Source organism: Ambystoma mexicanum, chromosome 5p, assembly GCF_040938575.1.
Source record: "Ambystoma mexicanum isolate Mex_15411 chromosome 5p, UKY_AmexF1_1, whole genome shotgun sequence".
Classification (NCBI taxonomy): Eukaryota; Metazoa; Chordata; class Amphibia; order Caudata; family Ambystomatidae; genus Ambystoma; species Ambystoma mexicanum.
In genome coordinates, this window is record NC_090930.1 from 210,810,132 (window position 1) to 210,954,310 (window position 144,179).

Here is a 144,179-nt window from a genome sequence, read left to right on the forward strand (position 1 = left end):
CAAACCCCCCACCTCGTCTCTGGACCAGCCGACAGCCATGTGAACAGGAAGATGATGGACAACCAAGGGATTTTAACTTGTGAAATAAAAGATCATGGTTTATGGAGTCAAATGCTGATCGGAAATCAATAAATGCAAAGTATAAAGATTGTTTCCGACACGCATATTGTGACTTAAGCATATTAATGGTAATGATGTTAGGGAGAGTACCAAGGCCACTGACGAATCCTGATTGAAGAGGATCTCTCTTAAAGTAGTTTTTAGTCCAAGTTTTCAACTCTCTCAGAATTAGACGGCAAAAGATCTTCCCAGGCACATCAAGCAAGGAAATGGGCCTGTAGCTAGCCGGATTACCCCGATCACCCTTCGTATAGATAGGGATAACGATGGATTGTTTCCAAGACATCGGGATTTTCTGAGAAACATTAATGGTCTCAAATATAAGATATAATATATCTGCCCAGATGTCCGGGAATTGCTTCATTTGTGCATTCGACAAGCCATCCGGGCCAGGTGCTCTAGAGTGACTTGCTTGTTTGAGGAAATACAAAATGTCGTCTTTATCAAAAGATAAATGGAAAGGGGGCTAAAGCTCAGGCATAGATATACTTGGATGTACCGGGGGTGCAGCAAATAGTTTAGAATAGTAATGAACCCACATCTCTTCAGTCACATCATTAGTTTGGACAGCAACCTGATGACCTAACGTAACTTGATTGATGATGTTCCATGACTGAGCAGAGTTTTTAGATGCCAATAGTTTCAACATATTGCTTCCATCAGTTTGATATAGTTTGGCCTTCATGCCTCTTACACAATTCCTATATCTGGTTTTGATAAGGGTTAGGGCAGCTAATCGTGTATCTGCGGGGAGCTTGAGGGCTTCCCTCTTTTCAGCCCGGACCACGGATTTCCTAATTCTGATTTCATGGTCGAAGATGTGCAGATGCAGTGTTTGTTTTTGTTTCTGTATGATTGAGTCTGGTTGAAATAGCTGCATTAAGTCATGATACACTACATCTGAGGGATGGCTATGCACAGCTTTGCTCTTCAACTCAGCACCATAGCATGACCTAAAGGCTTCCAAAGATGACTCAGTCCACGTTAATCGATTTCTGGCTGAGTTTACCTTGCAGGATTCTATAAAATGAGAGGATTTCTCTTGTGCTGTGATAGAATTTAAGCAACAAATTGTGTGTAGCACATTGTGATTGCTCACTTCTGTGTCAATTATTTGAAATGATTTTACATTATTTAACATGTGTGCATTGACATAGATGAAGTCAATAATTCCCTGGCTACGAGCACGATGTCAAGTAGGTCTAGGTGGGCTATCCCGAGGGAATGCACCATTTAACATGAACAGGTTTCGGGATTCGACAAAGCTTGTCCACTTACCAAGACGATGTGTTTCAGATTTAGCTGGCAAAGGCTTGCAACTGAGTGTCAGTGAATGAACCACAGGGCGCTTAAGACACGCAGTCACAGGTTTTTGTTTGGATGGATTGGGCGGAGCGTTGGAGATTGGGTGGTTTACTCTACAAACTTTAGTTTGAGAAGAGGCAGAAGCCTTGAAAAACTTGGTCAAGGTAGATTGAATCAGTCTTTCCATGTCACTAGAGGTAACAAGATCAGAAGCGGGAACATTTGTCTTATTCTGAAATTGCGCCTGTGACACGGTATGTGCTAAGTCAATCTTGTCAGAAACTCGTGAACATGTTATTTGCGCTTTCTGTGCAACTGGAGCAGAAGGCTCATGCATATTAACCATTTCACACGGCGCAAAAGTCAAGTTCTTTAAAACAGATTTGGAGGACATGTACTGCTTGCCTTATTCCTTTGCGACGCTTTTCAGTGTTCGAGACTCCCATGGCCAAAGGAGATTTAAAACAAAAGCCATTGGATATTTGTCTTTTAAAAGTGTCTCGAGAAATGTCAGCAGCAGCACTTGACAGATCATTTAAAGGACTGTAGGCAATAACAGAGGCAGCTGAAGCTGGCAATATCTTTGCCTTCTTTGCCTGCGATTGATGAAGATATTTTTTTGCTATAGCTTTAGAAGCGATTGCAGTGGTTGTTACTGGAGTTGAAAGGTTTTTGACAAAGGATTTAGTTTGGGTTGCATGTTTGGCCACGGATTTGATGTTTTTAAATTTTTTTAGAATGGCACCCTTTTTAGACCCCGACTTCACTGCATCAAAAGGATTTGTATTTGCACAAAAAAGTGAGTAATTTGATTTTTTTTGCTGGTCATCTGATGCTTCATTTACAACATTCACCAGATCAATTATAGGATTTGGTATCCATGGAATGATCTGATAACGATGCACAGGAACATCAGATTGGAAAGAAGTCTGGGAGACTACTGCCCTTTTAATAATAGGTAAGGTAGTAGATTGACTCAGACTTTCAAGCTTATTGGAGATCGTAAGTTGCTCAGATAATAGCTGATTAAGCTGATTAGAATGGACATCAGCCTTGTTAGCTAAAACTTCAAACAGTTTGGCGAAAGCAAGAATAGCAGTGTTCATGGAAGTCAGAGCAATGCCAATATTTACACTTTGAGTTTCAACCAATCCGACATCAGAAGTACCGTTGTCGCCCATTTTTCGTGGTGTTGGAGCAATAAATGATAAATTGGCCACAGAGTTGGCAGTGCTAATGTTTGTGAATAAAATTGGAGACTTGGATAGATTTTCAGATATGGTGTGTGCTGAAAAACAAGAAGCATTTGTATCAAGATAAATTACAGCCATATCTCCAGTATTCGATATGGTGGACAATTTGGAACTAGAAATGTCATTTACGGACAAGGCAGAGCTGTTAGATACTTTGGCAGATGGCGCAACAGAACCAGTTAACACATTATTTAGCAAAATACTGTCTGTAAGAGACACATTTCCCTTTGCAAAAGTAACCGTGGGGACGGTCGAAGGCACGGACTTTGGTGTCTCACCGGTTATTCCATCATCCACTGCATTGAACCTGATAGATTGTCTGTGTGATAAGTCTTTTTTTGAAACAGCAGATGTTTTGTCGACACAGCCAGGTACTGCTGCTGGAGTGATTCCATTATTGAGAGCAAAAGAGTCCACCTGGCTTTCTTCACGACAAAAAGGACGAATGTCCATCCCTAACAGTAGTTCAGATTTACTTTTTGGTTTGGGTTTGATGATGTCCATGCGAGGGGTAGAGCTTAGTCGAGGTTTTTTAGTTAAGGAGGAAGGTGAGTTAGGAGGAAGGCTCGCACCATTTGTGCAATGCAAAGCGGTTACAGTGGGCATCCCCGATTTTAAAGAGGTAATGCCTCATTTCATAGTGAAATAGAGTCAATGAGCTCAGAAGCAAAACACCTATGCAGAGTATGGAATGAGAAATAATTTGGATAGTAAACCCACAGTCTAAGACCCTCACCACTCACCGCGACGAGCGCAGCGAAGCGGTACTTAACGGGGCTTCTCGGGTGCGCGCGCGCAGTATATATAGCCACTCCCAAAGCAGGAAGCCTGAATACAAACAAAAAAGATGTATCAGCATATATTTATGCAAATAGATGTTATCTATGACTTTCTTAGGCAAATCTTCACCTGCTGGTACTTGAAGTGTGGACAAAAATTCAATGGAAACGCTGAATCCACAGTAATGCAAAAGAAGCACAGGAACTCCAGAGTCACCCGCAGCAAAGCGGGACTTAACGGGGATTCTCGGGTGCTCTGCATTTTTATGGCTCGAGTTTGGCTGCTGTTATTTTGGACATTTTTGCAGCCTGCACTACTTCAGCCTAGGGACTACGCATATGTCAAACATCACAAAAATAAAAGCAGACAATTTTGAGATGTTTTGGTTAAATAGTGAATAGATAATTCCAGCCTCTCTGCACTGCATAGATAGTTCATATCCACACCTTCTTTCCAAAAGTCAATCACTGTTTCGTACTTGATTGACATATGGGATATTGCACCTGACCAGATTTTCAGCATGTGTTTCTATTCACCTGAGACATTTCGATGGCTACCATTAAAGGTAGAGATATCAGCTTTTGCTGGCTGGGCCTTGCCTCTACGTTTAGGTAGAGTTTCCTTATGTCAGCTAGGAGTTCCATTATTGAACACTGATGGTAGATCCCAATTCAGCTTCACAGTCTGTTCTGCACAGTTCCAAACCATTTCAGGATCTCTATAAACAGATCTAGTTGTCATAGACTAACACTCCTATGCAACGGTTCTCACTCCCAAAGATCCAACACTCAGGGACCAAAATATTACAGATTGAGAAAACCCAGTTTACTGAAAAAATTGTTTTATAAATACTCGAGACTACCTACTGATCACAAAGTCTTGGGATTTATGCTAATTATTGGACATTACCCACAGAGGTAGGGCAGTCTCCACAGAAATTGTAATGGCTCAGAGTCAATGTTAGATACATCCAGGGGTGTTGCTAGGTCTACAAATGTTTTGGGGCTATGCTAATGTCGGTACTGCCGTTACTCGGTTTTTTCAGGAACAGGACACATGCTTGCTGCACCCCGTTGATTCAAACAACGCCATGGAAATCGAAGGTAAGGCTCCATGCAGAGCCTCTCTTCCATTTCCATGGTGGCCCGGGATGTGGAGGCAGCGGCAGTGGTGGAATTCAACAACAGTGAGTCTTCATGCATTAATCCACCAAAAAACGGTTTCACTTTTAACATAATCAAAGAACTAGTTTACTTTATCTCATTTGCTACCAAATGATGGAAAAGAAATTAAAAACCTGCCTCTCCTTCCTCATCAGAGGTAGGCGGCCTAACAGGGTGTACCAGACATGCCTTCACCATATCAAACATGGGATCATGTAAACACTACTTTTTCATGGGCTCTTCGCGTTCAGCTGACTCAGGCATTGTTTGTGAGGCTGACCTCATGATTTTGTATATTGAGGCGTATAGGTCTTCCAGATTTCGTCCCCATTTTTCTCTCTTCACTGTTGCAGGCAAATGGTCAATATGGAGAACCAAGTTCTACCATTGCTTGAATGGTCAGAGTTCAGGTGAACCTTTCTTTCCAGTTCAGTCTTTCTTTGTTTTTCACTAGCTTCCTCTAAACAAATTATATTGAGTTGTCTCAATCAACTGAGACATTGCAGCTAGTTGCCTAAGGTAGCTAATATCGGAAGAAACCCTCCATTGATCCCTGCCGCAGGTCCGAAAGAGATTCTCCGGCAGAAGATTTCACATCAGGCTGATCAACTATCTGGAAAAATAATACTAAATACACAGAATTATTATCCCAAACTGGAACTGGACCATGGCCTTAGCCCAAGGCAATGCAGCCCCTGCTGAGTTTCCAAGACAAAATGTAACCTTATACTTTCCAGAAAAAAACAAAATGATGCAAATGAAAGGTATATTTGAACAAGCAAGCACAGAGAAATATACTGACACTTCTTGGTTTATCTGAGAACTTAAGAATAGGAAAGCTACTACTCAGAATATCCATCACAAATGTTGGACCTCCAAAGTTAAACCAGTTAAACCACAAACTATGGCCTACTGCTACTATAATTAGTTTATCATGCAGGCTGGAAACTGCTCGAATCAAATTGTGTTGAAGATTCACCCCATCAAAGGTCACTTAAATAGTACATGCCAGCCAATCATAGGTAGAGGAGCAGTGCGCAACTGCAGACATGCTAGGATAATGGCACCTGGAGACCTGGTTGCTTCAGTGCTACATCACCATCCTGAATTAGGGGCAAAGCATGGTAGTCATCTTGAAAGGTATAAGGTCATCTTTCTAACCACCAATGCTAATCTTGGGATTGGGCCATGTCTACTGCCTGCCACTAACCCACAGACTATTTCACCAGACGCTGACATCCCATCACTGGTTCCAACATACCCGGATGAACTGAGGGGAACTTTGAACCAGTCCAAGTTGCCCAAAGATTTGTAACTGATATTGATCCCCCAAAATGCCAAACGGGCATGGAATCAACAGACAACTCAATAGACTTGCCATTGAGGCATGTGAATTAGGTCACTAAATCATTGACATGTCAATTCCAAACTAGCCTTTGCTCCTCTGCGACCAGCAAGTGCATTGTCATGACAGATGCCCAGGATCTCAGGGTTTAGGCTTGCAATTCTTTACTTTAGACTAAAAAGGCATGACCAACAAAATGCAGCCTATCCTTCTTACAAAATCATACAGTAGGAAGAGCAGAAGACAGTGCTAAGGCCTCCTTAAATAGTCTGCTCATGTGCATGTCTTGTCTGAGGCATAGCAAACTCATTGGTCAACTTTGGACTCCCAAAGGATCAAAGATACAGTATAGCTCAAGATAAATCTGGCCTGGCCAAGTTATAGATTATGTACTCAACCTGGGATTGAGCGCAAAAATAATGTGGCATGGCCAAAAGGTAAATTGTACACAAGTGGCCCCTGGGTCCTGATGAAACTTAACATCATTCATGCTCATCATGGGAGCCTCAGTGAACACGAGGGAAGGTGGCTTCGACATACTTTGAATTCAAATGATCCTTTGTACGATTCAGGATCTCAGCAGTCAGGGTGAGATCCATAGTAGAAAGCTCCTGTAACTTATTTAGGCCTCAGGAAAACACACTTTGGCCTCTCAAGTGGTCAGCGTCAGGATGCACTGGCGGCACGGTCTCGATTTCTTCAAGGGTAAGAATAAGCGTAGGATCAGCTCTCCCTCGAGGGAAATGTCAAGCCCTTCCTCCCACTGGGCAGCTTTGGATCCACCATTCAATCACTGGTCCTATTCCACTGGGATGGGGCAATACGCTCCTTGAAAGCCTCTCATTCCTCCCTTGTGCCCCTGAGAATTGTCCTAGAGGCGGACGCACGCCTCATCAAGGGTCTACACAGATACGACCGCATCAGCCCGACTCTCATCAACCTTCAATGGCTCCCACTGCACGCACAAATCACCTTCAATTCTTGCTACATCATCTATTAGGCAGCCACCCTTAAGTCACCCAGCTAACTCGCCGAGAAACTCAACATCTCTAGCAGACAGCGCAACACCAGAAGCCAGGACACGTGCAGACTTGAAGTCCGCTGCTGCAAATAGGAAAGGACCAGAAAACAAGCCTTCTCTGCCCTTGCCCCAAGAATACAGAACCTCCTCCCCATCAGCATCCGACTCCCCCCCCCACTCCTACAATTCAGAAAAGAACTCAAGACCCATCTCTTCAAGGAATCTCTCTGCCTCAACACCTAGGCCATCATTTCGCCCCCTTCGCCCCACCGTAACTTGCAAGACACCGCCTGCCCCTCAACTCCCCGCCACCCGGTACAGCTCTACCCCTCCTCTGTACAACTCTGTATCCCATCCCCCACTGTATATCTGTTCTGTTGTTACCTCTGAAAAGCGCTGCATTATGCATCTGTACTGTTGTATAGCTCTGCAAAGTGCTCCATCGCTTCTCAAAGCCAGGTCCGCAATCAATAAATAGAATAATAATAAGGATCACAAAGAGAATCCAGCCAGAGTTTCAAACAACACAGAGTAAACTCAAACTGGAAAGAAGCCTGGCAGCAAAGGAGGGCAGATTTGTGTCGCATCTTTTGCCTCGGGCCAGCCAAATAAATAGTCCACCAGAGCCAAGTCAAAATCGATGGCATAGCAACTTCTTACTAAATTGACCCAGGAAAGTCTCCCCAAGCAACATACTATCTGCCATATCAAAATGTATTCCGAACTGCAGACATCTGTAAGTATATTACCATTCAACCTCTTTCTATTCCTATCGATATCTGCAAATCCTTCTGTAGGCTTAACGCATAAGGTCTTCGCGGCACCATGTGTGCCAATAAACTGTCTGTAATGTAATAACCAAAGATGCATGAGCTGTAATGACTAATATGTTTGTAGCAATCATTATGTGCCAACTACTGCTACCAATCCTGGACCCCCTGTAACTAAGTTCCTGCAAGTAACAGCGCCACAATGCCCCTGGGCTGTCTGCGCGCTATATAAATATACATACATAAATAAATACATTAATAAAATAAACGCTAACACAGGACCAAAGGCACAGACGTAAACTTCTACTGGCAGCAAGAATCCCTCAACGCCATATCCCCAGGTTGACAAAGGCGTGAATCCCACGAGGAACCAGTCCATTTTGAGGTCCCGCATTTATTTCCTTGAGTGCAAGCCAAACAACACTTTCTGAGCTTCAGATGCTCCGATATACAAGATGGGCCAGGCCAGGCTGCACAGCAGCTGCACTTGCAGCCTAGCTCCCCGGGTTGCATACAAGATCCCCTTTGTGAGTATGTCTATCTGCGTGCATTTCCTGCCGGTCACAGGATGCAGGGAGAAGTTTATACAACAACTAATATCCTCTAGAAATCATCCTCATAGTATCCACACAAATTCCACCGCTGCCACTGAATCAACATCATTAGCAACCATCGTCCCCTTTTATCTATCAGTATTTCCATTGTCCTTCAAGGGTGGCGGGCGATAAATTAATGTCTAGGGCTTTCGCTAATAACTTCATGAAATCAAATCATATCCATGTCTTGGAGCAGTGATCCGCTCTTCCTACTCACATAGTGTCACACTTTTCCACTTTCAATGTGGGCCACTTCTTTACAGAATGCAATTTCTTTCCATAGTAGAATCACAATTGGTCCATGAATGGATCTCCTTTTCATCTCGAATCAGGGGGGTCCTTTGACACATCACACCTGCACCCCATTAAAGTATTTCCCTTAACTGTCAGTCCTTTGTATCACATGTGGTTGGACGTTTTCTTTTCTTCCTCACTCTTCAAAGAAGCATTAAACATCTAAACCACTGAAGCAGGAAATGGGACCATGGCGTGCAACTCTAATGTCCTTCTTGCACCCACAGCCATTAAGGCACATTGTAAGAGCAATATATTCTGCCGGAGGTTTTTCGTCGACTTCAGTCACATCTACATTCATATTTCCAGACTCCCCCCCCCCCCACCCCAACCACCCGCCTGATGAAAATAAAGTTAGATCACTTAACTCCTACAGTGAATTCCTGGAAGAAACATAATTGCATCATGTAAATTGACTTAAGTGGATTACCAGTTTGTAAAATGGGTATGACTCAGATAAGGGCAATACCGCCCCGATTAGCCATGTCTAATAAAGCTTTTGCATGGCCATCAGAGAATATATTGGCTTGTGGAAAACCTAACTGACACAAGGTCTGAAGGCACAAAGAATGACCAGCTTCTAGGTAAACATGCACAGGTGATGGAGGGCGCCCTTGACTTTTCCTCTTCTCATTCAGTTCCGTGGGCGCTACGGCCTTGCGTGATAATATTGCCGCATACATTTTGAAGAGATACAAACTACTAAAATATGCTCGAAAGCAGAGGAAAAATTGCCCATAACAGCTCAAATATTGTCAGTAGATATAAGTTAACTGTACATCAACAAAAAACAATAGCACTACAGCAAGGTAATGTATTGGAAAATAATAAGAGAAACAGAAACAGAAAGCAGTGCAGTGAGTTTCCCCAACTCCTGCCACACTCCTGCCCTCAAGCAACCCTACTTCATTATTTAATACATTAAAAGTGAATGCCACCCGCGGTAAATCCTTCATTTTTGGAGGTAAAGTGGTGAAAAGACCTCCGCAAAGTGCTGGAGGTGTATCCTCTATTTTATCTCCATATTGGAATCTGTTGGTGCTGAAAACAGGTGGTAAAGTCTCAGTAAATCCGTTACTATCATTTAACCGCCACGTTTTACCACCCTACGATAATACTAATGAGGTTCTGTGTTTAAAAAGTTATTAGCAGAAAACCTGGTGAACCGGTTCTTTGCAAGATTGATATTCCCCAGAAACGAAATCTAAATTTAAAAACGAACCCGACCTACAGCCCATCGACTTGTAGTCCAGTCCCTGTTTCCATGCCCCTACAAACCAAACGCAGGCTTTGTTGGTGGCTCGAGAACCAACTTCACTGCTCAGACCACTCATATGATTGTAATCACATTAATGGGGTTGAACAGCTGACCTTTCTCTATGTAGCCACAGTTGCAGGTTTTACAGCAACAATCATAAGGGACTGTAGGGACTCCTCCTCGCGAGATCTCATGAGACTTGCAGCGGGAAGCGTGAGGAAAGCGCGACCTGCGCCAGAACACATGCCTTTTCAGCAGAGCATCATTCCATGCCTGAGGACAGTCTCCTGGGAGCTCCAGCTGGTGAGGGATATCAATACCCGTGGACTGAGGCTATGCCGTGAAGATAACTGTGTCTGCCAGAACAATAGAACTGTGAGTACTGGCACAATTTCCTGCTCAGGACTAAATACCCTTGTTACTCATTTTCCTTTGGTGTCTCAATAAACGCCTCACCAGTGTCCTGTGATCCTTCCAGGCCACCACAGGGACACTCTCTTCCAATCAGGATAAGACATATTAGTAGTTGAAAAGAGGGCATAAACCCATCACGCTGGCGAACGCTGGCTAGTCAGCAAAGCTGCTGCTGCGCATGTTTTTGAGGACACCATTACCCGAGGAACAAACGGTCAGCATAATTAAGCATATTACCACCAATGAAAAAAGAGACTGTTGAACGTGGCCGCGCATGTTTTGGATTTTAAATGCAGCTATATGCACATTTAATGAGCTCCACTGCCGCCACACGCCCCAAATTGCTTAAAATGGAGTCCCTGTTGGTTGTGCCAAGCAACTACAAGCTGTTTAGGAATCACGACCCCAAAAACATCCTCTTTCATTGTGCACGTTAAATCTTGTCTTTTTCGTGTCTGCGCAGGGCGCTGGGGACACCAATTGCGCGGTGTACAGAGCTACACAAAATACACGTCCCCAAATAAGTGAAAGTGTATCAATGAGATGCTGAGCCGTCTAATAGACACAACCAACTCGGATGCCTCTTTCACACTGGTGAGCCATTCATTACGTTTCGTATGACTTCAGAGCCAATAGGGATTTGCATTGTGCAGAAACATTAGCAATCAGCGCCTCGTTAGAAAATCATGGCTTCACTTGGTGCGAATGAAAAACGACCAATCGGGTTTTCCTCTGCGGTCAGTGGTGGCAATTGCTTTTGGACATGTTGTGGCCCATTTCCTTTCAAAAGCCTCGAGGCACTCCTAATGTAGCTGTCTTGTGTCAGAGCGCCCCTGTTCCACATTCCCCGCCATGGGAGTGCCTGACCTGTAGACAGTTCTTTGAGCAAGTCAATTGCTTGATTAAACCTCTGCCCTTTCTTCATTCTGGGGATTGGGTTCTTCTAATATAATGATAAGGAGTTGTTATTTATATAGAGCTTCGCCAATGCGCTGCATTTAGAACATTTACATACAATTATCCAACCAAATGTCGAACCTCGTGAGGATGAAACGATGAGTTAGCCATGCTGAAATTCGAATCTGCAACTTGCAGATCACACACAGATCACAGCTGCGAGAACTGAACCCTCTGAGCTACCTCTCACCAGCTTAAATGGTTCATGCGTGCTGGCAAGAGATCCAGCCACCGAACACTACATTCCCGGCTCCGACACACCTGGAATGTCGCAGAGACAGAAGAGGTCTCCAGCTCCCCACCTCTTCCATGGCTAATGCATTTCACAAGCAAATTGGTATAAACTGGATCGATGGCTCTCACTGGGCAATTTGATAGGCAAGCAGGCGCTGTGCTTTTACTGCCAAATCCAGTCTAGTGCAATCCATGGGGCTGACCTCCAGCGACATGGACTCTCATTGGGGTGATTACCGGTGCCTTTGCCAAGCTGAGAGGGTGAGCATATCACATGCCAGGCACTGGGCTACTGTCGCTGATAGGGGCATTGCCTGGTATCAGAGTCCTTCGCTGTCTGATAACCTATGCTACATCCACCGGGGCAACAATGCAGGCAGAGTGGTCATAGCCACCCAGCAGCTGGGGCGAACCATTTTTCTAGGTGTATGCCTCTATTGTATAACCCAGCCACACCCCATCAATCAAGGCATATGGTTTTTGCATACCTCATAGAGCATTAACCAAAGTGTACTCGTGTGGTATAGTCCACACCCCATTAACAAATGTATACCTTTATACCAAACCTACTGCCCCATTAACCAAGGTATACCTTTATTCCAAACCTACTGCCCCATTAACAAAGGTATACCTTTATTCCAAACCTACTGCCCCATTAACCAAGGTATACCTTTATTCAAAACCTACTGCCTCATTAACAAAGATATATCTTTATTTTAAACCTACTGCCCCATTAACCAAGGTATACCTTTATTCCAAACCTACTGCCCCATTAACCAAGGTATAACCTTATTCCAAACCTACTGCCTCATTAACAAAGGTATTCCTTTACTCCAAACCTACTGCCCCATTAACAAAGGTATACCTTTACTCCAAACCTACTGCCTCATTAACAAAGGTATACCTTTACTCCAAACCTACTGCCTCATTAACAAATGTACAACCTTATTCCAAACCTACTGTCACATTAACAAAGGTATACCTTTATTCCAAACATCCTGCCTCAATAACAAAGCTATACCCTTATTCCAAACCTACTGCCCCATTAACCAAGGTATAACCTTATTCCAAACCTACTGCCCCATTATCAAAGATATAACCTTATTCCAAACCTACTGCCCCATTAACCAAGGTATACCTTTATTCCAAAGCTACTGCCTCATTAACAAAGGTATACCTTTATTCCAAACTTACTGCCCCACCAACAAAGGTATACCCTTATTCCAAACCTACTGCCCCATTAACCAAGGTATACCTTTATTCCAACCCTACTGCCCCATTAACCAAGGTATACCTTTACTCCAAACCTACTGCCTCATTAACAAAGATATACCAAAGGTATACCTTTACTCCAAACCTACTGCCTCATTAACAAAGGTACACCTTTATTCCAAACCTACTGCCCCATTAATAAAGGTATACCTTTATTCCAAACCTACTGCCTCATTAACAAAGGTATACCCTTATTCCAAACCTACTGCCCCATTAATAAAGGTATACCTTTATTCCAAACCTACTGCCTCATTAACAAAGGTATACCCTTATTCCAAACCTACTGCCCCATTAATAAAGGTATACCTTTATTCCAAACCTACTGCCTCATTAACAAAGGTATACCCTTATTCCAAACCTACTGCCCCATTAACCAAGGTATACTTTTATTCCAACTCTACTGCCCCATTAACCATGGTATACCTTTACTCCAAACCTACTGCCTCATTAACAAAGGTATACCAAAGGTATACCCTTATTCCAAACCTACTGCCCCATTAACAAAGGTATACCTTTATTCCAAACCTACTGCCTCATTAACAAAGGTATACCCTTCTTCCAAACCTACTGCCCCATTAACAAAGGTATAACCTTATTCCAAACCTACTGCCCCATTAACCAAGGTATACCTTTATTCCAAACCTCCTGCCTCATTAACCAAGGTATACCTTTATTCCAAACCTACTGCCTCATTAACAAAGGTATACCTTTATTCCAAACCTACTGCCCCATTAACCAAGGTATACCTTTACTCCAAACCTACTGCCCCATTAACCATCCAAACCTACTGCCTCTTTAACCAAGGTATACCTTTACTCCAAACCTAGGGCCTCATTAACAAAGGTATACCTATATTCCAAACCTACTGGCTCATTAACAAAGATATACCAAAGGTATACCTTTATTCCAAACCTACTGTCTCATTAACAAAGGTACAACCTTATTCCAAACCTACTGCCCCATTAACCAAGCTATACTTTTATTCCAACCCTACTGCCCCATTAACCAAGGTATACCTTTACTCCAAACCTACTGCCTCATTAACAAAGGTATACCCTTATTCCAAACCTACTGCCCCATTAACCAAGCTATACTTTTATTCCAACCCTACTGCCCCATTAACCAAGGTATACCTTTACTCCAAACCTACTGCCCCATTAATAAAGGTATACCTTTATTCCAAACCTACTGTCTCATTAACAAAGGTACAACCTTATTCCAAACCTACTGCCCCATTAACAAAGGTATATATTTATTCCAAACCTACTGCCTCATTAACAAAGGTATACCCTTATTACAAACCTACTGCCCCATTAACCAAGGTATACCTTTATTCCAACCCTACCGCCTCATTAACAAAGATGTACCTTTATTCCAAACCTACTGCCTCATTAACAAAGGTATAACCTTATTCCAAACCTACTGCCCCATTATCAAAGGTATGACCTTATTCCAAACCTACTGCCCCATTAACCAAGGTATACCTTTATTCCAACCCTACCGCCTCATTAACAAAGATGTACCTTTATTCCAAACCTACTGCCTCATTAACAAATGTATACCCTTATTCCAAACCTACTGCCCCATTAACCAAGGTATACTTTTATTCCAACCCTACTGCCCCATTAACCAAGGTATAGCTTTAATCCAAACCTACTGCCCCATTAATAAAGGTATACCTTTATTTCAAACTTACTGCCTCATTAACAAAGGTATACCCTTATTCCAACCCTACTGCCCCATTAACCAAGGTATACCTTTATTTCAAACTTACTGCCCCATTAACCAAGGTATAACCTTATTCCAAACCTACTGCCTCATTAACAAAGGTATACCTTTATTCCAAACCTACTGCCTCATTAACAAAGGTATACCTTTATTCCAACCCTACTGCCCCATTAACCAAGGTATACCTTTATTCCAAACCTACTGCCCCATTAACCAAGGTATACCTTTATTCCAAACCTACTGCCCCATTAACCAAGGTATACCTTTATTCCAAACCTACTGCCCCATTAACCATCCAAACCTACTGCCTCATTAACCAAGGTATACCTTTACTCCAAACCTACGGCTCCATTAACCAAGGTATACCTTTACTCCAAACCTACTGCCTCATTAACAAAAGTATACCTTTATTCCAAACCTACTGGCTCATTAACAAAGGTACAACCTTATTCCAAACCTACTGTCTCATTAACAATGGTATACCTTTATTCCAAACCTCCTGCCTCATTAACAAAGGTATACCCTTATTCTAAACCTACTGCCCCATGAACCAAGGTATACCTTTATTCCAACCCTACTGCCTCATTAACAAAGGTATAACCTTCTTCCAAACCTACTGCCCCATTAACAAAGGTATAACCTTACTCCAAACCTACTGTCTCATTAACAAAGGTATACCTTTATTCCAGACCTACTGCCCCATTAACAAAGGGACAACCTTATTCCAAACCTACTGTCTCATTAACAAAGGTATACCTTTATTCCAAACCTACTGCCTCATTAACAAAGGTATACTCTTATTCCAAACCTACTGCCCCATTAACCAAGGTATACCTTTATTCCAACCCTACTGCCTCATTAACAAAGGTATACCCTTATTCCAAACCTACTGCCACATTAACCAAGGTATACCTTTACTCCAAACCTACTGCCCCATTAACCATTCAAACCTACTGCCTCATTAACCAAGGTATACCTTTACTCCAAACCTAGGGCCTCATTAACAAAGGTATACCTATATTCCAAACCTACTGGCTCATTAACAAATGTACAACCTTATTCCAAACCTACTGTCACATTAACAAAGGTGTACCTTTATTCCAAACATCCTGCCTCAATAACAAAGCTATACCCTTATTCTAAACCTACTGCCCCATTAACCAAGGTATACCTTTATTCCAACCCTACTGCCTCATTAACAAAGGTATACCTTTATTCCAAACCTACTGCCTCATTAACAAAGGTATAACCTTCTTCCAAACCTACTGCCCTATTAACAAAGGTATACCTTTATTCCAAACCTACTGCCTCATTAATAAAGGTATACCTTCATTCCAAACCTACTGCCCTATTAACCAGGGTATACCTTTATTCCAAACCTACTGTCTCATTAACAAAAGTATACCTTTATTCCAAACCTCCTGCCTCAATAACAAAGGTATACCCTTATTCTAAACCTACTGCCCCATTAACCAAGGTATACCTTTATTCTAACCCTACTGCCTCATTAACAAAGGTATACCTTTATTCCAAACCCACTGCCTCATTAACAAAGGTATAACCTTCTGCCAAACCTACTGCCCCATTAACAAAGGTATAACCTTATTCCAAACCTACGGCCTCATTAACAAAGGTATACCTTTATTCCAACCCTACTGCCTCATTAACAAAGGTATACCCTTATTCCAAACCTACTGCCTCATTAACCAAGTTTTCCCTTTGTTCCAAATCTACTGCCCCATTAACCATCCAAACCTACTGCCTCATTAACCAAGGTACAACCTTATTCCAAACCTACTGGCTCATTAACAAAGGTACAACCTTATTCCAAACCTACTGTCACATTAACAAAGGTATACCTTTATTCCAAACCTACTATCTCATTAACAAAAGTATACCTTTATTCCAAACCTCCTGCCTCAATAACAAAGGTATACGCTTATTCTAAACCTACTGCCCCATTAACCAAGGTATACCTTTATTCCAACCCTACTGCCTCATTAACAAAGGTATACCTTTATTCCAAACCCACTGCCTCATTAACAAAGGTATAACCTTCTTCCAAACCTACTGCCCCATTAACAGAGGTATGATCATATTCCAAACCTACTGCCTCATTAACAAAGGTATACCTTTAATTCAAATCTACTGCCCCATTAACCAATGTATACCTTTACTCCAAACCTACTGTCTCATTAACAAAGGTATACCTTTATTCCAAACTTACTAACCCATTAACCAAGGTATACCTTTATTCCAAACCTACTGCCCCATTAACCAAGGTATACCTTACTGCCCATTAACAAAGTTATACCTTTATTCCAAACCTATTGTCTCATTAACCAAGGTATGCCTTTACTCCAAACCCACTGCCCCATTAACCGTCCAAACCTACTGCCTCATTAACCAAGGTATACCTTTACTCCAAACCTACTGCCCCATTAACCAAGGTATACCTTTACTCCAAACCTACTGCCTCGTTAACAAAGATATACCTTTATTCCAAACCTACTGGCTCATTAACAAAGGTACAACCTTATTCCAAACCTAATGTCTCATTAACAAAGGTATACCTTTATTCCAAACCTACTGTCTCATTAACAAAGGTATACCTTTATTCCAACCCTTCTGCCTCATTAACAAAGGTATATCCTTATTCCAAACCTACTGCCACATTAACCAAGGTATACCTTTACTCCAAACCTACTGCCCCATTAACCATTCAAACCTACTGCCTCATTAACCAAGGTATACCTTTACTCCAAACCTAGGGCCCCATTAACCAAGGTATACCTTTACTCCAAACCTACTGCCTCATTAACAAAGGTATACCTTTATTCCAAACCTACTGGCTCATTAACAAAGGTACAACCTTATTCCAAACCTACTGTCACATTAACCAAGGTATACCTTTATTCCAACCCTACTGCCTCATTAATAAAGGTATACCTTCATTCCAAACCTACTGCCCTATTACCCAGGATATACCTTTATTCCAAACCTACTGTCTCATTAACAAAAGTATACCTTTATTCCAAACCTCCTGCCTCAATAACCAAGGTATACCTTTATTCCAACCCTACTGCCTCATTAACAAAGGTATACCTTTATTCCAAACCCACTGCCTCATTAACAAAGGTATACCCTTCTTCCAAACCTACTGCCCCATTAACAAAGGTATAACCTTATTCCAAACCTACGGCCTCATTAACAAAGGTATACCTTTATTCCAACCCTACTGCCTCATTAACAAAGGTATACCCTTATTCCAAACCTACTGCCTCATTAACCAAGTTTTCCATTTATTCCAAATCTACTGCCCCATTAAGCATCCAAACCTACTGCCTCATTAACCAAGGTATACCTTTACTCCAAACCTAGGGCCCCATTAAACAAGGTATACCTTTACTCAAAACCTACTGCCTCATTAACAAAGGTATACCTTTATTCCAAACCTACTGGCTCATTAACAAAGGTACAACCTTATTCCAAACCTACTGTCACATTAACAAAGGTATACCTTTATTCCAAACATCCTGCCTCAATAACAAAGCTATACCCTTATTCTAAACCTACTGCCCCATTAACCAAGGTATACCTTTATTCCAACCCTACTGCATCATTAACAAAGGTATACCTTTATTCCAAACCTACTGCCTCATTAACAAAGGTATAACCTTCTTCCAAACCTACTGCCCCATTAACAAAAGTATACCTTTATTCCAAACCTACTGCCTCATTAATAAAGGTATACCTTCATTCCAAACCTACTGCCCTATTAACCAGGGTATATCTTTATTCTAAAACCTACTGTCTCATTAACAAAAGTATACCTTTATTCCAAACCTCCTGCCTCAATAACAAAGGTATACCCTTATTCTAAACCTACTGCCCCATTAACCAAGGTATACCTTTATTCCAAACCTCCTGCCTCATTAACAAAGGTATACCCTTATTCCAAACCTACTTTCTCATTAACAAAGGTATACCTTTATTCCAAACCTCCTGCCTCATTAACAAAGGTATACCCTTATTCCAAACCTACTGCCCCATTAACCAAGGTATACCTTTATTCCAACCCTACTGTCTCATTAACAAAGGTATACCTTTATTCCAAACCTCCTGCCTCATTAACAAAGGTATACCCTTATTCCAAACCTACTGCCCCATTAACCAAGGTATACCTTCATTCCAACCCTACTGTCTCATTAACAAAGGTATACATTTATTCCAAACCCACTGCCTCATTAACAAAGGTATACCCTTATTCCAAACCTACTGCCCCATTAACCAAGGTATACCTTTATTCCAACCCTACTGTCTCATTAACAAAGGTATACATTTATTCCAAAGCCACTGCCTCATTAACAGAGGTATAACCTTATTCTAAACCTACTGCCCCATTAACCAAGGTATACCTTTATTCTAAACCTACTGCCTCAGTAACAAAGGTATACCTTTATTCCAAACCCACTGCCTCATTAACAAAGGTATAACCTTATTCTAAACCTACTGCCCCATTAACCAAGGTATACCTTTATTCCAAACCTCCTGCCTCATTAACAAAGGTATACCTTTATTCCAAACCCACTGCCTCATTAACAAAGCTATACCCTTATTCTAAACCTACTGCCCCATTAACCAAGGTATACCTTTATTCCAACCCTACTGCCACATTAACAAAGGTATACCTTTATTCCAAACATACTGCCTCATTAACAAAGGTATAACCTTCTTCCAAACCCACTTCCCCATTAACAAACGTATACCTTTATTCCAAACCTACTGCCTCATTAATAAAGGTATGCCTTAATTCCAAACCTACTGCCCTATTACCCAGGGTATACCTTTATTCCAAACCTACTGTCTCATTAACAAAAGTATACCTTTATTCCAAACCTCCTGCCTCAATAACAAAGGTATACCCTTATTCTAAACCTACTGCCCCATTAACCAAGGTATACCTTTATTCCAACCCTACTGCCTCATTAACAAAGGTATACCTTTATTCCAAACCCACTGCCTCATTAACAAAGGTATACCCTTCTTCCAAACCTACTGCCCCATTAACGAAGGTATAACCTTATTCCAAACCTACGGCCTCATTAACAAAGGTATACCTTTATTCCAACCCTACTGCCTCATTAACAAAGGTATACCTTCATTCCAAACCTACTGCCTCATTAACCAAGTTTTGCATTTATTCCAAATCTACTGCCCCATTAACCATCCAAACCTACTGCCTCATTAAAAAAGGTATAACCTTCTTCCAAACCTACTGCCCCATTAACAAAAGTATACCTTTATTCCAAACCTACTGCCTCATTAATAAAGGTATACCTTCATTCCAAACCTACTGCCCTATTAACCAGGGTATACCTTTATTCCAAGCCTACTGTCTCATTAACAAAAGTATACCTTTATTCCAAACCTCCTGCCTCAATAACAAAGGTATACCCTTATTCTAAACCTACTGCCCCATTAACCAAGGTATACCTTTATTCCAACCCTACTGCCCCATTAACCAAGGTATACCTTTATTCCAAACCTACTGCCTCATTAACAAAGGTATACCTTTATTCCAAACCCACTGCCTCATTAACAAAGGTATAACCTTATTCTAAACCTACTGCCCCATTAACCAAGGTATACCTTTATTCCAAACCTCCTGCCTCATTAACAAAGGTATACCCTTATTCCAAACCTACTGCCCCATTAACCAAGGTATACCTTTATTCCAACCCTACTGTCTCATTAACAAAGGTATACATGTATTCCAAACCCACTGCCTCATTAACAAAGGTATACCCTTATTCCAAACCTACTGTCTCATTAACAAAGGTATACCTTTATTACAAACCTCCTGCCTCATTGACAAAGGTATACCCTTATTCCAAACCTACTGCCCCATTAACCAAGGTATACCTTTATTCCAACCCTACTGTCTCATTAACAAAGGTATACCTTTATTCCAAACCTCCTGCCTCATTAACAAAGGTATACCCTTATTCCAAACCTACTGCCCCATTAACCAAGGTATACCTTTATTCCAACCCTACTGTCTCATTAACAAAGGTATACATTTATTCCAAACCCACTCCCTCATTAACAAAGGTATACCCTTATTCCAAACCTACTGCCCCATTAACCAAGGTATACCTTTATTCCAACCCTACTGTCTCATTAACAAAGGTATACATTTATTCCAAACCCACTGCCTCATTAACAAAGGTATAACCTTATTCTAAACCTACTGCCCCATTAACCAAGGTATACCTTTATTCTAAACCTACTGCCTCATTAACAAAGGTATACCTTTATTCCAAACCCACTGCCTCATTAACAAAGGTATAACCTTATTCTAAACCTACTGCCCCATTAAACAAGGTATACCTTTATTCCAAACCTCCTGCCTCATTAACAAAGGTATACCTTTATTCCAAACCCACTGCCTCATTAACAAAGCTATACCCTTATTCTAAACCTACTGCCCCATTAACCAAGATATACCTTTATTCCAACCCTACTGCCTCATTAACAAAGGTATAACCTTCTTCCAAACCTACTGCCCCATTAACAAAGGTATACCTTTATTCCAAACCTACTGCCTCATTAATAAAGGTATACCTTCATTCCAAACCTACTGCCCTATTACCCAGGGTATACCTTTATTCCAAACCTACTGTCTCATTAACAAAAGTATACCTTTATTCCAAACCTCCTGCCTCAATAACAAAGGTATACCCTTATTCTAAACCTACTGCCCCATTAACCAAGGTATACCTTTATTCCAACCCTACTGCCTCATTAACAAAGGTATATCTTTATTCCAAACCCACTGCCTCATTAACAAAGGTATACCCTTCTTCCAAACCTACTGCCCCATTAACAAAGGTATAACCTTATTCCAAACCTACGGCCTCATTAACAAAGGTATACCCTTATTCCAAACCTACTGCCTCATTAACCAAGTTTTCCATTTATTCCAAATCTACTGCCCCATTAATCATCCAAACCTACTGCCTCATTAACCAAGGTATACCTTTACTCCAAACCTAGGGCCCCATTAAACAAGGTATACCTTTACTCAAAACCTACTGCCTCATTAACAAAGGTATACCTTTATTCCAAACCTACTGGCTCATTAACAAAGGTACAACCTTATTCCAAACCTACTGTCACATTAACAAAGGTATACCTTTATTCCAAACATCCTGCCTCAATAACAAAGCTATACCCTTATTCTAAACCTACTGCCCCATTAACCAAGGTATACCTTTATTCCAACCCTACTGCATCATTAACAAAGGTATAACCTTCTTCCAAACCTACTGCCCCATTAACAAAAGTATACCTTTATTCCAAACCTACTGCCTCATTAATAAAGGTATACCTTCATTCCAAAACTACTGCCCTATTAACCAGGGTATACCTTTATTCCAAAACCTACTGTCTCATTAACAAAAGTATACCTTTATTCCAAACCTCCTGCCTCAATAACAAAGGTATACCCTTATTCTAAACCTACTGCCCCATTAACCAAGGTATACCTTTATTCCAAACCTCCTGCCTCATTAACAAAGGTATACCCTTATTCCAAACCTACTGCCCCATTAACCAAGGTATACCTTTATTCCAACCCTACTGTCTCATTAACAAAGGTATACATGTATTCCAAACCCACTGCCTCATTAACAAAGGTATACCTTTACTCCAAACGTAGGGCCCCATTAAACAAGGTATACCTTTACTCAAAACCTACTGCCTCATTAACAAAGGTATACCTTTATTCCAAACCTACTGGCTCATTAACAAAGGTACAACCTTATTCCAAACCTACTGTCACATTAACAAAGGTATACCTTTATTCCAAACATCCTGCCTCAATAACAAAGCTATACCCTTATTCTAAACCTACTGCCCCATTAACCAAGGTATACCTTTATTCCAACCCTACTGCCCCATTAACCAAGGTATACCTTTATTCCAAACCTACTGTCTCATTAACAAAAGTATACCTTTATTCCAAACCTCCTGTCTCAATAACAAAGGTATACCCTTATTCTAAACCTACTGCCCCATTAACCAAGGTATACCTTTATTCCAACCCTACTGCCCCATTAACCAAGGTATACCTTTATTCCAAACCTACTGCCTCATTAACAAAGGTATACCTTTATTCCAAACCCACTGCCTCATTAACAAAGGTATAACCTTATTCTAAACCTACTGCCCCATTAACCAAGGTATACCTTTATTCCAAACCTCCTGCCTCAATAACAAAGGTATACCCTTATTCCAAACCTACTGTCTCATTAACAAAGGTATACCTTTATTCTAAACCTCCTGCCTCATTTACAAAGGTATACCTTTATTCCAAACCCACTGCCTCATTAACAAAGGTATAACCTTATTCTAAACCTACTGCCCCATTAACCAAGGTATACCTTTATTCCAAACCTCCTGCCTCAATAACAAAGGTATACCCTTATTCCAAACCTACTGTCTCATTAACAAAGGTATACCTTTATTCTAAACCTCCTGCCTCATTTACAAAGGTATACCCTTATTCCAAACCTACTGCCCCATTAACCAAGGTATACCTTTATTCCAACCCTACTGTCTCATTAACAAAGGTATACCTTTATTCCAAACCTCCTGCCTCATTAACAAAGGTATACCCTTATTCCAAACCCACTGCCTCATTAACAAAGGTATACCCTTATTCCAAACCTACTGCCCCATTATCAAAGATATTATATAGAGCATGTAGGATAATTAGATGTTCGAGGTTATTTAGGGTGTCGCATGGCAGTTCTATGAATAAGAATTAAAAACATGTCTACACTTATACCAATTTGACCCGATTGGGGTGGCCATCCTACATGACTTTAAATTATTATTTGGGTGATTGCCTGATTGCAAATAAGGGTGCCATATTTTCCCTTCCAAACATCAGGATGTAGTACATAAATAATTACAATTTCCTTGGGTAATAAACAATAGATATGTTCACAGTGGTTAGAAGTCGGATGAATCGGTCATGAAGAACTATATTAAATGATATATTATTATTTTTGTTGTTCGGTTCTAGGAACGAGCTGGAGTGTCCAGAAGTAAAAATGATATAGAGGTGAAGACAGAGGTACATCAAACCAGCAGAAACTGGCTCAGGCCACACTGTAGGGAAGCAGAGGTGCAACGCTGTGCTGCTGGCAGGTGCAACGCCGCACCTCGTGAAATTCCGCCTCATTCAAATTCTCACCGAGAGAGTGTCCTGTGTTCGGAGTCAGTGTTAGGGAAAGAGGGGAATGCGTATAACAATTGTCCCATTAGCAAAATATCCCAAAATAACTCCCCGGAGACGCCAATCCTGGGGCTTAAGTTGCTTTGGAATTAGCTAGTATTTTGATCACACTTTCCGTTTTATCAATGTTTGCTGTCTCAGCAATTATCGCAAAAAGACAAACAATGTGTGTCTCAATTGAGGCAGCACGTGCACGCGTCCCAAAGTACAGGAGATAACCGAGTATCCCTAGGAAGGGTGGAATCACGAGCGTTTCCTGGTGCCGGACTTCCTGTGAGTGTTGTCTCGCCAATGTTTAGTAATCCACTTTCTGCTAATTATTAACTTGCACTTTGAATGACACAAACAACATGCTGTCTCTCAACCAGGAGCACCTTAGGTGTTGTTAAGGCCCGTGGGACAGACATATGTGCCCCACCACATTAATCTATAAAACCAATGGCTCGCTCCCCTACTCATACCTAACAGCAAGTCCTCCAAGCTCCAGGCAGAGCACTTAGACTTGAGTGAGTGGGAGGCTGTCTCCTGTGAGCTGAAGTCTGTGCAACACCTGAGCTTCCGTCCCAGTGATAGACAGGTGAGGCTCTGCTCCTGCAGCCTGTGCCTCGGAACAGTATGGACACATCAAGGACTAAAGGGAGCACCAGTAAGATAGCTCAGCGGGTTGAGCGCTCACTGCTGTGATCTGTGTATGTGATCTGAAAGTCATAGGTTCGAATGCTGGCAAGGCCAACTGAGTCTTTCATCCTTTTGATGTTGATAAATGAGTACCAACTTCCGTGGGGTGATATTGCATGTAAATTTGTTCTATGTAAGGAGCTTAGACGTAAGTGTTGCATACATAATGAAACACGCGTCGGCTGACTTCTCGCAATAAATATAGCACTAACAAGTCAGATTGAATCCAATTATTTCAGCAATAGCCACAAATTGAATAATTCAGTAGCCCAGCGCTCAGGTGAACAGGGCTCAAACTCTCTTTTTCTCACAATCAAGTTTTTCCCAAGATCACACATCGGAACAGCGTTGACTCCCTACATCTCCCATTGCTTACTATTTTACTTCCCATGATTGGAGCACAAGGGACTACATGAATATAGTTTGTGCACCAGCGCAGTTCCACTGTCAAGAAGTCCTCCAGGCTTCCATACCGACTGCTGTGCGGATTTCCTCCCTCCCCATTTTCAAGGCATAACAAATCACACTGTTCTCTTTCCCCACGATTACATTGGATCTCCCCATCTCACGCTGTGGATTGTTTCCTCGCCCTCCCCAGAGAGAGCACAAGGGCTCAGAATGACCTACCTGCCCGGGATCACATAAGGATTGCCTTTCTTTCTTCGTGTACTAGTTTCCAAAGACTACAGGGTGCTAATTGCTGCAGTTAAGAATAACTCGCTCTCCGACGCATCATGCTGCACACCATGTTACTGTAACAGCTGTCAAGCTGTACTTTACATTAAACACCAGATGACACGTTTTGGTAGTAAAAAGTTGTGAGCTCTGAGAAATTCAACTGCCCTATGTATAATTATCTAGGGAGGTCTGTGCATCTAAACTTCTGGGTAGTGAATCGAGGCATTATCTCCAGGCGACCCCCATTGAGTCGCATCTTCTTCTTCTTCTTCTTAATTATCGGAGACGTGGGCGGACCCACGCAGGCGCTTCCCCAAAGCCTTGTACAGAGGGTTGTGTTGCAGACATTTTAACGTTAGGGTGAGAGTTGTGAAAAATGAAGCAACCACACATCCCAGTGAGCATCATCTGCTTAGTGATTCGTGCATGCAGCAATTTTATTAAAGACATATATTATTCAAACAGAAAGATTTGTGGGGATTCTTATGTTCCCACAATGCACTTGGATTTTTATGAAAAGCAGGCGGGAACCCTCGCTGCTGTTATTTGCACCCTTCGCCTTTCTCAATGGGGTATTTTCAATGGGTACAATAGGAGTGTACCACACTGTCCATTTTGATAACCTTCTATCATAAAATAATGTATATGGTTATTATAGGGTTTGATAATGTGCTTTGCTCAGTAAGGAAGTATATACTGGAAGGGATACTTAGAAGCGAACACTTTTCAATTGAAAAAAGTGACTGCTTGTACAATGTTAGTGCACATACATAACATAATTGACTTTTTTGTTTTTTAATAGCTGTTTTTGCAGAGAAAATCCAGTCCTCTTCAAGATCCCCGCAGCCCCCCCACCCCCAACAATCTCACCCCTCACCCCCACACAACCGCCACCTTCGGGGTGGCATTAGCTCGACAATGCAGCACTCACCCACATAGAAACAGGCAGAGACAGAGCATGCGCAGAGCGAGTACAGACAGTGAGATAATGACCGAGAGAAAGAGTCAGTGTGAGAGGGGGAGAGAGGAGAGGGTGGGAAAAAGGGAGAGAGGGAACGAGGGAGAGAGCGATAGAAGGAGGGAGAGGGGGATAGAGGGAGGGAGAGAGACATAGAAAGAGATAGGGAACGAGGGAGCGAGGGGGAGAGGGATAGAGGGAGAGAGTAGAGATATATAGAGGGGGAGTGTGGGAGAGTGGGCTAGAGGGAGGGAGAGAGATGGCGAGGGATAGAGGGAGAGAGGGCTAGAGGGAGGGAGAGAGAAAACGAGGGAGGGGGAGAGGGATAGAGGGGGAGAGAGCGATATAGAGAGATGTGAGAGTGAAGGAGAGAGGAAGAGAGAGAGAGGGCACGAGGGAAAGAGGGATAGAGGGAGTTGGGATGAGAGGGAACGAGGAAGAATGGGGTAGATGGAGGGTGATAAAGAGAGGGATCGAGGGAATGAGGAAGAGGGGGATAAAGGGAGGCAGAGAGAGAGGGGGAGTGAGGGATCGAGGAAGATAGGGATAGAGGGAGGGAGAGAGATAGGGAGGGGGGAGAGATAGAGGGAGGGAGAGAGAGATAGAGGGAGAGGGGAGAGCTAGGGAGAGAGGGAACGAGGGAGAGAGAGAGAGAGAGAGAGAGAAAGAGAGAGAGGGGGCGCGAGGCATCGCGGGAACGAGGAAGAGAGGGATGGAGCGAGGGAGAGAGGGATAGGGGGAAGGATAGAGATACAGAGGGAGAGAGGGAACGAGGAAGAGGGGGATAGAGGGACAGAGATAGAGAGGGCAGAAGAAAAATATATAGAGTGGGAGAGGGAACGAGGGAGAGAGGGCTAGAGGGGGAAAGACAGAGGGGGGCTAGGAGGAGGTAACGAGGGAGAGAGGAAATTAGGGGGAGAGAGAGAGAGAGAGAGACAGAGAGACAGAGAGAGAGCGATCCACAACGGTGCATAATACACCGGGTAAAGCTCTGTTATAAATTATTCATAATTTGAGATTTCCGAATTATTCAGACCTCATTACATCACAGTTCACCTTTATTAGTGCTATATTCCATGTCACCCTTATCTCATACGTTCTCATAATTACAACATCAAACATGAAAAGAGGGTGGGTGGTGCTGTTGCGCAGCAGTCCAAGATGGCCGCTGCCTGAGAGGCTCCAGTAATGGCTGAATGTAAAATCCTTCTACTATCCTGGCTTCTCCACCACTGAGCCCCCGACGGATGCTGGTGGGATTCGAACAATAGTAGACAGCCCCGGACGGTCCTGTGAGCTCAACTACTGTATTCTGAAGCGCAATAACTAGGAGGGCCTGGTGGCCGGATCGAGGAGAGTGGGGGAGGGGCGACTCCTGGTGCGGAGGGTGGCCGGCTAGCCAGAGCCTGTGGCGGCGGTCCTGCCTATCCAGCTGCAGAGACCCCAGTCGATCGAGGCAAAGCCGTCGGATCAAGCAGACTTGTGGCTGTGCATATCTGAGAGGCTCGGCTGCGGTTGCTGGTGAGGTGTACCGGCCTACGCGGCGCCGGTGAACTTGCTGTGAGTGAGGGCACAGAGCCTGGTGCCTCCCTGTGTTCAGCTGGGCTGCCTCCGCCACGGGGGGTGAGCGGTCCGCGACTGGCGGACCTTTGCGGCCGTATGTGCCGAGCTGGGACTGGGGCTGGTTTCCTCCATTCTGCTGCTCCGTGCCGGTCTTGGTGTGGTTGGCCCAAGCGCCGGGGTGGCACTTTTTTCTGGAGACTGTCTTGACGACTGCGGTCCCTGGGCCCCATAATGGTTGGTCTGCCTGGGGGCTGGTGACGGTGAGGCGAGACGAGCTCGACCTGCCTGGAGTGGAGCTGGTTCTAATGTTGGATGCCGCCTGCATAACATGCCTGTTTTTGTTTTTTTATTTTGCCCGTAATTCGAACTGCCCATAATTGCAATTTTGGGGCGCTGGGGTTGCACCTCTGGAAAGACGGGCTGCTGAGAACTGTGGTTGCACTGGTTCCCCTCCTCTAATATGTGTGAATTTTTAGTGGCACGTGTTGTGCGCCCCCCTTGCAGGCCTTTGGCATAATCTGCAGGGTGCGACTGTTGGAACTGTGGCTGCCCCTGTCCATCCAGGCTGGGTGCGACCTAGATTTTTGTCGGAGGCTGAGCCCTTGAGCAATTTTGGAGCTGACACCAGGGGATTGTGCACCGATCAATGTGCCATTCACTCCTTGCTGTGGAAATGAAGGGGAGGACCCAGTGCTGCACTGGCTATGCAAGCAGTGTGTAATAACTGCTGTAAGGCTGCAGTGGTGCTCTTGAATACGCACTTCAGTCCTCATAGACTTTCTTGTTGGCCTTGAGTGAGAGTGCTTCCTGTTAATCTGCTCGCCTGAAACCAGATCCACATTGACATTCAACTGCATCCCCTGCTGTTTATAACTAGTCTGAGGAAGTGAGCCCCTGCTGCCTATTTCATTAGACCACCAATTCTTCGGGGTAACTGGGGGGGGGCAGCCGGAGGTGAGGCTTGCCCTGTACTGATTTGGGGACTGCATCAGCTGGCATCCTTTGAGCTGGAGCACCCGGCTCGGCACCCCCTTGCCATGGCTCTATGGGAAGTCAGAAGAGGCAGGCAAGAATGGAACAGTTTGCCTGCTCGTAGCAGGGCCTGTCCCGGGCTGCGCCCTCGCAGGCACCGGTTCCAGAACAGGTGGACATTGCAGCTTTAAATCAGATGCTGCTAGCGCTGAAGAGAAGCACGGACACACTTGGGGTCAAAATAGATGCCCTCACTTATAAAGGTGATGTCTCGGCAGTGCAGACAGAAAAACTTTGTGGGCGCATGGAACAAGCGGAGCAGAGGATTGGAACTATATAGGACCATGTCACCTCATTGCAGCGCGAGGTATCAGCCCTTCAGCAGCTGGTCAAGAAAATAGCTGTGAAGAATGAGGATTTAGAGGGTCGCTCAAGGAGCAACAATGTATGGATCATGGGCGTGCCGGAGTCGACCAATATAGACAATATGGAAAAGTTTGTTGAGCAGCTGCTGGTGGATGTGCTGGATAGGCCGCCTCTCTCTAGCATGTACATGGTGGAGCGGGCGCACTGCTCATTGGCCCCTAGGCCATCACCTGGCGCCCCGGAACGCCCTGTCATTGCAAGGATTTTTTGTTATCGGGACAGAGACGCTATATTATGAGCGGCCAGGGAGAAGAAAGAGTTAAAAGGGGAGGACCACATTATAGGATTGTTTCCTGACTTTATCCCGGCCGTCCAGGACTAAAGGAAGACCTTCCAAACGGCTAAGAGCATCTTCCATAGTAACGGGGCGAAATACTCCATGATGTACCCGGCCATGCTCTGGGTGCAGTATAAAGGGGCAGCGGTCTTCTTTACGGCTCCAGATGCGGCAGAGCAATTTGCCAGGACTCTACCAGACGCTGGGGGTTCTCCCCGGCATCCTTCCAGAGCTGGCGCTGATATCCTTTTAGGAGGAGTGTTGGAATCTTGGGACAATGTTCCTACATTTTGATGCAAGGATTGTGGGGGAGGAGGGGGTGGGAGTAGTTTACTGAATCAGCCGTGGCCATTAGGACCGCTAGAGCTGCCCTCAGAAACCCCGGTTGCTGCAGGTTTGCAGAATTGTTTAATTGAGGTTAAAGATTTCCTACTATGGTTGGAATGGGGGTAGCGTTATTGGGGGAGAGTAAGGAGCCGGTAGGTTATGGTTGCTGGCGTGGGCAGGAGAGGGGGGTTAAGGGGGAGGAGGGGCAGGTGAGATGTTCACAGTTAATTGGGTATGATATTGATGGGATTCATGATTCATCCTGCACACGTCCTGGCACAAGTTCTAAATGTAGTGGGTCCTTGTCCCTTAACATCATGCATAATGTAGGCAGTGAGACGGTGGGTAGCTTAGAATTCTGTACTCTATGGCCACACTGGGGATGAGGGATAGACAGAGTGGGCAGCTTACAATAATGACGTGGAATGTGAGAGGATTCACAAACCAAAAGAAATCTCCCTCATAGCTAACTTCAGTAGGATGCACAAGGTCAACGTGCTATGTCTGCAAGAAACACACTTGGCTAATGACGCGCAACTTCCTAAGCTAGCGGGCTGGGGCATACACAGGTATTGTTGATCCTTTTCCTCACATGCTAGAGGGGTGGCGATATACATACATGGGTCCCTTCAGTTTCGATTACATGAACAAATTAAGGATGAAGAGGGCCGTTATATACTGCAGCATGTAGCGGGTTGGGGTTCTCCGAGCTCGGCTCAACCGCATGACATGGCGGTGAAAGCAGTTTCTTATCCGAACAACTTACTAGGAATGCTGTGGGGGAATAGAGACGTTGCACCAAGGGGATCGGTTCAGCCAGTAAACGTGACTTGTAAGGCCTGGGAGCGAGTGTGACGTCTGTTGGGTGCTACCAGCTTTCATCCAGAATGGTCAATTTATAAAGTTATAGGCAGACCACTTACGCACAGAAAAGTGTTTGAGGAGCACTTTCGCAAACTTGGGGTGTAAGCACTAGGACACATGGTACAAGACGGGCGGTTTATATAATTGGAGGAATTGCGGGATAGAGGTGAACACAATGCAGTGACCCTTTTCTTGTATTATAGACTGAGGGGCATTAAAAGCTAAGTGGCCCAAATTTCCGAGGGCCCCAGTTCCCAATCTGGTGCAACAACTTATTGTTAAACCCCTGACTTCCAGTAAATTAGTTTCCTCCATTTACAAGGGGATTCGGAGTGCAATGACTGCGGGGCACTCTGTCTATAGGAGTGCTTGGGCAGCCACCCTGGGATATGATTTGACCAATGCACAATGGAAGCACATATGTAGTCAGACTCGGATAATATCACTGAATGCCAGATTTAGACTGACCTACTTTAAATTTTTGCACCGGGTCTACTATTTTCCATTGAAGTTGAGTAGAATTTATATCGACAGTTCTCTGGGGTGTAGGAGATGCGGTGGGGAACCTGCTGATTTTTTTCATGTGGCTTGGAGCTGCCCGCACATTAGACTGTTCTAGAGTAAGATTGAAGAGGCAGTGAGTGCAATGCTACCTACACCGAGGGTATATATATGCCAGAGGTATGGCTGTTGGCCTTGATTGAGGGGGGGACCCGCATGGAACAGAAATTGCTAAGTATGGCATCAGGAGTGGCCAGACACCTGGTGGCCAGAAAATGGGGTAAGAGAAACCCCCCGACTTTCACTTCCTGACTACAGTATATGAAAATGTGTGAGCTGAGGGAAACCAGGTATGCTACAACCAGGCCGGCTACAAGCTGCCCAAACTTCAGGCATAATTTATGTTGGATAGAAAGCAACTTATATCTCGGGTTTTCACATCCTGGATTGTCCCCTCCCAGTGTGTACTTTAGGAGCAAATCTCTTTTTTCAGACCTTCAAACGTGGTGGGGTTTCCCTGACTCTCCATACCCTGTCAACGTGATGCACCAAAAGAAAACCATACAAAGCCTTAGTTCTGGGTTTTAGGGGGCCTCACACCCTCTTATTAACACCAACTAGGTCCAATCACGGCCTTTGAGTACTGTTGTGTGTACACGAGGAGGAGAAGTACAACCGAAATGTCTACAGCACTCTGGCGTCCAACTCTGCTATGGAATTGCAGGCTTGGTGATGAGCTGATCTACTGGCAGCTGGTCAAACTATCGGGAAAGGTCTCCTTTCCTATTAGAGCATGGGCTTAGATATTTCCTTACTCCCTTTCCATTCCCGTATTTCTGAGCTTGTTATCAGCTCCCTGACCACACTTGTTCCGCCTCGCACATCTTTCACCTGCATTGGAACAAAAACCTGCAAAATCGTCATGCTCTATCTAACTTACATCCTCCCTCCGATGTTACATCTCACTTGTAGAGGAGCAGCCTTTCTCTCTGTTGACAGACAGATACATATGGTATTTACGGCCTATTCCCTTCCCTCCTGTTCAACATTATAAAAATCAGGAGCATTGTCCATTGAGGCAGTTGGGATGCCCTTATAATAGGTAGGTACATTAGAAATAGGTGATACTGAACACACTTGCTTAGGGCAACATAAAATATAAAGGGATGCTTACATTGCTCTCAACATAATTAACACAGAATATAGATTTCTGATGTAGAATATAGGTCAACAAAAGAAAGCCATTATATTACAAATGGCTATAGGCCTCAAGACCCCATGAACATTTAAAAGTGTTGAGCAGACACAGAAATATAGTGATGTGTGCAAAAAGGGAGTGCATTGAGCCCCAACCAAGTATGACTGAGAACAGCTGAAGACAGCTGCAGATCAGTTGGCAACATTTAATCATTTAATAGCAGAATATGTGATTTTCAATGGTGTGACTCATAGAACGAAACTGGCATACAGTCTGAAAAGATAATATAGGGAAATTAGCCAATAGAATATCAGACAGTGTATTTATGTCTTGAACACAGTGTGCTAAAAAGTCTGAAGATGTGCATCATTCTAGAACTTGTTTTGTTCAGTTTTAAGGTTGCAACATGTTTCCGATGATTCAGAAAATGTAGAAAAAAGCAAGTAATGCTAATTAGCATGGGAAGTAATGTGTTTCAGGAAGTGTTTATGTCCAATGAAAATCAAGTGATGTTTGACCTTAAAGTAATATGGCCACTGAAAGCCTATTGAACAAAAAGGTTCATATTGCCATAAAATAATTGCATAATCGGTTGTCATGTATAAAACTGTGATGTATGCAGTACAAGTTGAGACATTTCCTTTTTCAGCTGTAAGAAGCAGTGATTAAATGAATTTTCTCCCAGCCAGCTGTTCAGATGTCTGTTCCTTGCACAAAAGTATATTTATTTGCAGAGAGGGCCGACTGCAGAGATTAATCTCTTTACACACCAATCTCATCTCTCTTTCCAGTACCTTTTCTTTGATACCTCTCACTGTCTGCTTTCTTTCTGCATCCAACCTCACTCAACTGCTTTCTCTCCTGGTGAAACTCCTCTCTCACACCACTTACCTCCCGACATTCCTTCCAATCTGGTAATCTCACCATTACAATCCACCTTCTGAACTTGATGTTCTTCACAGTCAACTCACTCTCTATGTCCAACTTCCCCCTTCTATTATTCTTCACTGCCACTCTCATTACTAATCCCGAGAAGCCATTGCTGTTAACCTCCCTAAATCTCTCCTGTATTCCCAACCTCATCCTCATCGCCATTATGTACTCCACAAACTATCGTTTCTCTATTCCAAACCATCTCTAGCTACTCTTCACTACCATCCACTTCCTTTTTCGGTCCAATATCTACGTTCTCCAGTCCCTCTGTCTTCTCCTCTTGACTTACACATTTATTTTCACCTTCCATCGCCCCCTCTGGTCTTACAAATTCTCCTGTGGCATTTGTCCTGTTCTTTGTTCTTCCTAAATCCACTTCTGTTTCCCCCTCTAGTCTCACCAACTGTTCCTTACACTTCTGGTTCACCCTCAGGTCTCACCGGCCTTCCTTTCACCTGTGTCTTCCCCTCTGGTCTCATCAACTCTCCTTACACCTCTGCCACACATTCTCTGGTTTCACAAACCTTGTTTCCACCGCTGTTTTAGCCTCTTGTCTTGACAACTTTCCTTCCACCTTCATCTCTTTCTCTGGTCTAACCAACCTCCCTTCCACCTATACCACCGCCCCTTGTCTCACCAACTTTCCTACCACCTTCATCTACCCCTCTGGTCTCACCAACTCTCCTTCAACCTCTGTCCACCCTCATTGACCGTGGGCCAGGGTGTGTACATATGATGTAAACCCCTCACTCTGGGTTGGACTTTGGGTGAGGGGTTTCACCTGTGCTCTTAGGCTAAGGATGCCCTCTGATTGGTTGAACCCCCTGGTGTCACATCGAATAGGAGGGGTCGGATTAAATCTATATAAAATCTTGAAATGTCTTGTATTTGTGTGGAGGACCATAGAAAGGTGTAGGTGTGAGTTGTGACCCTCTGTGTCATTGCTGGATGTAGGCGTTGAGGTTGGGATCCCTACTCTCCATTATGTTTCAATCTGTTTGGTGGATTTGCAGGTTAGTGGACATCGCAAGGAGGTCCATGGACCTACAGGGCAGGACCGCAGGTTCTGCAGGAGTTGGGTTTGCTGTCCTACTGTACCAAGGAGGCACACTAAAGACCTACGTAGTGGTCTTAAGGGCCCTGCAGTCGTTTCTTTGTTTTAGCACCAGACTGTGGAACTTCTATTGGAATGTGGTCTGATTAGAGAAAGCTGGTGCTCTCTCATTTGGGAGTTTGCCAGAGGTGCAGACAGAGTAGGGCTGAAGTGGGCAAGGCCCATCAAAAATCTGTAAACTCTGTGTGGGCATTTACAGGCATCACTTTGCAGGCTGAGCAGCAGGGGTCGTTTTCTGTCTCTCGTGCTCAGTGCATGTCAAGAACCAGGAAGCACTCCCTGCTTCCTAGTTCCTGTCTCCACGGAGCACTGGAGCAGTAGGCCTATAGAGTAGCTGAGCAGACTGTGTTGTGTCGAGTATATGTGTGTGTGTGTGTTTGTGTGTGTATCTATGTGTATGAGCGTATATTTGGGTGTATGTGTATGTGCATGTATATATATCTGTGTGTGTGTGTGCTGCCTGTGTGTATGTGTGTATGTGTATGTCTTGTCAAGGTTTATTAAACAACACACGCCAGCTAGGGAACTCCTTCCCCTACAATGGATGCGGAACACAATAAAACGCTTTTTATTTTTAATCTACTATAGATTCTTTTGAGTAGGCCTCCAACCCGTCTCGTACCCAACCTCCACAAACACCCTGTGTCACAATGGACTAGGAACCAGTTTGGTGTGTATCAAAAAGATATGCATTCAGTTATTATTTAAAAAGAATGAAAATCAAACAATTTCACAGCCACCAATGTTGGGGGAACACAAAATGCAATAATCTCTACAAAACACCCTGTTAGGATATACTATCACAGTTACTTCTTTTTTTTATGGCAGAACAGAAAAAGAATAATTTACTACAACGTGATAGCACCAACAGTTAAGCACTCTGCAACACTCACCCCCAAACATCAATTTGGACTTGATTCCTTTGAATGGAAGGCAGTGGCAAGGAGTAGGAAAATAGAGGGAAAATAGATTTTCGGGTAAAGCCCACCACCACAAGATGGGAAGCCAGCAAAGAAAGGGAAAAACCGTTTTTGGAGCAAAATGGAAGAATGGGATTTTGATTATTTCTCACAACTGCTATGGGACAGAATAGACAAAAATGTGTATTGCTTACACTTAGGAGATAGGCAAAGTTTTAGAGAATACTAATCAGAACACCAGGGCAAAATAGACATGAAGTAGGAAAATCGTTTTTTGGGAGAAAGCAAATACAAAGGGAAAATGCAGTGGCAAATGGAAATTCGTTTATACTGAGGTTTACAATGACAGGCAGCTCAGGAAAGGGTTTTAGTTTACAATAGGAAAACCGGTTTTCAGTGACAAGGTCAGAGGCTCATAAAAGCAAGACTTCTAGACAAAAGGGATTGCTCACAATGGGAACAACGGTTTGGGTTTAATAGGACAGATGCAAATAGGAATTTGTTTGCTAATGCACACAATACATGGAAAAATTCATTTTTTTAGTTACAAGGAGAATAATTCTTTGGAGGCAACACTTTAATGACTATAACAATTAAATAAAAACACCAGGAACAAGATGGTTGATTTCGAATTACAACAATCTTGAATTGTGAATTTTAATAGGGGGAATTCATTGATTTACTTAATAAAAATACTAACGATATTCACAGACAACTGAGAGGTTTTTCAAAGGAGATATGCTAACATACACAGGCAACACAAGATTTTTCTATGGGGAGATAACTTCATTACACTGGCAATTTGGAGTTTTCAATGGGGATATTGGGTGCACTGCTACAAAAATAATTGGCGTATGAAATTTAGGGCTGGGGTATTGCTACTTACACAGCAAGCCTTGGTTTTAGATTCAGGGAAAGCAGCTCCACCTCAGGACCCTCTGGAAAGAAAGGGCAAGGGTTTGGTCACTGCACTCTCAAAGATGGTAAGGTTCAGCAGCCTTCTCTCCGTCCTCCTTTTCTGTCTCTCCCGCGTTTGTGTGTTGAGTCCTAGTACAGTCCGCCTTATATAGCAGAAATGACATCACTAATTTTGCAATCTAGGGGGAGTACCCTGTAATTATCTCTGCCGCTCGATTGGACAGTCAGGATTGTTCAGGGGAGGAGAGCACCATCTGTCTGTTTGCATTCATTACCATCGTTTGTTCTCATTACAACATTTTGGCAAAAACTAGTTATGTATCATAACTTCATAATTATACTAGCTGCTACCATATGAAACATATATGCGGTTTTAGTTGATCATGGGGAATTAGATAAGCCGATCGCCAAATCGTATGATGTAGCATGGCCATGAGGCACATTTTTGTCATTTTCTTAAAACGTACAACAGTTATCAATATGTAAGTGATCAAGCCTGTTCCTAATTCCTAATTTCATTTTCCACCTTTTCACCAACTCTCACATTTGTAATATGTTCGGATCAGACAGAAAACTAGTCTAACTGGCCATTCCAGTCTCCAAAGTCTCAGGTAAATACATTTTATATCCCCGAAACTGCCTGGAAATTACATGAAAAATGGCATAAAAACTAAATTAATCCTCATTCTGATTGGTGCGCAAAATGCCCACAAATGAAATCAGTCTTTTAATATCAATTGGGAGTGTCTGATCAACATGTGGGAGGGCCGCTTTATCCCCCACAGCCATCTGTCTTCCTCTGGGCTGAGCCTGTGACCAGAGATTTGTATGAGTCCCTTTGAAATTAGTGTGGGCTCTTTGAAGTGGGTGCTACAATGACTCAAACCTTCTTGACATGCTTCAGCCACATTTTACCTTATTTGAACTCCCTGGGCTCCTGCCAGCCAGTCTGCAGAATAGGGAATTCTGACGCCTCCAGCAGCGTCACATTTTATTGCAGGGTGGTTATAAGACAGGTGTGATATCTAGCTGGAAGTGGAGCTTGTCATTGTGAAGTTCATGCCTCAGCCTGTCTCTTCAAAGGTGACTGGAGGATTGTGGGTGAAACACAATATACATTTGCTTTGGTCACCCCCCCACATCCGGTTCTGCTTCCCTGACATTTTCTGTGTGAGCAGTGATATCTTTTTCCATTGTGGCTTTTTAAAGCCATTTTTATTTGCAACTACACGTGCAGGATGTGTTTGCTTTTAATGTTTAAAAATCTTGTTTTGCAAGTCACAGGATGCTTGTATTCCTCCTTCTTGGGTGACTTTACATTGCTGCTTGTCCATTGATAATGATGGGTAGGCCTCTTTCTCCATGGTTCTTTAATTTTACATGAGTACAAAAGAAAAAGCCAGGCCGTTTTTGTTTCAGTGTGGAAATTCTTTCCACTCATGTGAAATAAAAGTAAAGCAAGGCCGTTTTTGGTTGCAGTATTGAAATTCTTGCCACTCATGTGAAATAAAAGTAAAGCAAGGCCATTTTTGGTTGCAGTATCGACATTCTTGCCACTCATGTGAAATAAAAGTAAAGCAAGGCCGTTTATGGTTGCAGTGTTGAAATTCTGCCATTCAGGTGAAAGGGACTTCTGTTTGGGGCCTTTAAATGCACCCCACAGTCTGTGTATGCTAGGCTGGGGCCCAGGGAGGGTCATTGGAGTATTCCAATGTTTAGATAGGGGCATGGGATGTTTTACTGGCCTTTTTGGGTAAAGCAATGCCACCTTGACATTATGTGAAGGAGGATTTGAGAGGGGGGTAGGTCAAATGAAACATAAGTATTCTTAGATGAGCGGATGTTTTTGCAGCATGCGAGGGGGGACTTTTGTAGCCAGGCAGGACATGTTTTCTTACTGTGGCATGGCTCTTTTACTGGCATTAAGGCAAAGCCCACAGGAGTATGGTTTTATGTGAGGAGACTGGCATATATTGGCAGAGTCAACATTGACATGTTTTGTTATCATATTATTCACTACTGGCCTTTTAGGCAAAGCAGGCATGGGTATTTTCTTATGTGGGAATACTGGCATATATACGTTCCAGAGAATGGGCATGTGTTTGCACAATCAGTACAGAAATTATTTTTTGTGCTTGCCGAGTACTGGCAAATAGTGGGCAAATGCATTTTGAAAAAGCATTGGAAAATGTTCCTGTGCATTGTTAGTGACTTGTCACCTAATGGTCCTTTAACATGTCTTACACTACAAAACCTACTGTAAACTCTGTGGCTTTTACCTAATTTAGCACAAAACGTATACTGTAAAATACACTGTTTTAACACATTATTTAAAAAATACTATTGAGGGAGAACCTCTGTGGGCTCCCAATAGGGTGGGCCCTACAATATTAGGTCGAGGCCCTAATTGTTACACAATCCTGGCTACACCTTTGGGTTTCGCAGGGGCATTTCGTGTGACGATCTCTTGCCCTGCCAAAGGGTCTCAAACAGGGGACTTTAGCACAATTCCTACATACTGATTGACAGACTGCAGGCTGCACAGAAAGTAGTATGCCTTCTGCTGTGTCTCAGGAATTGTGATTGTGTCCCACAGGCATGAGCACCTCTTCATTGGTTAAAGATGGATGGCCAGCCTTGGGTTTCAATGTGTATCCAATATAGTTCCCCTCTACTATTACCAAAAGCCTGCATAGTAACCTCTGGGCCGGAGAATTAATGCAAAACTCAGGGGTGGTGGAGCTACCTTAATGCAGCAGGGAAAGTACAGACATACCCTCCCTTCCAATGTTCCTAATTATATATTACTTGTGCCTATCACCAGGCCTTAAACACTGTATCTTTTATCTCTAAACGTTTGCAAGGGTAAACATTTACAAGCGTAAACATTTTGTTAGGAGCCTAGGGACCCTAGTGTCTTGGTAGGGAGCCTGTGGCTCTCCAGCTGTTTTGGCCTACAACTCCCATCAGCCCTGACAAGTATAGCCAAAGTTGAGGAACCTTGGGAGCCGTAGGCCTAAACATCAGGAGACGTGAAGGTAGTATGATCCCTTAACATTGACTATGCATGTTAGAGCAGATGGGAAATGTAGGCAAAAACATTTGCAGTGCCAGAGGTTCTGCTCCAGCGTGTAGTTCTGGAAGTGCATACTTCAATCATGCAATCAAAGTGAGGATTACTTTTAAAAAGACCAGTATCTCGGTCTTTTCCCCGCCGAGTGTCAGAACGTTGCATTTCATGTGAAATGGGGCCTCTTCTAGGCAGGAATTTGTAGTTTTATGGTGAGAAACATGCAGTACGTACTGAAATGCTCTTGGAATACCATGCACAAACACAGATACGCATTAACCATCAAACATCAAGCCGTAATGAGATATCTTTCAGTGGTTATTTTGATGCTGGCAATTTCCCCTTTGGTTCTGATTTATGAAACTCTAGGGTCTCATTCTGAAAAGGGTGGATTGATAATACTGGCAGTGGTGGAACATATACCCAGAGGCTGTGAGGAATGAGTACTGTGCTACACGAGTACATGCATAGTGGATAAAACTCACACTCAAACTCACACTACTAGTAAACCAGCAGTAATCCCAATCACAAAGGTGAATCAAGGGCAGACAGGCAGTCATACCTCTTTCCCCTCTTTAAGGAGGTGTGGGCCGATCTCAGGAACTGCGCTAGCACAGAATCAGTCCAAACAGCAATACTACTGTGACGCCAAATAAAACATTCCTAAATAAGGGTCTATACAAATAAGATACTTAAATTAGGCAAAGAAATGCAAACACACTAATCGAAAGCACTATAACCCGCCACTGTAAGAAAAGTCGCAGAGTATGCAGACTTGTCATTAAAGGTGGCACTCTTGATATGAAAAAAGGGATGCCCAGGTAATCATTTCAGAAGCAATGTTAAGTTCACTGAAGAGGTTGTTTAACAAGGTAGAGCGAGGGGTTTACTAGCCACTAGGGCACTATAAGGCAGGTCAGGAGGACATAATCACTTCAAATAACTTTGCTCTTGGAGCTTGGTGGCGTTGGGCTATGATTCTAGGTGCTTTAAGTGGGACGACTTCATCAAGAGGTTCCAAATCGGTTGTTCCCAACGGAACATGTACATAAAGAGAGTCCATTCGGCTCAAGATGGTCCAGCGATGGGGTGCATTCCTGTAGCAGGGATTGGCTCTAATGGGGTGAAGAACAGGTAGGCAATGGGCCGAGTTGGTGTCTCAAATTGGATGTGTCCGCTCCACGAGGTCCAATGATGAAATTGATTCTTCAGTAGCAGTCAGCTCAAACAAAAATGGCTGGAATGCAGGCAGGTGATGGTTCGAGTTCATGCCTCAACAGCAGATCAAAAGAAGTGTCTAAGGCAGCTATGGGTGGTTGCAGCTGCTCAAAAAGTGTCTTGAAATGGTCGTGCCAGCTGAAACACAGCTTGAATCTGACAAACAGGGTAAAGCGCTTTTCCTTAATTTCTGGCTGCTGAGGGACCCCATCCAGGATCTCCAGGGGCCAGACAAGTCCTTTATTCTGAGACTTTCAGCCAGGAAGAATTTAAGAGAACACTGCCACCTTCAGTGAGCGGGTTGCTGGGTACCAGTGAACTTAGTTTGCAGTAGGGTTTGTCCAGCAAGCAGGCCCCCACAATTGTTCCTCTGAGATGGTTTAGGGAAAAGGCTTGCCTTTTTCTTTGAAGCTTTAGGGCCTATTTCACAGAAGTGTTTTATAATGGCAAAACTCCATTGGACACCGCTCTGTGAATTAGGCCCTTAGTCTTCCCATCTATGGAAGAGGCCCATGGAGCAGACTGTGCCCCCAACTAAGTCCAGATGTAATTCATCTTATGCATTAGTCCAAAGACGATTGAACGGGAAGTGGTTTCGTCCCCTTAAACAGACAAGTTTCTATAGCTGATGGGGTGCCTTCTGGCCGCCTGTAATGGGCCGAATCCTGGATGCTGTTTAAAAGTCTTCTTGCCGGTGAAAGCATACCCTGAGTGCTTTTTCTGCAGGAAGCGGGGCAGGGCATAGGATGTTTGGGAACTCTAGGAAATCTCAAGATGTTGGAACCCCTCTCTAGCTGGAAAGTCATCTCCTGGCATACTCTGCTGCTCCTCCTGTCTGTCTACATAAGGAGTATCTGTTAATTACCACATTGCGTCTTTTCTTTTGGCTTGTCGGAGCCTGCCCTTTAAAGCAATGGCCCTCTCACTACCCGCTGGGAAAGTTCTTGTCTTCCCAGAAGGTGGCACACTTTTTCGAGGGAAGACCGAGACTATTGCTAGGCTTGAGCCCAAATAGTCTGTTTTGGGTGAAACTCGGTCCCAAACCTTGAATGCACAGGAGGGCCTGACAGGACGGGCACTAGGACCCACACTGACAATAAAATGACTCCAAAAGATTTTGGCCAGTATAAAGGAGGATACCCAGAGACTGCTATATCATAACCAGACATTACTTTTGTTGAGAGTTTCATCTGCCCCAGGTTCTGAGAGCACCCTATTATACGGTTTTGGATCAGGGCTACCAATGATTAAAGGCAGTCCCTGGCTTCTAGAGCTAATATGATTTTTATCACCTCTACCTGCCTTACAGAGCCTTCCCACCACCTCGAGGTGAGTGTCCAAGACCCCCCACAGCAGAGGCTATGGTAGGAGTAGTGGTAGGGAGAAGTATATACCTGTCACTGTGCATCGGTAAAGAGAGTAGGCAACACCCCCTGCAGTGGGCAGCTAATCCTTGTCGTCCACACAGGAGTGGTTTGCTAATGACTGATGTATTTCAGGGATGGGCCACTGCTCAAACCTTCCACTAACCCATTTGTATTAAAACATTCACTATAGATATCATATCAATATATAGTACTTGAAATAGATGCCCCACATATAATGCTCATGTTCAAATGCTTCTGACAAGATTCTCAGTAGTGAACACTGAATGAATGCTCTTACACTGTATAGTGTAAATCTTTTAATTTTGAGATTAAGTAATACACATTGCTACCATTAAAGTCACTACATATAACACACTTAATATTCAAACGGTTAGTAATGAATATGCAGCTATCATTGTCTTTGCCTCTATGTTTACTCAACACCAATCAAACATTTCAAAAGCATAAAAGCTATTTTTCTTTTTCTATTATTGTGTTTTGGTTACATACTGAACCTTTCACAGAAATGAAATGCAATACAATAGCACAGTATTAGAAAACCACATTAGATATTCCTTAATATCAATAAGTTCATTAAAATACCCCCAACAGCCAAGAACATAAACAGAGAAAAAGAAAGAAAAGTATGTAATAATCTAAAAGACATAAAACCATTCCGTTTTGAGCTTGTCTTCAAAGCTATATCATTTTCTGGTGATATGTCCCACAAAACCTAATTCCATGTCTCTTAAACATAGTTCTCATATGATTCAAATATTATTCGACAAATTACAGATATAAGTGAATGATTAAAATTTAAGCTGGTGACCCATCCTATTATGACCTATATAGCAATCAATTAAAATATATGTTAAAAGTTAGAATACAGACTATGTTCTTTATTTTTGTGCCAGACATTCTTCCTTACTTCCTCACTCACAGATTAAACTACTCATTAAGTTACATTCTTACTCACCTAAACTTAAAAGCTCTCATGTTAGAGATTAGACAATAGCTATTTCAATAGTAACTGCCTACCTCAATAGATCTTGCTAGGCAACCTCATAGAATGACCTGCCCCCTCAATAGCTCTCCTCTTTCCCAATATGATAGAAATTATGGGTAAAACAGGTTTTCATACACACTACTATCATTAGAAGGTAGGGAGGTGAGAGCATTAAGCTGGAAGCCAGTGGTCTGCACAATCCAAGAAAAAATCCAAAAATATCAAATCCAATTGGAAAGACCATAAAAACCACCTATCGGGATCACGTTGGTCCCATAGAGCAAAAATAGGAAAATGCATTAAGATGATTCAGTCTCAATTGGAAATACCATGGTGTTAGCAATAGTCAATTGTGAATAGGTGGTAAGCTACATGCATTTCCAGTAGTAGTTCTTCTCAAAAGCGAATAGCAAGACTCCCAAAAATCCAATTTAGTGGCTTCAAAAATCAGGCAAGGAAAAGGGAGGATTTTCCCCTCCTTTGCTATAGGAGAAAGTGGCGTTAGTGCTTCTTTATGGATGGTCCTCCCAGCTCCCATTTGCCTCCTGTCTCTTCCAGCTCTGTCAGAAGAGCTCCTCTAGCCCTTCCCAAACTCAGCCTTTTTATAGTATCGGAACGTCCTGCCATGCTATCAGCAAGAGCAAGTAAGTTTCTACTTAGGGCATACCTCATCATCAGCTTTTAGCAAGAACAAGTTGCTACTTAGGTCATACCTCACTATCAGAGTTTAGCAAGATGAAGTTGCCTGTTTATGACTAAAACAAGGTTGAAAGCAATGTGCCTAAACATTTCTTATTGCGCTACGGCAGGTTGCTAAATAACCTATAGCCTACATCACTGTTCTCTCCCATATCCGGCCTTGCCCAGAAACATTGTAGTTCCTCCAACAATTGTTATTATTAGCATTTAGTTTTATTTACTTTAACAAACCAGGAATATTGGAACACTTCCCAGACTGTTCGGAGTGCATCCCAGAAATATTGTTTACGCAATGTGCTTGCGTGTTCCATAACAAAGATAAGGTTGGTGCACAACCTAGACATCCAAACTAAACATAATTCTCTGTTCTTAATTGTGAATTCTGGTCATTGACCAAATATATACATGCCTGCTTGCTGACTATATGGCTTGAAATACCGCACATGGCTACTGCTCCACCCAAGCATTCAGGCTAAATTACATGACAGAGCTGTTGTCTCCATCAGTGTGTTGACAGGAATGCACATGTCACTTTGTACTGCCATATTGCCAAACATAAAGGCAGGGTCAGCAGAGCTACATCATTGCACTAGGCTTTTCAGCATCAAGTATTATGAAGGAGGAGTCTGATTAGCAGACCTCACTTTCAGAGACCGAGCTATGCACATCATTTTATTATTAAAAGAATCAGCTCAGACTACTATACCTTCGCAGATGGCATTCTATCAGAGTGGCAAAATATCCCCAATCGCAGAAGTGCAAAATACTGTCTGACTTTAAATGTGATCTATTTCCTGCTCTTTCTTAAAATATTGCGGATGGTAAATACATTGCCAGCTGTGTTAAATTCCTTGGCTTCTGCAGTTACTCTCACAGGAAAATATGATGTCTCAAACGGTGGTAATTGGCTCCAAAAAAGCATGCACACTAATAGGATTCTAAAAATTAAGATATATCTACACTGTTGCCTCAACTTAAAGTCTCGGTTATATGTTATGACATAAGAGTCAGGTCAACATGCAGAGATGTTTTCTTCTGCAAGGATCCTACCCAAGACATGTGCATGATAATCTTTTGAACTTGTTAGTGCCAGTAGAACTCCAAAATTCTAGAGAGAATTCTGAACAATGTATACGTGTGTTTTTAGTTTATCTCTGGTCAAAATTACTGCTGGTAGTATTTATCTTCAACAGTATCCCAATTCCACCAGCGGCAAAACAGAGTCCCCATGTCGAGACACCAGCGTTTCCACATCCCAAACCAATAATTTACAACTTGCTGGATTTCTTACAGAAAGAGACCCTATGCCTTTTTTATTAAAATAACGGTGCCTGGTTGTACACTGTCTTGTGTGTGTGTATGTATGTTTCTTATAAAGCGCAAGCCTAGCTGGCAAGCTGAATTGTGCTATAAATAGGGGACACACTCAGGGGTCCTTGCAAAGAAATACTTCTTTACTTGGCCATGTTCTACCTGTGCTGACAATATTTTCAGAGAAATGTGGGAAGTGCACTTTGGAACTTATGAGAGAGAAAGGGCTGCATAACATTTGCCAAAGAAGTGTGTGTGTGTGCTTCTGTCATCCACTCCACATTGTGTCAATGGCAACAGCGTACCCATGGGCAATTACATATGCACCTGTGCTATACACACCATATGTTGCTAAAACATGTGGCACTTTGTACTACAAACGCATAGTGTAGCTGGGTAGTGCATCAAATGTAATTTGACAGGATGCAGTCCTCATCTGCATGGCACATGATAACAGTGATTATGTGACATTGTTTTTTTCTTTACCAGGTCAGGCAGTGCTGAAAGCATGGCGTCGGTCATGCCACGATATATCCACGTGAAATTCATGCAATGTTGGATTCTGCTGCATATAAAATGGCATACATTTTCAGCAGCTTTGCCATGCCATTATGAACATTCAAAGATCTTCCACTCACAAGCAAGGTCAGGGCATGCTCCTGAGGTTGCATTACAGTACTATTCAGACCCCAGCCTCCCCTCTCAATTAGAATCCTGGAGCACATAGTATGGTATACAGTAACAATGTCCACAAACAAGCATTGGCAAAGCCAACGGTTTTGGGTTTATGTAGGCATGGGTTAGACATTTGCAAGGAAATGCCATAATGGTACCAGCCAGGTCAAAGGATCGCAATAGCTGGCATATTGCAATAGATATCTGTGCCTGACAAAAGCCTATATAATGCTATATACACACTAATACTGTTGGCTTTGCCAATGCGTGTTCTTAACAGGACATCACTGCAAGGAAAATATGTCAGGACACATGTATTGCTTATAAATCAAATGGATGAATGAACTCTTGGTTAATATGTTTTTATTGCACCAGGGCTTTCTTTAGAACTGCAATTAAGCCATTAACTCTCAGAAGACTTCTCAGAAATAGTGGCAGGCCCTGCACTGCACAAAGTTTGATGTTGCTGTGATATGATATGGCATTTATAACACGCCTATACACAAGTGTTTCAGACAAAGAGTTATGGGAGAGTTATGAGACAGAGAGAGCTCAAAGAGATTTAAGCAGGATGTATTTTGAGTGGGGAGTGGGTGGAAATGGCCATAGGAATTCCCACAGCCAAAGGGAATGGCATGTCCATGGTGATAAATGGGTGGGTAAAACGCCAAACAGCACCTGAGCATTGATAGCATATATGCATATAAAGATATAAAACCTACTTTGTTTTTTTGATGAGCAGTTGACCTCTAGAGCGAGGGCCCTGTTTAATATAGTTCTGCATAAGCCTTTTCCTATACGATGGTTAAGAGGGCATTCAAGTGAAACCCTATCACTCAACTACAATCAGACCTCTATATATTCTTGGGGAGCCTATGTCCATGGGCTTTCTCTGTAACAAAAATAGACTTTCCTAAGTCCGTAAGTACAGATTTGCTTGCCATTCTCAACTCAAATAAAAAATGTACCAGTTCCCCTCTAATTGTAGCTTCACCGAACTCCCAAAGAGTGTCCAATGTCACTTCACTTAGATCATTGTGTTGGAAGGAATCTTTTAGGGCATAAGCATTCTAGCTTGTAAAACAGGACACTTAAGCAAGGTGTATTTAGGCTTATTGAAATGGGCACTTTTGTAATTTTAACATGACCTGGGGCAGGTCTGAAAAGACATTTGGGATATTACTGCAGCATTTGTCCCTTCCAGTACACTCAGAGATATCATGAATCTACCTGGATAGTCCCAATAAGGCTTGTGGGATTTTAGTAAAAAATGGTAGAAAGAGGCAGTATTTCAAATGCGGGCCATTTTCACTGCCCGCCATTTTAAAGTCATGAGGTATTTATCTAATGTGGTATTCTGGGTAACTATTGCGTCCAGTAACTATTGTATGATAATGAGTGAAAATAACTCCAGAACATTCCTCCAATTATTACCTCCTCCCAAAAGATGGCAGCAAAAACTAGAAAAGCCTCCAGGCATTTTAAAAACGTGCTTATGTGAAGGTCTAGCACATCACTTAAGATATGAGAAACATTTAGAGGGGGCCACTTGTTGGCATGAGATGCCCTCTTTCTCACTCTCTTTCCCATGTAATACATACAAGGGTGAATAGTGGCCCTTCAGTGCATTACTGTACCCGATACAACAGCGGCATGATCTGCTACTCTACCTAACCCATTTCAATTCCGAGGATTGAAATTCATTTTTTAGAAGGCTACCAACAGTAACCTGGAGATTTTTCAAAATATTGTATTCAGTGTCTGTGAAAATCTGCATACATTTCAGCTGCTAGGGCGGTAAAGTTATTATACTGTGGTGACCAGGACATAACTGCATGCAGTAATGGTAATTATTGCTTACAGCAATCTAGGGTCAAAACCCACAAAGTTCATTATGAGTGCTAATATTGTCTTTTTTGGATTAATGAAAATGCGTTCACACATCAATGAGGTTAAGAGCCTGATCACGAGTTTGGGGGTTATTACACCCCGCCCATAGCCACTAATGACAATTTGTACCTGTTGTGGCAGACTGTCTAGTACCCACGTGGGAGTGGTTTGGGATAATGTGTTGCAAATTGTGCACTTTAAAGAATATTTGCTCAGTAACAATGATCAAAACCAGTAGTTGAATAGTGAAGAAACTCACCAAATTCGCCCACTGTGGTCCAAAAAACGGTTCCACTTTGACCCAAAAAAACAGTCCCACTTCGAGCATTGCATTACAGGCCCGGCTACGCCTGCTTCCGTCGCTGTGTGATGATGATGATGGTGGAGGTGGCCATGTGTGACCATGCGAGCTTCAAGGAAATAACAAGCCGTTAAAGTGCCTATACCTGCCACGGTCTTGTATTGTAGTCCTTCATATAGCGCTATTTTCCCATTTGTATGTCCTCTATGCGCTTTGTGGTTGGATCGCTCTTGGGGACCGAAGTCCGGGTATGGGAAAACATTCTAAGAGTAGACTTTAAGATGTGTGTGTGCATTTGGCCGAGATTAGAATTTAGGAAGGTTGGCAAGGCTCCAGTAAGCAACCTAAGTGATCAGGTATGAGGGCGGGTGCTGTGGGTGGTCATGACAGAGCACTAGTGCAGGAGACTCGATGTGTACCCAGCTAAACCGAATTAGTTGTAGGCTGTCGCTGTATGCTAATGGCAGAGGTGTTGAGGCAAGTCTGGGTTTTCAGTGCAAAAGGTTATGTGAGCAGCTAGAGCGAATTTGTCATAGCCGTAGGAGCAGCATTCTAGAGGGCGTGGATGGGGACCGTGCCTGCAGCAGATATCCAGAGACGTGAGCTTCCCACGGATAGTAGAGTTGTAGTAAGAGGAGTATAAGCATTTATTGAGCACAAAGAATTCACCAGCAAAAAAACAAACTTCTAGGTGCTCTAAAATTAACATTATACAAAACATAAAAGAAACACAAGATACATGGATTTGATCTTCTGCCAGCGTGTTTGCTTATGGCGAGTTCAAGGTGTGTCCGCTCTGTATTTCCATGATGAATTTGAAGTGCCCATTAACTTTTACTATGGTGCTGCCATGTGCTGATGATTTTGTCAGCAAGCACATGGCGATGAAGATGCTCTATTGTGTTGTCTGTGCAGTTGGGCATGTCTGGTGTTGCATGAAATTGTGTGAGTTCCCAAGACGGGGAACTCCCGTCCCCTGCACACTATCTTAGGCTGAACGCCATACAATTGTACATATGCAGACATCAATTATGGCTTGTTTTCAAAAACAATTATTATCATAAAGGAATGTTCAGGTAAGAATTAAATATACATTCATTCACAAAGGTTAACTTTTGTAAAGAAGATATTTTAATTTGAATTTGGAAAGGTAAAAAGGCCCCATGCGTTTCGAGAATTCCTCTCTTCATCAGGGGTAGTTTTCAATAAATGTGTCGAGAAATAATCCAGAAACAATAAAAAGTAGGTATCCAAATATTTTTTAGCAGATTATTAACACAGTTACACGATATATTCATTATATAATGTTCACATGTCTGTGACAAGTACCTCATAGTTTCCACAAACACCTCATAGTTTCCCGAATATTTCAAAGTGCAAAACAATGTTGACTTTCTAGTCACCCGATAGGACTGTTGTTGTTCGTATTGCAAATCCGATAACAATAATCAAGGTTGGTAAAGAAAATTTCAAAAAAACATGGATGCATGTGAAAAGAAAAAGATGATGATCTGAGCTATCGCACCTGCATCCTTTATATGTTTGAGTTCTCGCTTTCACTATCTTGTCCAGTGTTTGATATGATATGATAGTTTATTTATATAGCGCCTATACACAATGTGTTTCAAAGCGCTTCACGGCAAGTGAGGGAACGAGGGAAAATACAATGACATTCTTACAGGCCATGAACAACAATAATGTGAAATTAACTATCTTACTCTGCCCGATGCCATTTCAGATAGTGTAAGAGCTAAAACACAGATAGAAAGGAAATGGGAAACAGACAGGCGATTACCGTACTAGGCCTGACAACATTTCTGGTAGAGCTGGAGATTGACAAGAGGTCAGGGAGGGGGGAGGAGACAGAAGGGAGAGGAACAAAACAAGCGACTATCATACTAGGCCTGACGACATTTCAGATAGTGCTGGAGGGGAGGGGAGATCAAGTAAAGTGGGGGTGGGAGACAAACATTTGTTGCTATCATACTATGTTCAGACACAATTCTGATAGAGTAAGTGCATAGAAAAAGTAAAGGAGGGCGGGAAGAGAGGGAGAAGGGAGAAGAGCTTGACCTGTGGAGAAAATTCCCTGCTAAGAGGCTGGATGCCATAGAATTTCTAATTTTGTAAGAGAATATTATCCTAATTTTAACTCACATCAGTTCTAGTTGTCTCTGTGCTTCAACTGGCAGTGAGTGACATGATGAGTTCCTCAGTGGTCTGTTAAACTAAGTGCCACTTCTGTTCTCGAAGTAAACAAGCCGAATTCTTAGACATATTATAATTAAGTTGATGAATTTAATTTGTGTACTGAATGATGATTTCGTTAAAAACATAAGAGTAATCCACTCACCTCAGTTTGATGTCAAATGGTGACATCCAGTAGTTCACATGTGAGATAATCTTTCCCTCATTATTCCATGCAAGGTTTTGGTGAATTCTAAAAGTAAGTGCTCCTAGTTTAGTCTATGATCTTAATATTTAGATCAATGTGTAGTGGAAAATGGAAAATGGAAAATGCCACCTTTAAATCTGCACTTACTTGGAAAAGTGGAAGTAATCCTTGTTGCTGTCCAGTCATTTGGTCGACAGACAAATGGTCGACCAAATGACAAATGGTCGACAGACAAATGGTCGACGCAATTTGGTCGAAAGACAAATGGTCCAATTTTTTTTTTATTTATATATATGTTTTTCAGGTTTTCGTTTAGGAAAAAAAGGTTTTTTTAGCAAAAAAAGGGGGTTGGAGGGACCCCCCCCCCCCAAAAAAAAAAAAAAAAGTGAAAATACAAAAAAAACAAAAATCCGACCAAATTGCGTCGACCATTTGTCCTGTCGACCATTTATTTTCGACCAAATGACCTGTAACCATCCTTGTTGTGAGCTTGTGGTCGCCTCTGAGTTCACAAACTCGAGGGCCGGATCCATGTCAGGTTTTCAGGATACCCTTAATTAATATTCATGAGATAAATTTGCATACAGTGGTTCTAAATGCACATTTTTCCTCATGAATATTTATGAGGGACATCCTGAAAACCCGGTCCGGAACTGGGCCACCCTGCTGGAGCGGTAAATAAGTGTTAAAACAGATGTAACACACAACTGTCGTTGGCACCTTTTTTTAACCCTCCAGAAACTCCTAGCCAGCCTATCCCCACTGTGCATGATAATGGTGATTTAAGGCATTTCCTCGTATTCCGGATAAGGGTTCATCCCACCTGAGTCGCCTTCTTTCCTCCTCATCTGCTGCTGGAGCAGGGCAATACCGCGTTCAGCGACCTGTGTGATGTCATGCACCTGATTCGTCTTTGCCTGTCTTGCTGCTATGCCGCCTGGTGAGTTCATTGTGCATTGTACAGTTTCTCTGTCACGCTCTCTCACCCTTCCATATCTCTGCCCTCTCCCTCCATGGCGTTCTCCATCTTCCCTATTTGCCCTAACTGCTACTCTATCACCTATCCCACCTCTCTTTCAAAGCCTGGAAGGAAAAAGTTAAAGAAATATATCCTGGTCTCCAACCTAGGCCTGCCCATTGCTGACACCTACGTCAACCCTTCTTCCAGGCAGACTGTCAATGACATACTGTTTGTTGCTCCCTCTCCGGACCTATCGACTCCCCATATGATCTCAGTCCTTTCCCCTTTCTCTTCTTCACCCATTCATGGTGGAACCAGATGGGAGGTACTCTTGGCACACTTCCCATCCTCTACGAGACTAGGTGCATCATTAATGTCTAGCAGAATGGCGCTGTCATGGCCCAGGGCTCTCAGCCCAACCTCCTCCTTCTTGGAAGACGTCTTCCATCTCATCAACTTCCTCACTCTCCTGCCACTCCTCCTTCTGCCACCACCCTGGCCCCTTTGCCACCACCGACGGGGTGTACCACATCCGAGTAGCCCTCTGTGGAAGACCTTCAAAGGTGGCCACCATCTTCACTTAACTACCCTCAACTCTCACTCTGCCGTAATACACTCCTCTGACATCTCTGACCTCCTTGAAGACTTTGACCTGCATGTCCTTGCTCTCACTGAAACGTGGTTTTCTGACAGCGCTGTCACTTCTTTTGACACACTCCTCCCTGAGGGCTACAAGATCCTTTATCAGCCCAGGCCTAGCCGGTCTGGAGGCGGAGCGGCCCTGATCTTCCCTGAATGGTTCCCTGCTACTATCATACCCACTCAGTTCTACTCTTCTATGCCTCTTCGAATGCCTCACCTGCAGGCTTGGTGTCTTTCCTATCTTCTCGCTGACTCTTGCCACCATCTACAGGAACCCTGGTCTGGTCTCCCTTTCTCTTTCGGAGTGGTCCGACCTCACCTCTTCTCTCCTGGCCTCTACCTCCAAGCTTCTCCTCATCAGAGACTTCAATATTCACCTTGACTCTCCTGATGCGGCCTCTGGACTCTTCTGCAGCCTCTGTGATTCTCTTTCCCTCGCCATTCTTCTCTCCAGTCTGACCCACTCAGCCGAACACACCTTGGATGCTCTCATCCTGTTATGAGGATCCGCATGAAGCCTGCCTCCAAGCACAATACCTGGTATGACTCCGACCTAGCCACTCTGAAACGCAAGAGCAGATTTGCTGAACGGAAGTGGCTACCTTCAAGCATATCCACTGACAGACTGGCCTGCTGCCTGCTCCTGAGGCAATGCAGACTCTCCATCCACTCGAAGAAGAGGGCCACCAACAACACGGCTGAACTGTTCAGAATCTGCTAGGAACTCGCCAATCCTACTGCAGTCCCCTTTTGTCCTCTGCTATCCCAGGCCCTGTACACTGCACTGGCCTACCACTTCACAACCAAAACTAAGGACAGTCCTGTCCTCACTATCCTCTACTCCCCTCCCTCCTCCCTCGCCCACTCTCAGGTCTCTCTCGGCTCCCCTCACCCCTTCCCTTCTACTCTCCTCCGTCTTGCCTAAAGCACCGGATGAGGTCTCTAAACAAGTCCTCTCTATGAAAGTCTCCAAACAGTTGCTCCCCTGCTCATCCAGAACTACCATTACCCCCTTCCTGGGCAAACTCTTGGAGAGGTTGATCATCTCCCAACTGATCCACCACAATGAATATGTTGGTTGTCTCCACGCCCACCAGTTTCACTTCAGAGCAGCCAGAGGCATGGAAACTACTCTTCTGAACACCCGTGAAGACTTGCTCTCAAATCTCAATTCCAACTTTGATACCGTCAATCATGCCATCATTATAAATCGGCTCTGTGATACCCTTGGCATCATGGACCTGGCACTGGACTGGTTGACCTCCTTCCTATGTGACTGACTTTCCAGGTTCAACTGGGCCCTTTCCACTCCTCCATCACACTCTCCACCTGCAGCATCCCTCAGGCCTCTATCCTCTCTGCCTTGGCCCTCTGGCCTACTTGATCTAAACCGTCTCTCCTCACTTCCAGTGTTATGTGGACGACACGCAGCTTTCCTTCAAGCTTCCCTCCACTGCCTCCTCTTCTTCCTCTCTTATCCCTGACTGTCTGGCTGCTATGCAGGCATGGTGCGCTGCTAACAATCTCTGACTTAATGAATGCCAGTAAGACTGAGATCCTTCTCATTGGAACCCCTGCTCCCTCATTCCCTCCCACACTCTGGCCGCCCTCCATGGCTCCTCTCTCCTCACAATCTTGGCGTCATCTTCAACTCCTTTCTTGCCTCCTCTCCTCACATCGCGGACCTTGCCAAGAAGGCACACTTTCAGCTGCACCTCCTGAGAGGCATTCTCCCTTTCCTCACCTTCCCCCAGAAACTCAATGTCTCTAGAGCTCTGGTCCTCTCTAGGATGGACTACTGCAACAGCCTCTTCCTCAATCTGCCTCCATCCTCCCTTCGCCCCCTCCAACTAATCCACTATAGGACTACAAGACTTAGCCTTGGCCTCAAGCACAGGGATTGCATCTCTCCAGCCCTAAAAGCTCTCCACTTGCTACTGGTGGCTGCAAGGGTCAAGTTCAAGACCCTATGCATCATCCACATGGCTTTCTGGGACCTGGGACTCCGCTTCATCCAACTCTCGCTCCCTATATAACTCTCTGCTAGAGCACTTCAGTCTTCTAGCTCAAACTCTCTGCAGGTCAGACACTTTTCCAAGAAGAGAGTGGGGGGTACCTCTCTCTCTTCGGCAGAAGCCTCCCTCTGGAACGGTCTCCCTGCCCCCCTCAGGCTTGAGCAAGATGTCCTTAAGTTACGAAAGCTTCTCAAGACCCTCCTTTTCTCTTCTTCCTTCCATCTCCCCCTCCCCTGTGAATGCCCCCCTCTATCCCATTGACTGGCTGCCTGGAGTCCTACAGGGCACAAGGCCCTCTTCGCCCAGTCTACTAGAGCACCGCGGTCTCCCTCACCCCGAACCCCTACCCTGCTCTTACCCTTCCAGGCCCCTTTCCCCTAACTAGCCTGGTGGGGTGTGCATTCCTACTGAGCCTGGTCCACCCCCGTACTCGCACTTAGCATGTGGTCCACACTACCTGCACTCTGCATCTCCTGGCACTTGCCCGCCTGGATTCCCATTAATACTTTCTTACCCCTTAGTGGCCCTCTTCTTCCCCTCCTTCCCCCCTGCTCTTTTGCTTCCACCCTGCCCCGCACCTCCCTCCCACCCTAGCATTATCCCTTCTGCACCGGCCGGCAACCCCCCCCCTCCCGCTCCTCACTCTCAACCCCCCTGCACTTCTTGTTACTGCACTTGCACGATCCGAATGACACAAGGCCTAGCAGGACCATTATTGTTGTTTGTTTCTCTGTCCCCTCCCATTTTTAGTCTTGTGGTGCCTTGAAACACCATTTGCTGTATAGGCGCTTTATAAATACCCAATAGAATACAAATAAAAGTAAATCTCCTGGAACTCTACTGAGTGGGGGTTTGATTGTTTGTTAATCTTGTCGCTGCACTCCACAAAATAGGGTATGACTGGTTTCCAATGACCCAGAGCCGCCTTCCTACGCTGTAAAATTAGTTCATAAATGATTTCTTTGAGTTGGGTCATATGATCACCTATCATTCAAGTGCTGAGACACAATGTGCTCTTTGCTGCGCTTTCTGGGTTCTCAATATGCAGTCGCGTTATTCTTTCCAGGGGATGCATTGCAAACACTGCGTTGTGCTTTTTTGGTCAGATCCCACCTAACTTGCCCATTTTCACTCGCATTTCTAGAATTATTGCTTTCTTCAGGGTGGTCTGTGGGTCACACATTACGGAACAGAGCTCTAATCATGGGCATGGCATCTATGAGTTCTCTAATCTGAGCACAGCATGCTTTATTTCTAGAATGCTTTGTGTGTGGGCTTACTTCATAGTCACGGGCCTCTCCCCCAATGCTGTTTCCAGGAAACACATTCAATAGGAACATTTGTGCAACCGAAAAAATCTTTTAGGATGCGACTCACCACATATATTCCAGTGAAATCATTGTTGCGGGAACTGTCTCTTTAAGACAGTCCTCCTGATCGAGTGTCACAGGAGGATGTGACGTGGGGGATTAAGGGGAATGGCAGGGTGGAGCAGGAAGGAGTTTCAGTTTCCGAGAGAGAGTGAGATTGAAACCGATCAACTAGAAAAGATGTGAACCAGGACAGCACAGAGCCTGATATGCCCGCCGCAGTAAGACGAGCAAGCAAGGCAGAATGATCGATGGTGTCAAACGCAACTGATAGATTGAGTAGAATCAGTGCACCAACACCACCTTGATAGAGCCGACCAAGATTGTCAACCACAGAGACTAATACCAATTCTGTGCCGCGACATGGGCAAAGGCCTGATTGAGAAGGATAGAAAAAACATGATTCCTCCAAAAAAGTACGAAGCAGAGAAGTGACCAAAGCTTCAAGAAGTTTTTTTGAGAAAGGGAAGAAGAGAAATTGGGCGGTAAATAGCAGGAAGAGTCTAAAGGAACAGCAATTCTGATTATCATATCCTTGTGCAGCAAATGATGAGAGGCATGCTCTCTTGGCCCTTGAACTACTTTATTTTTTTTTTAATATTACATTTTATTGGTTTTGTAACATACAAACTTTGGTCCTCACCGGGCCAAGACACAAAACAAACTAAAACAATAGATCCGTACAATGGAATACTCAAAAAAGCAGATCATACAAAGTCACATTAAAGTTGTTGTGCTAGTGAGAAGGATCCCCTACTGCCCTGCACATTCTACGTTCAGGAGTGTCATATCAAGTCTGGTTGCAGAGTTCACACCTCGTCTTCCCATCGGTGCCATATCTTGTCCGCCTTTTCGGGACATCCTCTGGCTTTATACACACTCCTTCCTATGGAAATGCAAATCTGTACATCAGTGATCCACTGGCTAATTAGCGGCGTCTCTGTGGCACCCCATAGTTGTGCTATATTCCTTTTAGCAATTGCAGTTGTTGTCATGAAGCAGAGCTTTTCGTACCTTGACAAGTCTATTTCACTGTCCGCTCCAAGGAGTAGCAATTTCGGGTCACTGGGGATCGTCTTGTGTAGCACTCTAGTAAGGATGTCACAGCATTGCCGCCAATAATCGCGGATATTTGGGCATTCCCACAGCGTGTGAAAGAAAGTTCCTTCTTCTCTATGGCAGCGTAGGCAGTTGGGTTCCGCTATCTTACCCCAGCGGTATAAGGCTACCCTCGGGTAATAGATTCTATGTAGTATTTTTAGCTGGACCAATCGCAGTCTGGTCGATATGGCCACCTCACGGGGGAACATCAATATCTGATGACGTTGTACATTACTGTGGTGACTTTAGCCTGAATGCAGTCTGTTATTATGTTGCATTCTATTGGCGTGGTATCTGGCATGTCAGCTAGTGTAGGGAGATGCTGCTGGAGTGCGTGTCGGAGCTGTGTGTAATGGTACCTTTCTGTCTCTGGGAGGTTAAAGGATATAGCCAGTTCTTCATAGGATCTGATGGCGCCATTTGTTACAATGTGGCCCACCTTCTCTATACCACACCCCGTCCATACTGGCCATCTCGGTAATTTGGCTACCTCGTAGAGGTTTCCATTATTCCATAATGGTTGGATTGGCGTGACTCTGTCTCCCCATACCATGAAGGTATGTGATTCTGCCCAAATACGGGGCGTCTGTGCCGCTATGTTTCGGGGGGTCGCTCTGGGCATTGCCTTGTACAGTTCCAGGGGGGCGATGCCCGTACATGTGGCAGTGTTGGATCTGAGTGCATTGCATCGTTTACTACTGACATCTGACTGGCCCAGTAGTATGTCTGTAGCCTTGGTAGGCCAATCCCACTGTCCCATATTGACCTTTGTAGTGTTCGTAGGGCAATTCTCGGGCGTCCACCCCCCCATAAGAGCTTTCTGAGTATATTGTCTATGTTCCGGAATTCTTTCACAGGTATGTGTAGGGGGCGTTTTGGAGCACATACAGGTAGCGGGGGAGTGTCAGCATTTTGAACAGTGCGGCTCGGCCTAACAGGGTCAGGGGCAGGGTCATCCAGTGCTGCACATCCCCTGTGAATCGCTCCATAATGGGTTGTAAATTGTTCAGTGTGTAATCATCTAGATTCCTCGTGATCTTAATTCCTAGATATTGGAAGTGATCAGGGGCTCTTCTGTATGGGCAAGGCTCAGGAACCCCACTACCTAGAGCATTTAGTGCAAATAGCGTGGATTTGGACCAGTTTACTTTCAGGCCGCTAAAAGCCCCATATTTCTGGAGCAACTGTGTCACCACCGGGCACGTCGTCTTGGGATCCCTCAAATATAGCAATAGGTTGTCTGCATATAATGAGACTCTGTCTTCCCATTCTGAACCCCCCGGGATGCCACTCCATGTGGGTGCCTCTCTCAGCAACTGGGCCAGTGGTTCCATAGCCAGCGCAAAGAGTAGAGCTGATAGTGGACAGCCTTGTCGGGTCCCTTTTCCCAATGCAAAGGAGCGTGAAGTCCAGCCGTTCACTCGGACTTCAGCCATTGGTGCCTCATATAGCAGTTGGACCCAGGAGAGAAACTGTTCCTGAAACCCCATTTTTCGCATGATAGCCCAGAGAGCCTCCCACCGGATGGAGTCAAACGCCTTTTCAAAATCTATTGCAAGTACACCCAGGGGGATGTTGGGGGCCTGGGCCCGCTCAATAGCCAAGTGTATTCTTCTTATGTTCATTCTCGTGGATCTGCCTGGCATAAAGCCACATTGGTCCGGGTGGACTTGGGATGTTATGACTTGCTGTAGGCGTGTCGCTAGGAGTTTGGCCAGAATCTTGGTTTCACCATTAATGAGGGAGATGGGCCTATATGAACTGCATTGATCCGGGGGCTTATTCACTTTGGGTATAACCATTATTGTAGCTTTCCTCAGGTCCGCCGGGAGGCATCCCGTTGTCCGGGCCTGTTGGAACATGTTGAGTAGGTGGGGAGCTAGGTTGTTACAGCCTATCTTCTTCCAGGTTTCTATAGGAAAGCCGTTCGGTCCAGGGGTCTTCCCAGACTGGAGCTGCATCATGGCCATTGCAATTTCTTCTTCCGTGATGTCTCCTTCTAGACCAGCAATCGGTCTCATTGAGAGTCGGAAGGGTGATACCATCTAGTATAGAGGTACCAGGGGGAGTTGTAGGTGCCTTGTATAGCGCCTCGTAAAAGTTTCCGAATTCCTCAGCTATGTCCTGGTCCGTGAGGCAGGGTTCCAAGTTTTGGGACACAATTGCTCTCACATGGCTGTGCCCTTCATCTCTCCGTTCAAGCCAGGCTAGGACCTTCTCCGCTTTGTCCCCAGTATCATATATTCTGGCTCTCATAGCACTATGTGCCTGCTTGGCATTGTCCACTGCGATTTTTGCAGTTTCTTTTGGGCTAGCATCAGTGCTCTGTTAGTATCTGGACAGTCGTTGATAAGATGTGCTTCTTCTGCTAGTTTTACGTTTGTTTCTGCCTCTCTCAGTGATTCCGAATGTATTTTCTTTTGGGCCGTCGTCCAGGAGATGATTTCTCCTCACAGCACTGGTTTGTATGCCTCCCAGAGTATAGAGGGACTTTCTACTGATCCTTCATTGGTCTCAAAGTACTCTGTAGTGACCTTTTGTATGCGTTCAATCAGCTCAGGGGAGCCGAGGTAGTAGTTATTCAATCTCCACACCGGTGGAGGAGCTGGTTTGCACGTCGTGAGTGATATGAGTAGAGGGGAGTGATCTGAGATGCCCCGTGGAAGGTATTCGGCTTGCGTTACTGTGTGAGTTAATGTCGCAGGCATGAAGAAATAATCCAAGCGTGATAGCGATGCGTGTACTCCAGAGTGGAAGGAGTACCCCTTTTCTTCCGGATGCAGGTCGCGCCACACATCCTTAATACCAATCGCTTCCGCAAATGTAGCCAGGTTGGTTCGACGGTTAGGGTCTCTGTTACGTAGATGCGTACGGTCTTGTGCATTGTTCATGACGTCATTGAAATCTCCTCCTAGGACCAAGATATCCGAGGTGTCGCTGGTTAGCAAGGGCGTTACATCATCCATAAGTCTGGATTGGAGAGCCGGTGGAGCATAGATCGCCATAAGGGATATCGTTTTGTTCCAGAGCGTGCCAGTGGCATATGTGAATCTGCTCCCAGTGTCCTGTATTGTTTTGGTGAGAGTGAGCGGTAGCCTTTTGTGGATTAATATCAATACTCCTCTGGCTCCCATCGTAAAACCAGCTTGTATGGTTGTGCGATAGTTTGAGCGCTTAAATAGTGCGTTGGATGTACCCCGCCAGATGGGTCTCCATTAGGAAGACTATATCCGGGCTGTGCCTTTTCAGGAACTGTCTTACTAGCCTCCTTTTCAGGCTGTTTCCTAGGCCATTTACGTTCCAGGTGAGTAGTTTTAAAGTTTTGTTCTTATTGTCTTGTAGAGTTGCGTTCATGTGTATGGTTCCAGCTGGCAATGGAGCCTCCTATAGTGGGGGCGTTGGACGCGTGTGACTCGCAGCAGGGAACAGTAATTGCTAGTCGATTAATCACTGTTTTATGTAATATGTAGTGCTTCATTGATTATTTCCAACTTGTAAACTTGTGCCAAACTCCCCCCTCCCCATACTTCATCCCCAACCGAAGAATCTGTCGCCCCTTAACAGTTCAAACTTTACTTACACAGTATATCTAGGCAGTCTAGAACTCTGCCTATCGTTGTACGTTTGTTTCTTGCTAAAAGGGGGCGGGTCGGTTCCAGTCGCCAGCCATTACTTACTTTCTGCCATGTGAATCTCGTTTTTAGCTGGTTTCAGTTTCTCTTTCGTGTTTCGTGGTTTCACTTGCCTTTTCTGTTGCCGTTTCTGTCATGCGTTTTCCTGTTGTGGCGCTTCTTCTTGCCGTTGTGGTGGACTGCTGTCCGGTGGTCTTTCTGGATGTGGTCTATTACGGTCGTTTCCAACCTTCTTCTTTCCGTTCCAGTCGCCTTCAATGTGCCTTTCTGCCCAATTCCATGCTTCTCTGGGATCCGTAAAGTGTACTGTTGTGCCCTTGTAATATATCTTGAGTTGAGCAGGGAAAATCAGACCATATTTGATTCCAAGCGATTGGAGGCGTTTTTTTAGTGGGTCAAAGGATTGGTGCGCTTTTTGGACTTCTCTACTGAAGTCAGTGAAGAAGGAGATTTTCGAGCCGTTATAGGTGATGGACCCTTTCGTTCTTGCCATTTGTAGTATGGCATCCCTGTCTCTATAGTTCAGAAGTTCATCCCTGTCTCTATAGTTCACGTGGTGGCGCACCAGGGGTGACCCTGCCCGTTGGGATGCGGTGGGCTCTTTCGATAGAAAAGAATTTGGAGAAGGATTCAGTATCATATATGTCCAATAGCCATCTTTCAAGGAACAGTTCCATGCATTCTCCTTCCGCTTTTTCCGGAAGGCCTAGGATGCGGACGTTATTGCGCCTTGATCAACCTTCACTTTCGTCTACTCTTCCCTCCAGGGATTTCATTCGTTGTAGCATGCCAGTTATCTGGCGGTTGACTCCTTGTAGATTGTCCTCGGTCACCGATATGCATGCTTCCGCCTCTCCAGTGCGTGAGGTCAGCTTCTGCAAGTCATGTCTCAACAGGGATACCTCAGCTCCAATGGCGTCCATTTTCTTTTCCATTGATGTCCTGGAGCTGGCAATGGCGCCCATCACATCCCTGAGGGAGAAGTCATCCTCCATGATGTCAGGTTCGGTCGATGCTGACCTCTCTGGTGATCTAGACAGCGGAGTGGTTGCATACTGTTCTATCCTGCTTTGGGTGGAGGTTTTTCTAGGCTTGTCCTTCCCCATATTGTGAAGCAGGCCTTGTATTATGATGAAAAGTACGTTCTGCGGTTGGGAGGAGCTGGCAGCGTCGTTACGGAGGTAGCCCACTCCAGCTGTTCACGAGTTATGGTCTACAGGTTGTTCCTAAGATCTATTAGTGTTATGGTATGCCCTCTTCTTCACTGCTTGAAGCACTGTGATTTTCTTATCTACTGGCAGGTGGTAATTGTTCTCTTTACTGTAGTCCAGGTAAGTAATTATGCGTAGGAACTGTTTTATGTTGGTATCACGTTTTATGAGTTGCAAGAGTGTCTTGCCTGTGTACAGGGTTTGGCGCTCAATTTCTGCTCCTTTCAGGGTGTGGGGGGTGCGTTCTTCGTCCCACTGTTATATTACGGGTCTGCCGGTTCCCTCGATTCTCCGTCGTGGTTCAACTGCGGCAGGGGGATCTCTGGTCCGTCACCTTTTGTATCAGGGGCGAATTGTGATCGCTGCTGCGCCCTCTCACATGCTTGACATTCTATCCACTGCGTGGTTATTGGAATAGTGTTTTCTTGGGCCCTTGATCAATAGGTGATAGGCAGCAGTTATTTTAATTTGGTAGGCCACCACTCTTCGCCCTGTTCACCCAGCGCTCACTGCCTCCATCCATGCAGGGGCAAGAATTCGAGCAGTGGAGGTTCGTTAGGCTGCGCTTCTCAAATCGCTACGGGTTGGGAGAAACTGTTGCCGGGGGCCCGTGTCTCATGTGGGCTGCATTTATGCGTCAGTATTTCAGAGCCTGCGCTGGGAAAGCAAACGGGTCTCAGTTCAACTCCTGGGTCGCGGAGCACTCGCACAGCAGTCTCTCGGGTGTTGCTCTACGTCAGGCGGGGGGCCCGCTTGCACCGAGAGGGGATCGCGGGAACTCCTCCCCCACAGCGCGTTCCAGGCAGGCGGACAGATTTCAGGGCCCACCCCCGCCTCTCCTTACCGGGTCTCGTGGATTCCTCCTCCCAGTGCAAACCGCAGGCCGGCAGAGCAGCAGGTAAGCAGCAGGCTGGCGGGTGCTCAACGATGTACGGAGTGCCTGCGTCCGCTCGGGAGGCCGGGGGGGCAGGGATTCCGGCGCGGCTCCCCACACGTAGCCGGTCTCCCCTCTCTGGCAATATGTTGGTCCGCGTGGGGGGGGGGAAGGCAGTCCCCTCCCTCTGAAGCAGCGACCGTCTCTGCGCAGCCACTCTTCCATGGGTACCAGAATTTGCAGCGTCACTCCAACTTTTACCAGCTTATTTCTCTGAAACTGGCAGCCGATTTCACACTTGGACCACCGGACATGAGAAACGTTATGTTCCGACACCCGGAAACACCTTTTACTTCACATGGGCAGTCGTTTTTTTAGCAGGATATTGCAGGATACGGCTGACGGCCTCAGGAGCACCGAGAGCTCACGTCTTCATGCCGCGTCCGTTGGCCACGCCCCTTGAACTACTTTATTAAAGTGACACATGCACCCCTATTGGCATGTTTTCTGACACATCCTTTTTTTTGTGCAAATATTGTATCCTGTATGCATTTTTTGACAGCCACATCAGTTATCACATCAGTTATCACAAGAGATTTTTGTTTTTTGTATTACAAAGGAGTATGTTTCTCCAATGACATAAAACACTTTATGCATTGTCTCTGAACAGTGTTGACAAACGAATAAACAAAAGTTAACCTACTGATTATGATGAGCATACAATGCTTTTTTTGGATGTATACTAATTGACCTTTTCACATTGATTGCGGGAGAATTGACCTTCTGCACAATAGATTGTGAAATGAAGGTCAATTAGGACATATATGTAGGGGGAAACCCCCTGCAATTCCCCACTCTATCCAAATCCCCCTGCAACACCTTACCCAATCCCATTATATTATTTATTACCCCAAACCCACCCACACATATATTTAAAAAGTAAAATAAAGGTAAAGGTCAATTGTGCAGAAGGTCAATTAGGACCACTATTATTAGGACAATTAGGACAAAAGGTCAATTGTAAAAGGTCAGTTTTGGGTAATACCGCTTTATTTGCACATACACATATTTTTCTCTGCACAGGAGTACTTTTGCTAGGTACTGTGTCAGATCTTGAAGTCTTGAACTGGCTGATGAACTCGCTTTATAATCACATGTAAAATATTTGCCTTTTGTAACCTATATGTTAGGAAAATGTGTTGCAAAATGCACCTTTTACACTTCTTTGTAAAGAATTACAGTAGCTGGGTGGGGAAACTCCTCAGAGACGATAGCTCACTAACTATGCATTCTCACAAAGTGGCTTAACATGGAAATCAATGTGCGTATGCAAGCCAACCATTTCCGCACCTACAAATAAATAATGATTGGCAGGTAGTAAAGAACACCCTAACTAGTCTATCTAAAAAAGATGGTGAAATAGGGTGGGAAGTGACAAGAGCTGAAGGAGGAGATTGTGGATGGGCCTGGGAGTCCAAAGGGGGTTGAGATCTCAGAGATGAACTGAGGGAATCCATTGGGGGTGTTGTGGTTACAACACTCCCTGGAGTGAGGAGGTGCTGACAAGTCAAGGAACCAAGAGAGAACTGAGGATGGCACTGGAACCAAAAGGGAAGGGTATCAGGTAATATTATCCCCACCAAAAACATCGCCATATATATGGTCGTCGGGAACGGCCATAGGCGATATTTTTAGTGGGGATAATATTTGGGGTTTTTGGGAGCGGGGGTTGCAGGGGTGTCCCCAGCTCCCTTTAAAATAATATGGGGGTTGTGAGGGTGTCCCCTGCAGGTTCCATGCCTTAATATCGCAGCAAAAATATGGGGATATTTTTGCTGCAATATTTTTGCGGGGATATTAACACATGGAACCAAGGGAAGTAGATCATTAAAATCATGCCTTATGGGGGTTGTGGTTCTAAAAATCCAAGGAGCATTGAGGTGCTGGCAAGTCAAGGGAACCAAGTGCAGGAGCACTACCAAAATAGGGGTTAATCATTGAAGAAATGCTTTTGGGCAGCGCTGAGACATTGACAAGCCAAGCTACCCAAAGTAGACTTGTTGTGAGTGCAAAGGAGCCTGTAAGTATTATTGGAACAGCAATAAAGTTGCATAATGGGAGTTGTGGTTGCAACGGTCCAAGGAGCACCGAGGAATTGACAAACCAATTAAAGGAGAATGGTTGTTGTGTGTACGGACCCAAAGGAAGAGCATTCAAACAGTGATCTAATTACAGTATAGATTTGTGTTTCAAATGCTCCAAACAGCACAGTGGCGCTCAGAAAGCCAAGTAAGAGAATCCACTAAGGCAGGCAAGTGAGTCGAGCATCATAGTACTATTTCAGGTAAGTGAAACCAGATTACAATCACTAATGCACCAGAGTGAGTCCAGCATAAGAGCACTGTTTCAAGTAAGTGTAACCAGAGTATAAGCAAGAAGGCAGCCAGGTGAGTCAAACATCAGAGCACAATTTCAAATAAGTGAAACTAGATTACAAGCATTTAGGCAGGCAATTGAGTCGCGTAGCAGAGTAATATTTCAGGTAAGTGAGGCAAGCATTAGAACACTAGTTCAGGTAAGTGAAACCAGATTACAGGCAGTAATGCAGCCAAGGGATCCGAGCATCAGAGTGCTAAATTAGGTAAGTGAAACCAGATTACAAGCACTAAGGTAGCCAGGTGAGTCGAGCGTCAGAGCTCTGTCAGGTAAGTGAAACCAGATTATAAAATAAAGAATCCCAGTGAGACACACGGACGAATGCCAACCTGAGAAAGGGAATGTGAGTCGCGTGTGAAAGTGCAAACTACACCCAGAGGATCAGATAACAAAGCGCTCAGGGAGCACAGGTGAAGAATTAAAGATACAGAGGTACTGGCAAGGTCCAGCAGAGTTGTGGAGAATTGTGTTGTTGGCATAGTAGTACAGTGTAAACAACCACATACCCCCCAAAACGGAACCCTTTCCCCCCCAAATACATACAAAAGATCACATGAATAGTATAGATTGTATACCCAATACAAACCTAACTTTTCAGTGAAATACATAAATCACACCTTTTCAGAGGTTTTGACCCATTATAGGTAGACATTTTCTGACACAGCTGATTGCATCCCTCCCAGCCAATGAAATAAAGCATGCACAAATAACTTCTAAAAAGTTCACAAATCTTGATGCAAATTGGAAATTAAATAGAGAAGAAAAGTCCGAATGAGGAAAATAAGTAAAGAATACAATAACCCAGATCTGTCAATGTAGATAGCAATACTCCTCTAACAAAGTAACCAAATCTGGCAAAAGACCCTAAAACAGCCCAGATTGTTTTAAAAAAGCGGATACATTTGTTACCAGAGAAATAGCCCGTCATAGAGGACTGATAAGATCTCATGTATGCTATATTGCCCATTGTTGCGGGCCTTACCAGGTGATAATGGTATGGTGACCAGGTTAAACAAGATCAAAAGCACCACAACCAATTGTGAGAGAGGTATTATGGCTATTGGCACATCTGCATAACGTCGAGGGTACTACGGGCATTTTTTGTGGCCGAAGATGGGGGAAAATGTAGGAAACTCCTGAAGACTTGTCTCTGATGTCCACCCTGAGGTAGTGTCTCAATGATGGCCTCCCTTCTATCATGTCACTGCCATGCCTGTAACAGCACGTTAACACCTCTGGATCCTCTGTGTTTTAAACAAGCATTGGCAATGGCAGTAGTTTGGGACTTTTGTGCAGGCACGGGAAAGACACTTACTTGCCAGGCACAGCTGTAGTGGTATTAATTGGTCATTGATGGTAGCAGGTGCAAAATGGTATGAGTATCTGGGCATCTAATAGCAGTGCCTGGCAAATGCTTAATACTTATACACAATCCAAAACTGTTGACTTTGCCAATGTTTGTTTTTAACAGGACTTCGTGAAGGGCATGCATAATGCTTATAAATCGAGTGGCTGAAGGCAGACCTGGTTAAGACATGTGTATTACACCAGTAGCAGGTTTGCAGTTCCAAACAAGTCATTCAATCTCAGAAGACTGCTTTGAAAAAACACTGGCAGACACTTTGATTGCAAAGTTTGATGGCAAGGCTTGATTAAAGCAAGCTCAAAGAGTTCCGATGAGGGGGGAGGGGGGTTTTGGCAGGGGGAACGGGGACAAGATCTGGATGGGAATGGCCATAGTGATTAGCATGGCCAGGGGCAGTCAATTGGTGTGCAAATATCCAAACAAAACCTACAAGCTGCATGTCCCTCCTCATATGCCATTTCTCCCTATTCGTACTTTAATGCAATAGTTTCAGCTTATAGTTGGCGCAAGCGCCACCTAATAGCCCCAACTATAAATACCATGCAACAGTAAAATATATGTGCAGACTGGCTGCACCAATGCAGCAGTACGGCCGCATAAAAACACTCTTCATGTTGGCTTTACCCTTGATGCCCTTTTTCTCTTGCAACGACCGCCGGAGCGGCTGCTGCTCCTTTCTCCCTCCTACCATCTGATGCCTCGCAGTGCACTGGGTGCACCTCCATGCTGCAGGCATGCATCCCCTGGTCCTCGGCGAGTGGCACAAGTCCTGTGCAGAAAAACGAAATGAAGGTACACAATTGTAGTAATGGACCTGATGCTCAGCAACATTTGACTTTGTGCTACTTTTGGAGCCTGTTAACGCTCCGCTTTGTCACCGTTTGGGTGTGCGCTATTTCGTTTTCTTGCTTACTTGCCATTTCAAGATGGCAGTGTGCGCCTGCTATGCACCGGATTGCTAGGGCTGGTGTGTGCATGGGGCCCAGGATTGGCCATGGCCCTCTACATCTTGGCCAATGAGGAGGCCGGCAGGCTTGGCCGGCCCTCCCCCAAAGGCCCGATCCTGGCCCCATGCAATGTGTTCCCCCATCTCTACTCTCTTTCTCTTGCAACGACCGCCGGAGCGGCTGCTGCTCCTTTCTCCCTCCTACCATCTGATGCCTCGCAGTGCACTGGGTGCACCTCCATGCTGCAGGCATGCATCCCCTGGTCCTCGGCAAGTGACACAAGTCCTGTGCAGAAAAACGAAATGAAGGTACACAATTGTAGTAATGGACCTGATGCTCAGCAACATTTGACTTTGTGCTACTTTTGGAGCCTGTTAACGCTCCGCTTTGTCACCGTTTGGGTGTGCGCTATTTCGTTTTCTTGCTTACTTGCCATTTCAAGATGGCAGTGTGCGCCTGCTATGCACCGGATTGCTAGGGCTGGTGTGTGCATGGGGCCCAGGATTGGCCATGGCCCTCTACATCTTGGCCAATGAGGAGGCCGGCAGGCTTGGCCGGCCCTCCCCCAAAGGCCTGATCCTGGCCCCATGCAATGTGTTCCCCCATCTCTACTCTCTTTCTCTTGCAACGACCGCCGGAGCGGCTGCTGCTCCTTTCTCCCTCCTACCATCTGATGCCTCGCAGTGCACTGGGTGCACCTCCATGCTGCAGGCATGCATCCCCTGGTCCTCGGCGAGTGGCACAAGTCCTGTGCAGAAAAACGAAATGAAGGTACACAATTGTAGTAATGGACCTGATGCTCAGCAACATTTGACTTTGTGCTACTTTTGGAGCCTGTTAACGCTCCGCTTTGTCACCGTTTGGGTGTGCGCTATTTCGTTTTCTTGCTTACTTGCCATTTCAAGATGGCAGTGTGCGCCTGCTATGCACCGGATTGCTAGGGCTGGTGTGTGCATGGGGCCCAGGATTGGCCATGGCCCTCTACATCTTGGCCAATGAGGAGGCCGGCAGGCTTGGCCGGCCCTCCCCCAAAGGCCCGATCCTGGCCCCATGCAATGTGTTCCCCCATCTCTACTCTCTTTCTCTTGCAACGACCGCCGGAGCGGCTGCTGCTCCTTTCTCCCTCCTACCATCTGATGCCTCGCAGTGCACTGGGTGCACCTCCATGCTGCAGGCATGCATCCCCTGGTCCTCGGCAAGTGACACAAGTCCTGTGCAGAAAAACGAAATGAAGGTACACAATTGTAGTAATGGACCTGATGCTCAGCAACATTTGACTTTGTGCTACTTTTGGAGCCTGTTAACGCTCCGCTTTGTCACCGTTTGGGTGTGCGCTATTTCGTTTTCTTGCTTACTTGCCATTTCAAGATGGCAGTGTGCGCCTGCTATGCACCGGATTGCTAGGGCTGGTGTGTGCATGGGGCCCAGGATTGGCCATGGCCCTCTACATCTTGGCCAATGAGGAGGCCGGCAGGCTTGGCCGGCCCTCCCCCAAAGGCCCGATCCTGGCCCCATGCAATGTGTTCCCCCATCTCTACTCTTTCTCTTGCAACGACCGCCGGAGCGGCTGCTGCTCCTTTCTCCCTCCTACCATCTGATGCCTCGCAGTGCACTGGGTGCACCTCCATGCTGCAGGCATGCATCCCCTGGTCCTCGGCGAGTGGCACACGTCCTGTGCAGAAAAACGAAATGAAGGTACACAATTGTAGTAATGGACCTGATGCTCAGCAACATTTGACTTTGTGCTACTTTTGGAGCCTGTTAACGCTCCACTTTGTCACCGTTTGGGTGTGCGCTATTTCGTTTTCTTGCTTACTTGCCATTTCAAGATGGCTGTGTGCGACTGCTATGCACCGGAGTGCTAGGGCTGGTGTGTGCATGGGGCCCAGGATTGGCCATGGCCCTCTACATCTTGGCCAATGAGGAGGCCGGCAGGCTTGGCCGGCCCTCCCCCAAAGGCCCGATCCTGGCCCCATGCAATGTGTTCCCCCATCTCTACTCTCTTTCTCTTGCAATGACCGCCGGAGCGGCTGCTGCTCCTTTCTCCCTCCTACCATCTGATGCCTCGCAGTGCACTGGGTGCACCTCCATGCTGCAGGCATGCATCCCCTGGTCCTCGGCGAGTGGCACACGTCCTGTGCAGAAAAACGAAATGAAGGTACACAATTGTAGTAATGGACCTGATGCTCAGCAACATTTGACTTTGTGCTACTTTTGGAGCCTGTTAACGCTCCACTTTGTCACCGTTTGGGTGTGCGCTATTTCGTTTTCTTGCTTACTTGCCATTTCAAGATGGCTGTGTGCGACTGCTATGCACCGGAGTGCTAGGGCTGGTGTGTGCATGGGGCCCAGGATTGGCCATGGCCCTCTACATCTTGGCCAATGAGGAGGCCGGCAGGCTTGGCCAGCCCTCCCCCAAAGGCCTGATCCTGGCCCCATGCAATGTGTTCCCCCATCTCTACTCTCTTTCTCTTGCAACGACCGCCGGAGCGGCTGCTGCTCCTTTCTCCCTCCTACCATCTGATGCCTCGCAGTGCACTGGGTGCACCTCCATGCTGCAGGCATGCATCCCCTGGTCCTCGGCGAGCGGCACACATCCTGTGCAGAAAAACGAAATGAAGGTACACAATTGTAGTAATGGACCTGATGCTCAGCAACATTTGACTTTGTGCTACTTTTGGAGCCTGTTAACGCTCCGCTTTGTCACCGTTTGGGTGTGCGCTATTTCATTTTCTTGCTTACTTGCCATTTCAAGATAGCTGTGTGCGCCTGCTATGCACCGGAGTGCTAGGGCTGGTGTGTGCATGGGGCCCAGGATTGGCCATGGCCCTCTACATCTTGGCCAATGAGGAGGCCGGCAGGCTTGGCCGGCCCTCCCCCAAAGGCCCGATCCTAAGGCCCTGTCTACCGCTGTCCACCGCGGTACGCCGGATCGCAGGAGCAGGCCCCTCCGTGAGTGCCTCTGTGCCCCCCTGCCCCTCTGTGAGTGCCTGTGTGCCCCCCCTGACCCTCCGTGAGTGCCTGTGTGCCCCCCTGACCCTCCGTGAGTGCCTGTTTGCCCCCTGACCCTCCGTGAGTGCCTGTTTGCCCCCTGACCCTCTGTGAGTGCCTGTGTGCCCCCCTGCCCCTCCGTGAGTGCCTGTGTGCCCCCCTGACCCTACGTGAGTGCCTGTGTGCCCCCCTGACCCTACGTGAGTGCCTGTGCCCCCCTGACCCTCCGTGAGTGCCTGTTTGCCCCCCTGACCCTCCGTGAGTGCCTGTGTGCCCCCCTGGCCCTCCGTGAGTGCCTGTGTGCCCCCCCTGGCCCTCCGTGAGTGCCTGTGTGCCCCCCTGCCCCTCCGTGAGTGCCTGTGTGCCCCCTGACCCTCCGTGAGTGCCTGTTTGCCCCCCTGACCCTCTGTGAGTGCCTGCGTGCCCCCCTGCCCCTCCGTGAGTGTCTCTGCGCCCTCTCCCTGCTTGCTCCACCCTCTTTTGCTCTGCGTTCCACCCCCCCTTCCTGCCTCCTTCCCTTCCCACCTCCTCACTTCCATCCTCTTCTACTACCTTCCTACTCCCCCCTCTTTCTCCCTCCTCTCAGACTTCCCCCTCCTAGCACTTACTCCTTTCATCTGTTCCGTGACTCTTGATAGCAGCTTGTCTGTCCCCCCTCCTCCCCCCTTGTTCTCTTCTTCCCCCCCTACTTTTCAAATTTGTCACCAACATTTTTGCTCAGTAGCGTGCCTTGTTCTCCTTCCCCCTCCTTACCCTTGCCCCCCCCTCCCACCTCTCCTTTTGGTACCACCTGCACTGCGTAAATTGTCGTCAGACATAGTAATGTTACTGCTTGCTTTGTTCTCCTTCTATCCATTACCTCTTGCCTTACTTGTTCTATGCACTTGCACTATCAGAAATGTCGACAGGCCTATTATGATAGTTATTTTCACATTCTGTACTGTTTCAAGGACTTTTGCTGAATGTAACTGTATTTTCCTTTGTTCCCCTCCCTCCTTGAAGCGCTTTGAAACACATTGTGTATAGGCGCTATATAAATAAACTATCATATCATATCATATCATGCCCAATAAAAATGCCATGCCACAGTAAGAAAATATAAACCGACTGGCTGCACCAATGTATGCCCGTCTGGCCTCATAATAACAATCATGATGCTGGCTTTACGCTTGAAACCAGTAAAAAATGCCATGTCACAGCAAGAAAATAGATCAAGGCTGGTTGTACCAATGTAGGCCAGTTTAGCAATTTAATAAAACGTATAGTTCTTTTACCCTTGATGCCCACTGAAAATGCCATCCCACAATAAGAAACCACATTCTTGTCTGCCAAATTACCCCCGCCCCACACACACACATGAACACTCTTCATGTGGGCTTTACCCTTTATAAAAACGAAAAGGTGTTGGTTGGAAGGTTTTGAATAAATCATAACCACAGGCACGCTCCGGGAAACCCTCAGACCATCGTTTTTCAGCCTGCCAAGCCATTACAGAAGGGTAAAAACCATAGGCAAATCAGGCTTGGTCCTACCCCAAAAGGGGCAGTCCGGCCTGAACTGCTAGGTCACATCCCTTCTGCACGAGACCACAAGCATCCATAGACATGTTTCAGCCTTGTTGGGCGTCATCAGTGAGGAGTAGCTTGGGTCTCTAGGCCCAGCAGACTCGGGACCCACGTCTGGGCATACCTGTCCCACTCTGGGTGATTTTAGCAAAACCAAAAGGTGATGGCTGGAAGGTTTTGAAGAAATCATAACCACGGGCATAGCCCTGGGCAACCCTCCAGACCATCCTTTTTCATCCTGACAAGCCATTACAGAAGGGGAAAAAAACATATGAAAATAGGCTTGGTCCTACCACAAAAGGGGCAGTCCAGCCCGAACTGCTAGGTCACATCCCTTCTGCACGAGACCACAAGCATCTCCAGACATGTTTCAGCCTTGTTGGGCGTCATCAGTGAGGAGTAGCTTGGTTCTCTAGGCCTGGCATACTCGGGACCCATGTCTGGGCATACCCGTCCCACTCTGGGTGACTTTAGCTAAACGATAGGTGATGGCTGGAAGGGTTTGAATAAATCATAACCGTGGGCACAGCTCTGGACAACCCTCCAGACCATCGTTTTTCAGCCTGCCAAGCCATTACAGAAGGGTAAAAACCATATGCAAATCAGGCTTGGTCCTACCCCAAAAGGGGCAGTCCAGCCCAAACTGCTAGGTCACATCCCTTCTGCACGAGACCACACGTCTCCCCAGACATGTTTCGGCCTTGTTGGGCATCATCACTGAGGAATAGATTGGGTCTCTAGGCCCAGGAGACTTGGGACCCACGTCTGGGCATACCCATCCCAATCAGTGTGACTTTAGCAAAACGAAAAGGTGATGAGAGGGTATGCCCAGACGTGGATCCCTTGCTCCCTGCGCCATAGGGAACCAAGCTGCAGCTCACTTTGGAGGCCCAACAAGGCCGAAACATGTCTGGGGTTGCTTGTGTTTCCGTGCAGATGGGACCTGGCCTAGCAGTTCGGGCTGGGCTGCTACCATTGGTGGCAGTACCTGACTGATTTACATATGGCCGGACCCCTTTTACAATGGTGCAGACGGGCTAAAAAACGGTGGTGTGGAAGGTTGCCTAGAGCAATGCCAGTGGTTAAGATTCATTCAAAACCTTCCACCCATCACATTTGTGGTTATAGTTTGTCTCACTATGTGAGAGAGGGTATGCCCAGACGTGGGTCCCTTGCTCCCTGCGCCATAGGGAACCAAGCTGCACCTCACTGAGGAGGCCCAACAAGGCCGAAACATGTCTGGGGTTGCTTGTTTTTTTCCGTGCAGAGGGGACCTGGCCTAGCAGTTCGGGCTGGGCTGCTAACATTGGTGGCAGTACCTGATTGATTTGCATATGGCTGGACCCCTTTTGCAATGGTGCAGGCGGGCTAATTAACAGTGGTGTGGAAGGTTGCCTAGAGCAATGCTAGTGGTTAAGATCCATCAGAACCTTCCACCCATCACTTTTGTGGTTATAGTTTGTCTCACTATGTGAGAGAGGGTATGCCCAGACGTGGGTCCCTTGCTCCCTGCGCCATAGGGAACCAAGCTGCACTTCACTGAGGAGGCCCAACAAGGCCGAAACATGTCTGGGGTTACTTGTGTTTCCGTGCAGAGGGGACCGGGCCTAGCAGTTCGGGCTGGGCTGCTACCATTGGTGGCAGTACCTGACTGATTTGCATATGGCTGGACCCCTTTTGCAAGGGTGCAGAAAAAAACGGTGGTGTGGAAGGTTTCCCAGAGCAATATCAGTGGTTAAGTTTAATTCAAAACCTTCCACTCATCACTTTTGTGGTTATACTTTACCCACAGGGAAAAAATGTAATGTAACTGTAAAAAAGCATGTCCATTTTAAAGACTCCAATATAGGCCAGTATCAAACTAAAAGAATACCCCCATGCAGCATTGATTCTCTGACACATGCACACACATGCATACATACCACTCTATTCACTCACTAACAAATGCTTGCATCCGCATTCAAATAACAAAAAAAACAAACACGCACTCACACATATAAATTCACAAAGCCATGAAGGCACTCATGCATAAACATTTAAAAACGTGCATTGTCTCGGACAGCTCCAATCTACACGGACCGGCAGGCATCATCAGGTCAGAGGTCAGGAGCCTCCATCTTCACCCCTCCATCTTCCCGCCTGTCACGGTGCTTGGGCAATGGTCAGTGCTCTGACCCCTCCCCCAGCCTGTAACAGGAAAGGAATGGGGGGGGGAGTGAAGAGGCAGTCATTTTCTTCAGCAGTCTGTATTTTCGAGCGTCCACTGGGGAAAATGAATGGTGTGACATCATGTCAGTTTCCCGAATGCATTCCGCAGGATATGCTGGAATCAGGACGTGTGCGTTTCATGTCAACCGCCGTGGTACTTGGACAGCACTGTGAAGGCACTAGGGACAACACACCGGTCTTTGTATTTGCAGAGAATCTAAATATGTATGGATTATTTGCAAACGCAAAGACTATATTTGCATTATGGAGTGAGTAAAATGTGATGCAAATTACATTTTCCCTGAATTTTCAGCACACAGAGGTTCCTAAAAAATTATAGGGGCAACGCCCTAGTGTCCTCCGTTGGCAGGCCACCATGGATGTAAGACAAATAGTTGAACAATAGCTATGCAACTTTTCCAATGAATCGCACAATAATTGGTCTGAACTACTTTTCACTGAAGAAAGTGCGTAAAATAGTTCAGTGCATTCCACCTTGAAGAGGGCACAGTTCTTCTGTTCCTATAGATTTCTTTCTAGAACCTTTCCAGAAGACCCAAGTCCTAGAGTTCAATGTAAAGTGATCTTATATAGCGATCTTCTGCCAATAATGTTGGCCTTGCTTCGCTTGACTCGTTAAGAAAGGAGGGCAGGGTGTGTTAGTCAGATAGCGGGAAGGCATCTTGTTGATGGATGCAGATCGGAAGTACCCGTTGCCTGTGTGTTGATATGAAAATCTTTAAGTTGTTTGTGTCTGGTACCGACCTGGCAGATTAGTCATATGGGCACCCCCCCGGATTTTGTAGTGAAAACATTAACAGCATGGTAGTTGATTGAAGACGGATAGGGTCTGCATTTGTTAAGTACACTAGACTAAGGAAGCCATCCATAGGGGTGTGGGAGGTGTTAGGATGCAAGATTTTAGTTGGCGGGAGGAAGTTGAGGGATGTAGAGGGTGGGGTGTGGGGGCAAGGGTGTTGTCACTTCCTTGCTCTTCGTGGCAGATTTCACTGAGATTAAAGGTGCAGGCCCAGTGCCACACAAGAGATGTTCTATGAGTCTGCTTTTTTTTCCGCAGATGGTGGTGCCAAGAGTTTTGAAAAATTCTTGCTGCTGATTCTAGATCAATGGATAACAGACTAAAAACAGAAGGACAAAACTATTCAACAAGACCTCACAGCTGCCCAGGAAAGTGTAGAGGAGCAAGTGGACGCATTCTCCCTAGTCAATGCCCCCTTACCTCCACCCTATTGGAGTAACAGACGAGGAGCTATAATTGGGAACCCATGATTATGCAACATGTCCATACCACGTCCACTGTATGAAAAAGGAAATGCACTCAGGCAGCAATTCAGAAGATACCCTCACGTTGAAACAGTGGAAGAAACCTACCGATGAGGATGTTCCTTGCTAAGTTGACGAAAGGCCGGCATGATTAAAATGATGCGCGATATGGATGTATGTTAAACAAAGTCTTATGACAGCAAAAAAATGTCCGAAAGAAGATATATGACTCTATGCTGAAACAATATGAAAATACTTAAGAGTAATGATGTAACTGAGGCAGTAATAGAAACATGTACTTCATGTGGCAGTATTTGCGAATAAAGAGAAGAATGAAGTGGCCCCCTAGTCAATAACTGTATGTATTCATTCTACCTCATGCTGAAACGCAAGGTAGAACGAATACATAGACGCTTGCTTAGGAGAGGTATATATTCAACGTTTAGGACTACCATCCCACACACGCAGATCCTGGTGAATGCTGTGCCCCTGAGACCCCTCAGGGACTCTATTTTTTGTATTTTCATCTAATTTGGGGTCCCCCAGGCCCGTGTGTGCTCCTCGTAGCCTCCCTCCCTCCGCCTGCCTTCCATATCTGTGTTTCTCTCTACCTCCCGTTTCCCAGCCCACCCTCCCTTCTTGATTGGTGCTTCCTATAGAAGCAGCTGGGCCTACCTGTCCACACTGCACACGCTTTGCCCATTCCATGCGCGCAGATCCTGGTGAGTGCTGTGCCCCTAAGACCCTTCTGGGCCTCTATTTTTTGTATTTTCACCTAATTTGGGGTCCTCCAGGCCCGTGTGTGCTCCTCGTAGCCTCCCTCCCTCCGCCTGCCTTCCATATCTGTGTTTCTCTCTACCTCCCGTCTCCCAGCCCACCCTCCCTTCTTGATTGGTGCTTCCTATAGAAGCAGCTGGGCCTACCTGTCCGCACTGCACACGCTTTGCCCATTCCACGCGCGCAGATCCTGGTGAGTGCTGTGCCCCTAAGACACTTCTGGGTCTCTATTTTTTGTATTTTCACCTAATTTGGGGTCCCCCAGGCCCGTGTCTGCTCCTCGTAGCCTCCCTCCCTCAGCCTGCCTTCCATATCCGTGTTTCCCTCTACCTCCTACCCCCCAGACCGCCCTCAGTTCGTGATTGGTGCTTCCTATAGAAGCTGCTGGGCCTACCGGCCCACACTGAACAACGCATTGCACATTCTACACGCGCAGATCCTGGTGAGTGCTGTGCCCCAGAGACCCTTCTGGGCCTCTATTTTTTGTATTTTCACCTAATTTGGGGTCCCCCATGCCCGTGTGTGCTCATCGTAGCTTCCCTCCCTCAGCCTGCCCTCCATATCCGTGTTTCTCTCTACCTCCCGCCTCCCAGTCCGCCCTCCCTTCGTGATTGGTGCTTCCTATAGAAGCAGGTGGGCCTACCGGCCCGCACTGCACACGCTTTGCCCATTCCACGCGCGCAGATCCTGGGGAGTGCTGTGCCCCTAAGTCCCTTCTGGGTCTCCATTTTTTGTATTTTCACCTAATTTGGGGTCCCCCGGGCCCGTGTGTGCTCCTCGTAGCCTCCCTCCCTCAGCCTTCCTTCCATATCCGTGTTTCCCTCTACCTCCTACCTGCCAGACCGCCCTCAGTTCCTGATTGGTGCTCCATCTAGCTCATAACTGACCCTTCCAGGGCAGCCCTCTGCCCGTGCAGCCCCTGCAGCTAAGGGCACCAAGGCAAAGGGCAGCTCCAACAGAGGCAGCTCTACATCGTGTCTGCAGGTGTCAGCAGGGGAAGCCAGTGGCCAGCCGTCAACCAGCAGCAACTAGTATGGTAGGACTGGTCCGGGAGGGGAGTAGAGCAATTACTCTACCCTGGAAGTGCGAACACTTAGCAAACTTAACTTCACTGGTACAATACTGTGATTACTTTCCTCTCCCTCTCTTTCCACTATACAGGACTCTCCAATCTAGCTGTGTACAGTCTCTCCCACTAGGACTCTCAAATCTTGCTGTGTTTAGTCTTGTACTCAAATTGCATTGTTAGGTGTAGGCCTCTCTCCCACTATACAGGACCCTCAAATCTATCTCTGTTTAATCTTGTGCTCATATTGCATTGTTAGGTGTAGGCTTCTCTCCCACTATACAGGACCCTCAAATCTAGCTGTGTTTAATCTTGTGCTCATATTGTATTGTTAGGTGTAGGCCTCTCTTCCACTATACAGGACTCTCAGATCTAGCTGTGTTTGGTCTAGCAGTCAAATTGCATTGCTAGGTGTAGGACTCTCTCCCACTATGCAGGACCCTCAAATCTAGCTGTGTTTAATCTTGTACTCATATTGCATTGTTAGGTGTAGGCGCCTCTCCCACTATACAGGACCCTCAAATCTAGCCGTGTCCAGTCTCTCCCACTAGGACTCTCAAATCTAGCTGTGTTTAGTCTTGTACTCACAATGCATTCTTGGGTATAGGCCTCTCTCCCACTGGGCAGGACTCTCAGATCTAGCTGTGTTTGGTCTTGTACTCAAATTGCATTGTTGGATATAGGCCTCTCCCCCACTATACAGGACTCTCAGATCTAGCTTTGTTTGGTCTTGTACTCAAAATGCATTGTTAGTTGTAGGCCTCTCTCCCACTATACAGTACTCTCAGATCTAGCTGTGTTTGGTCTTGTACTCAAAATGCATTGTTAGTTGTAGGCCTCTCTCCCACTATACAGGACTCTCAGATCTGGCTGTGTTTAATCTTGTACTCAAATTCGATTGTTGGGTGTAGGCCTCTCTCCCACTATACAGGACTCTCAAATCGGGCTGTGTAGTACCACACGGTGATAATATTGTCATTACCGGCCTGCACTGCACTGTGATAGTGTTACAATTGCTGTGCTGCTCCGCACCATGATAGCTTTAACTACTAGCCTAGCACCCCTTTGATACCCACCCTACTAAGTCCTATACCACCCGACAACCAAACGCCCAACTCCCCCCAACACCCCAGGACAGTGCGTAGGCTAAGGAAAAACCTAACGCACCGACGAAAGGACAGACGGCACCCGAAAGCAGCCTAATATAATCATTAGAGGAAACACCAATACTCTCCTAGCACAAGACACTACTAACGACCCCTTGCCCTGTTAGCTCTGCACCAAGAACCAAAAGGCCACGACGCAGAAATGGACGCCGACAAAGAGACCTGGATCATGCAACAATAAACACGGACAAACAAACCCAACTGTCCCCAGTAGAAGCGGCATGGAATACAGGAATCACCCCGCCAAACAACACTACCATCAGAACAAACACTCTAAGAGAAAAATCGTTATATTTTACACATTACCCCGTGACAACCACAGAGTCTCGATACCTCAACGACACTGATACCTTGAGACAAAGAAGGAATCACCCCAAGCGACTGGAAAAAAGACGGGAGTACCCTAGAAGACATTGGGAAGACTCCAACCCCCTCACTCCATTCATCACAAGAACAGAAGAGCACTATCAATATCCACAACAGACCACACAAAACGACAAAGCTCTAGTAAACAACAACCCAACCACTAACCTAACAGACCGATTCAATTAAGAAGTTTTCCACTGATCTTCAACCAATAGGCATCACTAGACAAGCACTGCAATTGAACAGCCAAGCTACCAATGTAGCAGTCCGCTTCAATGAAGAAGCAGCCTTCGCTGATCTTCATCTTCATCCAACCAACGTCAATACAGAAACACCCCAACTGAACAATTATAAACCAAAACAAGGAACAACTAATAAACAAAACCACACCCAAAAAATCCACTGCAATTTAATCAACGCAAGGTCGATGTCCAAACATGCCACCAAAATCTACGACCTCCTATGTGACGGAGGTATTGACATTCTATTTATAACTGAAACATGGCTGGACGACAATTACAATATCACCCTGAAGAACTGCCTTTCTGATAACTTCAAATGCATCTAAGCAAACAGAAAAACCAAAAGAGTGGGGGGACTGGCAATCATCCACAAGGAACACCTGGCTATCAAACTGGAAGACCCATTAAACATCGATAAATGTGAATCCTTAATCCTACGCCTAGCAGTAAGCCCCAAAACAAACCTGAAATTCATAATGATATACAGACCACCAACATACGATGCAACCTTTGTGAACACCTTCACGGAAGCAATCACAACCCTAGCCATCAAGCACAATCATCTGATCGTCCTTGGAGATTTCAATATCTGGTTCGATGAAGAAACCACAACAGGGATGTAATGTGGGAGTCGCCTGGGGCTGCAACTGCGACCCCTGTGGTCTCCCTTTCTACCCCCAAAAAAAGAAAACATTTTTCTTTCTTTTTTAAATGCAAGCTCCTGGGCTGTGGCCAGCGCCATGTGGCTCTTTGCTTCTGGAATGGCTGGCTTTCTTGTTCAGGCCTCTTAAAAAATAAAACATGAAAAAGAACAGGGGTTACACAAGTCTAACACTTTCAGCAGTAACCCTAAATACGAAAGAATAGGAATACCTAAAATGTGTCTTTCTGGAATTCTATACAATAATTGCTAGATTCATTAAAGGTTTATTTTAGGCACACTTCAGGGGGTGAGTCATTGATTTAGTCTGTTCTTAAAAACCTCAACTCAGCCTTTCATCTTTCTGAGGTCGATAAATGAGTACTAACACAGGTTGGGGGATATTGTGTGTATATTATTTCTATATAAAGCGCTTAAGCGGAAGTGCTATATAATAACACATCATTATCATTTGGCCATGGATGTCTGCTTGCATTCACAGTAATTTGGTAATATGGGCCTACACACACTGATTTTAATGATACATATTGCGATCCATTCTTGTATGAAATGTATATCACATTATAGTGATATTGTAACCATATTTTTCGTAGTGTACGTAGGAACAATACTATCTGATGCCACTTCCTGTTTTTTCAAGAGGTGAAAGGTTGTGTTCCATCGCTTCCCGCAATATAAATTCCGGGTGGGGGTCAAAGGACATCATGTCCTGTGATGTCACAGGTCAAGGGTCATGTGATGTCACTTCCACTACCCCTGGCATTTTGGTCAAATGACATCCCTGAACCACAACCACACAAAAATCTCTAACCAGCCAACTAGCAGCAATGAATCTACTACAACTAGTCAAAGCAGCAACCGACTCGGCCGGGCACACATTTGATGCAATTTTTGACAACAAAAACTCATTACCACAGCATCCCAATCCAAATACTCTGGACCGAACACCTCATCATTCCCTTCGCAATCACACTAACTACCCCAACAAACAAGCGACAAGGCACACTACCGATCACCATGAAAAGGAATTGGAGAACCATAAAAAACTTCAACCTAACAAGGCACGTCATTTCACCAAAATGCCAGGGGTAGCGGAAGTGACATCACACAACCTTTGACCCCCCTGATGACATCACAGGAAGTGATGTCATTTGACCCTACCTCAAAGTGATATCGCGGGAAGCGATGGAACACAACCTTTAAACCATTGACAAAACAGGAAGTGGCATCACACTCGCATTGTACACTACAAAAAATATGGCTACGATATCACTATGATGTGATGTACATTTCATACAAGAATGGATCGCCATATGTATCATTAGGATCAGTGTGTATAGGCCAATATTACCAAATTACTTTGAATGCAAGCAGACGTCCATGACCAAATGATAATGATGTGTTATTATATAGCACTTATGCTTAAGCGCTTTATATATACAAAATATACACAAATATCACCCAACCTGTGTTGGTACTCATTTATTGACCTAAGATGGATGAAAGGCTGAGTTGAGGCATTTAAGAACAGACTAAATTAGTGACTCACCCCTGAAGTGTGCCTGCCACAGCCTAGGAGCTTGCATTAAAAAAAAGAAAAAAGAAGAAAAAAAAATACTTTTTGCAGTTGCGACCTCTGGCAACCCCTAAATGATGTCCCTGAACCTAACTGAACTACTCAGCAAACCACAAGCAACAATTATGGAAGAAGCCGATCTAGACAAAAAAGTAGCTCTACTCCACAACTGGATCACATCAACGATTGACGAAATCACCAAAGAATAACCTTTCACCCCTTCACGTAAAAGAGCAACGGCAAAATGGTTCACCCCATTACTCTGCGCCATGAAAAAATAGAACCGAAAACTAGAACTAGAATGGAGGATCACAAATGACACAGGAAATAAATTCAAATTTCAACAACATATCCGCTCCTACAAAAAGGAAATGCAAAAAGGAAATATTACGACAACTGAGTCCTCACAACACCTAACACCCAAAAAGAACTCTTCAAAATCATAAATGAAATAAATAATCCACCAGGCTGCAACAACACGCCAATACCATCGATGAAACTGTGCAATGACCTAGCAGACCACTTCAAAAACAAAAACACCACCATCCAACAAGCCATACAAAACAGATCATGTGATCGGACTACGGAACCCGTCTACCCTCATGAGGAATGCCTGAACAAACTTCAAAACCTCCCCGAAATATCAGTGGAGACTTTCGTCAAACTGGTAAATCAAATCAACAAAACAAGTTCTCCTGGGGATCCTTGCCCACCGGACATATACAAATCAATCCTCACACAAGGAACTCCCATGGAATACCATAGGAATGTCCTCAACCTTTCAATCTCAACAGGAAAAGTGCCACAATCCCTCAAATCAGCATACAACAGACCGCTTCTCAAAGACACAGCTTAAAATATAGAGGACCTTTCCAACTACAGACCCATCTCCAACATCCTGTATACAGCTAAATTGCTCGAAACGTACATATACAAAACAACCCAAGATTTCGCAGAAGAGCACTGCCTAGACCAGGCACAAGTGGGTTTCAGACCAATGAGAGGAACAGAATCAGCTCCCCTCTCCATAGGGATGACCTAAAAGCAAATGGAGACTCAGACAACAGTACGGCCATGATACTTCTAGACCTCTCAGCGGCATTCGACACAGTTAACCACGACATCCTCATCACGAGACTAAAAGGATTGGGAATAACAGACACCGCCCTACTGTGGATCAAATCCTTCCTAACAAACAGAACAGAAACTATATGGATGAAACCTTTCAAATCCAACACAAGAGAATCCACATGCGGCATACCACAAGGATCATCCTTGTCCACGCTACTATTCAACATCTACCTCTCTCTGCTGATCAAAATCATCAACACTTGTTTACTGCCTTCATGGCATATTCAACTGGATGAATGCTAACTACCTCAAACTCAACCCAGGCAAAACAGAAATAATGATCATCACAAAAAACGGCAGAGGCAACCACTACATCCCCTGGCCAAGGGAACTCGGCACAACCTCAGCCCCATCGTCGACTGTAAAAAACCTGAGAGTCTTGATGGACAAAAAACTTACCGTAGAGCCACAAGTAAACGCTATACTCAAGAAATGCTTCTTTCTACTGCAAGCGGCAAAAAGGATCCTACCGTTCCTATCCTTTGCCAACAAAACACTAACCATCATCGCTCTCATCATGTCCAGAGTAGATTACTGCAATAGCCTATACCAGAGTATGCCTGAACGACTTCTAAAAAAACTACAGCGCATACAAAATGCGGCAGCCAGACTGCTCCTCAAACATCCCTGAAAAGAACACATCACATATGCGCTAAAAACACTAGATTGGCTACCAATAAAACAATGAATCAAATTCAAATCAATGTGCATCACACACAGAGCAATCCAGAACCAACGCGCAGAATTCCTGTGAGACAAACTACATCTACCTCACCCAACAAGAACGCTCAGATCAAGCAACGACATTCGCCTGGAACCAAAACCCTACAACAATAGAAAACACGGAGGATCCTCTTTCTCTCACCTCGCACCAAAAATGTGGAACGACTTACTGAAGAATATATGCAACACAAGAAACCACCTACTATTCAGGAAACTGCTCAAATCTTGGCTCTTCACTGCATAACTAGAAGAACGCCCACAGGAGCATGCACATACCTTTTAACAATGATGAGTGAAGACACGATCCCGGACCCCAACAATCTATCAACTACAAATAGAATCTAAGGAAGACATTCCACAATGTATCAAACTACAAACTGAGAGATAGCCATAACAGGACAACACTAATGACTGCATACATAGTTAGACCAAGACAGAAGGTCAAGGACGATTCATCAATAGTACCCTGGACCCGAATCATGCACACGCCCAGCAGACCACCGTCAATATAGACAGCGAGGGAATAGGGGGTGGCCAACCCATAGCACCAACACCAGAGGGGGGATTAGACATAACCGGCCCCACCTACCTATGATCCATAAAGCAACAATCGGGGGCATGCCGTGCCATCTAACCTAACAGATAGATGGCCAAGAAATTTAACCAGCCACTAAGCACACCCACAGGAATCCTATTTAAACAGAACAGGATTGACTAGAACCAGGACATACAACCCATTAACCCAACTTCAAATCTCTGCATACCTAATTCACTCGAAAACTATTTCTCACCCATCAAACTGCACACACTTTACCACACCGCAACAACAACATACAACACATAAACTGCATCAACAGCACACAAGGCCTCGCTCTGATCCCATACTTACACCAAAGCTCAGCGCACGGTGGAAACCGAACCGAAGCCGCCAACAGCACACCACTTCTCTCACTCTCCTACTCCCTCCTCACTCAATTAACCTAACCCACCCGCCCTCTTGTTACAGATCCGCCTGAGCGCCTGGGACCAACTCCGTTGGTGACGGTGCACGATATAAATACCTTTAACATTAACATCAGAACAAGATGGACGATGGCTCATGTCAATCAACACAGTTACCTCAAAAACACGAGCCCGGGATCTTAAACGTGCAGAAACAATGCAGAAAGCTGTTTCTTTGTGAAATAGGGGAGTACATTGGATTTGAACCAAGGATGGTATTTCGAGAGATGAAGAAAAAGCACAAAGGGAGTCTTTGAGTCCATGCGAAAGGACATATTTTCTAAAGATTAGGAGGAACACGAACATTTATTGATGCCAAATATTGATTGATTAAAAGGCATAAAGTCAATTTGGGATAGAGTGAGCAAGTCTCTAAAGGACAAAAGAAGAACTGTACCCAGCAAATAAGATTAAAAGCACCATTGATATGGACAAATTCATGGTCTTACAACATGTGAGGTAGAGCTTGTAAACAAGGGCTATTAATTAGGCCTGGAGCTAAGATAGCGGTGTACGTACACTCCCTCGGATGTCCTGAGACTGCGCAGACTGGCACGGTCAACCTTCAAACAGAAGACACTGGCATGAGGTCTACCGATGAAAGAAGATGGCCTAATTGGGAAACAAAGGAAGAGTTGACATATCTCCAACCACCTGGGTTTCGTTTCGATTTACGTGGTGCTAACAAGCCAAATGTCCAAGGTTAGATTTGGGTTGCCAACCAATTAGAATAGCCTGCCATGCACTTTTTCATATAATGTTGCAAAATATAAGTCTGCTGCCATGTTTTCTGCTATGACAGCGATTAGAAGTAGCTAGGGGTGTGTCTCACCGAAAAGAGACCACCAATGAGAGACTAACACTCGTGCATTCTATATGTAGACATGATCCCCTAATCCAATCCCACCCCTCAATAGGTTTTTGAAGTTTGCCATGCAGGATGATGTCATAAATCAGTCATCTAGCATTATATAAAGAACACATGATTGAAAAAACAGTGTGATCCTGCATCAGTCGAGTTGATGAGTGTATATTTGCCCTGCTTTACTTTTTGAGATTAAAGCAGTATTTTACCATCTCCTTTGAGTCTGTCCGGTTATTGGGTCCAAAGTATTTACTTGGTAATTCCATCTAGTACAACAAATGCTTCAAGGTTCTGCAGCACAAAGGATACCAGGTATATGTTGACAGACTCAGAAGTAATGAACCAAAACTAAAGGAGGATATACAAGTAAGGTTGTCATCCAAGAATCTTCCAAGACACCTTGTTCGTTCTAAACTTGGGGAGACCACAGAGATTGTGGATGAAAATACTCTGATGGACAGTCTTGATTAAGCACCAAGAAGCCAAGATGCTGACGTCATTAGTGACACCATGACATAGCAGCATTAGTCATGAAGCACACTTGCATCCCTGCACCACATTACACGAACACATATTTGCATACACGAATAACATGCTTACACAGTTCTATACCTAGAGGATGGACACAGATACATACTGTCAAAGCTTTTATTATTTTTCTCACTAGCCAAATGCAGCAACGCAAGGCAACAAGAGATCCAGAGCAAGCTTGCAGATGCTTATGGCAAACTAACCCTATGGAACTACAGGAGTATATATGGAGACTGGTAGGACTGACATATAGGTTACATAGTATAATACGAGCATTTACACATCCTATTATCTAAGGAAAATTACAGAAGGCCACAAGAAACAGAACACGAGATGAGAAGAACTGATTCAGGCTGCACAGAGAGCAAACAGGCTCACAGCCAAGGTCAGAGATACACTGTCACATTCCAAACTTTAGACAACAAGGGACCAGCTGCAGAGAAATTGAATACATCCTCATAAATGCAAGCTCAAGAGCTTGATTTTGTGGTCTACAAGCATGTGATACAGCCGAGCCAGACAATGGGCATTCACCCGTGGTGGGAAAGAAGAGCCGATCCCAGCACACTAGAGGAGGAATTAAACCAGTGTTGCAAATGTGGAGCGCACTCTCAAGGCAAAGGTGGTACACTACTAGATCCAACAGAGACACACAGACGTTTCACATCGGCTGGAAAGGGTACAAAGAGGGCTGAGAACCAAATCGAGTCCCAGGCCTGGGGAGATCAGCTCTAGTCAATCACAGAATAGAAAATCAGGGGTGGATGTCAAGGGGCAAGAACCAAGGTAAGCCCACTATTTTGCAACAATGTAGTAGATAGTTTCTTGGGGACGGGACATGCCAGCCACATGACATGCATGGATCAGTAGAATAACCTCTAAAGGGTACTTCCATAGGGATAACCACTCTCGATGCCCAATCATTTATGGTGATAGTTTTTTTTGGGGAAGGGCCCAGAGATGATGTAATTTGTCCACAAAACCGAGACGTATACCATGGAATACTGAAAAGTACTGGAGAATCTTGATTGTCTTGTATGATCCCTGTTGTTTTTTGTGTGTAATAAACTGCAGTTCTAACTTGCTGTTGGCTGATTCCTCCATTTATTCTGGGGAAGGGTGTTGAGCCCTTGAGAGTCAGGTGGACCCTCAGACGACCTCTGGTATAACTGGGAGAATTACCCCAACAATACTTTCTGTGACAAACAACAAGCAGGGACAAATCAGATACATGGACCTGGCCTTCATCTAAGTGAAAAGCTCTTGCTTGTGGAGTATGAAAATATGCTATATGTGTGTGGTTGAGTGTGTGTGAGAAATCACTTGCTGATAGTCTCACCCGAGAGGACAAGATTGACTAGACAGGCAGACTGATTTCTCCCTTTACTCTGCCTAGAAGGCAGCACTGACCAATGGGCTAGCTCTCGCCAGATCCGAGATCCAGCATCAGATGGGCAGCCGGATATCAGGATCCGGCCAGCCTCAGCCCCAAATCGCTTGAGGATTGTTTAAAAAAAAGAAAAAAATGCTCCAGTCACTGGTATGCAACGCAGCAAACAGGGCTTTGTATAACTTAAGCAAATATAACCACCAGTAATGTAATTTGCTTTGTGGCTGTGCACAGGGCAGATTAGATCACCGAGCCCTCACCTTTGCGGGGCTCGGTGATCTAATCTGCCCTGTCCACGGCCACAGAGCACATTACATTACCATCGGTTATATTTGTTTAAGTTATAGATGGTGTGGGAAGGAGGCATCTGTGTGTTTAGTCTAGGGTCGGTGTATATAGTGTGAAGTTTTGAAAAGAAGCAACATGAAAGAAATCACGCCGTTTTAAAACTTATATTTTGAACATTTCGTTTGAATGGAGGTCAACTTTCAGCTCAGCCCTGCCCTCTGAACTCTGCCTCTTCATAACTCTGCCCCCTCCTCCAAACTCCAACCCACACCCAGCCCTTGTGGGACCCCCCCCCCTCCAATTGTTTTCCATGTCCACCACTGCTAGCAGGTATAACGCAGACTAATGGGAAGTCGGAAAAACTGCCAGCACCTCTCAGTAGAGTGCTGGGCTTCCACGTTTAACACTGCACAGTCGGCAGCACTTCTCAGCATGGCTGCTAGAAGTTAAATGGGACAATGGCAGGACTTCTTAGCTGGACATGCCAGACAGTACCAGCAATATTACTCGCACAGAACTAGCACATTTCAGCAGGACCACTTGGCTTTCAGTGGGATAGTACCACCAGCAATTCTTAGGAGGGCTAGCATAGTTTTACTTTATGTTTCAAAATTTCTTGAGTTCCTGTTCATTACCAATGTAGCTGTTTGGTGCTAGTTGTTGTATCGGCCTCACGTCGGAAGCCGGCAGAGCATAACTAACAGGCAGCATGACATACTTTCTTGGGATCGCGATCCGCGCCCGCGCAAACACACTGGTGCGGCCTGCAAGCGTTCCATCCCCCGCGGCACCCTCCGAGTGGGGATTTAATACTACCGACGAGGAGTCAGTACGGCTCACGCACATCATGAATCGAGTTCCCTCGATCTCGGCACCAATTTTTGGAACCGCAGAGGTGGCGCACTCCTCAGCACTAATATACTCAAGAAAAGAACACCTGTTCACAAACATAGCAGAACAACACGTGCAACTTTGATCCTTCTTCTTCTTTAACAACACAGAGGAATAATACTTAACCCCCAGAAAGGGTGGATCAGCACACTGGACACACACCACAGGTGAGGAGGAAGGCGGTCCTGGCCCACCGATTAACACAAACGTACACCCCCATGCGCAGCAACATAGCTATGGGGTTCTCCACACTCAGAGCCAATACGCTGGTAAGGCTGGCAGCAACACTGTCACCCCAGACACCACCCCCCATCACCAAGGGGGCATAACTGCAGTACTTGGACCATTCGACCCCTACAAGGACCCGTCATCTATGGGGCCTCGCTGGAGTATTTGGATCCAGAAGTTTGTAATGGCCATGGACTACAAGGACAAAACCACACCAAGAAAAATGTAATCACACCCGCTGCTAAATGTTGGTGATGATGTATTGCACATTTTCAACTCACTGGTGATAGGCGATGGTGCAGACGCATACCAACTAGCCAGAGACGCTCTAACTGCACACTAAATCCAGTCTTTGAGATTTTCAACTTCTGCACCACAGTGCAATCGGAGGAAGAGACCCTAGACGCATTTCATACAAGGTTGAGGTGGATGGCACTGTCCTGTGAATTTGAGGACAACGAAAAAGAGATAAGGCGCCAAATAATAAATGCTATTTCATCTGAGAAACAGCGCAGAATGGTTTTGAGTGAAAAAGGGATCGCATTGGCAAGAATACTTGAGTATGGATGCCAGAGGGAGCTGTCACACCCAAGAGCTCCCCAAATGGGCACCAACCTTCAAAAACTGCAAGTGACGCCAACAACAGCAACCATAGCGCAGGTAACGAACCGGCCCTCACAAAGTGATGACAACAGTGAGACACATAACTCACCACAATGGCAGCCAAGAATCCCCGGCCCAACAGAGTGTGGTTGCTGCGGAGGGGCACGACATGGGAAAAGGAACTGCCCTGCACAAGGGACCACGTGTGGAGCCTGTGGCCGCAGAGACCATTACGCACGTGTCTGCAGGGCATCGGCAGGCCAGAACCAACAGCACTTCCCACGCACAAGAGACGTTAATGACCATTGACACAGGGGCATTAGTGAACATCATGCTGGCAAACATATTCCAGAAACTGTGCCTGCAGCCCACACTCAAGAACACGGACACTCAACTGTTCGCCTATGGCAGCAAGAAACCACTCCCAGTGGTGGAGCGACTCTGAACCACATTCAGTAGGTGTGACACAACCATCAACTTCAATATATACGTGGTCAACACTGCCATTAAGTGCCTACTCAGTTGGGAGGCAGCAGAAAACCTGGGACTCGTCCAGTTCACTTGTGTTATAACTGCTTCCACTGAGATGACCAGCCTACTAGCCAAACACCCAAACCGAACATTCTACAGGGCATTGGATGCCTCTGAGGCAAACTGATCAAGCTTCACATTGATCAAACAGCCACTGGCAGTCCGCCACAGAAGAACTGCATGAACTTAAAAAGGCTGGCATCATCAAGCAATTGACCGGCCCAACTCCATGGGTCTCCCCAGATGATTGTCACAAAAAAGCCCAAACAACACGGGAAGGTACGGATATGCCTAGATATGTGCATACCCAATGCCGCCATAAAAGGGAGAGACACATCACCCTGACATTGGACGAGATTATCACGGACCTCACAGGGTCAAAGATTTTCTCCAAAATAGACCTCAACGCCGGCTATCACTAGCTCAAATTACACCAATGACTCGAGGTACATAACAACTTTCTCGACCCACCTGGGCATGCAGCATTACAAGAGGCTAAGCTTCTGGATATCCTCGGCAGAGGAAGCATGCCAACAGACCATCCACAAAGTGATCCAGGGCATCCCTGGCATACTTAACCTCAGTGACGATATCCTCATCCATGCTGAAAACAGGGAAAAACATCTGCATCGCCTAGTAATGGTCCTCAACAGGTTGGAGAAAGCAGGGTTCATGATCCACAGGGACAAATGCGAGTTCCTGTAGGAGGAGATCACCTTCTTTGGCTATGTTTTCAATAAAGAAGGGATATCAGCTGACCACCAGAAGGTTGAGGATATAAAAACAAATCCCCTCCAACCACACCCACAGAAGTGTGCAGCTTCCTGGGCATGGACACGTACTGTGGCAGATTTATTCCCAATCTGGTCACCATGTCCGAGCAGCTCCGAGAACTTACCAGGCAGAATGTCAAATGGGAATGGAGTCCACAATGCATGGAAGCACTTGAGTGCTTCAAGAAATCATTGTCGGCCGACACAACGATGGCCTACTATGACCCAGCTCTGGCATCAGAGCTCTATGTGGACGCAAGCCCAGTCGGACTTGAGGCAATCCTGGTGCAGAAGTCATGGACAGGTGGAATCCGACCAATTGCATACGCATCCAGAGCTCTCACACCCAATGACAGAGGTACTCCCACATCGAGAAAGAAACTATAGGGGTCCTGTGGGGATGCCGACATTTCCACATCTATCTTTACGGACAGAGATTCAGAACATTTACTGGCCACAAACCGCTGCTCCCGATCTTCACAGGGTCATCAGTAACCCTCCTGCCAGGATAGGAAAGTGGTTACTGCACTTGCAGCAGTACGAGTTTGAGATGGTGTACCAGGCGGAGGCGGACAACCCATCGGACTTCTTATCCAGGCACCACCGCCCGGCGATATGAGGAGAAGTGGATGAGGCAGAACAAACAGAGCAAACATATATGCCAAATCATCAATGCCACAAAGCTCAATGCAGTCAGCATCACAGACATCGTCAAGGCCACGCAAGATGACCCGTGCCACGACATCATCAAAAAGGCAATCATAGCAGGGGATTGGAACTCTTTACTTCAAAATGTTCACAACCGCACTCCGGGGGCCAGAGAATTCCTGACGGGGATGATCCCGGTGTGGCAGGAACTATCCATCACCAGCCAGGGTCTTATCCTAAGAGGTACCCTGAAACGTATTGCCTGCAGCCTATAAGACTGGATTGTCTCCCTTGCACACGATGGACACCAAGGGATGGTCCGTACGAAGATCAGGATAAGGCACCAGTTGTGGTTTCCTCACCTAGACACAAAGGTAGCGGACAATGTCAGGGGCTGCCACCCATGCCAGATCACTGGGGCACCCCCGCACCCTAAACCAAAACAATTGGCAGAATGAGGCACCTCGAGGTGGGATGCCATCAGTATTGACTTTTGTACTGTACAGGAGCGCGTCTATCTCCTGGTAGCAATTGACGACCACTCAAGGTACCCCGAAGTGGAGATTATCAACTCAACCTCAGCTGACATAGTTATCCCCGTGCTGGAGAACATTTTTGCAAGACATGGTCTACCGCAGTGTGTCAAGAGCGACAACAGACCACCTTTTCAGGGGACAGACATACAAAAATACAAGGAAGAACTCCATATCCAACACCACCACAGCACCTCCCCCAGTGGCCACAAGCTAATGGAGATTTGGAGAGATTCATGAGGACACTCAATAAGGTGCTACGCATCTCTAAGAGTCAAAACATCCACTGGAGGGTGGAACTATACCGGTTTCTAAAGAACTATAGAGTCACACCTCATAGCTCCACCAATGTACCCCGGGCAAACCGCATGTATGGGACAATGGTAAAATCATCCATTCCTCATCAGCGAGCAAGGGTGTGGACGACATTGATAGCGGACAAACTCACACAAAAGGAGTTGTGGCAAATAAATAAATGAGCCACAGGAGGAATGCCAGGGAAGCCAGACAGAAGGTAGGTGACAGTGTGTTGGTGCTACGAAACCCCACAAAGTGAAAACTAGAGGCGAGTTATGACCACCAACCATGGAAGGTGACAAGGACTGAAGGGTGGATGGTGACGGCAAGTTGAGGACAGCAACCCATCACGAGAAACGCCTCCTGGTTCAAGAAAGTGCCCGAGGAGATGTGGACTAGGACTGTGCCGAATAGCATATTTGGTATTCGGCCGAATACCGAATAGTTTGTCAACTATTCGGCCGAAGCCGAATATGAAGTCGAATAGTTGCTTTATTTAATAAATCAGGTTCCAAACTTGAAAAAACACACCTATTAAAAACTGCACCACTTTAAATGCATTCTATACTTTTATTTCTCTTCATTGTAATTAATGTAGCATCTTTATTTAAAGTATAAAAGCCAGAAAAAAGCAGATTTAACCAAAATGAAGGGACCAAATGTACAGAAGGTTGTTGCAGATTCAAAACCAGTGCCAGTTAAAGTAGGAGACTTCACAAATTCAAAAGGACTAGGTTGCAAAGAACAAAATGGATATTGCAATTTGCAACTGCCTTTGTGAATCAGATGCATTGCATTCTCTATCCAGTTGCAAACTCGATGCAGTTGAGTTTTTAAACTTCTTTGCATCTCACATAGAAATGTATAAAATGGTTCATGTCAGCTCATGCAGGAAACAAGTCAAGAAGAAATCTGAAATGCGTGAACTCCATTTCACAACTATTCACCGCACCCAAACAAATGCTGCTCACTTTTCACTTATCCTAGCCACTCCTTCTCACCAATACACAAACATATTCAACTCATCATTCCTGATAAAATATCAGATAATGTTAAACTCAGGACTCAAGTCCTTAAAAAAAGAAAAGGGGGGACTATGATGTACGCAATGGGAAGTGACATGACAGGAACTGAAAGTATCCTAAAGTGAAATATGCAAATTCTTTTCAGTTTGTCTTTTCCAACTGAAAAAAGTACAAATTGGATATAAAGATTTACCAAAAGAAAAGGTTTTCCTGTATTTTTGCAGGCTAAGTATAAAAGATGACCCCCTTTTATGTCTAGAAATCTGTAACAAAACACGCCCTAAAGAGCAGATTACAATATAAGATATTTTACAGCTGTGTGATAGCAATTTGTCTGGTCTTGTGACTAAGTGTCTGGTCTAATTCTGGTCAGTTTTGCAAACTGAACTCTATATTTGCCTTTCTGTGTTCTTGTTGCATTGTATTCAAATGAGAATATCAAAGTATACGGCAAGAGCCGAACAGCAAGAAACTATTTGCCCGGAGCCAAATAGCTTTTCTTCAGCCGGAATTCCGCTGAATACTTACTCAAAGCTGCAGTACGGTACACCCCTAATGTGAACGTACGGAAGCGAGCAACTACAAGGAGATGATGAACCGGCACAACACCATCTGGCGCAAATGGCCGAGGAGGAGGACACTCGAGGTGGCAGCCCAGGTGAGCAATCGGACAAAGAAGATGCACCCAACCGTAGAGAAGGTGCGCAGGATGGGGGAGGTGAATCAGAGACAACCCGCCTCTGCGGCTCCATAAATATAGTCTGAGGGGCTCCCCAAAGCCCCAGTGAGGCTGCAAGACTATGAGTGGTGAAGGCCACAAAGACTGGTTGGGAGTCTTGTTCCTTAGAAGCAAGGGGAGTGCTTCACCTGCTTTGGACTTGAGCATGCAGAGAGAGTCCCCATGTATGTCACTGTTATTGTTAAAGTTTTGTTCATTTAAAATAAAGGAAGAATGGTGTATCCGCCTCACGTCAAGTGTGAACAATGACCTGAGGTGCAATAAAGGGCCCGCCCACCGGAAGCAGCAGAGCGGAGCATAACTAACACGCAACATGACGTGCTTTCTTCGGCTCCCGATCCTCACCCGCGTTAACACCCTGGTGAGGCCTGCAAGCCTTCCATCCCAAGCCGGCACCCCAGGCGCGAAGATGTACATTAGTCAAGAGTCTAAGGGTAGATCAGGCTAGTTTAAATTCCGAAATGCCATAGCTGCCTGCCTTTTGCTTTTGGTGGGTAAATGGCAGGTAGGGGTCTTGTCTGGGAGTGAACTGATTCCATAGTAGGTGAGACTCGTGATCGTGAAATCTGAGCAAGCTACGTCATGAATAGTCGGTGGGGAGCACATAGATTTTAACTAATCAATAAAGAATTTAGAGGCAGCATAACTATTGGTAAGTTGGATTTCATGATCTATTCAACTATGTTTTTTAAAAGCACCAGTTTCTTCCCTATTAAGAATCCCAGGGGCTGCCAACTAAAGTCACATAGGACACAATTTCAGAAACCGTCCCAATTATACCGCTCCCTTGCATTGCTACTTCCGCAATCGTGTCATAATTACTGTGCCATACCCAGTGACACCACTTCTGGTTATGGTCATTAATCCCCCCTGCGGTATGTAACCTAGATGCTCATTACAGAAAGTTTGCACAGGTGCAAGTGACATTTTGCATGAAATTAGCACTTGGGGAAAATGTAACACATATTCTTTCAATGCATTTTGCACACTTGCAAAGTTCACCCTAGTGCTAATAGGGCATGGTATTATCACTAGGTATTAGCTAATGGGTCCAGGAAAACAATGCTCTTGCAGAAAGAGGCATTGAAACACAATAACTATTTTCACTAGAGCAATGTTTACCCATCTGCTTATACCATGCAAAATAGAGCATGCATCAGTGCAAAGTTTCTGCAATGAGCTCGCTATTAGGAAAGAGAGGAAAAGAGACATAACAAAATGTCCATACAGAAGTTATACGCCTTATTAATATTCATGAGATAAATTTGCATGCAATGATTCTAAATGTACGCACATTTTTGCTCATGAATATTAATGAGGGATATCCTGAAAACACGTCAGGATTCCAGCCCACGAGGCCTGGAGTTAGACAACTGTAGTGTAAGCAATGTGACTGTGTCCCCAAGGAAAAAGATCAACTGGCTCTGCGTGACCCCGACTTGAGGAAACATGAAATCTCTACTGTAAGAAGTTCTCGAAGAGGGTCACTGACGTCACAAAGATGAACAAATCAGCACAAGGGAAGCTTACTGTGCCAAGGTCAGCAACGTGCTTTGCAGCGCACCAATTTGGATCAGCGGCCACTCACCCGTTCATACCTCTGAGATCGATAAAATAAGTGCTGTTGTGTTTGGTAATAACATCTAATATTCATGTCCTTGGAGTTTGCGAAAGAGTAAGAATAATCATTACATTAATCTCTGGAAAACCAGAGATGGACGGAAAATCAGCAGAATATCTGCCATTCTAAGACAACATCAGACAAAGATTGATCGGTAAAACCATGCTTTTCACAACATCACTTTATAGCACTCTCTTGTGCACCCACTTTGAAAGAAGCCCTTGGCCGATCGTTCCGCTGCGGCTAACTATCGCCCGATCTCCATCATTCCTTTCCTGGGCAAACTCTTGGAAAAGCTGGCCATCTCCCAGCTTAGACTACATGCTGAATCTGTTGATTGCCTCCATGTCTACCAGTCTGGCTTCAGAGCTGCCAGAAGCACAGAAACTGCTCCCCTGAGCACCCAGGAAGACTTGCTGTCCAATCTTGACTATAATCTCCCTTCAGTCTTCGTTTTCCTTGATCTATCCTCTGCTTTTGACACAGTCAACCATGCCATCCTGCTCAATTGTCTCCGCGACAACCTTGGTATTACTGATCAGGCCCTGGCCTGGTTGACCTCCTTTCTCACCGACCGACCGACCCTCTCATGGTAACTGGGGTCTTTCCTCTCTTCTATCTCTCACTACTTGTAGTGTTCCCCGGGGCTCTAACATCTCTCCCTGGCCCTTCAACCACTACCTGGCAGCTCTTGCCCACTGCATCACTACTTTCTGCTCCAATTTTCAATGTGATGCGGATGACACTCTGCTCTGTTTCAGGCTCCTCTCAGCCACCTCTGCTTCTTCTCTCATACCAGCTGGTCTTGCCCAAATTCATGAATGGTGTGCCGCCAATGATCTCTGCCTTAATGCCAGTAAGACTGAGATCCTCCTCATTGGGAGACCTGCTCCCTCCTTTCCTCTCCATCTCTGACCACCCACTCCGGGCCCTCTTACTGCTCCTTCCTGTGAGGCTAAGTACATTGGTGCCATCCTCGACTTCACCCTCTCCTTCTCTTTTCTCATCTCTGGCGTCTCTAAGAAGTCAAACTATCAGCTGTACCTCCTCAGAGGTATTCTTCCTTTTCTCACTTTTCCCCAGAAGCTCACTGTCTCCAGAGCTCTGGTCCTCTAAGGCTGGACTATTGCAACAGCCTCTTTCTAAATCGTCCTGCCTCTAATCTTCGACCTTTACAACTGATCCAGAACAGGACTGCAAGACTTGTCCTTGGCCTCAAGCCAAGGGGCTCGTATTTCCCCAGCTCTGAAATCTCTGCAATGGCTCCCTGTGGCTGCAAGGATCAACTTCAAGACCCTGTGATCATCCACAAGTCTTCCTGGAGCCTGGGACCACTCTAGCTCCAACTTTCTCTTCCAAAACATATTCCTATTCGAGCTCTCTGCTCATCCACCTCCAACTCTCTGAGGGTCAGCCGCTTCTCCAAGCAGAGAGTTGGGGGCAGACCTATCTCCTCGGCTGGGGCTGCCCTCTGGAACAGCCTCCCTGCTCCTCTCAAACGTGAAAAAACCACCTCCGATTCCAGAAGCAACTCAAGACCTTCCTTTTTCCTTCCGCTTTCGCTCTTCCTCTCCCCTGCTGATGCACCTGACTGCTCCGTGCACCCTCTGAACTTGGGTCCAGGCTCCTGAATGTCCAGTTGACCTTGCACTGCCTCCAGGCTCCCCAGCACTGTATCTACAACCCTACAGTCCCTTCTCTCTGCGCTTATAAGCCACCCGCTGGCTGCACTTGTGAGTTAACTGCACTTCCACCTTTCCCACCCCCTGGCACTTCTACCCTTCCCTTTTGCACGTACTTGCGCAATCTGAATAACAAAAGGCCTAGTATGATGATGATTTTGTCCTGCCTTTGTTTCCTCCTCCTTGTCTTGTCGTGCCTAGTTACACTTGTGTACAGGCACGTTATAAATACCACATCATATCATATCATTATAGACCATGGTAGGGGGTCATTATTACATGTTAATGGCCTGTCCCCAAAGTTAGCAAAGCTGCAGGCCATATGCTCTTGAGGGATCATTGTCCTAAGTGATAATGACGCCTCCTGAGGTCCATAAGGCTATCAGCACATAGTGTACTAGCACCATGGGTTCAGCAGTTGTGGTGGTGAAGTAAAGAAAACGCCAGTTTAATAGTGAGTAAAGTATATGAAAAATCATGTTGGTAAATTAAATATGCATTATTTTGTATTAGTACCTGGCAAGGGACAATGAGATTGTAACAAGCAATCTCATTGGCCCTCGCCGGGTAGTTACCAACCAGACAAAGCCTTATCTGCACTTCTTCCGCATACCTCGATGTTCGCGTATGGCCGCCATGGAAAGGGTTGGGATAAACTCCCAGGTATGCCAGAGGGCCACTAGGAGTTTGCAGACTCTTTGAAGGCCCAACACCTTCCCCAGGAGGAACGTAAGACTCAGTCAAGCGGCAAGTTCAAACTATAGTTCATTACAACAAAACCAACAGGGATCAGTACAAGAACAGAAGACATCCATGGACGTCTCAACATCTCCTTGGTTTCATCAGGACAACAACCTATAAAATCCCCACGACATTCACGTATACCTGCAAGTTTTCCGGTTGGGAACTACGGTGCTGGTAAGCTTGCCGGTACCGTAGGTCCCAGAATGGCAAACTATGAGTTCTGCTTGCGGGTACCATTACAGCCGCCAGCTCTGTCCTGGCGGCCGTGCCGGCACCCGTGAGCAGAGCATGTCGGATGCACCGGCACCATTTTCAATGGTGCCGGTGCATCCGACCTCCCCATTCCCATTGAGCCCTATAAGGCTCATTGGGAATGGGGAGCATTTCAATCTGGCGCACGCGAATGGGCAATTACTGGGTCCAGCAGGGCCATAATGACCCGGTAATTGCTCATTCGTGGGTGCCAGAATTTTTCTGAGGTTTGGCGGCAGCCTGCCGGTTTTACCGGCAAGGCTAACACCAAACTTATAATGAGGCCCAGTGTATCCTTAGTGAATTTGGACAAGTATTCCAGTTGCTGCTTCTGCTACTTGGGATCATGTGACCATAGGGTGTCTGGGTCTTTCTAATTGGGTAATGTCTGCACACACTCATAGTTCATCGAGGTCCTGAACGTTGGCCCTGTTGGTCAATGAGACTCTGTTGCCAGGTGAGGCCACTGATTTGTAGGGCTTGATGTTGTGGAGATGATTCCATACATTTTTACCAACTAGCCTAACAGCATGGTCTGCTACCTCCTCTACAACGTAAATCTAGGCGCATTCCAGCGCCTCACAATATTTCGCAGGAGACCAACATCTCCCACTTTCACAGAATGCTTTAGTTCATAATCTTGTGTGTCGTCGCAGTCGACCTCTTTGCCGTCTTCTGGGACTCACTAGATCCGCTGTATCTGGCGAGAGATAAAAGAGGCACTAGAAAACAAAGTAGTGATGTAATCATACATCTCCCGTCCTAACACGTCTGCACTATTCTCACAGACTTTCAATGCTCTTGTGGGAGGAGCCTGGGGAAGATGCATGCGCCGTCCTGTCAGCACCTCATGGGGCATTAAATGGTGGTCCGACCCTGGCTTATTGCGTAATTCAAACAAGGCTAGATGTAAACAATGCCGTCAGTTTGTCTTGGTGCTCTGCTGAGTTTTGGCTATGCAATCCTTTAGGAGTCCATTCAGGCGTTCACACACCCCATTTGCTTGCGGGTGGAACACATGTGAATTAATGCTTGATGCCTAACAGGGTTGTGATGTGTTGGAACAGCTCATTGGCAAAGTGAGGGCGGTTGTCAGACATCAGGACCTCATGCATGCCCAATCTTGGGGAAACTTCCCTGACCAGAAACTTGGCTGCTCTGAGGGCATCAGCATGTGAACAGACCCTGTGCAGCTCTGAATTATGAAGAATTACTCACATTTATTGCAGCTCGTGTTACTGTCGCTCAGGGAATGGAATGTCATCAGTATCTGATGGCCTCGGCAGCGGGTCTAGTCTCACACGTTTGCTCTTGTCCAGCCTGAATTCAACTTAGCTCAGCTCTTCCTGAGAGGCATGTGGCCTGTTCTGATTTTCCTAAACCATAACGTGGCTTCTGAAATGTTTGTGCTATTCTCCATTGGTTAGTCACACTTGGCTCTGTCAGGTCCCATAAGTGCTCCTGCAGTTCCATAAGGCTATTTGCATATAAGCATCTGTAAGCGTTACTCAGGATCTCTTGATTGTAACAGATTTTATGACACGCACACTCCAGCCAGAGACTTCTTCCACTGACACTGAAGGTGGCGCACAATAAAACACGCCTTTTTATTTTTATTTGAAACCTGGGTTCTTTCTTGAAGAGGCACCCAACCCATCTCACACCCACCTTAATAAACACCCCGTGTAGCGATGGACCATGAACCAGGCCAGTGTGTAACTAAGAAATATTTATTTATTTTTAGAATTCAAATAAAAATTAGAGCAAAACAAAGGGCCTCATTCCGAGATTGGAGGTAGCCATGGCGCTATTTGCGCCATGGCTGCCTCCAATACCAGGTCTGGCACCAGTCTGGTTCAATGGGGACTTACCGGTGCATTCCGACCCTGGAGGGACCAGTAAATCTCCATTGAACAAACCATTCCCCATTCCCATTTGAGCCCCCATAGGGCTCAATGGGAATGGGGAGGGCGCTAATAACGGGCTCGCAAATAGCAGGCCGTTATTAGCGCCCTGGTCCCTTAGCGGGACCCATAAAGGACGTGTGGTCAGACCACATGTCCTTTACGGTTCCCGCTAAGGGACCTCGGAATTGGGCGGTAAGGGATTACCGGCACCGGTCTCCTTACCGGTGCCCGGTATCCCTTCCCGCCCAACTTGTAATGACCCCCAAAATGTAGGGCTGCAATCACCATTGTGGTGACAATATAATGCACAATGTTCTAATACAATTAATTGAACTTTCTGACATCATCTACATAAACCTTAAATAGAAATGGAAGCAAAATCACTTTTTTTCACAATCATAGATGGCACACATGTTATGCACTCCCCTTTCAACACTCCCCCAAACACCTGCTAACTAAATTCTTTGTGGATTGAAAGCAGTAGCAAGGAGTCGGCAAAAAGAGGAAAAAAACAGTTTTTAAATTGGACCCTCCAACCCGGAATGGGAGGCCAAAAACGAAAAAATGAAAACCTTCAAAATGAGCAAAATAGCATACTCGGATTTCACTTGTTACTTATAGATCAGTTACAGTTGCGGTAGGATAGTTAAGACAGAATTTCATGTGGCTGCACTAAAGAGACAACAAAGCTTACAGACTACTGAGCAGGGTACTAAAGCAACGTGAACACAGGTGAGAAGATCGATTTTGGGAGTAAAACAATGCCACAAAAATCACACACTGCAGAATTGCAATTTCTTATTTCAAACAGATTTTAAACTGGCAAACAGCTAAGAAAATGGGTTGAACAGTCAAAATCGGAAATCGTTTTTTGGGATGGAAAACAAAGACACAGAACAGATAGGATGCTGAGCGGAAGGGATGACTCTTATGGGATGATGTTATGGGTTTTTATTAGGTGAAATGCAAGTTGGATTTTAAAGAAAGCAAAATACACGGGCAAAATCGGTTTTGTTAGCCCAATGATTAGTTTTACTGAGACTATATTTTAAAGACTATAATTGTTAAAGAAATGCACTTGTTATGAAGAGGTTGAGTTCGAATTACAACCAACTCACCGTGAATCGCTTTATAGGGAAATTAATTGATTTACTCCAAATGATACTAGGGACTTACACAGGTAATGGAAGGAAATAAAGAAAAATTTGCTAACAGATATGGACGTAGACAGATTCTTCTAGGGAGAGGGTGAACAGAGGATACTGGCAATTTGGAAAATGACTAGGGTTTTTATGGGATTTGAATAGGGTTTGAACAAAAAGCAAGGTAAAATAGTGAGATATGTAGTTTTTGGGTACTGGGTGATGGGATACTTAAAAGGCAAGTTTGGGTTTGGTAAAGTGGATAGCCAGCAGGGTCTCTAGATGGTGGGCCAAGAATCTGGTCACAGGCAGGGTCAAGAGATATAGTTACTGGGTCAGCTGGGCTCTCCTGGTTGGGAACAGCTGGGCAAATCTGGTCACTATGGACAGCGGGATGAGTGAGTTGGGCAAAGAGTCTGGTCACTGGATTCTCCTAAAGGGATCATCTGCCTTTGCTCCTTTCTCCCTGGATTATTGGGATGAATGGAGTATGGGATAGATGATTTTACCTGGATGGGATCAGTTGCCTCTGGACCTGGTTCTAGAGTCTTGGAATCTTGCAGGGTGAATTTTGAAGGTTGAATATCCCTTTGTCTCCCTGTCTACCCCTTAAATAGACAGAGTAACATCATAGAATTTTACAATCTAGGCGGAAATACTCTGGACCTACCCCTTGCTTGGAATAGGCCAGGCTATGGGTGTCCTCTCCTCTCTTCAGGCTGATTGGTTCCAAGGAAGTGACCTCACCTTATGTATGTGTACCTTTATGACTCCCTTTGTCTCACAAGCCTATTTTTCACCAAAGTGGGTTATGGAACAAAACTTCATGTTTACAATAGTCACAATCATAGAAATTAGATAGGCAGATCCCATATTTCACAAGGAATATGCCGGTTCAAACGCCAATTCTGTGCGATGTTGCCTCATCCTTGGGCACATTTTTGCTGTTTTCAGGAGAAACATATTATCTAAAATTCTGCAAATGACTACACACATGCATAATAGTATTTGGCATAGTTTCCTTAAGTTTAATCTCTGTGCCATTTATCTTCCCCCAGAAATGCATTTTTTCTGCCATTTCATTTCACCATGTGCCAGAGAGATGCACATAGTCTTATTGTGCTTGTCCAAAAATCAAATTAAAACTGTCATAATAACACATTACTGCTTATTCAGATTGCAGGGGAAATGTTTTAAAGTATAAATGTCCTGCATTGTCAATGAGCTGGATGTGCCAAAGATGTGGGTGGCACTGCCACCCCCACAATCCAAATTGTCTCCCCTATCAGCTTGCACAAGGGCTTCCACGACTCCCCTTTGAAGTCCTCCAGTGGATACTGGGAAGGAATGTAGAGGAAATCACACTTCAGAGGCAAAACACAGGGCTTCACCCCCATCCTTTGTCCGTGGGAGCAGTTCTGCCTGGCAGTCTGGGAGAACCTGTCATTATCACACTGTCAGGTCCATAAGAACAGGGCACATGCCCTTGCAGCCTTAGTCACTGGTAAGTGCAAAATTATCCTTGCTGCCAAACTGGTTTGACAGAAATTCCTGGGCCTCAGCCAGGATGATTTGTCTTTTGTGGGGAAAAACAGAGCACAATATACATATCTTTGCAGCCCCTCTCCCCACATTTAAAATTGTGTTTCTATGCAAGCTACAGTATTATTTCACATTTAGCTTTCCCAAGGTCATTTTCTGCTTTGCAAAAGCAGATTTACCGATGTTCTTTTTCTCTCATGTTCATTTCACAAAATGCATTTTTTTCCGCACACAGCTTCCTCTGCATTTACTTTCTGAAAGGCTTTTCATAGATCTGGTCAGTTTCTGGACACAGAGATATGCTTGAAAATGGTTTCTTGGTAATTGACACGAGGCAAGAGAGAGAGCATCTTTCCTTTGAAGTACTTTGCGTGTCTTGGTTTATTTCAAAAAGGTAAATCCAATCCGTGCGGACTTGAAGCAGAATTCTTTTGCTTTTCATCGGCATTACTGATGAAACAATGCCGTTCTGGGAAGTGTGGCCCTATTTGATGGTGCTCAAATGAAATACACGGACAGGGCTGTGCTTTAATAGAACAAACCTGTGTGATGTTAAAATTAAAGTAGCACCAGTGCAATGCCGTTTTAAATGCAGATAATTTTCTTGTGCAGCCTTGAATGTTTAAATGACAGAACAGCAATGCACAGCCATTCTGACTTTGAGTTGTTTTCTCTGGATTCACGTGAATGACAACCAAATTCAGCTATTCTTGGTGTGGCTGTGTTCAACTCTTGCCCCATATGTACTCAGCAGACCAACGCACAGCCATTTTCGGGTGACTGTTGAAATGTAGTTTTTGTTGTAGGGGGGGTTCTGCCTTAGGCCTTAAATGTACCCCACATGCTTCTTGTGGTTTCTGTGTTGCTGTGTTTAGCTAATGGCAAAATAATAAAAGCAATGACAGTATGTATATGTATCTGTCCTCCAACTATAGAACTCTAGGCTCATATTCTTCATGTATTTGAGTGTGTGTTTGTGTCCCGATGTGCGGGTGGCATGTGCGCTTCATGTCTAACGCTGCTAAGTTGTGGTGTCACCATCGATGTCAGCAACATGGCTTCTCTGCGCTTTTATCGATAGTGTCAATTGAGGTCTCTTTAGCTGCAGCCTGGGGCTCCTCATCCACTCTGGGGTAGACTTGTACTGCACCTGGTCTGTAGGGCTGGCTGAGTGGATACCTCTCGACATACTTATAAATCATTGGAGCACTATCAATTGGTCCAAAATAGTATGGGCGATCACGGTATCTCCTGACCTTCTTCCGCATCATGTATGTTATAGGAGGGGGAAGAGGGGTTGAACTTCCCCATCCCTCCTCAAAGGCACTACGTGTAGTCCCTTATCCTCATTCCATGGCGGCCATCTTTTTTATTTACTTTTTTCTTCTTTTTTTGAATGGCTGCCAGGGAAAGGGAGAAGGGACTGTAAAGTTCCTTCTCCCTTTCCATGGCGGCCATCTTTTTTTCTTGTCTTTTCAGTTGTGAAACGCTGACGGTGTTTCATATCTTCTGAAAAGATTGTATTAGTACCCCGGTCAAACGGGCTGGGGTACTATTAACAATAAGCCCCTCACTGGGGTGACATTACCGCTTCAGGTAATGCCCTGGGACCTGCGTTAAGGCCCTCATGAACTATGGGCACCAGGGAAGTAACTGAAGTGTTAATGCCCCTATAGTTCGGGGCTCATTGCTTAAGTATTTAAATAAGAAGGTTGTCTTTATAAAATACGCATTTCAATTACGACTTGGTTGAACTGGAATGGGTGTAACCTGAGTGTTAGGGTAGTTTTCAAAAATTCCACTTGAGGTAAGACTTCATAAAACTATCCCTTCACATACAGGTCCCCAACTCTTAGTATCAGTCGGTACTACTCAAGGAACTTTGGTGGAGTGCAGAGCAGTCAGGCGTATCATAGTAGGAATATGTGAGCTACAGGTAAGTACACTGAACCCAGTAAATACAATAGTCCAAATAAACACTGACACATAAAATGTTATATTAAAGTATACACTTTATTATATTTACACAAGTAACGGTAGATAAATACTTAATTCACTAACCAACAGACATAGGAATTCTTGATAATAATTTTCAAAGGCCATTGTGTCAATGGTAGTTGCTTGCGGTTAAAATTGTACAGAGTTTGACACTAATGACAGTTCTACCGTATTGTCGGTAATTCCGTGCACTTGCGTAAGAGAAAGGTATACAGTAATTGTATTTAGTTAGCAAAACCACATAAGATAAAGTATTTTAGGAAGGAAAAAGGTTAATCAAATAGCAGGAGAGCTTAACGTTCTAGAATCACTTTTCGGGCAAACTAACACTTCTAAACTTCAATTCCTAACTATACGAAAATGTCAGTTTGGAGTGGATTCAAAGTCTTGAACAGCAGTAGAACAGCAATTCCTCAGGATACTTTCAATCTCTAGATAAGATTACTTGAAGATATAACACAACGAGAGGGACCCTGCAATAGGACTCCCCAAAAGGACACAGACTGGCAATCCTGGGTCAGAGGTAGAGTGGACACTCTGGACACCTTCACACACTCCAGTCACTCTGGAGCGATTTCTTGGTTCAAGGTAAATTATAGTTATATCTTTCACCCCACAGTACTTGAGGTTAGAAGAAATGTTAGTAGCTGTATTCTGCTCTGTGCAGCGACGGACCTGCTCTCCTGATTTTTTGGTCTGGTGATGAAAGAACAGACTCTGAATGGGATGTCTGAGCTGCAGCTTCGAGAGAGGACCGGTGGCACACATTTCTTTGGTCTCCTTGGTCAGTCTGGGGTTTTGGCACCTTTTTCTCAGCACTGACAAAGGACAGATTTGCCTAGTCGATCTTCTTCAATTCTTGAGTCCTGCACTCTGGTGAGGGGACTTTAGATGAGTCAGATCATATCTCTGGAGGTTCACCTGAAGCTCAGCAAAGACTTGGACAGATTTGGATTTCAAACATGTTGCATTGCAAATGGGTCAGAGGTCTCCTGGTATTTGCAGCCTGCAGCTCTGAAGAGGCACAGCACCTCGGGCGATGGCTCAATTTGTAATTCGTCTCAGGGCTGGTTGGTCCCACCAGCCAAAGGGAAGGAGTAATCCTCTTCGGAGCTCCTCTATTGGGTAGAAAACAGGGTCAGGATAGCAGTGGTCGCTTCACGGTGAAGAGAAGTGTCTGCAGTCATCTCTGGTCATCTTCAGCTTCGGTTATTTCAGTTTCCAGTGGTCGACTGCCTTTCATCTCAGGAACCTCATAATTTATTCAGTTTTCCCACACACTCCCCTGCAAACTCTCTCAGAATTTTACAGAAATGAGTGGGTGGCTGTCCAACCAGGACAGGCAGTCCCCCAGTGGGAACTGGACCCATTCAGGCACTCCGGCAGATAAAAGGCAGGGGGGTTTCAGCCACAGGCCAAACACACACACACACAGACCTCCCTCTCCCACAATGGTAGAAGAAGGGCTAACAAAGGACAACCATGCACAGAAATGGTGAAAAGAGAAAGGAACCACCATGTTAGGACATAGGTGACCCTATTGTGAATAACCGAGACTGGGTAGAAAATAGCACAATAGTTGGTAGAACACTTCCACTGCCACCAGCCATAACTAAAGGGTTGTCTAGGTGGCTAAAAAGCCACAGGACTAGAGAGAAGGGGGATACCAGGTATCCCCTTAGCACTCCGCTTAAGGTGGTGTGTGCTAATTTCGTACAGTATAACGTTTTAGGAAGGATACAAAATATCCCTCTATCCTTAAGAACAGTAGTTACTTGAGGATAGTACAAGTATCTCAAAGGAGGACATAAGGGGTCCCTAACAACACTGCACATAGGGTGCTGTGTAGGCTGCAAAAGTTAAACACAGATGCCTTAAAAGAGATATGGAGGAAAGCAGACTCCATAGTAAAGTTAAAAAACACAGAACAGAGTTCCAAACGTCAGATCAAATAAGAATGCATGAGGAGGAAAAAGGGGCCCCTCATTCAGTATAGAAAGAAAAAAGTCCAGAAGTCCAGCAAAAAGTGGTGGGGGTCTCACTAGGAGAGGGGATGAAGAATACAAATGATCAATCTCCCTAACAATGAGCATACGTTGGGTGTAATGTATAAGTAAACGGTTACTCTATACGAATGTGGAAGCATGTTCAGCGTTCATGTTGGTGTGTTCAATGGGATGTGGTTTGTCAGCAGGGAAAGACAGCGACCAGCGGCCGACCAGCAGCAACCACCAAAGTAAGTGTGGCATGGGTGGGGAGTAGGGTAATCACTCTACTCCAGAAAACCCTGCCACTCTACATTAACCCTACCTTGGAACTGTTAATATTAGCAATACGTCATACCTAGACAGAATTGTGAACATTATACTGCGTCGCATCTAGATAGAATTGTGAATGATAGCAAGGCCCACACTTCGATAGAATTGTGAACATTATCCTGCGTCGCATCTAGATAGAATCGTGAATGTTAGCAAGACCCACACTTAGATAGAAATGTGAACACTATCCCGTGTCGCATCTAGATAGAATTGTGAATGTTAGCAATTGGCCACGCTTAGATAAAATTGTGAACATTATCCTGCGTCGCATCTAGACAGAATTGTAAATGTTAGCAACGTGCCACACCTGGACAGAATTGTGAACATTAGCCTGCGTCACATCTAGACAGAATTGTGAATGTTAGCAATTGGCCACACCTAGACAGAGTTGTAAACATTAGCCTGCATCACATCCACTCTGCAGGATTCTTACACCTAGGCGCAACCTCCATCCCTGTCTATCACACGTTAATGCTCACCCACTGCGGAACCCAGGCCTTTCCCTGCTACCCAGGACTCTCATTTCTAGGTATAGCCTCCCACCTGTCTATTGCATGGTGAAAAATAGTGCACTGTGAGACCTGGGCCTCGGTCCCGCCACACAGTATTCCTAGGCATTTAGCCAAACTGTTAAAGTCAGCTGCAAGACCTATATCCCACTAACCAAAAAAAGTTCAAACATTCTGCATACCTAATTTATACAAAAACCTACACAACCACCTCTCCCACAGCAAGTCGCACGCACTTCACCACACCGCAACAACAAACAAACAACACATAAGCCACACCAACAGAACACAAGGCCTGACATCGGTCTGATACTCGCACCAAAGCTCAGCGCAGTGTATACCGAACTAAAGCCACCTCTCTCACTATCCCACTCCCTCTTCATCCTACTAACCCACCCCGCCTTCTCATTTACAGATCAGCCAGAGCGCCTGGGGACCAATTCCGTTGGTGATGGTGCGCTATATAAATACCTTTAACATAACATAACATTGAACGTGCAGTGGGAACAAGATCCTGCCAGAGAGGAAGAGCCTTGATGAAGGAAATCTTGCTGGGAAATGCCTTTGCTGTTCTTTGAAAGCAGCGAAATGCTTTCTGGTGTTGTATTTCTTTGTCTGCTTCTGAAGTCAGAATGGCTGGAACACAGTCAATACCAGCAGCTATTGTAAAACCAGAGTTACAACAAACGGATTGGTGTGTTCCACAGCATACGGTGCAACAATAACATTTACACACGAAGAAGCCTTCCTCTGTTGCCATGGGCGTTTGTACGACGTGTATTTCCAGGAGTCGTTTTCTAGTGAATATTTGGTTTCACTTTGTGAATTTGTGACTGTTGCTGTTTAATTCTCCTCTGTGTGTGACTCTTGAGGGCTCAACGCCCATATAGTCCACGTAGTCTCCAAAGCCTTTCCTCGTGTCAACATTGTCCAAAGCACAAACCCGATCTGAATCTTAAACACAGTGCTTCAGCGATTGGTAAAATTGTTTTGTAAAATGCACCATTTAAAAAAAAAATTATGTTCAACATGTTTATGCTTTTGATAAGGAAGGGGTTCATCTCTTCCGCCAGCTTTGTGCGCACATTCTGTGTAATCCAGGATGGCTGTGTGTGCCCTGTTGGAATGTTTGCCACACGAGTAATACGACTGGATACAAACAGAAAAGCGCTTGTAGGCCCGGTAGCCTGTCACCTAGCAGTGGAGGCAGCTTTTGGCGCCGAGTGGGGGCGGGCGGCTAACAGGGGGGAACCAGTGGGGCGGCAGCCCCCTCCTCACTCCGGCGCATGCTGCCTCACGCTTGACAAAATAATAATAACAATTCTGCATTTATATAGCGCTACGACCCATCTGAGCGCTGCAATGTGTGGTACTCATTTATCGAGCTCGGAAAGATAACAGGCTGAGTTTGGTCTTTGCTGGGATTTGAACCTACGCTGACACAGATATCAAAGCGAGCGTTCTACTCGCTGTGCTATCGGACCTGCTACACGTGGACATGGTGTTAGACAGTGGTGCTATATTTTCCTTCCAAAACTGAAACAAATTGTTACCCTGTGAGAACACACTTAAAAGAAGTCTATCCGTGGTTGAAGGTAAAAGCGAGGATGTGTTTTTTACTTTTAAACTCGTCTGTGTAACATTCAGGTATATGGGGTGGTTGGTTTGCAACTCTCGCTGTCCTGAAAGGCTGCAGCCGGTGCATAACACGGCCTCATTAAGGGATCAAGGCCTCTGTAGCAGCAAAAGGCTGCACTGTTCCAGTGGAGCAGGTGCAGCACGTCCCTGCGCAGCACCGGTGGGGATGAGGCGCGCCTTTGTGGCTATGCAGTGAAAGGAAGAGCGACGGGCTTGTTCACACGCTTTCTGGTCTTTTAGAAGAGGCAGGAGTCTCACATTTTTTGTGTGGGTTTCCTGATCTCAAGGAACCCCGGATACCAGCTGCAGATTTTCACATTTAAGTATGTAGAGTGAAAACTCGTGGGGCCGGGGATCCGATCTGCGCTGCTCCGCGGTGTCTTGGAGCCCCAGAGCTGTTCTATAGCAAATGTACCCACCCAGTTGCTAGTGAATGATATACACATTAAAAACAGCCAAGAAATATGGAAAACGTGAATAAAATAGTCCTGCAACCTTGGAAAGATGAATGCTTTATTAGTCTTGTGCGTGTATTTGGTTGCTAACTTTCTAGACCACAAAGGCGGTCCCTTCCTTAGGATTTATGTGACCCACACCATACGAGTTAGCCTAACAAAGGCATCAGGCGTGCAAGATCCCAAACTGCTTTTTAAAAATCCTTTTAAATGTTTTAAATCCTCCTCATTTAGCTATTGGGTGGCGCTTTAACACCACATATAAGACAACACTATTGCATCGGAGTACAGGTAGGCGGGAGAGGCCATGTGAGGAGGGATACACAGCTTGTGGGTGTTGTTAGGTGTTTATTTACCCACCCTTTGACAACCCAGCGCCATGCTAATCCCTATAGCCATTCCCACCCACTACCTGCCCATCTCCACCCTAAAGACATCTTCCTGGGATCCTTTTGAGCTCACTCTTACAAGCAGGAACATCAAACGTTATCCTGTCAGTGGCCCTCATTACGACCCTTGCGGAAAGCGACTGACCGGAGCGCCACAGCGTAAATAGCGTTTCCGCCATTGTACGAAGGAGCAAAGTGCGGCCCATTCCGACCCATCGGGCACGAGCACCACGCCACGGCGGAAGTGCAAAGTCCGCGATGGCGGAAATGACCCCAAAACGGCCCACACCGCCGCCGTACGGCGCCCTAGGTGCAATACCGCCACCCCTCTTAGCGGTCACCGCAGTGTGCGCCTACCGGAAAGTACGGTGCCCGGAAATATACGGAAACGGAAGTTAAAACATGGGCCCGGAACGGGAAACATCCCGGCGTACACCTATAAAAACACCAAAACCACACAACCACTAAAATCACTACCCTGAAACACACCCCAACCCGTCAACCACCCTAGCGAAACCACGAAAAATGGGAAAAGTAGCGAAGAAAGCGTGCGACCGCAAGCGGCAGGTCCACTTCTCCCGTGAGGAACTCACCGTGCTAACAGAGACCCTCCAGGAGAATGCAGCCGTCGTCTTCTCCACGCAAATGACCAGGACGGCACTTGCAAACAAGAAGGCCATATGGGCTCTGGTGGCACAGCGGGTAAGTGCGGTGGGGACCGCACCCCGCACCCCACAGCAATGCCGCAAGCGATGGGACGACCTGCGGATACGCGTCCGCAGCATACTCTCTGCCAACCGCAACATTGCCACAGCCACCGGGGGAGGTCCTGAATCACCCATCAAGTTGACCCCCTGGGAAGAAATCTGTGCCTCCACCATCGGAATGGAGAGCATAGAGGGAGTCGGAGGGATGGAGAAAGGAGTGCAGACATCCGAAGATTCAGGTAGGTGGGCCAGATAAAACAATGCCAAATCCACAAAGTCCAACCATGTGAAGTACCATGCGTCCACATAGTGCAACAGAAACACATGTCCAGGAGAACGTCCACACACATCGGCCTGAAAGCGCACGTCAAAACCCACAATAAATACATAAATAATTAAAAACCCCTAATACACGCACTACACGTACAGCAGGCACACCCTAACTGCAGGCTGCCAAACAACTGCACCCTCACTCCACACACAAATCAAAGCACCTCCAAGACCCCGACCCAAATCACCCTCAGGTACCACCCCAATGCATGTGATACAATGCCATTCCAATTCCCACTGACCCATCAATAACCCTCGCCCTCCTTTCACTCCACCACAGGGTCCGATCCAAACGACGAGCTACAGGACACCCCTACCAGCACACCTGCAAAGAGGGCCAAGACCAACGGCCAGAGACCCTCCACCTCAGCTGCACGCATCAAGACACGGCAGCAGCACAAATCAGGTGGCAGCACAGAGGAGGGAACATCAACAGGCACCCCAGCAGCCAGCATGGCCACAACACCACCACCACAGGTCCCCCCAATGGATGCCACAGAAGGCACTGCCTCTGGTGGCAGCAGCACCATAGGTGACACCCCATTGATGGCAGCATGCTCGGACACAGAAGACGGGGATGTCGAGGTCAGATCCATCCATGACCTGTCCCAATCCCCCTGTCTGTCCCATCCCGTACAACATGAGGATACCACGCAGGTGCAGCCACAAGACGACGACTGGCCATCCCCCACAAGCCCTGTGGCAAGGCAACATGAGGACAACAGCCCCTCTGTGACACCACCGCAAATGGCCATGGCCCAGCAGAGGCAACAGTCCCTCGACAAGTTAATCGTCCAACAGCAGCAAATGGCCACACTCCTCAAGGGCCATGCCGATGAATGTGGGGGCACCAAGGCAGACATAGAAACATCAACAGAGACACTTAGGGCAGAAATGGAGAGAGGTACAGAGACGCTAAGGGCACAAATTGAGAGTAGCACCGAGAGCCTGAGGGGGGAACTGCATGCGACGTCCAAAGACGTATGTGCCGAACTTGCCGCAGTGCGCCGTGTGCTCACTGAGCTCTCGCAAACCCTTAGGGACATGCATGGACGTGAGCAGGCAGACACATCATCCGTTGCAAGTTCCGTCCAGGGCAGCCCCCAACGTAGATCTGGAAGGAACCTGCGCTCCACAGGCAGGGGTGCCCCTGATACCCGCAGAGGGGGCATGCAATAGCGACAGCCCACTGACAATGAGCATCTTTGGACACTGGTGTTCGGGTGGGAGGTAGGAGGGTGGAGGGGGTGTGTTGGGCTCACTTGGGTGGCGGGTCGATAGGGTGTTCAACATGATATCACATATGCCATAAAAAGTGCACGATCAACCAATGAGAAGTGTGGACATTGATCTTTGTGTACTAGGCCATCATAGGCGTACAGTCCATATTGTGCATGTCCCAGACACATGCAGTGCCACGAGTCCCGTGTCCATGTATCAGCCACCAGGCGTGAGTGCTAGAAGCATACATCAATGAGATGCTGACGAATGTCACGGCCCTCCGGTGCCTCGCAGACTCCATGAGGTGCTGCCACATCCCCACCCTCATCATGACCATCATCAGGTGCTTGCAGTTCTGCGTCAGGGGGCATGGGCACATTTCTACGTACGCACATGTTGTGGAGCATGACACATGCCATGACCATCTTTGCAACCTTCTCATGGCGGTACAGGAGTGCCCCGCCAGACCTGCTGAGGCAGCGGAAACGGGTCTTCAGTAGGCCGAATGCCTGTTCTATGACTACACGGGTACGTGAGTGGGCATGGTTGTAGTCCTCCTCATGCTGGTCCCGTGGGTTCCGGACTGGTGTGAGGAGCCATCTCTTCAGTGGATATCCAGCATCACCTGTATGTGGACGAGAAACGTATGATGTGGAATGCCATTGATACGTACGCACACCCCCCCCCCCTTCCTGGCAGGTCATTGACAATTCACATACCCCACATCATCATGCATGTAATGAGACTCACCGAGTAGCCAGGATCTGTTCCCTGCGTGTCGTTCCATGTAGCGTGGTATTGTAGAGTTCCTCAAGACCATAGAATCATGGGTTGATCCAGGGAATCGGGCACAACAATGTGTAATGATCCTGTTGGAGTCACACACCATCTGTACATTCAGGGAATGAAATTGTTTTCGGTTGCGGTACTGGGCCTCCATGGCATGTGGGACGACCAATTCCACATGGGTGCAGTCGATGGCACCAATGCAACCCGGTATGCCGGCAAGTGCATGGAATCCCACTTTTGTGTTGGTAATTTCCTGCTCCGAGCGTGGTAGAGAGATGTAGTCGTCTGCGTGCTTCAGGAGGGCATCGAGCACTTGCAATAGTGTCCGTGAGAACAGTGGCTGAGAAATGCCATGCAACTGTCCGACTGTGTGCTGGTAGGTGCCTGTGGCCAGGAAGTGGAGTACAGACACCACCTTCAGTAGGGGTGGGATGGCGGTTGGGCTATCTATCATGCTGACAAGGTCAGCCTGTGTCATGTCCACAATGGCGGCTATGGTGTCCCGGTCCAGACGGTAGAGGGTGTGGATCTGCTCATCAGTGAGGTTGAACGGATGTGCTCGGAGGCGTTGAATTGCGGGCTGCCTGCGTGGTGGTAGTGGCTGTGCTGGTGGGCCTTGCTGGCCCTGCCTTGGCCTCCTCCTCCTCCTGCGTCCCCTCCGTGCGGCTGGTTGTAGTTGGTGTTCGTCTACTTCTTGGAGTCGGAGCACTTGCAGTGCTATCAGGTCCCCCAGGGCCAACATCGCGAGTCCTGCCGGTAGCATTTCGGTGTGGTTGTGGGAGGAGACTGGCTGTGCAATTTATGTGTTTTCAGGCTGTATGGCCTCCACCTGTGGTGATTGATTCCACCTGTGCAAACTGCTCTCCCCTTTGGCCGAGCACGTCCCGCGCACAACGCTGCAATTCGGGGAATTGTATCTTGCTATTGCAATCATGTATTTGTACCCGATGGCCGTGTAAGATTGGTTGATATGTTCATTCTGCTGTGGTCCCATTGTTTCACATACTATCTGTGCAGTCGCGAACAGACTTGTGAGGGGTCAGTGGGACGTAGTACTCGAGTAACGGTGGGCCCTCATGCATCACTGTACCGAGTTGCAACGACGGGCGGGGCGTCCCATTCGTGGGTGAAGGCAGTTGCCATTTTCACACACAGCCGCACTCGATGGGATAATTAGTGATTTCAAACGGCCACAGATGCCTTTTCGACGTGATGTTGCAAATGAGGAATTCGAAGGGCGGCGCTTTCGGTTTCCAGCTAGCGGCGAGGAGATGCCCACAGGTCTGACTGCAAATGTAACGTTCTATTGTTCTATGTCCTTGAGACAGGGCCCATGGCGAGGGAGCAATGATTGATATGAATAGTTTGGGATGCGCAATAGCTATGTGGGCGATGAGGCCGTCCGTTCCCAAATACATGTTACTTCACAACACTGGAATTACGGGCTGGGGCACTGTGGATTTAGCAGGCTGCATAACGCACAGACTCAATGGATGTTTCTAATGTCATGTGAGTAATTATTCAGGCATTTTGATCCCGGGATGAGGGAATGATGGATGGATGCATGGGCAGGTGATTTGATACAGAGTTTGCCATGTACAGGGCTTCTTGGGATCTATCCGCCTCCCCTACGCTATGTGATGCAGGGCTGCCATAGTGGGACCATCGTCCATCTGGCCTTGTTGAGCCCTCCCTGTCTCGAGGCGCCCTCAGACACTCGTTTGTGATGGTGTTTGCACCTCGATATAGATGGTTATGAGTCGCAAGTGGTTTTGGGGTGGTGATGTTCCTTTGGAGTGGGCTAGCATGCATATGGCTGTGGATTTCGTGTGATCATTGAAGTGAGTTGTTGGTATGTAGTTCTGATGGCCATTCTGTTCTTTTTCTTTTCTTTTGGTTGACAGGTATCTCCTCCCCTTTTGCCACTGCCATCTGTATGCCACTCCTGCAGATGGATTTTACTCCCGACACCTGCTGCTTCGTGTTAATCAGTGGAGCAGCATTACGATCTTATGGGACGATCGCCAATGGGCCACATGCCCTTACGCAGTACTGGTGGCTCGGAGCAACATTTCGGCCTTTCAGCTGGACTAGTGCCTCCCCATTGGGATGGCCCTGCGGTTCTGTGCGCTTCCATGTTGCCTTTTCGTACGTGAATGTGGCTCTGTGTACCATGGGGGAACAGGGCGACACACAGGTAGTGGCTGGTCATTTCTTGCGGAAGCAGCCCACAATGGTGATTGGTGTTTTGGATTTCATGGCCTGATGGCTGTATGTGCTTGGTGATTTTGATGTGCATAAATTTCTATTCTGATTTGGCCCGTGTAGCGTTTTTCTTTGCAAGTGATGTGGCATATGCCTATTTGGGGGGCGATGTATTGTGAGGAGATCTGCATTGGGTTCCAGCTTCGGGGTTTAGTTGCGTGGTACTGTGCTGTGCGCGTTTGCCTACGAAGCCCAGTGAGGTCAGGGATGGGGGCTGCCAATATGCCAGTTTGAATGTTGTCATGCTCAGGGGCGGGGGATTGGGTTTTGTGTAACAGATGCCGGTCAGCCAGGTGGACTGGTTGAATGATGTGGTTTTTGGAATATTGCTGGTCACAGGTGCCTGTGTTTGCGTGCGTTTCTTGGTGGGGGACTGTGGTCATGTCCATTGGGATGGCTTCTGTATTCGTGCCATCTGTGCCCTGCAGCTCCCATTGGCCCCTGTTGTGTTTCTTTTGTTCGTTGGCATGCATGGGTGACTTGTACATTTCAATGGTTGCATTGTGGCTTCATTGCACCTACGGGGAGTTGTACTTTGTGGGCAGGGAGCGGTGTACAGGCACTCAGTGGGGCCGTTTACGGTTGATTCGCGATGCCGTACTTCTCGCCATGGCGGAATGGTACATTCCGCCATGCCTGATGGCGTTAGGTACATGTCCGCTAGGGTCGGAATTGGCGTACCGTTGCACCATGGTGGTGTTTGCGGTTTGGCATGGCGCGCGCGCGCGTGCTTGGTGCAGTTAGCGTTGGCGTTCACTACGGTGTCGCTAATGGCTTCGTACTTTGCGGTGACGGGTCATAGTCGCACCGAGCGCTATTCGATGGCGGTATTGCATTTCCGCCATCGTTTTTCGATTTCCGCCAGGGTCGTAATGAGGGCCAGTGTCTTTTCTAAGCAGTCTGCTGAGAGTTAATGGCTTAAATGCTACTGTAAATGGCTACTGGCCTAATACAAATATCTTAACCAAGTGTGCCTTGAGCCACTTGATTTATATCTCTTCCATTTACTGAAATCCTGTTGAAAACAAGCATTGATAAAGCCAGCACTTTTAGCTTGAGGTATTAGATGAGCATTTGAGTGGTACTCCCATCATATGCCCAAGTAAATCGCTCCATTTTCCAGTTGTTCTGATCTTATGTCCAGGTAGTACCATTATATCGGTGCCTAGCCAAAACTGTTGGCTTTGCCAATGCATGTTTTTTAGAAATGGCTTTACTGTGGCTGGATCCCAGTGATAAAGTAGGTGACTGTAAAACCTGTTCATTCTGAGTTCTAGACTTGATTTCGGCATTTCACAAAAAAACAATATCATGTATTCGTCGCTGTCTGACATTTTAAAAATGAATAATGCAATGTAATCGTGCGAAAGACAACAGCGCAGTGTGCTCTGTAGTACCTTTTAATACGGGTGTTTCCGCCACTCTCTGGCCATCACACCAGTTCTATGTGATAATAAAGGAGAAATAGATATTGTCAGTGGGACAGTGTTGCCCAGAATTCAGGAAACCACTTCCTGCACAATATAGGGTTGGGGCAATGTTCCTGCACAATATAGGACTGGGGCAATGTTCCTGCACAATATAGGGCTGGGGCAATGTTCCTGCACAATATAGGACTGGGGCAATGTTCCTGCACAATATAGGACTGGGACAGTGTTCCTGCACAATATAGGGCTGGGGCAATGTTCCTGCACAATATAGGGCTGGGGCAATGTTCTAATCGAACTCCTTCCTTAGAATGTTTCAGGAAAGTGCTGGAGGGCACTTAGAGATAGGGTCGGGCTGGGGCATAACATTGTTTTGTGCACAAATGAAAAAGTGGCCCACAGTTGCAAACGGCAATTCATTCCTTTTGCGGCAGACCGTTTGAGTAGTGCCCAAGGGGGAGTATTGTTTGATAAAATGTGGTGCAAATTGTGCATTTTAAAGAATATTTATTCAGTAACACTGGTCCAAACTACTAGCTGCATGGTGAAGCAACTCATCAAACTGGTCCACATTGGCCAAAAAAGTGGTCCACTTTGACCAAAAGCTAGCATTTTGCATTTTGCATTTTGGATTCGGTCATTGCCCCATTTCCCTACAGGCCAGTCCAAGTCTGCTTAGAGAGAAAGTTGAATAAATATCGTTCCGTCAGCAATATTTCTTTCACTTTTATTAACACTAGATACCCCTCTAATTTCAGTAATGCAGACACTATGCAATGCCCAGTGTAAAGATGTGGTGACTACCAAAGATTTGGTGAGTACCAAGTATTTGGTTCTGGTTCTATTTTTACTTTTGTTTTCCTTGTATTCGCCATACTGATACGGCTGGAAGGTGCCTGGCTTCCGTTACAGACGCGCTTCACGGTCTGTCTTTGCTGTTCATTCTCTGAGTGGGAGGGACAGAGCATCTTCTGCTCTTATTAGAGCTTCCTGCCATTACCGGGATACACCAGCAGGTACGGCCAGCTCGGCTGATTTTTGAAATCTGCTTTACATTTTTCTTTTATTTATATTAATTTCCTTTCAGCACTCTGCTGCGGGTGGGCGGGTGACTGGATGCCTCATAGTTTTATTTGAATATTTGTTTCTGGTTCTATTTTTACTTTTGTATTCGCCGTACTGACATGGCCTGAAGGGGCCTGGCTTCCGTTGCAGACACGCTTCATGGTCTGTCTTTGCTGTTCATTCCCCTGAGTGGGAGGAACAGAGCTAATGCAAAATGTTTCTGCATAAAGCAGAGTGTACTGGAAGTGCAGCGGATGGGCGCAGCGGACGAGAGCCTCATATGGAGACGTCACCCCTAAATCAAGCCCGTCTGTGCTTGTCCGTGCGCAGACCGGGCCTTGGAGTTTGCCACCTTCTTCAGCTATGTGTGCTTCCTCTGCTGGCCATTTATTGCGTGAGGATCTTCTGTCGCTTGCTCCTTTTAATAACATTTTTCCATGGTATTTCAATATGGCTGGCCAAACTACCATTGACCAGACTAACACTAGGAATTCCTTTTAGAATTGTTTTTTTTATTAAACACACGTTCATTAGCTGCTCAGGATTGCTACAATTTGATAAATGATCATCATCCTGATTTTCTTTTTGTCATGGAAACGTGGCTGCGTCAGCACTCTGACCACTCTATCATTTTAACTTTACCCCCTAAATATGGCATTCTCCATCAGGATCGAGAGTCAACCTATTCGGGTGGAGGTATTGCAGTGATCTTTAAATCTACATTCAATTTCTCCCCTATGCAAATTGATCATAGCATTAAAATAGAATCCTTACTGCTGTGTCTTCCAGTATCTGCTTCCATGCCACTGGTTGTGCTGTTGGTTTATCGTCCTCCATGCTACAACGGCTCCTTTTTTGTTGATTTTCCCATTTTTGTAACTGAAATCCAACTAAAGCATTCTAATTTGCTGATTGTTGGTGATTTTAATCTTCCGATTACTAATGCCAGTGAGCATTTGATATCTCAACTGTTTGACACTATGCTGGATTTAGGCCTACCACAACACGTTGTTTATCCAATCCACCATCTTGGTAATACCTTAGATCTTGTGTTCACTGCTAATGATGTTAGTAGTATTTCTTCCGCATTACGACTCACTTGGTCTGATTATTATGCCGTTCATTTCTCAATCCGTGCTATGCTCTGCCCTAAAACCCGACCTAGACAGGTTTTATGGAAACGTGGCTGGCGTTTTACTCCTCGCTAAGATCTATGCACTCAAATTGAGTTACATTGTGCTAAGGCAGCTCCCTGCATGTTAACCACATTTTTGCAGGCTTTTGGCAATGCGGCTGGTTCCATTGCCCCATTGAAGCGCTGTGTATCTAAAATTCGCCCTTCTGAACCTTGGTATGCAGAAGATTTAAAAGTGCTAAAGCTTCTACATAGGCAGGTGGAAAGAAGATGGAGACTACATTCTTTGCCAGCAGATGAAATCTTTTTTCATAAAGCCTCAACCAAATATCAGGAAGCAATTGTCTTGGGGAAACAATCTTTCTTCAGTGAGAAATTTGCAGGTGCCATTAACCAACCTATAGCTCTCTTTGAGTTAGTAAAGTCACTATCCTCGCCTGCAAAAATCTCTTCGAACATCATATCTTCTCTAGCTCTCTGTGATTCCTTGTCTTCGTTTTTTGATGGAAAGATTCTTTCCATTTGTAATAACATTAACAGTGTATGTTCTCCTGTTAATCTACTGAATATTTGTCTTATGCTGACAATGGGACCATAGCGGGCTGGTCATCATTTCCTACCTTTTCTTTGCAAGATGTACTATGTGCTATAAAAAGGTTTAAGTCTGCTTCTCCTCTTGACTCTTTTCCTCTTTCAATTCTGAAAAATATCTCCATGGACATTGGTCCCTGGATTACATTGGCGATTAATGATACTCTTGTTTTGGGTTATATTCCCAATTATCTAAAACACGCTCTTGTAATTCCTTTACTTAAAATGCCTTCCTTGGATCCTTCAGTTCTCTCTAACTTTCATCTGATCTCACTGCTCCCGTTCACTATGAAGTTGCTTGAATCCCTTATCTCTCCACTATTCAGTGCCTTTCTTGAATCCTCTCACTTTCTGGGCCCCTTCCAGTCTGGTTTTCACTCTGGCAGTGATACTGAATCAGTGCTGGTTGCAGTTGGGGCACTGATTCCTTTAGATCTATCGGCTCCTTTTGACAACACTGTTGACCAGCCCACCCTGGTTGGCCGCCTTTCCTCTGCTGGCCTATCTGGCATAGTGCTTAAGTGGTTTACCTCCTTTCTTTCAGGCTGATTTCAATCTGTTTCTCTTCCTCCTTTAAAATCCAAACCAGCCCCTCTGTCTTGTGGAGTCCCTCAAGGCTCTGCATTTTAACCTATTCTGTTTAATATCTATATCCAGCCTCTACTTGGTCTCATCCAGTCCCATGGCTTTCTATGTGATTCCTATGCCGACAACACACAGATCCTCCTTTGGCACAATTTGCCCTGTTCTGATACTGTCATTCGGCCTACGGGGTCCCTGGAGGCTGTGGGTGGATGGATGTCCAGGAAATGGTTGAAACTAAATGCTGATAAAACAGAGGTGCTGGTTGTGGGTACAGTTTATCCGCTATTGTTCTAGACCCCTGATGTCTGGCCTTCTCGTTTGGGTTCCTTTCCTTCTTCTGTCACTATAGTAAAGGATTTAGGTGTGAACATTTTTAACAGTCTTTCAATGTCTGATCAGGTATCATCTATCTAATAAAAAAGCAATTTTAAGTTAAGAGTTCTTTGTAAGGTTATTCCCTACATTCCATTACATTTTCATGCTCCTGTAGTTTCCGCTTTGGTAATCAGCGGCATTCACTACTGCAATGCGCTCTTTCTAGCACAACCTGCTTATTTGATACATCAACTCCAGCAATTACAGAACATGGCTGCAAGAGCAGTTACCCACTCTCCTTTTGGTGCTCACATGTCCTCTATTCTTCGCCAACTGCACTGGCTTCCTGTTGAGAAGAGGGTGTTATTTAAGACTCTGTGCATCATGCATAAAGTTTTTCATAAGCAGGAGACAGAATATCTCCAGGCAAAAAGTCACTAAAAACTTGGCTATTTAACCAATATTAGTCTGCGGATACGTAGCCAATACAATTGAACCACCCTCTCCTCTGTATGGATGCCAACGTAATTAGGACCATTACCCTATGATGTAAATAAGTAAACATGTCCTGTTTTAACAATAACCAAGTAAATATGACTTATGTAACTATAAGCAATATTTACACATTATGCAATCTCCTGATTCATTGCCTGTTTATGTATGTACTGTGAATGCTTCCAAATCTACAATAACATGTCTGTAACTACGCCGTGATACCCCAAGGTTTGGGGGTACAACAAATGAAATAAATAAAACTTCCCCCCTATATTCCATCTAGAGTGATTTGCTCTCAAACCTCTCTGACTATTCAAATTCCCCGGATTAAACGTTCCCGTATTGGTGGACATGCTTTCTCTGTAGCTGCATCGAGAGCATGGAATTCCTTACCTTTTGTCCTGTGTGAAATGGAACATCATTTGTCCTTTCATCGTGTACTAAAAACCTATCTCTTCTAATCTCTTCATCTATTAGCCTGTTTTTTTCAGTCTACCTCTGGTCTAGCACCAAAATACCTATGGGTGAATGCTGCACTTTACAAATTCTCATATTATAGCATACTCAATTCAGGAATCTTAGTGTGGCGTGGAGTCAGAGGTTTGACTATGAACAGATTGATCCAGCCCATCCACCATCCAAGGTTCATAAATTGAGAGTATAAATAAATTGGGTGATCAGAACACCTACAATAGCAGTATGCTTGGAAGCAGCTGGCATTCAGCATGAAGTGCTGGATGAAAACATCATGTTACTATTAGCAACCAGGGCAGGCGCCTCAGCCAATCAGATTGCTCAGAACAAAGGCTTTTGAGCAAGAGTATAAGCCTGCATGCCAATCAACCTGACTGCTGCTCACACCCACTCCTACACATTCCCAACCCATCCACTTACATTCAGTTTGAGTCCTACCTCAATTTGTGGAAGTGGATCACTCATCTACTCATTCTCTGCATCTCATCAGGGATGCCTCTTTCCCCTCATCTTGGCCTCCGTCTTGGAAATAGATGAGGGGTTTGGGATGGTATACATCGTAGTTTTAGGTTTGTATTTAGAGCAAAGATAGTCCATCTGCTTGCTGCGATCTGTGTTGTTCATCCAAAAACACAACCCTTAACACCACAGGTATTATACCAGGAAGCTAATCATGTAAATACCCAGAGAGGCGGAGGGGGTTAAACCCGGCCTATAAATACCCTGAGGACCAGTTAACAATTATATCTACAACACCTTGCAACTGGAACGGCACACAAATATAGCTCACTAACATAGAAATGCAACAGTAATGGACAGCCATTGCCAGCTTTTCTAAGTAAATGAAAGGCCTCAAGGTTTCATGAGAATCCAAAATGTTGAAATAACAAAATGAAGATCCTTGCAGAGCTCAGCCTTGTAGCTTCAGCCAGGGTTACTATGAAATTAAGGAGGGTCTGAGAGTCACAGAGAAGGCACAATATAAGTATTCCCAGGACGCAAATGGTATACTTCCAAATTAAAGTCTGAAAAAGTACAACCGACCATTGTGAGACAAGTGCAAGGTAATTATAAGTCAGAAGACCCCATGAAGAATAAGCTCAATATGGTCCCTAGAGGTATTGCAGACCATAACATTTGCATTAATATTAGCTAGAATACTCATAAATGCAGGGTGAATTTATTCCAAACATGGTCCTCTACACATAACCCATAATTGAAGAACACTGTCTTTTCATTAGCTAAGAACACAGATAGGACACTTGCCTCACTGCTTACACATATTCACAGACACAAGACATCTGAAGAGAGGGTCCCTGTGGTGCCTCCATGAACCCACATAAGCATGACAGCCGGAAGAGCCAGAAATGTAAGATGCCAGTCACTGTTTGGCCAGCCCACAGGAGAGCCAGTGACATCTACATATGCAAACAGATATTCTCTCAGAAAACCATTCAAACCTTATCCAGCTGACGTCTTCCTGGACAGAGGTGCCTCAACACTGGTCATGGATGAATGTACCTACTTGACCTGATTGACTAATGATAAATATCCAGCTGTGTTGACGTCATTAGAGACACCACGACATAGTAACGTTAGCCATGAAGCAAACTCACATCCCTGCACGAAGTTACATGGACACACACGTGCACACATGAAGAACATGTTTACAAAGTTCTGTAGATAGAGAACAGATAGATATACATACTGTCAGAAACATTTCTCTTTCACCAGCAAAATGCAGACATGCAAGGAAAGCAAGAGATGCAGAGCAAGCTTGCACCTGCTTATTGCACCTAACCATATGGAACTACATGATTGTATAAGGAACCTGAAAGGACCAAGTACCACTAACCGATAATGAAAATAATACAATATAGACATAGAAACCAGAGCATAACTAAAGTAGAATTACATGAAGCCACAGGCCTCAGAATATGGGACAGAGGAAAACGGATTTTGCAGCACACTGTCTACGGCTGGTGCTCGCAGCCAAGGTCAGAGATGAGCAGAACATTCCTGGCCCCAGAGACAAGGAGCCACCTGCAAAATAACAGAATGAATCCTCACTAATTGCAGATAGAAAAGCTCAATTTTGCTGTTTCCCACGTGATCCAGCCGAAGCCGAACAATGGCCCTTTACCCGAGGTGGGAAGAAGAGCGGTTCCTCGTAAAGCAGACAAGAACTGATACATGTGTTGTTTTACAATGTTGCAACCTGTAGACACTCTGTAAGGCAAAATAGTTATACCAGTAGCAACAATGGGGACACATCGTTTTTCTCATCACCTTGAGAAGGTACACAGAGCACTGAGAACCACTCCAGCCAATCAGGGAGCACAATTCCAGTGGGGGATGGCAAAGGGCAAGGGCCAATGGAAATCCTGCTACCCTTCAACAATGTAATAAATCGTTTTTGGGGAAGGCTCAGGCAAAACCACCTCACATGAGAGGGCCAGTCAGCTAACTCCTATAGGGACCCGCTATTGACATTACTATCACAGCCACCCAATAGTGTGAGCTCATAGGTTTTTGGGGAAGTGCCCTAACTTGTGATGACACCCCCCCACAAAAGCCCCTGACATGGGCTCAGGAGCTGTGATTGTGGAGATTTTCCTATTTCCTGCATGATCCCGGTCTGTTATGGAAAATAAAGGACAGTTCTAACTTGCCTTTGGCTGAGTCCTCCGTCTGTATAGCGGGGGAGGGTTTGTCGGCGCTGGGTGCACTGAATGGTGAATGTATAGCATGAACTCTAGAACTCTGGTATACCTAAACACATTTCACAAGGTTAACTACAGAGGTGATCACCCTGACTCATGACCTAGAGATGAGGGATGGTATTTTTCTTGAATTAAAAACAAGCAGCCTGTGGACCACTCTTCCCCTACTCCCGTTTGGCTCATGTCTTGATGATCTGTCAGTTGTCTAAGGTTGGTCAGTGCAAAGCCAACCAATTAAAACTCCTGGTGACAAGCCTACCATTACGTATCATACTAAGCAATGAACTATTCTAAAATTGATGCAGGGTATGAGTGCCATTTGTGGTGTCGATCTGGGACGTTAGAGTGACACAGAAGGTGTGGTTTCGGGGAGGGACACAGAAGTGTTGGAAGTGAGGAGATAATTTTGGGGGAAAAGTGTGAAGGAGATTTAAAACGGCGTGAGTTAGTATTGAAACAGAGATTCAGTAAGTATTACTAAACTTAACTGTGATCCATCATCATGGGAGTCACTCCCATTATGTGCCTATGTAAAGCAGTTGTTACGCTCACCAGGTTCCCACAGGGGCGTCGATCGGACCCGGACAGCTGCGTTCTCCACCAACGTGATGCGTAGTGAAGAGATGACAGTCTGGACTGGCCCGCCTAATCTTGTCTGCTGGACTCATAGAAGTATTCTCCTGCAAGTGGAGAAAGGGATTTAGCCACCCGTGGACTTTAGTGATGGCCCCCCAACTGTTCTCATTCTCCCCACTAATCACCTCCGATATCCCCTCTTGGTAACCTCACCTTATGTTTTTAAATGATGAGCTCTCCATCCTGCATGGCATGCAGTGGCGTGTAGATACCAGTTACTTCACTGGTTTGAAGGTACTGGAGGAGTTCCGGAGGAATATTGACTCCAGTGTCTATAAAGTTCAAAGAGTTCAATATGTCCGATGTTCACTTTTGTTCCATTCCCTCGTTAGGTTGCAGCTGGGTCCAAAAGAATATTGCCTGGAGGCAGCTGATGGCGTTCAGGTAAGAGTCTGTATTACCAAACACTGTCCGGTAAAAGTTGCATGAGTTTAACTTGCTGTTTTCTCTCCCTTTATAGGTGCGGCATAGAAAGATGCGGTGAATTAAAGGATAATACCTCCGGTGGTAAAGCAGGTAAGCCTGTGGTGGCAAAGAGATTGTCTTTGTCGGTTTTCTCGGCTCACCTTGTTATTCCTTTTGTTTTCCCCCCAGGTTCTGGGTTTCTACGAAGAAAATGATGGAGGCAGCGCCGAGTTGAAAGATGCGGTGGACTGGTGAGTATAACGCGGCGCTGCTGCTGGCGAAGCGACGCGTGCTGAAATAATGTCCTTTCCAGGCTCGGAGATGTGCTGGGTCCGGAATCAGGTAAGGAATCAAATAATGTCTGTGATCCAACCTCTTCTCCTTTCTTTTCCTTTTGACTAGGAGCTCCGGATTCGAGGCGGGCGTGGCAGAAGACTGGATGCTGACTTGCAGACACGGTGAGCGTTACGCTGCTGGATGCAGGATAACACGAAGCATGAGCTGCTGTTTGGGCGTGGTTTAAATAGCCACAAAAGTAGTCCCAGGTAAGAAGTTCCCCAGAACCACACCCGAGTAAAAAATAGTCCCTGTAATAAAATAGTCCCATCCAGGCCTCACGTTGGCTTGGACTCATTTGCAGCATGGTCTGCATAAGGTAAGTAAAGTCTATGAGCCTGGCGCCTATGGCGCCAGGACTGATTTCTATGATGAGCCTGGCACCTAAGGCGCCAGGACTGAATCCAAACAGGCCCCAGCCGGGGCTGTTGGTGTTTTAATGAGTATCTGGATGCCTGCTCCCGGGGCTGATGGACTCGATCCGGATGCCCGGGGGTAGGCATCATGACAGCAGTACCCCGCTACAAGGACAAAATCGTTAAGTACCACGCCCAATGGATGAAGGTCACTGTGGGCAAGATGTTTATGCCTTGGCAGTAGGAGGGCATTCACTCGGTACTGCAACATATGATGACATATTTACATGCTGTATATGAAGGGAAACAGTTGCAGAATCCACTAGCCATTCTGCAACTGTGGAACGTGTATGGAGAGGAGACAGAGGAACCAACCGCAAAAGAATATATGCTTAATCAGCATGATGAAGGGGACACAGCGCCCATAGCTCCTCCTCCTCCTCCCCATAGTAGTGATCTGCCCTACGAAGCACAGGGATTATACCCATTACAAGAATTAAAAGCAGCAGCAGGATATACTATTCCAATGTATGTGCCCCCCACGTAGAGCAGTGAAGATGTTATAAAGGAGGAGAAAATAAGTAAGCAGGGACCAGTGCCCACACATGATTAATATAACAAATGCTGTAAATTGCAGGCAAACTTGACAGAAGTCAAGGAGGGGATCCAGAGACAGAGAAACAGGCAGGGCAAGAGAGAAGAGAAAGCGATTTCCCTGAATGAATGGGCAGGAGGACAAATAATGCTCAAATTAGATGGAAATGTCATGGATGATTTAAAGAAAGGGAATTCACAGAAAGACCAGAAAAAGAAGAAGAAAATAAATGGAATGTGAAAGAGAAGCGAGAGAGAGGGGAAAGAAGGTATCAAGAAGAAAAAGAAATAAGGAAATTGAGAAAAGGAAAGAGAGACAGAGAGATGCGGAAAGGGAAAGAGAAATGAAAAAAGAGAAAGAAAGGGAAAGATATAGAGAATTAGAGATGAAAGAAACAAGGAAAGATGATGAAAAGAAATAGATGAGATTATCAGGGGACGTAGAAGGGATTAGACATGCAGCATAACGAGGGGTAGAGGAAGATCTTGGCAAGATGGGAAAGGAATGTATTGGAGGAGGTGGTAAGTGGAACGTATGTAACAAGTCCCCTTAGAAGACTAGATTTTGAAGACAGGGAGGACGATGAAAGAGATGATACAATGTTTAGAGATGAGGAGAGAGAAAGAAAGAAGAGGCTGCAACAGCCCCGTCTGCGAGCATAAGGATAGGGAAAGAGACATCATGGTTAGATTTGGAAGAACCAGAAAGACGAAGGCCAGGAGAAGGCCAGAACCCATTGAATAATCCAAACGCCCAAAAATGTGATCAAGCAGTTTAGAAGAGAGTACCTTTTCATCAATAGGTTGAGAAATATACCGGAAGAAAGGAAAGTATTATGATAGTGGCGATGCCAAAGACAATGAGCGTAGCCGCATCCGGACAAGAAGTGGGGCTTACAAAGTTCCCTTTATTAGATAAAGGGGGAGGATGTCCACAATATATCCTGTGGCAACAAATGGACAACAATTATTTAGTTTGTAAGCTGCATTCATTGACATCAGGAGCGGGTAAATGGATTTATGAATTAGAAAGGATGATAGCGGGAATGACTTTAGTGGTGGGTGACATAAAAAACGTGCTCTCTGCCATATTAGGGGAGCAGGCAGATGACATTTGGAATCAGAATAACAAACATGATAGAGCACATTTTTATATTTGCTGAGCTGATATATGGAGAGCAATTAGGTTTCAGTACTGTTGGGGTAGTTTTTCATGGTATACCAGAGGTCGTCTGGGTTCCTCTAGGCCCAACTCCCTTCCCCAGAATAAATTGAGGACTCAGCCCATGGCAAGTTGGAGCTGCTGTTTATTGCAAAAACAAACAGGGATCAAAGAAGACATTGGGCCTCATTACGAGTTTGGCGGTAGCCGTGCCCTTGTTAAGGGCACGGCTACCGCCAAACTCACTACTGGCCCCGGCACCCGCGAATGGGCCATTACCGGCCCATCACGAGTTGAATGGGCCGGTTATTGCCCATATGCGGGTGCCGGTATGACCCACCTTCCGATCCTCATTCTGCCTGATAGGGCAGAATGGGGGTCAGGAGCATGGTTGCATGGGTGCCAGTGCAATCACGAGTTCTGCTCACAGGTGCCGGTCTGCACGCCTGGTCAGACTACGCGTGCAGTCCGACACCGGCAATCAGAACTCGTAATGTGGCGGAGAGGTATCAACGGCACTGGTAGCACTAGCGATGCCGTTGTTGCCTTTCCGCCACATTCGTAATGAAGCCCATTCTCCAGTACATCTCTGTATTCCTTGGTGTGCAGTTTGTTTTTGTGAGCTAATTGCATCATCCCAGGGCCCTTCCCTGATAAACCTATCACCACAAATGATTGGGTATTAAGACTGGTAATACCTATGTTTCCCCTTGAAACAGGATCCTCCCCCTGTGTATGTGATTGGCATTTCACTATGGCTAGTTGCTCAGGATACTGTATGACTTCTACTAGCCTGCCCAACAAAGGTGCATGCTGTACAGGTGACCCATCAGCCCTCCTGAAGCCCCTCCTCATCCATCGTGACAGTCCTGAATGTACTGGGGACGTCACGTATGTTGAGTCTGAATGGATAGTCACCTCATTCCTTCTGCTGTGCTCCAATGCCAATATTAAGGCTACCATCTCTACTGCCTGTGCTGAATAATGTGATGCAATCGCGCACTGACCACTATCTCACTTGTTTAATCCTTTCTTAGCTTCACCTCATGGAAAGCACATCTCCCCTCTCAAGTGCATCCACCTTGTAGGTGTTTATGAATTCCTGCATGTTCTCTGTGCAGTTATGTGCATAGTCACCGTCTTGTAAGATGTCAGCACGAAAAGTCAATGGGTTAACGAGTCTGCACCTCACTACCTTAAGTGATGGGTATGATAGTAACACCTTGTACCCTGATGCTCTCTGTGTTGCCAGTGTGCTCTTTGGTTTGTCCAGTATTGCAAAGAGGACATGCTCCATATAAAGAGTTGTGGGGCACCCCATGGTAATACTTGCTGATTTGTCCACTGCAAATGCGATAGAAGGTAAAGCCTGTTCACAAGCATGGTGTCCTCTCATTACTGGGTCAAGCTTCCTACTGTAGTATGCTAGTGGCTTCTGCCCCAAGATTGTCTTCTGTGTCAGAACTGCTGTCATAACTACCCCATCGGAGTGTGAGAACAAAAATAATTCCTTTTTGTAGTCTGGGATCCCTAACACTGGAGCTGTGCATATTGCTTCCTTCAGCTCATCGAATGCCTGAGTCATTTCTGTCGTCCATCGTATTATCTTGGGTCTCTTCTGCACTTCCTTCAGAGCACTCAATAGAGGCCTGTTGTGATTGCTGTAGGAATTGCACAGTCCTAAAAATTCCTGCATCACTCTCACTGTCATGGATTTTGCTGTCCTGCATATTGCCTCCGTCCTTTCTGGCATCACCTGTCAGCCATTTTAGCACTTCATTCTGACAATACTGTAGCTTGGCTTTGTCCACCTTATAGCCCTTGTCAGCTAACACTGTCAGCATGTGTACTTAGGCATTGCTACACTGTTCCTCTGTCGTGCTGCAAATCAAAATTTCATCTATATACTGTATGACCGTGCTCTCCATCTGTACATTGCTAGGTCCATCTGGAGGAACCTATTGAATATGGAGGGTGACTGAAAGTAACCTTGAGGAATTCTAGTATGTTTCCACTTCTGGCTTCAATACATAAAGGAAGTCAAATTGTGTGAGTCTGGGTGGTATAGAGAAGAAGGCATTCTGCAAGTCTATGGGCCTCATTACAAGCGTGCCAGTCCGGAAACAACAGTACTGGTAAGCTTGCCAGTACTGTTGTTTCCGGACTGGAAAACTACAAGTTCTGCAGTCGGGTGCCATCCCGCCTACCAGATCCTACCTCAGGTCCTCCCCAGGGATGGGTGTGATCGACAGGGTGGAACACATCAAGTCTGTCTGTGGGCTGTCCTATTGAGGGTATAAGGACATCCCGTTCCTAGAAAATGGGCTTTTCCCCACCATGGCAACCCCCTCCAGGTTCCTGATTGGGGTTGTTGCTATGGAGTCTATGTGTGCCACTGTCCTGTCATTCTGTTGCATACCGATCTGAATTTGTGGTATCCTGGTCCCCTTGATATGCTTGCTGGTACTGCCCTCGCCCATTCTGTGCTCTATCTGTTTGCACAACCAGCACTGTGGTGGCTTCCTCCCTTGCCTCTGGAACCCCCCTGCATAATCCCCTGGGCCTTTCTGCCCCTGTTACCCATATCTCCGAAATCCTCCTGGGAAACCCCCTTGGTTGTGATGTATCGGTAGCCCATACTGCATCCTCTGGGTGGCCCCCTTCTTCCTTGAAATCCATGCATGTTCCCCCACCCCACCAATCCTCCCCCTGAGGGCGGCAATGTTGCTGAGGCACCCCTTGTGCTCCTACGCTTGTCAGTACCGCCCTCTCCTAAGGCATAATTCGATAACTTCATTTGCACTAGCTTTGCTTCCTTTGTTTTCTTTCCTCGTTCTTCTTCCTTATTTTCTCTTGCAATAGCCTACAATGGTGTAATATAGTGAGCTGTATTTCCGGCCAAGGTTTTGCCTCCATACCTACTAACTTCGTAAGCTGTTTCTGTACTGGCTCTGGCAGCCCATGGCATGATATGTGGTAAAATAATGCTATTGCTTTGTCCCACGGTTCACGCGTCTCAAGGCGCTAAAGCTCTTGTATCACCTGAATAATGTGTAAGGGGTCTTTGTCTAGCCCCATCTTGCGGGCCATACTTGCACTTATATCTGATGTGTCTGGGTATTATGTCCTTAAATCTTGCCAAATGGCTGCATTGCAATTTTCAAATGGCGAACCATTGTGTGCTGTGTCTTGAATTGAACCTCACCCTTTTCCATACATCATCAGCAGCCTCTCTGAGAATTGCCACTAATAGTCCCTTTATGTCCCCCATTGCTAATCTCTGTCCCGCTGTCATTCTTTCTATCTTGTATATCCATTTCCTCACACCGGTGGTTAACAAAGGTAACCTACATCTCACGTTTTCTTTGTCAGTGTGTTTCCATGGTATATATTGTGGTCGCCCCCTCTCTTTTCCAGTATGGGTAGTTGTGTGAACCCTACCTCCCCACTCGCTCCTCGCATCAACCTGATCTGCATGTCGGCATCTCCAATGTCAGTGTATATGACTATTTGCTCTCCTCTGAGTGTCGCTGGCTGTAGCCAAGCATGTTTCCTGTAAAATTAAATCGAAGCAATTGGGCTCGAACGGATGATCTCCAAGCACATGATCCGACCAAGCTGGTATCGGGCTAAGGCTCAGAGGCTGGGAACAAGCCGATGTCTCAGGGCTAGACAGCAACTTCGCAACATAGTCGTTACTCTCCAGCAACTTTGTACAATGGGAATGGAACCCTCTCATGGCATTAGTCTTACACACACTATTGTATAGCACAGATACATAGTTGCACTTCATTGAGACATAGTATGCATGTATCACAAACAGGTGTATCACGGGCTGGGAACACAGTTGTCCAGGCTTGGAGGCCTTCGACCGGACCAATTAGGATCATTGGGTTCATGGGCAGATGGCGGGGGCTACTGACCAATCACACGGCTCAACTAATGTAAGAGTTTAGATGTAGCAATTTCTAGGGATGATCCAAGTGTACCACCTGACCCAGCAGCATCCACTAACATCACTCTACGTATGTTCCTATACTGGAACTACCACTCAGGGGACCAATCCAGAGTAGTGTTAGGTTCAGGGAGGATTCTCACTGAGTGACACAGAGTGTGACATCACTCATCTACAAAAGTGGCCTGCGAGCCATAATGCGGCGAGATGTGCCTAGATTGCTCCGCGCATATGACCCCTGTGTGTTTGTTCTAATAAACCGCAGTAATTCTTGCTCCTTGTGTGGACCTCGATTTCTTTGGGACAAAGAACGAGTTAGGGCCTTCCGAGAGCTGGAAGTCTGTGGACCCTAGAACAGCCTTGCCTGCCCAGAAAGTACCCTAACAGATCTATTACATTGTTGCAGAGTAATGGGCTTACTATTGGTTCTTATCCCTTGCCATCCACCCCTGATTTTCTATTCTGTGATTGGCTAGAGCTGATATCCCCAGGCCTGGGACTCAATTTGGTTCTCCGCCCTCTGTACACCTCTTCAAGGTAATGTGAACAATTATGTGTCTGTATTGTAACTGGTAGTATACCACATCTGCCTATGAGAGTGTGTTTCTACGTTGCATAACTTGTTGCCTTCTTCGTCTGGTTCCCTGGGATCGGCTCTGCTTTCCCACCACAGGTGAATGCCCAATGTGTGGCTTGACTGTGTCACGTGCTTGTAGACCACAAAATCGAGCTCTTGAGCTTGCATTAATGAGGATTTATTCAGTTCCACTGCAGCGAATTCAACCGTTGTCATGATCTCTGCTTCCAAAAGGTCAGGGTTTTCCCAACTCCCTTGGAAGCAGATCCATAACCCAGGTTCCGAGTGCCAACCAGTCCCAATTGGGACCTTTTGGACCCAGTCCTGGCGCCAGTGGCACCAGGCTCATAAATATGCCCAGTCCCAGCGCTGGAAGCGCCGGGCTCATAATGCTTGGGTGGACTTACCTGCAGCAGACCATGCTGCTTACTTGCCTGCCAGTTGAGCCTCTGATCCTCTTCTGTTTGGAACTACTTTTCCTGTTGGGTGGGGCTGGAGCCACTCCCTAGATTCAGAACACTGGAACTCTTCTGGAAGGCAGGAACTCTTTTCTTACCAGGAACTCTTTTCTTACTTAGGCGTGGCTGTGGAAGGAGACACCTAAGCACTACAGGAGGCTATTTAAACCACACCCGGTGGATGAATCTTGCTTTGCGTTATTCTGCACCCTCTGCAGCAGAACGCTCATCGTGTCTTCTGCATCCGGTCCTAGGCCTAAGAAAAAAGGCTTACCATCCTGAATCCAGTCTTCAGAAACACCTATAAAGACAAGAAAGAACAGGTTAGCATTCCGGCATCTGAAAGGCAAAGGCTTACCTACTCTTCGTGCGCTCCGGAGGTCTTCACACTGCATTCCGGCATCTGAAAGACAAAAGCTTACCAACTCTTCGCAAGCTCCAGAGGCCGTCGGCGCTGCATCCCGCATCTGAAAGACAAAACAAGGTGCGTTTAAAGACATTGGGGAACTTTAATACTCACGTGCCATTACTCCTTTCCACATCTAACCCAGTGGGTATCCCGGCACCCTGCAGCCGCTCCGAACTTGTACCTGCAAAATAAAAAGACAGTTAGAGCGCATCGTGAAGCTGGCAACAAGCGCTTACTTACGTGCTTCCAGGCGCTTCTATTCATCACACGGGCTCCATCTTCAACTCACTTCAGCCCGTCATCCGCCATCGCCGGAACCCTGCAAAACAAGAGACATCATTATTAAAGACTTTAAAGACATTGAGTTACTCGAAACTTACAGTTCGTGCAGTAAACGACGGACAGCAGTCCTCTGAAGTCAAGAGGCCTGCGCTACCTCTCCAGTGAAGAAACTGGTTACAGCACCCTGCCCCGAGGCAGATGGAGAGCTCGGCATTCACTTACCTAAGGTGAGAGCGTTAACCTGTGGGGGTCTACAGGAGAGGAGAAGAGGAAAGAGATAGGGACACCCCAATAACCCCAGTTCATTAACCCCGTATTTTCTATCTGCAGACATCTTACTCTGCACGTCAGGCATACAGGGCACAGAGGTCCAGCCCAAAGAGCCAACCGGGTGCTGCACATCACCTTTGAAGATACGGTAGTCGCCCAGTCAAGACCGGCGCCTCTGCGAGAATCAGGTGAGCGTTACAGAACGCAAAGCCTACCGCAAAACTCTCGCCCAGGCGCTATGGAAACCTCGGATACTGACCACCTAGCCCGGTTACTTGGGGAACTAAGGGCAGAAGTGCATGCAGCTCGTCAGGAAACGAACGCTCTAAGAAGGGAACTAATTATTTACAAGGAGAGAACAGATGATCTTGCTAGACAATTGCTACAGTCACAAGCCGGACAGACCCCGCTACCCGCATCAGGGGCAAATCTTCCTTCAACATCCTCTATGAATCCAGTGCAGATCAACCTACCTGGGAATGTACCTCTGGCTCCGCCCGAGCGATTTTCTGGTGACCCAAAGAGGTTTGCGGTATTTATCAATCAGTGCCGGTTGCACTTCTTATGCCGGCCAGCAGCCTTTCCAACTGATCAAGCTAAAGTAGCTTTTGTACTTTCATACCTTAGTGGCAATGCGGCAGACTGGTCGATCCCTCTAGTTAATCAAGATGATCCGGTTCTCCATGATTTTCAAGCCTTTCAGCTTAGTATGGAAAAACTGTTCGCAAGACATGCACAGGGGCAGGCCTTGGACAATGAGCTTCTTTCGTTGCGACAGGGTAATCAAGACCTTTTGGCTTATATTGCATCTTTCAATAGACTAATAGTGGAAACTCAATGGCCTGAGGACAAAAGGATTACGCTGTTTTATAGAGGTCTACGTGGAGAGCTCAAAGACGTTTTAGCCCAAGTAGTGAATCCCCCACAAGACTGTTCGGATTATATAGACTTGGTTGTTCAAATAGATCACAGACTGCAGAACAGGAAGGCCGATCGTTCCAAGTTTGATGCTCGAGTATTTTCCAAACCGCCAACTCCTTCCAAAGGAGTAGACTCCGGGGAACCCATGCAAATAGGGGGTCTGAAAGGTCCTCTAACACAAAGGGAGCGGGAAAGGAGAAAACAGTTGCAATTATGCCTATATTGCGGAAACTCAGGGCACTTTCTTCGAGACTGTCCGGTGAAACCTGCCAAGAAGGCAGTAGGAGCTGCAGTTACCACAGTTACAAACTCTGAGCAGGGAAACGACCTCGCCCGACAAGAATAGAGGTCCTCTTGCCGAGCGTGAAAACCAGTTCCGTGACCTCACATTTCGTGATACCTATGGTCCTCATTAGCCCTGATAATCCGGATCGGTTACATGCAATTGAAGCTTACGTCGACAGCGGTGCCATCGGCAATTATGTGGATCATGAAATGGTTTTGAGGATGAATCTAACTCTTTGTCCCAAGGCTGTAAAGGACGTCATTACTACGGTGGATGGTACGGAGATAGCCTCCGGGCCAGTAACGCATACCACTCAAGAGGTGACGCTAGTAAGTCAAGATGGACACCATGAGAAGATCGTGTTCGATGTGATTAAGGCCCCTCAGTTCCAGATTATTCTAGGAATACCTTGGTTAGAGAAACACAATCCTCTGATCGATTGGCGAGCAAGAACGGTCCAGTTTCCAGAATGTGTCTCTACTTGTCACCCTCCACCTGGTGTTGCACTGGCAGCAATTTCTTCAGAGACTCCCCAGTTACCTCCCGAATACCTAGAATACCAAGATGTTTTCCGGAAGGAGCAGGCTAACTCTCTACCTCCTCATAGGTCTTATGACTGCCAGATAGACCTGATACCTGGATCTACTCCTCCTTGTAGTAGAATTTATGCCCTCACCGAGCCTGAGAACCTTCACCTTCGACAATACCTGGATCAATACCTGGCAAATGGGTTTATTCGTCCTTCCAAGTCCCCTGCCTCTTCAGCTTTGTTCTTCGTTCCAAAAAAGGAAGGAGACCTTAGAACTTGTATCGATTATCGCTCCCTGAACCAGATCACCGTTAAGAATAGATATCCGTTACCTTTGATCCCTGAACTCCTGGACCAAGTCAGAAAAGCATGCATATATACAAAGCTGGATCTTAGAGGAGCTTACCACTTGGTACGAGTAAAAGAGGGCGATGAATGGAAGACGGCCTTCCGCACCAAGTATGGGCTATTTGAATATCAGGTCATGCCCTTCGGACTTTGCAATGCCCCGGCCGCCTTTCAATATTTTATGAACGATGTCCTCAGAGAGCTCATAGATGTGTGTGTTGTTGTTTACATCGACGACATTCTCGTTTATTCTTCATCGGAATCTGAACATCGGAAACACGTGAAAATGGTCCTCGAAAGATTGCGTCAACACAAACTTTTCGCTAAGTTGGAAAAATGTGTTTTCAACGTGACTGAAGTTGAATTCTTGGGATTCATATTATCACCTGGCGGAGTGCGTATGGATTCAAAGAAGGTCGATGCAGTTCTCAAATGGCCATCACCATCCTCCGTAAAAGGTGTGCAAAGCATGTTAGGCTTCGCTAACTTTTACCGCAGGTTTATCCCCGAGTTCTCTCGAATAGTCCAGCCCATCACTGCCTTGTTAAAGAAAAACAAACGTTTTGAATGGTCTACCGAGGCGGAACAAGCTTTCCAGGATTTGAAGACTAAATTTATCTCTGCACCAATCTTAAAACACCCTCGCCCCGAACTCCCCTACATCGTGGAAACTGATGCTTCAAGCCTTGCCATGGGGGCAGTTCTATCACAAAAGGACCCGGTAACCAATCAGTTGCATCCCATGGCATTTTGGTCCCGCAAATTCTCGCCTCCTGAAGTCAATTACACGATTACTGACAAGGAACTTCTGGCTATCAAGTCTGCCTTTAAGGCTTGGCGGCATTATCTGCTGGGGGCCCGACACACCGTTACTGTGATTACAGATCACCAAAACCTGCAATATTTGAAAACCGCAAAAGCCCAATCCTCTAGACAACTCCGTTGGGCATTATTCTTTGCCGAGTTTGACTTCATAATTACCTATCGACCTGGTACAAAGAACGGTAAAGCCGATGCCCTTTCTCGGATGGGAGTGGAAGAACACTTGATCAACCCTAAACCTGTACCAATCATTCCCGAACAAAGAATTCTGGGTGTAATCGCCACAGAATCCATAGAGGAAGTTAAGGATAAAGCCAGGCAACTTGTAACTCCAGCAGACATACAGAATTGGCATCTGCAGGGAAAGGACTTTGCAGTAAAGGACAACTTATTGTATTTCCAAGAACGATTATACCTACCCAGCACAGATTTACAGGAAAAAGTAATCTCTTGTTATCACGACTCTTTAATGGAAGGTCATCCCGGTATAGCAAAGACCTCAGAAAAGATCAAGCGCTACTTCTGGTGGCCGTCTTGGAAAAAAGATATCAGAGACTTTATAATGTCCTGTGGAGTATGCGCCCAAAACAAGAGTCAAAAGGAAAGACCAGCAGGCCTCTTACGCCCTATTGACATCCCACCTCGCCCTTGGCATACGCTTTCTATGGACTTCATCACCGATCTACCTCCATGCTCCGGATACAATACGATTCTAGTAATCGTGGACTTATTCTCCAAGATGGCGCATTTCATTCCGCTCAAAGGCTTGCCAACAGCAGCAACTCTGGCCCGAGAATTTCTCGAAAACATCGTCCGACTGCACGGTTTTCCTTCGGTTCTAATTTCGGATCGAGGTAGTCAATTTATTTCTCATTTTTGGCGAAGTTGCTGTCGGTCGGCTCAAATTGATGTGAGACTATCGACCAGTCACCACCCTCAGACCGACGGACAAACCGAGAGGACCAATCAAACTCTGGAACAGTATTTACGCTGCATGCTGCAACAAACTGAAAAAACTTGGAAAGATATCCTTTGGATAGCCGAGTATGCCTACAATAACTCTGTCCATTCGGGAACTGGGAAAACCCCGTTTTTTCTTTTGTACGGCAGTCACCCTCGAACCTCGGAGTTGGATCCCCTCCAAGATCTTGAAACACCAGCAGTAGACTACCTGCATTCTACAATCACCCAAGCCTTTAAGGAAGCTGTTTCTCACCTTCAAAGGGCTAAAGAACAATACAAGAAAGGAGCAGATCAACATCGGAAGGAAGCCCCTCACTATCAAGTAGGGGATCAAGTCTGGTTATCCACCAAATATCTATCTCTAAAAGGGCCATGCACATTCAACCCAAGATACCTTGGTCCCTATTCCATCACTACCATAGTAAACCCAGTAGCGGTCAAGTTGGACTTGCCCCCGCACATGAAGATACATCCGGTCTTCCACGTCGCTCTATTAAAACCTGTGCAACCTCTAACCCGACTAACCAAATCTCCAAAAGCTATCCTAGTTGATGGAGAACTCGAGTTTGAAGTCAAAAGCATTCTGGACTCCAAGATCTCCAAATCTAAACTATTCTACCTAATTGACTGGAAAGGCTACGGCCCCCAAGAGAGATCCTGGGAACCTGCTGAATATGTCCACACTCCTCGCCTAATCAAAAGATTTCACCGAACATTTCCTGACAAGCCAAAACCCCCGGAGAAGCCCGGTTTGGGAGGGGCCTTGAGGGGGGGTACTGTCATGATCTCTGCTTCCAAAAGGTCAGGGTTTTCCCAACTCCCTTGGAAGCAGATCCATAACCCAGGTTCCGAGTGCCAACCAGTCCCAATTGGGACCTTTTGGACCCAGTCCTGGCGCCAGTGGCACCAGGCTCATAAATATGCCCAGTCCCAGCGCTGGAAGCGCCGGGCTCATAATGCTTGGGTGGACTTACCTGCAGCAGACCATGCTGCTTACTTGCCTGCCAGTTGAGCCTCTGATCCTCTTCTGTTTGGAACTACTTTTCCTGTTGGGTGGGGCTGGAGCCACTCCCTAGATTCAGAACACTGGAACTCTTCTGGAAGGCAGGAACTCTTTTCTTACCAGGAACTCTTTTCTTACTTAGGCGTGGCTGTGGAAGGAGACACCTAAGCACTACAGGAGGCTATTTAAACCACACCCGGTGGATGAATCTTGCTTTGCGTTATTCTGCACCCTCTGCAGCAGAACGCTCATCGTGTCTTCTGCATCCGGTCCTAGGCCTATGAAAAAAGGCTTACCATCCTGAATCCAGTCTTCAGCAACACCTATAAAGACAAGAAAGAACAGGTTAGCATTCCGGCATCTGAAAGGCAAAGGCTTACCTACTCTTCGTGCGCTCCGGAGGTCTTCACACTGCATTCCGGCATCTGAAAGACAAAAGCTTACCAACTCTTCGCAAGCTCCAGAGGCCGTCGGCGCTGCATCCCGCATCTGAAAGACAAAACAAGGTGCGTTTAAAGACATTGGGGAACTTTAATACTCACGTGCCATTACTCCTTTCCACATCTAACCCAGTGGGTATCCCGGCACCCTGCAGCCGCTCCGAACTTGTACCTGCAAAATAAAAAGACAGTTAGAGCGCATCGTGAAGCTGGCAACAAGCGCTTACTTACGTGCTTCCAGGCGCTTCTATTCATCACACGGGCTCCATCTTCAACTCACTTCAGCCCGTCATCCGCCATCGCCGGAACCCTGCAAAACAAGAGACATCATTATTAAGACTTTAAAGACATTGAGTTACTCGAAACTTACCGTTCGTGCAGTAAACGACGGACAGCAGTCCTCTGAAGTCAAGAGGCCTGCGCTACCTCTCCAGTGAAGAAACTGGTTACAGCACCCTGCCCTGAGGCAGATGGAGAGCTCGGCATTCACTTACCTAAGGTGAGAGCGTTAACCTGTGGGGGTCTACAGGAGAGGAGAAGAGGAAAGAGATAGGGACACCCCAATAACCCCAGTTCATTAACCCCGTATTTTCTATCTGCAGACATCTTACTCTGCACGTCAGGCATACAGGGCACAGAGGTCCAGCCCAAAGAGCCAACCGGGTGCTGCACATCACCTTTGAAGATACGGTAGTCGCCCAGTCAAGACCAGCGCCTCTGCGAGAATCAGGTGAGCGTTACAACCGTGTATCTCTGACCTTGGCTGGGAGCCTGTTTTGCGCTCTGTGCAGCCTGAATAAGCTCTTCTCGTCTCTTGCTCTATGGTTTGAGGCCTTCTGTAATTTTCCTTAGACTTATAATATGATTTCTACATGCGCACGTTATACTAGGTAACCTATAAGTTAGTCACACATGGTCCTATCAGGCTCCATATAAACCCCTGTTAGTTCCATAGGGTTAGTTGCTTTAAGCATTGCAAGCTTGCTCAGGATCTTTTGTTGCCTTGCGTTTCTGTGTTGCTGCATTTGGCTTATGAGAAAAATAATAAAAGCTTTGACAGTATGTATATGTATCTGTCCTCTAGCTATAGAACTGTGTAAGAATGCTCTTTGTATATGCAAATGTGTGATCATGTAAGGCGGTGCAGGATTGCGAGTGTGTTTCATGACTAACGCTGCTATGTCGTGTTGTCACTAATGTGACGTCAGCATTATGGCTCATTGGTGCTTAGTCGAGACTGTCAGTTAGGGTATTCCCATCCACGACTTCCATTTTCTCCCCTATACATGTAAGAATATGCACTGGATTATGTCTGTATGGTTGATTGAGGGGATACCTGTCGATGTACGTGTCAGCAAATGGTGCACTTGGGATTCGTCCAAAATAAGATGGATGACTTCGAGCATTCCTGCCTCTATGTCCTGTCATGTTCCTGGGGGTGAGGAGGGGCTTCCTGGGGCCCTCTCTTCAGTACCCAGATTCATCTGACATGAGTGCAATTATGACAGGTAAGATGTGTGAAGATGAGGATGCAGCTGTGTGTATTCAAGAGATTCACGAAAAGTGGCAGCTAGAAATGAGAGAGCCGTGGGACAAAAACATAACTATTATTGATCACATATTATGTCAGGGGCTACTTGATGAAGTGAGAGAGAATTGAAAAAGATTGTGGGAATTAATGCAAAGGGGCAGAGATTCAGTTGACAATAGTTCACCACTGTTGGTTAAAACAAGAGAAAGACATAAAGGAAATTGAATATAGGAAGCTGGAGGAAGCACAGTATAGAAAACATTATCAGTACTTTCAGTGGAAGGGCAGTATTAATAAGTGGAGGAGAAGGGTTTACTATACAAGGAGCACAGCAGGTACAGCGAACAGATAACGAAAAACATTTTGCAGGAAAAGGAGAGTATAATTATTGTCTGTGAAGACGAGGGGTACGCCCAGAGGTTGAGGGCTTGGATTTCAGGCTCCACAGGGAGGAGGATTTTAATGGAGGGCAACCTAGGTTTGGAGGGCAGACACAACAATGTTGAACATGTAGTAAGATGGGGCATATTTCACGTGCATGCAGAAGCAGAGGAGGGATGCAGCAGAACTGGACAGCACCCAATCCAAGAGGAGGGAACACATATCCCCCACCACATATCACAGAACCACCTGAATATTATGCTTAAGATCATACACAGTATCAGACACAAGTGGCACCAATGTAATCTACACAGCAAGGAAGGCCAATGAAAACAAAACAAACACTAATTCAAACACAGCAAGTCCCAATGCAGACACAGCAAGTGCCGGTACAGATACAATCACCTACACAACAGAATGCAACAGTACCATGGAATGGAAACCTATTACCACAGGCACCCACATCTAGGATAAGGTGTGTGACAGTAGTAGGAGGGAACCCTTTCACCAGCACAGGACTGGATTTACACCTGCAATAGGACAGTCCACAGAAAGACTTGATGTGTTCCATCCTATCAGTTACACCAGACCCACAAGAGGATCCGAGAGTTGGAGTAACCATAGGTGACAAAACATTTTCCTTCCTTGTAGATATGGGGGCGGCTCCATCTTGTGTCAGAGAAGGGAAATTCCCAATGTCAGGCATTGCCAAGAACGCTGCAAAACAAGAAAGGTGATTGTTGGAAGGTTTGAAATAAAGCCTAACCCTTGACATTGCTCTGGAAAACCCTCCAGACCATCGCTCTACAGCCTGCCAGCCATTACAGAAGGGGAAAGATAATATGCAAATCAGGCCTGGTCCCACCCCAAAAGGGGCAGTCCATCCCAAACTGCTAGATCATATCCCTTCTGCACGAGACAGCAAGCATCCCCACACAAGTTTCGGCCTCATTGGGCATCATCAGTGAGGAGTAGTTTGGGTCTCTAGGCCCAGAAGGCTCAGGACCCACATCTGGGCATACCCGTCCCACGCTGGGGGACTTATACAAAACAAAAGAGGTGATGGCTGGAAGATTTGGAATAAATCCTAACCTCTGACATTGTTCTGGGCAACACTCCAGACCATCGTTCTTCAGCCTGCCAAGCCATTAAAGAAGGGGAAAGACCATATGCAAAACAGGCTTAGTCCCACCCCAGAAGGGACAGTCCAGCCTGACCTGCTAGGTCACATCCCTTCTGCACGAGACCGCAAGCATCCCCAGACATGTTTCGGCCTCATTGGGCGTCATCAGTGAGAGGTAACTTGGGTCTGTAGGCACAGCAGGCTCGGGACCCACATCTGGGCATACAAGTCCCACTCGGGATGACTGCACAAGGACTTTCTGGGACAACATCTGTGGTTCCTTTTACAGAATTTATCCTATCACTATTAGGGAACACAACATGTCTATGCCATTATTATATTCCCGAAAGACACCAGTCAACATATGGAGGAGAGATTTGATGAGTAAATTAAATAGGACAATATCATTTACTGACCACGGGATAATATCTTCTATCTCAGGGATTCATTATGTAAAAGCACAAAGGATTCATAACAGCATTTTATGGCTAGAAAGCACAAAGGGGTGTGCCATTAGACCCGGAATTATTCCTTTACAGAGTACAAAAACTGTTAGCATGGCTTCCAAGAATACATGGTAGGGTATTACTATTGCCTGTGGAATTATTATTCAGACCTGAAGTACACATGGATGAGGAGGAAGGGTGAGTGATCACAATAGAACTAGAGGCAGCAATAGTAAGAGAAGACCAGGTTATTTCACATGGAGTTGATGAGGAGGGAATAAACTGGAGGACAGTGATAGCTCTTGATGCGGGATACAGACTGACTGATTTGACAGATGAAGACTTGTTTACAGATGATGATTCAGATGACAAAGTAATGTTTAATATAAGCCTTCCATGCCAACTACACATTGAGAACAGAGAAATACCTCAGAGAATGTCATTAGTAAAAATGATACCGGCCTTTTACCGGAAGATTTGGCACAGGTACCAAGCACATTGTGGACCAGCAGTACATATGATGTTGGCCTATTGAAAAGAGTAGGGGCAGTCATAATAAAATTGAAGCAAGGAGCTATTTTACCATGGGTAAGACAGTACCCAATGTCAAACGAGGCAGACAAAGTCATTTGGGACACCATTGCTACCCTAATACAACAAGAGATAGTGGTGCCCTCAGGATCCCCATGTAACACAGCTCTGTACCCAGTGAAAAAAGCAACATGGGCGGCATGGAGATTTATTCAGGATTTACACCACCTGAACAATATTGTTAAGGCCTAATTTCCATTGATTCCGAAACCAGCCACGATATTGTGTAGTATCCTGTCTAAGGCTAAATATTTTACAAATGATTGATTTATAGGAAGCCTTCTTTTCCATGAAGAGTCCCAAGATTTTACCTTGTTTACCTATTGCGGGACAGCATTAAAACATACTTGTTTACCTCAGGGTTACTGTGAGCCACCTTCAGTCTTCAACAGGGTGTTTTAGATGGATTTAGGAAACCTACATCTTGACACTACAGTGATACAATATGTAGATGACATTTTATTGTGCAGCGAGACAGAAGAAGGGTGCAGGAGAGACTTAATACAGTTGGTGACAGCATTGACAGAGAAGGGATATAAGGTTGACAAAGAGAAAAGGCAATATTCCCAGGTTGATTTTCTGTACATAGGTCAGCTAATATCACAGGAAGAAAGAAAAGGTACACCTGAAAGGGAGAAGTGATTATGAAGAGACCCAGGCCAGATACAGTTAGAGGATGACAGTAATTCTTAGGCTTTTGTAATTATTGCGGAGCATGGGTCTTTGATTACAGCACATTAGTGAGGCCCTTTTGAAAGCACTTAAGTAGGCACTGAAAGAAAACAGTGATAACTACTGGACAGCGATATGATAGATGCTTTTGATGAACTGAAATTAGCAATGAGCACAGCACCCATGTTAGGGAACCCTGATTATAATGAAGAATGCTTCCTATTTTTTGATTCAAATGGAGAAGTGATGACAGCTGTCCTTACACAAAAAAACTAACATGGGGCACTAGCCACTAGCATTTTACAGTGGGATCCTAGATCCAGTAATCCGAGACCATTACCATTATGAACAAGAGTTGGCAGCAGCAGCCTTTACGATCGAGAAATTTGTCAGAATCACAATGGGCTTCAGAGCTAAATCATAGAATGAGCATGCTGCGCATGCCCTATTTGCCATGCTTGAAAAGCCCAAAAGCACATTGGGGTCTATCACAAGTTAGGCAGTATAACAGTGGTAAATGTGCCGGGATACCACCCAGCGCTATTAGCGTAACTGCAACTCAGTCCAGTGCAATTTGCGCCAGATCTCAAGTTTGGGTTTGGCCGTAATTCTCCACTCCCATTGGGCTTTCTCTGTGCTATTAGTGCTGTGCTAATAGCACTGAAAATGGGCGGAAAGGGGAGGTTTTTACCTCCAGCAAAAAGCTGGAGGTAAACCTCCCACTTTCTGCCCTAACCTCGAGATTGGGCCGAGTGGTAATACATTGTCACAGCTCCACCCAACTCCTGATGACCCCCATTGACTTCACAGAGAGCCTCCAGCTATGAGGTAATTATATCAAACTAATTGATCAAATTTATTAGGAGAAGAATATTGAACCCAGCGAGATTCATAGAAGAACCTGTGAAGTAAATAGACAACGTGCATGATTACACCAAATATACTGAATATCATGATAAGATACCACATGTTAAAGAAAATGCCATAGGAGGGAGACAATTTTCTTCATTGACGGGTCATCGTCAATAAACCAGGACATGGTCGAAAGACGTACTGGGACAGTAGTAGTGAAAGCACAAATGAATGACAGCGTTGAGACAGTGATAAGTGAAAGATTGCCATTGCATTGCTCGGCACAAGCAGCAGAATTGGTAGCGCTCATTTTGGCACTCGAAGCACAAGAAGACGTGTCGGGTAACAGTGTATTCCGACACAACATATGTGATGTCAATAGTACAAGCAGGACTGTCACATTGGAAGAGACATGGCTTCTTATGTACACAGGGCATGTCAGTGCAGCATGCACCGCTATTGGAAAGGCTTATAGAGGTACTCCAACTCCCATCGCTGTGTTGAAATACGCAGCACACACTAAAAGGTGTCAATTATTTTTCTTGCGGCAACGAGGCCGTCGATTTAGAAGCAAAAGGAGCTGCAAATTCTCTCAAGATATCTAAAGTTGCAACTGCACAGAACAAATTTACACGTGCATGCAACATGGTGATGAAGGAACCCTTCAATACATAACCCATAGCTCAGATAACAGAATTACAAGTAAGGGCATCACCAGAAGAGCAAGAATTATGGAACCGAAGAGGGTGCTCATTGTCCTCAGTGATGCAATGTGGTGTCA